This window comes from Neomonachus schauinslandi, chromosome 1, assembly GCF_002201575.2.
Source record: "Neomonachus schauinslandi chromosome 1, ASM220157v2, whole genome shotgun sequence".
NCBI classification, from domain to species: Eukaryota; Metazoa; Chordata; class Mammalia; order Carnivora; family Phocidae; genus Neomonachus; species Neomonachus schauinslandi.
In genome coordinates, this window is record NC_058403.1 from 128,186,928 (window position 1) to 128,329,202 (window position 142,275).

The window sequence follows — 142,275 nt, forward strand, 5'->3', positions numbered from 1 at the left end:
GAGGGGGGAGGGTCAGAGGGAGAAGCAGACTCCCTGCCGAGCAGGGACCCCGATGCGGGACTCGATCCCGGGACTCCAGGATCATGACCTGAGCCGAAGGCAGTCGCCCAACCAACTGAGCCACCCAGGCGCCCGAAACAAAAACCTATTTTGAAAACAAAGAGCTGGGAGAGACAATTGCTCTTTGATGGATTACTTACAGGATTTTTGCTTAACTAAATTGTATCCATTTTTTTTCATTCAGATCAAAGAACCTCTTCTCGAAGAAACCTTCTCTGGGTTCCCTGTCTGGGGTGAGGCGTCCTCCATATCACAGTGCTCTCTGCATACCCTCACCTTAGCATGACTACAGTACATTGAAATGACGTCGTTCTGGGTCAGTCTTCCCAGCTAGAAGACCATGAGCTCAAGGCATATGTCGCCTTGTATTTATCTTTATATTCTCCATCTCTGGCATAAAGCATGCCAAATGGCATATGTGATGCCAAGCTGAGCTGAAAGTCTGCAAAAATGCATTGACTCATTTGCAGAGCTTCAAGCATGTGAATTTTAAGCCAGTACTTCTCAAACTTAGATGTGCATATGAATCATCTGGAGATTTTACACGTAGGTTCTGACCCAAATGACTTGAGGTGGAGCCCAGGAATTCTGCATTTCTAACAAGTTCCCAGGTGATGGTGATGCTGCTGGTTCATGGTCCATAAGCTACATCTTGAGTAATTAGTATTGTGGCCCCCAATCCATGAAACACAGGGTACTTGTAGATCAATTTATGTAATACTAGAAAAAACTTCTTTACTTTATAGAAGTGATAGTAACCGATAAGATAAAAGATGATTTTTGCTGTTTACTAATCTATTTACTAATCTATTCTCAGAATACTCCATCATCCTGGAGTTGTATATACTCTTGTAAAAGACTGTAAACAGGCGTCTTGTGAGCCAGGCCTCCACACAGCTGTTGTTCTCATCAGAGGAACTGAGAACTTCCTTATCAGCAGCAATTGTGGAGAGGACAACTTCTAGCTGTTATAGGAATTTTTCTCAACACACAATCCAAATTCAGTTTGGCAAGTAGAAACTGGGAAGAAGTGAGGAGGCCAACAGGATATTAGCCAGGATCAGCAAGATAGGGCTTATTTACTCATCCCTTCCCTGCCCAAAGAAAAACAGTTACTGAGCGCATACTACCTTAAGTTCCAAATGTGCTACAGGGTGAGCCTCTCTAGGGCTGTCAAGGTGGGTGAGTCCAGTAAGAACAGCACAAATTTTCAACCATGATTATTCAAATTCTCAACCCTACGGCTCACACTCAGATAAAAGATTTAGGAATCAGATTCAAGATGTTAAATGAAGTTGCTCAGAGATATCACAGGATTCTTAGTCATCTGTAATTCTGACCAGCTGTTCTGCAGTGCATTGTCATGTTATCTAAGGCCGCAGGGCTCAGCTATGGGCAGTTCCTACAACTCTAGGAAAGTATGTACTTTTTGCATGTGCCATGGCTCCTTTCTGAGGACATGCCATTTTATTTACAGGTCACTCCATATTCAAATAGACTGGCTATTATGGAATGGTTCAAGATTTTCTTTTAAATGTGCTGATTTTTTCCTTAAAGCTTTTAAGAAAAGGCTTTTTGGCAACTCACCACACCTGCTGTGGCCTCAGCTTCCACTAATTCTGATATCCAATTCAGTCACACATTGCCCGTTGCACAAACATACACACAGGTCTTTCTTCTTCTTTTTTAAATTTAATTTGATTTATTTATTTGACAGAGAGACACAGCGAGAGAGGGAACATAAGCAGGGGGAGTGGGAGAGGGAGAAGGAGGCTTCCTGTGGAGCAGGGAGCCCCATGCGGGGCTCGATCCCAAGACCCTGGGATCATGACCCAGCCAAAGGCAGACGCTTAACGACTGAGCCACCCAGGTGCCCACCCCCCCCCACACAGGTCTTGCGGGCTCTTTTCCCCTTGTCATTTTTCATGCCAGTTCCCTTCCTATTCATCAAACCATATTTATCTTTCACGATGAATGTGTTTATTCATTCATCAAACCTTTACTGGATACCTTTTAAGTGCTAGGCGGCATCCTGGGTGTTGGAGATACAGTGATGGACAAGTAGGGGTGCTCACTTGGGGTGCTTCACAGACAAGTGAATTAGACAAGCTGTTATAACCCTCCCTGATGAGGAGCTAGAGGGAGAGATCCCGCACTAGGAGAATATGCAGTGTGGTGAGGGTTACCACTCAGCTTTGTAAAGTTCATTGAAGGTGTTCCCAAGCAGGTGAGAGCCAGCCCAGAAAGATGAATAGGAGGCACTAAGGGAAAGAGATTCCTTGCAGTGGGATGAGATTAGACTGGAAAGGTGAGCAAAGGTCAGATTTTGCAGGGTCTTTTAAGGCATGGAAGGCATTTGTACTGTTACCTTAAAGGAACTGGAAGGAGAGCATTAATGATTTGTAAGTACAGACTTGGTGTGAATCCCCTTTATTCCTTGAAGTGTTCTCCAACGATTGAAATCCCAAGTGATTTTTTCCTTTGATTTCCAAAGCAATTACTGGCTCTCCTTAGCAGCCTTACTCTGAATTCATGCACAGTATATTTTATCACATCCAAGTATTATATTTTGGGCTGGAATGTCCAAAATACATAACATATTTCTTTAAAAGCTCCTTATATTTAAGTATAATTGTTCCTCCAGTGAAACAATGTCACTTTCTATCACCCCTCTTATGTGCATCAAATTGCGTTGTACAACCTGAAGTGACCACTCAGACACAAAATTCACACGAAAAGTGAATGTACACTCAGTGGTAACATAAACTAATTTTATACATTAATCAAACTTATGTGGCATACTAGTGATGGGCAAGTTTCCCTGGTGCTTGGTGTTCAAGGAGAACCATTGTTCTAGGATGTTACCTAACTCTAGCAACCTTGACTTAATGCAAACTCATCAAGGGCAAGGACAGTTATACATATTTTTATTTATTTTATTTTTTTATAGAAACATGAGTTTAAGATTTTATTTATTTATTTATTTGAGAGACAGAGCGAGAGAGTACAAGCAGGGAGAGCAGCAGAGAGAGAGGGAGAAGGAGAAGCAGACTCCCTGCTGAGCAGTGAGCCCAACGTGGGACTCGATCCCAGGACCCTGGGATCATGACCTGAGCCAAAGGCAGATGGTTAACCAACTGAGCCACCCAGGCGCCCCAGTTACACATATTTTTAAATTCCTCACAATTCTTAACATGAAGTTGGATGTAGCATAAGGATTTACTTGAATTTTATGATTATTTTTATGATCGGGTTACTCTTTTTTAAATTATGAAATATGTCAGGCATCCAAAAATGTATAAAAAATAATATAAAGAACACCATTTTTTTTCTAATTTCCAGAGTAAGAAATAAGACATTATAACGATAATTGGACCCCTGCTTTACCCCTCCCCACTAAAAGATAACCACTTTTGTGAATTTGGTATTATATAGGTGGTGTTATACATGCTTTTACTATAGTTGTGGGCAGTCATAAATAGTAGGTAATATTGCTTCTCAGGTTTTAAAATGTTGTATAAATGATGTCATAATGTATCGTTCTGCAACTTCTTTTGTTTCAATATTATCTTCCTTATTTGTCCACTGTTTATAGATGCAGCTTTAGTGTACAATATACCACATTTAGGACATTTCGGTTGGTTTCAAAACTCTTCACTGAAACACACACGGCTGTGAACGTGTTTTCATTTGGTTCATCTTGTACCTGTGTGAGAGCTTCTACAGGCATATAGATCTAGTAGTGGGACAGCTGGGTTGTAGGATATGTGCATTATCAACCCAACGACGTATTGCTAACCTGCTGTTCAAAGGCAGAACAATCCACACTCCCATAAGCAGAGTGTGAGTTCCTCTGGCTTCACATTTTTGATAATGTTATTTTCATATTTAGGGATCTGATGTATTCCTCATACATACACTTATACACATGTGTACATATCAGGATTCTTAGGGAAAAACAAAATTTTATTAAAGAGTAGAGTTTGCTTTAGATCTTCCCAGAGAGTAATATGTGGGTACTGTAAAATTTTTGACAGCCTAGCTTTAATTGATTGGTATATTTTTAAATTATTCAAACAAAAAGAGTAATGTTAGGGAAAATTATGTGGGATAAGTACAAAATTGCCAGTAGTATTACCCTATTAACATAGTTACTTTTAAAATGCACAAAATCTACTCACTTGGCAATTACTAGTTGCCTTGACCAAATTGAAAGATTTAAAAAATGAATTCACTATTGGCTTATTTTACATTATATATATATATATTTTTTCCCAAATATGTTCAATCCTGTACAGGTGTTTCAATGGGCCTGAGTTAGAACAGGTAAATAAACATGAACAGAATACACTTCCAGGTCAGACTTGCTTTTATTCTAGAACTCGTTTCTTGTTCCATTATAATTCCCAAGAACAGCTCTGGTCATATAGAATATTCATGCTTTTCTATAATTTTTTTTTTCCCAGCAAAAATCAAGTACATACAAAGTAAAGCATGCTAAAATGTAATACAAATGATCACAGCACAAAACAGCCATTCATAAAATTAGCCTCATCTCACATTTTTCTTTCTCACAAATTCCATTCTTTTCTGTGTTCTGGTAAAGAGCAAGCATTGACTGTGGTGGTAGCCGCTTGCCAGGTGGGTTTTACAGGGCACTCAGGGCTGGATGCACCAGGAGAATTGTAACAGAATTGAAGAGATGGACATGAGTTTCTCATTCTATGAAGAGATAGGAGACATTCCTAGGAAATTCTAATTCTAACTGCTCTTTATTCAGCTGCCCAATTTGAGATGTAGATGTGATGAAAATTATGACAAAAATCTTCTTTAAGCAGATATATCATCATATTGCCACCTGAACCATGCAGAGCTGTCAAAGAAAAGATTCAGTTAACTTTTCCTGGTCAGTTATCACAGTTCGCAGAAGAAATGAAATCATTCCTTGTTTCTCAGTTCTGCTTGTTGATGTCTTTACTCAGAAAAGTCTCCCTTTCAGATTTGAAACAGAACAAAATTAGCACGTTATTAGCCAATTGGTTTCATGAAAAGTTCCTGCCCTTCACCACTCCACTTCTAACAGATGATTTATAGTTTCTGGTTAGAACCACATGGAATTACACATTGCCAATGGAGCAATCTTCCTTTTCTGCTATGATCACCTTGAGTCCTCACCACCTGCAAAACATAAAAATATGAATTGTTCTTAATGTCATGGGATTTGTTTATAATGTTCCCTCTAGACCCCTCTTTTGTCACATATGAATTGAACACACATAGTTTTGCCATTTTCAATAGTCAAAATAAAAGGGTGATGTGATGATGTATACAAATGAGCAACATATAAGTAGAACTATAGATATGCTTCTTCCTGGGAAAATGTTGGTACATTCATCATCTGAAATTCCACACTTAGCACATTCAGTGGCTGATACCACTGATTCAGAGCAGGAAGGAATGTGCAGAGCTAGGACTCTGCCCAGAATCCTTCTAATCTTCTTTTTTAGCATTTCCAGGACAACATTCCTTCTCCTCCTATCCCTCTTCCCCTCTCCTCCCTAACCACCCTTGTGTGAGTTTTTGCTTCAGCATCGGCACCTACTATTCTTAGGAGGGCTGCTATCCAGCCACTGGAGTGGCTTTAATCACATATAGCACGAGTGCCTAGGAATTCACAGCCACTGGCTGGTCGATGATCTACTAAGAGAGTGAGAAAGCCCAACTTCTTTGTCTCAGGTCAGGATGACTCTGCAGCATAACTCAACATGCCGTTATATCTGCATGTAGCAAGCTGAAGCTGTACTTGATGGTACTTTGCCTGAGATGACACCCTTGTCTGTCTTCCATTCCTTCCTTGTCTTGCTTCCTCCATTCCCTTTCAGTTTCTCCTGTGAGTGAGTGCCATCTCAATAAATCACATGCACACAAATCCTCACCCCAGGTTCAGCTTCAGGGAACCTGACCCAAAAGCAGGATATGAGAGATGATCCCACATACTTGTCTTCAGACTTATGTCAAAACAATCATGTACTCTTGCCTTGCGTATTTTAAAGTTAACATCTAATTATTTTTTCATTATGAGTTTAAGTATTTGAAAAGGATGTAATTTGTGACATATTATAAAAACTCACATTTAGAAATAAAACTGTCACATTTTTCTTTTAATTTACCCAATAGAATATATATAGCACAGTGATTTGATAGCACCATTTGCCATTTAAAATATTATGTAAACATGCTCATGGTTCAAAGTCAGATATTTTGTAGTGTTCATTTTTCTCTAAACATGTATTTCCATTCCACTTCCCACACAGAATTTCATTTAACTGTAATATATTTAAATGCTTTAAAATCTTTTATTGTTTGCCTAATCATAATCCTCTGCAAAAAATATATTTAAGCACATGCTTTTTATTTCCTATGACTATAAGCTTCTATGTGTTAACATTTTTTTCTGATGGATTACCATTACAATTTATCAAAACAGCATATATATTTAAATTTTGGTAATTCTACCAAAACAAAAGTCAAAAATTTTATTGGAAATGCATTTCTTATTGAGATGGATAGTTTTTGCCTATTGCTTTTACTTACTACTACAATTTACTGTTAGAGTGAGGCATAGTTTAATATTAATTCTATTAATATTTATTGTTATAGATTTAAGTACTGATAAATATTGTTTACATAGACAAATGGATTTTGAAGGAGTTTTATTATAGCAATACCAAACAAATCTTTGAATTCTGAGTTACATGCCAAAAACTACCCAGTAATCTTTCAAAAGGTTTTTTTTACAAAAGAATCTGTTACCCAGTCACTGGATAACATTTTCTCACTTCTGGGAAACGTACCCAAAAACACTTCACTAAACTTACCAAATGGCAATTAATAATACCAGTTATTCTTTCACTTACAGGTATGGTGTTTAACCTGAGAAACTAAAATATGGCTGGAAAATCTTAATATTGATAAATAAAGCACACTTCACATGTATGTTATTACTATATTTTTTGATAAAATAATAATTCAAATCAAAACCACATTGAGATACCACCTTACACCAGTTAGAATGGCAAAAATGGACAGGGAAAGAAACAACAAATGTTGGAGAGGTTGTGGAGAAAGGGGGAACCCTCTTACACTGTTGGTGGGAATGGAAGTTGGTACAGCCACTTTGGAAAACAGTGTGGAGGTTCCTCAAAAATTTAAAAATAGAGCTACCCTATGACCCAGCAATTGCACTACTGGTATTTACCCCAAAGACACAGATGTAGTGAAAAGAAGGGCCATATGCACCCCAATGTTCAGAGCAGCAATGTCTGCAATAGCCAAACTGTGGAAAGAGTCGAGATGCCCTTCAACAGATGAATGGATAAAGAAGATGTGGTCCATATATACAATGGAATACTACTCAGCCATCAGAAAGGATGAATACCCAACTTTTACATCAACATGGATGGGACTGGAGGAGATTATGCTAAGTGAAATCAGTCAAGCAGAGAAAGTCAATTACCATATGGTTTCACTTATTTGTGGAACATAAGGAATAGCATGGAGGACATTAGGAGAAGGAAGGGAAAAATGAGAGGGGGGGGGAATTGGAGGGAGAGATGAACCATGAGAGACTATGGACTCTGAGAAACAAACAGGGTTTTAGAGGGGAGGGGGGAGGGGGGATTGGTTAGCCTGGTGATGGGTATTAAGGAGGGCACGTACTGCATGGAGCGCTGGGTGTTATACGAAAACAATGGATCGTGGATCACCACATCAAAAACTAATGATGTATTGTATGGTGACCAACATAACATAATAAAATTTAAAAAAATAATAATATTTCTTATGATCTGTTTTATATATTTTTTCTTCAGAATTTTGCTGCTCCAACTTAGCTCATTGTCTGAATGGGACATATCCCCCAATATAGCCTAATTAGCAGAACTAGTCCTTACAGTAAAACCAATCAACACCTCTTTCAGTTGGGAGATTTGGTCTTCCAATCGAAATAAGTATGTTACTGAGGTCTCTGTGATGACATCTTACTTATGATTCCATTCCAAGATAGGTAAATGATTAAGGGTTTTGCTATGATTTTTTTGGCCTGATGAAACAACGCTTGCTGTCCATCGATACTTCACTTATAGGCTCTTTGCTTTGTTCTCACGGATTTCGCGCTTAGAAGAGATGTATCTTTTGCCAAGATCAGGGAATGGAACAGGCCAGATTACTAAATGAGACTTATCATCACTCCTACCATCCTCACTCTATAATATACCTGAATTCAAAACATCCAAACATGAGTTCAAATACATTTCTAGCAACACTTTTCTTCCTTAACAGAAACATGTACAGGATGGGAAAGACCTGAAGGCTTAAAGGAGGCCTGCAGATCCAGTATTTGTTTGACAACATGCTCCCCACCCCCTATCCTGTGCCTCCCTAGGAGGGTTTACATTTGGGAAAAGCACATAATCAGATTCAGAATGGCTGAGAAAGGGATGCCTAGCTGGCTCAGTTGGAAGAACATGCAACTCTTGATCTCAGGGTTGTGAGTTCGAGCCCCACGTTGGGTGTAGAGATTACTTAAAAATAAAATCTTAAAAAAAAAAGGATGGCTGAGAAATATGCCTTTTTTTTTTTTTTTTGCATGAGGTGGGGGAGCATTTGTAAAAGGGGATACAGGAAAGGAGACCCTCCATAATTCCTCAGATAGAGACATTCTCAGGTAGACAGAGTCCTTTAGACAGACTAATTTTTAGAAATCCTTGCCCTGGGAAGTCTGTGGGTCTCTCAGTATGAAAAACACTAGCCTTCCCAAGCTCCTCATTACACAAATAAGAAAGTTGAAGACTAAGGCAATCAGGTGACTATTTGAGATCACAAAGTTAGTTGGTGACAGAACCAAAATTAGCATTCAGATCTCCTCATTCCCAATCTGGCATTCTTTCCACCATGGCCATCAACTCTAATGTCATTTGTCATCATCACTGGCATCACCGTCATCATCATCATAATTTTAAATAATAGCTAACATGTATTAAGCTTTCACTCTATGTAAAGTGCTGTTTAAAGCACTTCACATCTGTTTAGTGACCACATCACCCTACAATGTAGGCTCTATTATTATGTCCATTTTACAGATAGGGAAACGGAAGCTTGGAAAGACAAAGTAATGTGCCTACGATCACATGACCAGTAACTGCAGAAATAGGAGTCAAATCCATGTCCCCATCCAGTGATCCCTGGATTCACTCTTTCAACTACTGCTTCCCAAAGTGGTTTCTGTAAAATACTAGTCCAATAAGATGTTCCCTGATACAAGATTCTGTGGTCATAGTGGTTTGACTATAGCCCTTCTCAGAATCACAATGAAGATTAGCCCAATAAAGGCATGAGAAGTCCTGCAAAAATGATACCTACTTATCAGTGTTTTACAGGAAAATTTTCCCCCCAATTACCTATTAATATTTAATGAAAGGACTCCCATTAAAGAAGACTCATTTAGGCTCAATATTTGTAACATTAGGTCAGTGGCTCTCAAACTCTTGCCTGCATCAGAATCATCGGGAGGGCCCCAACCCTAGAGTTTCTGATTCAGCAGGTCTTTGGTAGGATTCAAGGATCTGCATTTCCAATGACTTCCTAGATGTTACTGATGTGATGGTCCAGGGACCACACTTCGAGAAACATGGCACTTGATATTAGAAAAATAAAGACAAAGAAACAAGCCCTAAATTGGCATAATGGGAAAAGGAATACAGTTATACTTTTTAATAATTCACATTAAAATCTTGCAAATGTTCATTATAATGAGCAAAATAATCTGTAAATTAAGTTGATGGATAAAATCAAAACATCAGAAAAATGAACAGGCAAAAAGAAAAGCCCACTCTCTTTGGGAAAACAAAGATAAGCATATAAGGGCTGATCATTCTTCACAATGGATTTTTATTTTTAATTGTCAAATGTATTACCAGACTTAGATCATTCGTGTAGGATAATACTAGCTGATTATGTACCAAGCACAGTGTGTATTTTGACCTTCATATGTATCATCTCCAACCTTTCAACAACCCAGATAACGATTTTTTTTCAGATAAAGATTTTATTATCCTTTTTCCATGGATTAACTTTAAGGTGAATTTGTGTTCTATAAACATAATTGTAGGGTATAAATCTTTGTGACAAAATGGTGTTGGATCAGGTGCTGTGAATATTCTTTGGTAAGACATTTTTAGATGTCTGCAGCTTCCATTTCCTTATCTATAAAAAGATACAGGACAACTCACTGATTTCTAAAGTCATTCCAGTTTCAAATTCTAATCTTCCATGGTTCCAAGAAAGAAGCCAAACTAACATTTCCTAAAGAGACTCAGACTGACTTCAAGGAGCAGAGCTGGCCAAATGTCACCAAATCAAGTTGTTGGCTAGAACTTTCAGAGGGAAATGAGTAAAGAGACTTCTAGATGTAGGATATATAATTAAGTAGAAAAATGGAGAAAACTTCTGGCAGAAAGAAATTTGGAAGAAAAATGACAAAAAAGAAAGGTCTCGGTAATGCTCACTTGATAATCCTTTTGAATTACCAACCTTATCATTTTCAGCAGCCATCTCACCTCAAGATATCTAACAGGACTGATTGAATAGAAATTTATAGCAGTGTTTTTCAAATGTATATGCACTTTGGAATTTCTCTGGGGCTTCAAAAAAAAAAAAATGGATGTCTGTGTCTCACTCCCAGAGAATATGACCTAAGTGATGTGAAATGTGAGCTGGACTGTGAAATCGTCAACAAACACCCAGGTCATTATAATGCAGAGACAAGCTTGGGAAATGCTGATTTATAGGGTTCCTTCCTGTGATTATGTTGTTAATTATATGCCCTGCTGTGGACTGAATTGTGTGCCCCCAAATTCATATGTTGAAGTCCTATCCCGCACATGACTATATTGGATATAGGGCCTTTAAGAAGGTGACTAAGGTTAAATGAGGTCTTAAGGATAGAGACATGATCTGATAAAAGTGGTGACCTTAGAAGGAGAAGGGACACTAGGACCGTCTCCACCATGTGAAAACAGCAAGAAGGTGGTTGTCTGCAAGCCAGAAAGAGAGCCCTCATTAGAAACCACATTGGCTTGTGCCCTGATCTTGGTCTTCCCAGCCTCCAGAATCATGAGAAAATAAATTACTGTGTTTAAGCCCCCCAGTCTATGGCATTTGTTATGGTAGCCTGAGCTGAATAAGATAACCCCTCCTACATCCACCCTCTCTATCTCAGATCTGATTCCTTCTTCCAGTATTGGGAAAGCACACTAAATCAGGACCTGCCAGACCAGGGTCAAGTCCCAGAAAGGCACTAAACCTATTTGAGCTTCAGTTTCTCCATCCAAATATGAGGGGTATTATTTCCTGTCTCCTACACAGGGTTTTGGAGGGAACTCAATGGGATCATTTATATGAAATTACCTTATAGATAATATGGCTCTGTACATGGGTGAGCTGCAGCTGGTACATGCCACTTTGTCTCATTCAACCAGTCTCCCTTTCCAATCCCCTCCTTGATTTCCCTCTTGGATCCCCTCCTCAGTATGTTCTCTCAGCTGTCTGGTCCTTAGTCATTTGGCCTCACCCCAACTCCCTGGTTCTCCCATCACTGCTTTCCTTTAGCACATGTCTGTTGCAACAAATCCTCTTAGTTTTCCTTTATCTAGAATGTCTTTATTTTGCCCTCATTCCAGAGGGCTATGTTCACTGGATATAAAATTCTGTGTTCCGAGTTCTTTGATTTCAGTATGTGAAAGAAAAAGATGTTTCACTGTCTTTCATCCTCCATGCTCTGATGAGAAATCTACCATCATTTGAAGAATTGTTCCCTTCTTTTGTAATATGTAGATTTTCTCTAGCTGCTTCAAGATTTTTCTTTTCTGTTTTCAGCAGTTAATGATATGTCTTGAGTGGGGTTTTAAACTCTGTAAACTTATATCTTCTACTAATTTGGGAATTTTTTGTCCATAATTCCTCAAATATACATTTTCTTCTAACTGAATCTAACTTCCTTTTCTTTCTACTTTCCTTCTAGAACGCCAATGAAACAAATGTTGGCCTTCTGATATTATTTTATAAGTCTTCAAGGTTCTGTTCATCTTCAAAAATCCCTTTCAGATCATATAATTAACATATCTTCAAGTTCACTGACTCTTTCCTCTGTCATCTTCCTTCTGCTTTTGAGGCTGTCCAATGATTTTTTTTTTTTTTAATTTGAGACACTGTATATTTTTTCACTTCTAAAATTTCCTTTCAGTTCCTGTTTCATTATGTCTATGTTTCTTTTTTTTATTATGTTCAATTAGCCAACATATAGTACATCATTAGTTTTTGATGTAGTGTTTGTTTTAAAGATTTTTTAAATTTATTTGACACAGAGCGAGTGAGAGAGCGAGCAAGAGAGAGAGAGTGCAAGCACAAGCAGGGGGAATGGCAGGCAGAGGAGAAGCAGGCTCCCCGCTGAGCAGGGAGCCTGATGCAGGGCTCAATCCCAGGACCCTGGGATCATGACTTGGGCCGAAGGCAGACACTTAACTGACTGAGCCACCCAGGCACCCTGTTTTAGATGTAGTGTTAAATGATTCATTAGTTACATATAACACCCAGTGCCCATCACCACACATTTCTGCTGAGAATGTCTTTCTGTTCATTTCAAGTTGTTCGCCTTTATCTCATGGAGTAGAGTTATCATAGCTGCTTCAATGGCTTTGTCTGTTGGTTGTCTTTTCCTTTGAGAATAGTTCACATCTTCTGGTTCTCTGTATGCTGTCTAATTTTAGATTTTATCCTGAACATTTTGAATATTATATTGTATAGACTCTAAATTCTAGTATGATTCTGTGTAGAATTTTAATTTTTTTTGTCAGCAGACAATTAACCTGGTAGGTTCAGAATGCAAGTGCTGTGTTACCTCCTGTGGGCAGTGGTTCCATCCTCAGTTTAATGTCCAAAGCCTATCCTGGATCTTCCTGTCCTGGATCTTCCCCATCCATGCACAGATTAGTGGAGAGCCCAGGGCATATGCAGCTCCCATAATTAGAACTAAAGGATCCCCTTCTCCAGTTCTCTTCTCTCTGGGGCTACCCCCACATGCTGGGCAACAGGGCCTCTCTTCCTAGTTCGTCTGGCCAGAAAAACAGGGTTTCCCTTTAGTTTTAGCTAGTTAGTCTTCTACTCAGCTCCAAACTGTGCCCACCTTCAGAGCAAAACAGTGGGTGAAATAGTGAGAGGAGGGGTGCCTGGGTGGCTCAGCTGGTTAAGCATCTGCCTTTGGCTCAGGTCATGATCTTGGGGTCCTAGGATCGAGCCCCCATATCAGGCTCCCTGCTCAGTAGGGACCCTGCTTCTCCTTCTCCCTCTGCCTCTCCCCCTGCTTCTGTGCTTTCTTGTGCTCTGTCAAATAAATAAAATCTTTTTAAAAAAAAAAAACCGTGAGAGGAAAGAGAGGGAAAATGGGGATTTCTTCCACCACCTCACTGACAAACAAGGGCCCCTTTTCCTAGTTCTTCTGCCCAGAAATATGAGGTTTCTACTGAGTTTTAGCCTCCTATTCCACTGCCATCACACAGTTCAGGACTGGGGTCTGCCCTCAGCACAAAGCCACAAAAGAAAACAGAAAAGAAAATGAGAAACTTCACTAAAATCTGCTTTTTGTTACCTTTCAGAGATCTCAGGTGGTTGCTTTTTGTATTTTCTCCAGAGTTCTCAGTTGTAATCAGTGGGAGAGAGAGGCAATATCGGCTTAGTCCATCTTGAGGCTAAAGTAGGCTTAGTCCATCTTGATTGGAACCAGATATTTCATTGTATTTATATTTGATTTTCCTTTTCTTACACTTCTCTCCCCTTTCTATATTTTTCTATATTTCCTCTAACCTCATCTCTCCTATTTTCCATCATTTTGCTGATCTTGTTCAATATCTATATACTAGCTATACCTACAATTATACCCATATCTAATACATAGAGTATAGATGTATATATGAAGTGTTGATGTATATTACATACTTACATAGCATTGTACATATATACTGCATACATACATGGTATTTCATTATATAATCTTGCCAAAATTTATTTATCATACCTGCTGTTGGGCATTTTTTTTCCACTTTGGGGCCACTACAAAAGTGCTGTTATGAATATTTTAGTACATAACTTTTGATGAATATATATTTTTCTGTTGAGAATATACATTAAAGTTGCTAGTCATAGTATATGTATACTTTCAGCTTTAGTAGACACCCAAGAATATTTATTTTAAAATAATTTCCCATACAGTTTTGATACACAGCAAAAATTATGAATAGCTACTCTAGAGCCTTCTATAGCTTCCTGTTCTCCATCTTCCATTTTCCCTTTAGTTGTAGGTCCAGAACCATCTCCTCACATTGCCTAAGAAGCTGCCCTCAGCCTCCAAAGAAGTCTCAAAACCACAGCAGCCTTGTCCATTCCAGGCACCAGCTAGAAGCACACATCTCAGAGCAGGAAAGCCTAGGTTACTAAGGGAGAATGCAGACCCTCAAACACTGGAGACTTGTTGCATAGCTCCTCCCCCCCTGCATTCTGCACAGGGATGCAGGGCTCTGCTTGCTTACTCAGGACCTGTGTGGTCCTTGTTCTCATCCCTCTCCTGCCTCCATTCCCTGACCCCACACCAGATATCTATACCTACTTTCAGTTCTGGTTTTGTCAACACCATTGACTCCCTTTTTTGCCTTTCTACAGTTATATCTTGTTTGCCTCCTCATTTTGGGAACCCCTTGCAGCCCTAGATGATAGGCACTTCTATCCTGTCATTTCTACCTGTCCCAGTGAGTTATCCTTGCTCATCCTTGCTCATCTTCCACCAGGGGAAAATCCAAACAAAAGTACTTCAGGGTCTTCAATTCTATTGTATCCAAGGTTACCTTTTTTATCTTGTTTACCATCTGCTAGAGCTGGCATTTCTTCTGAATGTGCCTCTTCTTTATCGTTCATCAGTTCTCCAGTTGAAAAGAGCATGTATAACTTTTGGATCAAATCAGTAGTAGTCTCAGAACCATTACTAGGATTGTTCCCTAATACAAAGAAATGCTGCTCCTGGGAATCAAATTCATCAAACAGCTCACTGTTTCCTGTCTCTATTTTATACACCTCAGGAATAAAGCTAAGGTGACAGAGAAAAGAGATGAAAAATACATTAGCCAAGCCCCTTGCAGAATTAAATGTAAATACAGGCAGATATAGAACAGCAATAAATTTTATGCATGTGATTGGAATAGTCCAAATAGTTTGTGGATGAAATCTGACTCAGGGGCAATTTTTTAATATTCCAAAGGGAAATTAGAATGTTGTATCAGTGGTTTAGGACTCCAAAGCGATCTTATTTTCACCACTGAATTTTTATTGAGTACTTAGGGTTGTACTTTGCAAAATCAAACATAAAAGAATCCTTCTTACCAGTCTTCATACGGGTTCTGTTTTTTAAATGGCAAATGTTTTGGTTGCTTTTGCCATTTTTTATCTTTTGGCTTTTCTTCTGCTCTAAAATTGTGGTACCTAACATTTGATGTTATAAGTTTTCTGTTTTGGCAGTACCCAATATTAGAGTGGTGTTATATAAGGTATTACAAAGAGCCTTTTTTTTTTTTCATAAAAGCTACAGAAATGGGAACATGGTTCTTTCTAATATGGGTCATATTCTATCTGCTATTAACTCCAGATCTGTGAGTCATCACAAACCAGGAGTATTTTACACACACAAATACACACACACACACACACACACACACACCTCTACATCCCAACCAAACTTGCATCCTGAACACTAAAGCACCATTCATTTCAAATTATTTTTATAAGGACTGTTTCCAACTGTAGTATTACCCAAACTGTGAATTTGCCAACTCACAATACATTGTTTCCTGAGCCAACGTTCTCTGGATTGGGAGAGGTGATGTTAACACACTTGGGTCTCAGATCTGCAGGGGGATATTTGTTGATGGCACCTGGAGAAAGAGTGGGCTGGTTAATCTAAATGTTACCCTTCTATATTCTATTGCCCAAAGTCAGTTCATCTTTTCCTGTGGTTGGAGGTGTCTTCAAGAGGAAATTAATTTTATAAGGTACTCGGCAAAGTAGGCACCCTCTGATATTTGCAATACCTCATTGGCAAAGTCAATGAGATACAGCAGTGATTGAGTCAAAAATTCTCAAGCTCTGTATTTCACAGGCTTGTGATACAATTCAAGGACATCCTTCAATCCCTTCTAACATCTATTTCTATTCCTCTAAAAGGAAGATCTTTTCAGAAGACACATTGAGCTATTGTAATTGTCTGCCCTATTTATCTTAGGGTTGGAAGAAGGCATCATTTTTTTTTGCAAGTGACAAGCCTACTACGATACATATAAATCTTGATTTCCAAAATTCCTGAGGGTTACATGAGCCCTGGGGCTTTGTGAGTGGCAGCAAATCTGCATCTCTGTTATTTCTTGGTAAACTCTCAGGAGCTGCAAATAACTATTCAATGTGGCCTCTGCCTCACTCCTAATCCCAGCACAGGCCAGAATTTGCTTGATGTCACAAGCTCTCAGGTATACTACTATACCCATGTCTAAAATTGCAACTCATGGACAGAGGCTGGGGCAGTCACTCTCAAAGCCCCACTATAAAAAGACACCCTTAAGACCCTGCTTGGCTATCCCTGAGCCAGTTGTCTGGGACAAATGGTCTAGAAGAGATTCATGCCCATGGCTCAAAAGAATTAAAGTCATAACCAAAGGTAATTTACAATGAAAGATAAAACAGAAGTCCTGGAGTAGATGGAGGGTGATGGTAGTGGGGTATTACTGATTACAGCAGTGTACTTCGTTAAGGGTATAGGAATTGAAATATGGTTTAAAGAACAGGAGCACAGCTCTGGGTTCAGAATGCATGGGGCTGAGTCTAGAATTTGCCAACTCTCAAACTAAGCTTTTGAGCAATTTATTTAATGTCTCTGAACCTTAGTTTTCTCACTTGTAAAATGGAGATACTAGTACTTTCCTTTGAGGGCTGTACTGAGGATTAAATGATATAATCCATTTAAAGAAGTTGGTACATAGTACCAAGTACATAGTAAACAGATTAGGGTTAAAAAACACTTTCTACCTACATGGGGGTTTTCTGGCAAAGACCTTGACAGTGCAGCAGTAAAGTTCAAGGTCAATAAGACCTGATATTTTTCTCTGGTTTTCTCACTGCCTCCTACTCACACCTTAGACTATACCACTCACCACTGAAGTAAGGATTTATTACTAAGCCAATTGGTGGATTGTACACAGAGACATTAAATCTACTGCAAAAGCAATAGAAGAGAAAACGTTTAATGACTTACGTCTGATTAAATGAACAAATGGCTTGACAAACTTGGTGATATAGTTCAAATCTGGCTTGTGGGTTCTGCCAAGCTGGACTAAGTGATGATCCAGTGGGTGGCTGGCTAATTCTTCTAATTCCTTGTCATTGTGTATAGGACCAAAGGAAAACACAAATATGGAGTAGCCCTGACACTTGGCTCTCAGTGCTACATTTCTTAAGACTTCCTTGTCTAAGGGGTTGGTTTCGCCAGCAGATATAACAAAGATAACTTTGTTTTTCCTCAGGTTGGGGGTTCCTACAAACACATTGTCAACTGTCCACTGCAGAGCATGGCCAATAAAAACATCTCCACTGAGCTGCTGGAAAGAGTCTTGGAGATGATGTTTCATTTGGAATATACTGCTATAAGTAACCAAATCAAATTCCAGGTAGACAGGGCATTCTTCACTGTTGGGCATATAGCCTGGAGGAGAATAGCTCAGGACTGCCACTCTGTCTCCTAACATGGAGGTCAGTGGGTCTGGGGCAATGTGAAAGTAATCAAGCACTGAGATTAGAAAAGCTTTCACTTCCTTAAACTCATCATTTCCTATTCTTCGGGAAGCATCTATGAGGAAAGCCACATCCATGTAATATTCTTGAAGAGAGGTATCTCCAGGTTCATTAGTAAGACCTGGTTCTTCTTTTCTGTCATGGTTTTCATGTCCTGCAATAGAACAGCTCAAGTCACTCTTTTTAGTAGAAGGCTGAACTTGGCTAAAAGAAGGCTAAAATTACTTAAAACTCCTAGCCAAGGATGACCAATACACATCTTGGGATTTTGCCATGCTTTATTCCCGTAACCATGGCAGACAACATAAATCAATTACAGTACTTGTTCCCAGATGCATTCTCCAAATATGTCTCTACACACTGCATGGGAAACCACTGGCATTCAACAGGTGCTATCATGTGAAAAGAAACATATTTCCTAGCCTATTTCAGATCCTTGTCAAAGGACTGATTGATCCTCTAGCTATTTTCATATGTAAGATGAGAAACATATAACTATTTTTAGTGCACTCCACATGATTACAAAATTTGAAGTACACATTTGCATGAGATCTAATTATTATGCAGCGGCTCTAAGAGAAAAGTATATATGTCAAAGTCATATTTGTTGATGTCACAAACACATATACCTTTATACACATGTTCAAAATATGTACCATAGTGTGATGTCATGAGAGCAAGTATAAATGCTGACTTTAGAATCCAAACTCTGTGTAAGACCTTAAATACTCTAAGATGTTGGTACTTAAGGTGCCAGTCTGCAAACTGTTTATTGGCCCAGGACAAAATAAGGAGCTTGCACCATGTTGTAAGTCATCACCATTACTAAGCACACTGTTTAGTTTGGCTTTTTTTTTTTTTTTTTTGGTAGCAAGACTTTCTCAATGAAGGAAACAGTGCCCTGATTTACATTCTGACGCTAATGCCTTATCTTGCTGTAGATCAGACGTTAAGTAGCACTGCTCTAAGCCTAAGGGATCATAAAACCATGTCCACAATCATGTGGATGGTGACTGGTCAGTGAAGCCACAACAGGAAATGCCAGCTCAGAAAGACAGGAAGTAGGTGGCCAATGTTCTTTTTTCTATGAAAGAAGTGTGTCTATAAACCTAATCAAGCAAGAAGTAGATTTTTAACTGGCAAAAATTTATTGATCCCCATTTGTGCTCAACCCCATTATTAATGCTGTATATTTATTACTTTATTTACTCCTCACAATAATTCCCACAAATGAATTAATTAACCTGTATTAATGCCATAAAACCTTAATAATAAAATAGAATGCAAAAAAAAAAAAAACCCCACCATAGATAATGTTATTAACAGGGCAAATGCTCCATTACATGTTTGTAGCTCAAATAACTCTGAATTTCTAGGGTAAACTCCACATTATTTTTTTTTATCTATTGTTGACTTTTTTTGACAAATAAAAGTTATGTAGGGCGCCTGGGTGGCTCAGTTGGTTAAGCGACTGCCTTCGGCTCAGGTCATGATCCTGGAGTCCCGGGATCGAGTCCCGCATCGGGCTCCCTGCTCAGCAGGGAGTCTGCTTCTCCCTCTGACCCTCCCCCCTCTCCTGCTCTCTCTCTCTCTCATTCTCTCTCTCAAATAAATAAATAAAATCTTTAAAAAAAAATAAAAGTTATGTAAAAACTGTAAGGTGTACAATGTGGTGTTTTGATATCACTACACCTTGTGTAATGATTATGACAATCAAGGTAATATTATTGGATTTGATTTACTTAAAATTTTGTTTAGAATTTTTACAGCTATGTTTATAAGGAATATTGGAGTACAGTTTCATTTTCATGTAAAGTCTTTGTCTGGTTTTGCTATCATGGTAATCTGGCCTTAGAGAATGAGCTGGAAAGAATTCCTTCCTCTTTAGTTTTCTGTAAGACTTTGTGTAGAATTGATATTATTTCTTCCTTAGGTGTTTTGTTGAATTTACCAGTGAAGTCATTTTGGTTTGGAGTTTTCTGTATGGGAAATTTTGAACTACAAATTCAATTTCTTTAATAGGTTTTGGGCTATTTAGATTACTTCTTGAATGAGCTCTGGTAATTTGTGAATTGCAAGAAATTTGTCTATTTCACCCAAGCTAATTTATAGGCAAAAAATCATTTATCATATTCTCTGATCACCCTTTTAATATCTGTTTCCTCTCTCATTCCTGATATTAGTAGTGTCTTCTTTTTTTCTTGGTGACTTTGACTAGTTTATTGATTTTATTGATATTCTCAAAGAAACAGCTTTTGGTTTTACTGATTTTCTCTTTTCCATTTCATTGAGTTCCACTTTAATTTTATTACTTCCTTTCTTCTGCTGCTTACCTAGGGTTCTCCTTTTTCTGATTTCTTAAGGTGAAAGTTGAAGTCATTGATTTGAAAACTTTCTTCTTTACCAACATAGGTATTTAATGCTATAGATGACCTAGGTACTGCATTAGTGGAATCTCACAAATTCTGGCATATTGTGATTTTATTTTCATTCATTTCAAAATAGTTTCTAATTTCCCTTTTGATTTCTTCTTTGACCATGGATTTTTTAGAAGCATCTTATTTAGTTTCCAAATACTTAGGGATTTTTTGAAGATCTTTCTGCTATTGATTTTTAATTTAATTCTGTTTTGGTCAGAGAATACAGTTAGTGTGGCTTCAATCTCTTAAAATTTTGAGAATTGCTTTATGGCCCACAATATGGTCTACCTTGGTAAGTGTTTCGTGTGTACTGAAAAGAATATGTATTCTGTTGTTGTGTGGAGTATTCTATAAATATCCATTAGGTGAGGTTAGTTGCTAGTGTGGCTCAAGACTACTGTCTTCCTGCTGATTTTCTACCAAGTATTGAGACAGGGTATTAGAACTCTGATGCTCTTTTCATTTTTTAAAAAAATCTTTTTTCTCCCTGAGTTTTATTTTGGATAATTCCATTACTACATCTTCAAGTTCACTGATTTTTTCTTTTACCAAATCTAATTTGCTATTAATCCCATCCAGTATATTGTTCATCCTAGACATTGCAACCTTTATCTCTACAAATTCTATTTGAATCTTTTTTTTTGTATCTTCCATGTCTCTACTTAACTTTTTCACATATGAGATACTGTTATAATAACTGTTTTAATATCTTTGTTAATTCTAACATCTGTGTCAGTTCTGGTTTATTTTGGAGTGATTATGCTCTTGATTATGGTCATGTTTTCATGCTTCTTTTTGTTCCAAATATTGTGAAATTTTCCTTTTTGGATGTGGAATACTTGTGTATTCCTACAAATATTCATGTTACATGAAAACTATTTGTTCCTTTTAGGTAATGCTATTATGATTGGCTAGTCTAGAGTAGTGCTTAATTTAAGGCTAATTATTCCCCACTACTGAGACAAGACCTCCCTGAGTTTTCTTTCCAATACTCTATGAATTATGAGTTTTTCCAGGCTTTCTGGCAAGAAAAGGCGCTGTTCCTGGCCCTCTATGAGCAACTGGCACTATTCTGTAATCTTTTCTGATGGTTCTTCCCCCAGGCTCAGGGCATTTCATCACATGGATGTGCCCTCACCACTTTGCTGAATAATTGAGGGGACCCTTTGCATATCTCTGGTGTTCTCTCTCTATGCAGCTCTCTCTTCTCTGGCATTTTGTCCTGGGAACTCTTACCACCTTGGTCTCCCTGGATTCTCATCTCTGTCTCCTCATCTCAAGGAGTGCATTGGGCTTCACCCCAGTTCCTTCTTCCTGCCCCATGGCAGTAAGCTGGAGCAATCATAGGGTTTACTTCATTTGTTTTTGTCTCTCAGGGATCAGTCTTTCATTTCCTGATGTCCATTGTCTTGAAAATTATTGTTTCATGTATGTTGGTGTGTAGAGATATAAATATTTATCTAATAGGTGAGATCTGGTGATTTTGTTTGATATGTTCCTATGTTCTCTTCCTTCTCACAAAAGGACTAAGAACTCATCATTTATATACCAGATTCTTCCTTAATCAATACATTTGTAGTAATTGAACAAGATTTTGCATTTCACAGGCAGGTATAAAATTTGTGGGCTTCCCATTCCCCACTAGAAACCTAGTTTTAAATTCTTGGAATTGTTTATCAAGATAAAATCCCTTGATTAAACTATTAAATATGAAATTGGAAGTGCAGACAAAAGCATTTATGTCATATTCTTCCTTGCTGTGACAGCTATGTAACATACTTTAGCCCTAAAACATCACCATCAAAAACACTTCTAGAGTTCTTGGCTATAATGTATTAGGCTGTGAAGGTCAGTCAAATGGACATTTCTGTCATGTGGAAGTTTACAGTCCTGGAGATGACTAACCACTACCTGCTCTGTCATTAGGATCTTTGTTTTCCAACTACAGCATTTTGGCTTCTTTAAGAAGACCAATCAACACATTTGGTTAAAACATGAGGAAAAGTATTTCATAAATGTTCTGATAGAAGAGGAGGATTGACTTATGTTAGTGAAATATTTTTTCATGCATGCCCATATCAAAAAGATTACTGCTTTCCCCCTGATTTTCTCTTTATAACTGAGCAAAATCTCCATCCTTTTCCAAAGTACCCTGCAGAATTATTTTCTAAGGAGCATATTTTCGCCCACAAAATCTGTAAAAATAGGCTCTCTTCCTACTTACAGGATTAGCATGAGAACCAAGAAGCTAAATGTAGATTCTTATGGTTCAAAACTCTAAAATTAGTCAAACATGAAGCATGATTATTCTACTTTGAGTTGAAATTCATCTTACTTAGGGAGAGTCGGCCTTCAAAAATATTTTCTCTCAAGAAAACCTGGCAGGAGTGTGGATACCCAATATCCATAGCTCACAGCAATGCTGTATATTTTCTGGAAATGTCAGGGAGCCAAATTCCCATCTTCAAGTCTATGGAAGAATTTCCTCAGAATGGCGGAGGAGGAAAGGCTGGTTCATTTTATTGTGGAGGAGGCTTGGAAGGAATGAGGGATCCAGCTAGATTTCCAGGGAAGCGGCCTCAGAGATTAGCCCAACTTTGGCCAAAATTTAAGCCACAACACATGGGTGCTCCAGTAACTTTATGGAGAAGTGGGGGTGGAAAGGGAACTTAGACAGAAGGGAGAATCTATAAGACCTGAGCCATTTGGACTGGGATTACGTATGCTGTAGAGTAACTATGCTGCCTTACATCGCATTTGTGGGAAACCTCAAGATATGCATGAGTTATCCAGTGATCTGCTTTGGAATTTGTCCAGGGGCCAAAATTAGCCATGTGTTCTTCATAGGCAAGACACATGTACAACTGGGGCTACCTTACATATCTATTTCTATCCACATTAACTGTAGATTAAATTAACCTTGTTTTATTAAGACTTCCCATGAGGTTGGCAATGTTTTCTTTCCTGCTTTTCCACTGTCTGAGTATTTGATTGAGCATTCAGTTCACTTAGGTCTTATGCTCAGCTCTGTTCATGTCTTCTCTCATTTAACCTTCTGTAGCGCACTATGAGGGTGGAATTACCATCATTCCCCTTTTACAGATGAGCAAGCAGAAGCTTGGAGAGAGAAAATTACTTGGCCAAGAAATGACAGCTTCTAAGTGGTAGAGGAAGAATTTGAGCCCCACTCATGTAACTCCTTCAGAAGAACTGGTCCTCAGATATGAGGGTAGAGCACACATTAAGGGACATATTAACCACTTCACCAAAGGCCCTGGGACCTGGTGTGAAAAATGAGGTTCTTGGTCAATTGCTATTCCTTCTGAGTGAAGCCACTAGAGGAAGTTTTCTTCCAAAAGTAGGCAACTATATGAATTAAATAAAATTTGCAATTTTTTCTTCTCTAGGCCTTGTAGAGCAGCAGTTATGAGCAGAACATTTGGAGTTTGTTTGAGTCCTGTCTCTGCCATTTGTTACCTCTGCGACCCATCCCTCCATACTTAAGTTTCATTATGTAAAAAACAGTAATAATAAACTAATAAAACCTAATAAAGTTTTTTAGAGAATTAAATAAAGTTTGCACAGTGCCTAACATATCCTAAGTACTCCACAAATATAATTTTTAGAGGGAGATAAACAAATAGAAAAGTCCCAGACATCTGAAAATCCTGCCCATGTTACTATATTTCACAAATGAGAATTTCCATAAGAAAAAAATGCAGTCAACTGGTATTAGTGGAAGACGACTTGCACACGCACATATGCGCACGTGCTCTCAGAAATGAGAAAGCTCATTCTCCTGTGTTTGTGAATGTTTAACTACAGAGGAGTTGGCAATAATTTATGTACCTCTCCATTTAACGATGCCATCCCAGGCCTGTCCTCCCTCCTGTCTGCTGAGGTCATTGGCCAGGCTCTAAGCTGGGGCAGCAAGGGAGGGGGGGCACAAGAATTTTATGCAAAAGGAAATACAGACACATTTAAAATTCCCTTCTTTTGGGCGCCTGGGTGGCTCAGTTGGTTAAGCGACTGCCTTCGGCTCAGGTCATGATCCTGGAGTCCCGGGATTGAGTCCCGCATCGGGCTCCCTGCTCGGCAGGGAGTCTGCTTCTCCCTCTGACCCTCCCCCCCCTCATGTGCTCTCTCTCTCTCTCAAATAAATAAATAAGATCTTTAAAAAAAATAAAAAATAAAATAAATAAAATAAAATTCCCTTCTTTTATTGTATGAGGTCCTCTTTCCCCCATTTGCCTAAACAAGTAGAAGAGATGGTCTTAAAATAGATTTCATCCTCTTCCCCCAAAGATTTAGAATAAATATTTTTCTTGACCTAGACTTTTCTAGGTGGCACTTAGTCTGAAAGGCTCTCTCTTGCAGTCTACTTCACACTCTGAAACAAGTCTGAAGAAGGTACCAGCACACTGAGAAAAAGTGACACATGCCTTAGGAATTATTTAGACCCAAGCTACCCAGATCTAGCATTTTGGTCTTTATGGTGTTATTCTGTGCTCTGGCTTTTGGATGAATTTATAAGCAGTTTATAAAGCCAGTTTATTCTGGCATTATAGCCTCTGGATGAGTTTATAAGCAGGAATTTTTTTAAATGAAATTAAATTTTTGAAATAAAATTGCACTACTGAAATTATTTAAAAATAATTCTCCCAAATGATGATGTGATTGAACTTATTCTCAAATTTGGCAATTGGATTTATTTCATCTGTAAATGCAGACAATGCCATCATCAGGCAACATGGCATACATAGTTAAAAGTTAGTGGGCATGGGTTTAAGTCCTGGCTCTACCACTTAAAGCTAAGAGCTTGAAGCTCGTAACCTTTGCATCAGTGTCTTCATCTGTAAAATACAAAATGTAGGGGTGCCTGGGTGGCTCAGTCAGTTGAGCGTCTGACTCTAGATTTTAGCTCAGGTCATGATTGCAGGGTCGTGAGATCGAGCCCAGTGTCAGGCTCTCTACTTGGCAAGGAGTCTGCTTAAGATGCTTTCTCTCCCCCTCCATTTGCCCCTCCCCCTGCTCACCGGTGCACACTCTAAATAAATAAAATCTTTAAAAAAATACAAAATGTAATAAAATAATAATAATAATGATGATGATGATAGACTTTTTGGTAAAGATTAAATGAAATCATGTGTATAAAGCGCTTAGCATTGTGCCTGGCACAGAGTTGTGCTAAGTAAGCAGTAGATTCTGTGGTTATGATTATTCCTCACACATTGTTCAATCATCAAGTGAGACAGTGCATATGGTGCTTTGAGAATTGCACTGCAGGGAATAAATATTGGCCACCAAAGCATTCCATCTGCACATTTAATTAAACTGAATACTTTCTGACTTGTGTTATGCATTTTTTTGTACACAGAGAATATACTCTGTCAGACCAAAAGCTCCTTGAAGACAGGGCCTCTGTCTGAGTCTTTAAAAAACAAGGAAACAAAAAACAAAAAACCACTCCAAGCCCCCAAAGAGACCAACTCGGGGCTTAGAACAGGAGCCAATACATATTTGCTACATGAAAGAACATCTGAATAATCATGGAAAATCTACAAAAATGCCCAGTGTTTTCACATGGTAAGCCCTCAATAGGGGCTGCCACCGTCACCTTCATCTCGACCACCCCCACTACCACCGTCCCACCCTCACACCTCCACCACTGTTCCCATCACCATCACCTCCCCGCCACTACCAGTACCACCACCACGATCATCACCACCCCACTCTCATACCCCTACTTCCATCTCCACCATAAACAGTATTGGGGCCACCAACATCTCTACCACCCACCTTTACCACCACCATCAGCAACAGCTAATACCTTCACCACCACTGTCTTCACTATCACCGCAACCAGCACCAACACTGTCATCACAAACCCCTCTAACACCACCACCATCACCCAATTACTACAGGTATCCAAGTTGTATTCCATAAGAAAGGGGTCCACATGAAAAAAAATGTCACTAGTATTCTAGAACATTACTTTATTACTTGCAATAAACGATCGCATGAGACATACAGAAACCTCATTTGAATTCAAATAGTCCACATACCCCAAACAATCATGTTGCATCAGTTTTGTCCACTGCAAAACCTTCATGGAAGACAACCAAAACTGTAATAACAATATAATAAATTCCCAAGTAAAAGTAAATGCAACAACCTCAGTCTATAGTTAAAAAAAATCAGGAAACTCAGTTTATTCCCCACAGACCTTCAAGGTGGTTGCAATTTCCTAAAGAGTTCATGAAACGTGTCATTAAAATTCAGATATGACCACAATTTTATTACTGACCTCCTCTTTAGAATGTATACTGAAATGAAAGTAGGACATTCAGCTGGTGTTCCACAGGTGACTCAGAAGCCAATTCTGCTGCATTTAAGTCCAGTACAGGTTTAAATTTAGCAGAAGTCAAGATAATATATTCAAAATCAATACATGACAGCAAAAATTAGAAACAAGCTAAGTGTTCAATGAGATAAATAAATTCATTCATTGGAAGTAACATTATAAGATACAGAAAATCAGTATGAAGCTTGCAGCAATACATAAAATGTATGACATAATATGATCTGAAAAGCAGAATATCCAATTGAAGTGATGTAAACCTATAGACCTATGGAAAAACCAAAGAATATATTCCACACTACAAATAGCTTTTGCTCAATTATTTGATTTGAGATTCTTTGTATTCAAATTTTATATGATATGATAGTACTTTTATAATTTTTTAAAAATCAGCAGAATCTTGAGAGTATAACGGGGAAATAGTGGACAGGGTGTAGGAATTGTGAGTCCCTATTCTGAATCTTCCTGAATGAACTTGCGGGCATGAAGTTTCTTCTAAAACTGGGTTTCTCCCACTATTGACAGTTTGACAGGATAGTTCTTTGTTGTGAGGGGAAGGTCCCGGGCATTGTAGGATATTTAGCAGCATCTGTGGCCTCTGTCCATTAAATGCCAGTAGCACCCTCCAGGTGTGACAACAAAAACTGTCTACAGACATTGCAGTATGTCTCCCAGGGTGGGTAGAGTGCAATTACCCCCAGGTGAATTTGCAAGAGGTGATCACTAAATACCTTTCCAGCTCTAATACCCTGTGATTGAATCAAAGTCAAAAGACATATTGGTTTAAAAAAAAAAGCTGATTTGTAGATCAGAATCAGATTAAAGTTAGAAAAATAAAAAAATGTAAAACAGAGCCTCTGTAAATTCCCCAAAGCACAATTCCAGGCTAGTTGAAAGGGAGAGGTGTTACTTCCCATTTCTCAGTGAAATTCATTGAAAAGAACGTTAGTTGATGTTATCTTATGGCCTGAGACCACTTAAAACTATGAGTGAGCCCCAGGCTGAGTTTGGGTTGGTATTTAACATTTCATTACAAATTATCTTGTCCTTTAATATTGAAAGTCAACTAACTATATCTTAAATATTGGTTAACCTAGTATCTTTGATGAAAGTGCTAGGCTTGTCACTGGGTCAACATTGCAACTTAATTAGAATTAAATCACCAATTTTTCATTACATAATTCCATAGAACTATGTGTATTCCATTGGTAAGTAATTAAGAAGGACTGAATTTTCCAAAGAATTTTTATATTGCACATGTGGTCAAAATGCATGATTATTATCTCTATATATTTAGATCTTAAGAAGTGTTTTTTTTTTTTAGATGTTGGATGGAGGGAAGCATGACTGTTCAGTGGTTTTAGATGAGTAAAATAATGAATCCTTTGGAAATAGGAATTCCCACTTCTGTTCTGTGGTACTAGGTACTCAATTGCTTTCAGCTCCATTGAGAATGCAGAGCAAATCTGGCATGCCAAAGTGGTAGGATGAGCAGTGGTTCTTAAAACACAACCTCTATTAGAACCACCTTTGCTGCTTGTTAAAACTCAGATTGCTGAGCCCCAGCCCTAGAATTTCTGATTTGGTTGGTCTGCGATGTGTGCTGAGAAGCTGCATTTTAATAAGTTCCCAGTTTCTGCTGATGCTGCTGGTACTGCTGATGCTGCTGGTACTGCTGATGCAGGGACCACATTTTGAGAATCCCTGGGATAGTGGATCTCAAATTTGCAGACATACAAAAATCACCTATGGTGGTTTTGAAGTTTCTAGCCTTTTCCTTGCCACTCACACCCCTAAATATGAAGCAGTGACTCTGAGGAGGGCTTAGCAATCCGCGATTATGAAGGACTTGCAGGTGATTCTGATACAGACTGTCCTTCAGCTGCTATAAGGATTGGAGAAGGCCAAGAAAGGTGATGGATTGAAGATGAACTTGGAAATCAGAGCAGGTAGTAAGAAGCAGAGGGAGAAGCATAAGTAGAGAGATAGTGATTGTGCTTCTCGCGGAAGATACACAACTCATTACCAGCCCACAGAACTCTGGAAACTATACATTTCTTAAATGGTTCAGATTCCTGACTTTTCCCCAAGACTCTCAGTTCAAGGGCAGAAAGATCAGCCCTCAGCCGTAAGAATCACATAACAAATGAGGAACAAGCATGGCATATGGAGTTATCAACCTTTTATTTGTGCAATACATCTGGAACTAATCAAAGTTCATCTCTTAGCAACTGAATAAAATATCTGAACCACACAATGTACTCTCCATGAGGACGGCACATTATATAGAAAGTTCTCAGTAGGTTTTGGCAACTGGCTAAAGGTAAGAAAGGAAGGAAGGAAGGAAGGAAGAAAGAAAAAGGAAGGAAGGAAGGAAGAAAGGAAGGAAGGAAGGAATAGCACAAAATCCCTAGACAACACTTGTGATATGAAACTCAGATTTATTTTAGAGGATAAAAAATATCTATTATCCTTAAGTCTGAGACTCACACTGTTTGCAGGCTACCACAACATTACATAATCCTCCAGAGAACTCCCAGCACACTTCAACCCACCGCAGGAGAAATGGAGAGGGGCAACTAATAATCTACATTTTTTCCTAGTAGAGCCATGTACAATGATTTCTTCAGCCAAAATAAACCTTCCCCTGGCTACAAGTATCTTGATTCCCCAACATCTGGTAAACCAAATGAAAAAAGTCTATTGTTACTGAACAATGGTTGTTAAAAATGGCAACAAAGATGAATTATTTTTTTTTCTTTTTTTAGATTTTATTTATTTATTTGACAGAGAGAGGGGACACAAGCAGAGGGTGTGGGAGAGGGAGAAGCAGGCCTCCCAGTGAGCAGGGAGCCAGATGCGGGGCTTGATCCCAGGACCCTGGGATCATGACCCCAGCCAAAGGCAGATGCTTAACGACTGAGCCACCCAGGTGCCCCTCTCTTTTTTTCTTAAATATCCAATCATATCTGTCTTTTCCTGAAGAGATTCACATTTCTGAGTTATTAGACTTTAGAATGCTTACCTCTAACAAAATGATCACAATTGATCATTTGGTATTCTAACCCTGCCAAACAACGTTGTTTTTTTTTTTTTCTTTTTAAACCAAACCATAATAAATTCCTGTACCATATCATTGAAATGAACACCCAAAAGAATAAATATCTTATTCTCTTCTTTAAGCTATGTCTATATGATAATAAAAATTGTTTAAAATATATACACAATTGAATGCCTTGATGCCATGGTACTACAGACATTTCGTTTTACTGCATTAACGTCTTTTTTTAAGCCTATATTTCAACTAATGATTGACTTTTTTATTATTAATTCTAGCTTTGAAAAGTCAGTTAAAGTGCAAATATTTATATTTCATAAATAGGGGGACAGTGTGAGGATGAGAGTGTTGAACCCAAGGAAAAGAAAAGGTATTTATCCAAGGAAGTTACTGAGAATGTATGTCATTCATTCTTAGGAATAACTGGCATGAAATTGGCCCCTTTTTCTTTTAAACTTGCATCATCTAACAACATACATGATACTTCAGACATAATGCTTTCAATGCTGTTATTCTGGCCAAATGAGCATTTTGGAAGCCTCTACATGCATAGCTGGAAATGGTTGAAGTCTGTTTAGAATGTCCTCCCTTTTAATGAAAACACAGACAAAAATCCTATGTATCTGATTTGTTTGAAACCTATTAAATTCTGCCAGAAGGTATTCTTGCTTTGCCACTCAAATGTATAGAGCAGGCAGAGAGACAGTCTGTGCTCTCTCATTTCCAAGTACCTCAAAAATACCATACCTTCTCATGCAATCAGAGTCCGAGGCACTGGTCCAGCCAGCTTTTAAAGTGATTTTAATCCTTCCTTTGCTCCGATGCTCTCTGTATTGTTTCCTTCTACATCACACTAACCTTCTAGAGAAATCTTAAGCCTGGTGAGAACATCAGGGACATTTCTTAGAGCTCATATCACTGGTCATCTCAGTGGTGCCTATCACCATGTAAACCTTCATTTTCAACCAAAGCAGTGGCTGTAGCTAACCATCTTGAACTTGAAAAAATTTGCCTTAGAGAACAGCCTTCATTTACTTGATTCTCTGCTAGTATTAAAAGATGAGGACCTAGGGGCGCCTGGGTGGCTCAGTCATTAAGTGTCTGCCTTCGGCTCAGGTCATGGTCCCAGGGTCCTGGGATCGAGCCCCACATCGGGCTCCCTGCTCCGTGGGAAGCCTGCTTCTCCCTCTCCCTCTGTCCCTGCTTGTGTTCCCTCTCTCGCTGTTTCTCTCTCTGTCAAATAAATAAATAAAATCTTTAAAAAAAAAGAAGACGAGGACCCCGTTATTTAAAAATTCCATCATAACTTTTCGTTTCCTTACCAGAAGTTAAACTTGCAATTTCTTCAGAATCCTGACCTTTTTCATATGTGATCGTTAATTCTTGTGGCATAAGCATGTGGCTTGGTATGTAAACCAAATGGTTACTTCCATTGTCCTCCCACATGAAGGACGAGTCTTTCCCAGCACTTAATTCCTGGCCAATGAAGCTGTTCTCTCCTGAAGAAATCTCATATGGCTCAGGAGTAAATCTAGCAGATAAAAACAAAAGTTTTAGATGAATCTTGGTAGCTTTGGGGAATGCAAATAAAATATCTCAACAATTTGATATAGTTACTTAATCATTTCTTAGGAAAAAAAAACAAGTGGTAAACATCTAAATTCCTTTCAATAAAAGTATTCATTAAGATTTTTTATTATTAAAAAGAATAAACTGATAAACAATTCCCATTTATCCTTCCTTTTCCCTCATCTGCTTATAGCCTAATAACTATTATTTTGGAATAAATTGAGTCTGATACAGAGTTTTAAATAAATGACAAGAAACTCGATCATAGGTTATTTGGAACAACCATACAATCTCTCAGATTGATGTCACTCCCCATAGAAAACAGAGGAAACAGAAATCGAGAACTGCTCTGAGAAGAATAAGACTATACAGAACTTATCTCATTGACATCAGATCTCTTAAAATGGTGTCTACATTTACATTTTTAGGAGTTTAAGAATTCGCTGTGATAATTTGAGAATATGTTTTTATTTAGATGATGTTAGAAAACATAGTCCATATAAGTTGATTCTTATTTTTATTCTATTTATGCACCTTTATGTCATTTCAATGTCCATATTCACATTTGTATTTGATACTAGTATTTGGTACCTGGCAATATTACTTTAACTGTTGGGAGTTAATGAGGAAAGGGAAAAAAGTCAGACATAATACATGAATAATACATTCACACCAAGCTAAAACCAAATGATATGACGCACAATATGAATGACAATTCTGCAAGAGTGAAGGCAGCGGTGAGGAATTAAGGCATCATGCAACAGAGTAGGCAACCTGAAAGCAGGCGTACCTCTGCAACATGCATCATATTTTACATTTCTTTTACCAATATGTACCATATTTTTTCAGTTTTCAGGAATTCTATTTTGGCAAAGAAAAATCATCCATTATTGAATTAGTGTTTTAAATTTGTGTTTTACTGAGTTTGCTTGGATTTGATGCACATTTATTTTAGTCTGATAGTTGCACAAGAACTATAAACAGAGTATTTGCAGCTATATTTATGTTTGTACATGTCTGAATAACATTATAATATTTTGTCTGCAGTTCTGTAAGAATTGATTTGCCTTTAAATAAATTTATGACCTATTCAATGCTGGGAAATATTGCTTCACATGACATCAGTGCCATATTGTTCTTCAGGTGTTGGCTGCTGGACACTTCTTGCTAAACTACCAAGTGAATGAAATCTGACATTATAGGAATATGTACTTGAATGAATTCTGAGCACACTTCATCTTGCCATTGTGCTTCTGGATGTGTGTAAGAGACCTTACCTATTCTGAGAAGCTCTCTGCTTAATTGCAATCTGAGAGGAAGAAGTAATTACAGGCTTAAATCTGGGTTTTTGCAAGACTGCGGTTAGGGATCCAAGCTTGGGGAAATACAGAGAAGCAGAGAGAAACCAAATGGGCCACTCATTCTGTTTGAGGTTCAAGATTTATTCAGATTAATTATTTATATTGTTACTTAGGATACAATTTAAAAAAAATACTTATATGTGCAATTACATGGTGGGATCTTTTATGCTATCTTTTGTGGGGGATGAAACAATGAATTGTATGTAACCCCAGACTTCAGTGAGACAAGACATTGGGATAAACTGTAATAACTGCCTCCACAGAAGTATAAGAATGTACACGAAAGTAAGGATCTTCAAAGTAAAAATGGGCTTCAAAGAGGAGATAGCTTCCATCAGGGCCATGGACGTTGGGTAAGCTTTCACTGGAAGGGACAGGGTTCCAAGTGGTGTGACCCAAGACCAAGGAGGGTGAAGCAACTGTTCACACAAGGCAGACAAGAGTCCAGTGTGGCCAGAATTGAGTGTTGATGCTGGGGAGAGATGGGAAGTGAGGTCGCAGCGGCTGAGGCTATATTGTAGGTTCTATTCTGGGATAGATTTCAATGTGGGAATTGCTCAGGAAACCATGAACTGAAAGGCAAAATTGTAATACAGCTCATGAGGATGTTATAGAAACATCAATCCATAAAGCATCCTTGCTGTGTAGCTTCTGCTACAGAAAATGGAATACATGGGAAGACTTTACTTCAGAGGCCTTATTAGCTCCCTCAACCTAATAACCGGCCATCAGCAGTTATACACCCATCAGTCAATTAACAGTTGCTTGTAAATAGAAGAGATTTCTAACTCACAGAAGATCCTTATTTTGATAAGCCTCTCCTCTTGAGATGAGTCTACAGGCATTCTCAAGCACTGGTGGTGGGTACTCATTGAATCCTCCTATGGAGAGAGCAAAGTTAGAGTTAGGGTTTTAAATCAGAAATGATGTTTGCTAAGGAAAAAGAATCCCAAAAGGAATCTTCTTGAAGCAATCAATGTCACTAAAATATTTCAGCAAAACTTGGCTGGGGTGGAAGCAGAAAATAGTAGCAACTAGAAACAGCATTTAAAACTTGATTTTAGAGTGTTTTGCAGCCAAAGAATTACTAGGCTCATGGAAAACAAACCTCCTCAAATTGTTTAAGGTTAATTGTGATGCAGAAACACATGATTTCTACATGCTCAGGCTAACAGAATCTAAGGGAAATTTTATTCTGAATCTGTCAAGCTTTTCACTCAGGTTTATGTTCATAGAGCAAACACAGAAAGGGTAGCATTTTATTACATGCTGCTATTTCTGTTCTTCCATACCCATTAACACCAATTTCCTAGGAGGAAAATAATCAAAGAAAAAAGATTTTAGCTTACTGACCTAAATAATATGCCCCATTACTCCCTTCCCACTGTTGTTCTATATTAAAAAGCATATCATTATTTTTCTTCATTCAGGAAAATAGTTTTTAGTTAAAGGAGGCTTTTGGCCATGGAATGATCCACAATTCCATGAAAATATCTCAGAGAATGTTTGTGGTTTTATAACAATTGTACTTCTCTAGTTCTAAGATGAGCATTCCCCCCCCCCCCCCCATTTCTCTGAAATGAGACTAAGTCTTCCAATCAATCGCATCTGCCAGGTGCCGTTAGTAAGGCGGGAACAGTGATAGAGGAGGCGCTGCCTGTGCATGTGGGAACAGCAAACATGCCAGTACCAAAACTTGTAGAATAAGGGTAGTAGTTTAGGAACAATCCCCAGAAGTATTAGTAGAGGGGTTTTAACCACTACGAACCAAGTGGTTATGGGAAGGCACTGAACTGGATATATTTACCAACACTGTGCAGGTGGCAATCAAAAGTAAGCTAGCTCTAATCATTGCAAAGCCTAACTTAAGAGCCCAGCAAGACCCGCTTTGAATTGTTTTATAGAGTCTTTTAAAAGTGCTGTGTCGCCATCAATCTTGATGACATAAAGAACAATACTGCATTGAACAAGATAGATCTCAGTGAACTGGAGTCAAGAAATAGCTCACAGGAGTCCAGTTTTGAATGTGAAGAAGTCCTAGGAATGCCCCCACCAGTCTGTTTCACACATATTCCCTGTTCATGCATGCACAAGAGTGACATCTGCCAGTCTGTCTAAAAGAACTCTTCAGTTACTATAAAATACAAAACCAGAGTTTGCAGATAGTCAAGTTGGTAACAACATTTAATTGGAAGCACTTTTTATTTCTTTTTACATAATATAATGGTGTATCATACAATTGCAGGCATTTATTTATTTATTTATTTATTTATTTTTTAAAGATTTTATTTATTTATTTGAGACAGAGAGAATGAGATACAGAGAGCATGAGAGGGAGGAGGGTCAGAGGGAGAAGCAGACTCCCTGCCGAGCAGGGAGCCCGATGCGGGACTCGATCCCGGGACTCCAGGATCATGACCTGAGCCAAAGGCAGTCGCTTAACCAACTGAGCCACCCAGGCGCCCCTCGCAGGCATTTAGAGTTAAAGAAATAACATGATATTCCCAAGGGGGAAGTTACTGGATTTTGCAATCAAATATGAGTTACAGCAAAAAGGTGGAGCCCTCTCTGCAATGGAGAGTGAACTCTCAAGATATTGTCATGATGGTGCTATTGGAGATTCCTTGAATACCAGGGCAACTTTGGACTTTAAAGTGTGGTAGGTTTGGTTCCAACAGAACCTAGGTCTAAACCTGGTAGAGTCCCAGAAAGAACAGGTTCAGCCCTGATTCTGTGGGATGCCCTAGAGGCAGGGTTTCTCAACTTCAGTGCTATTGACAATTTGGCCTGTATCTTTTTTTTTTTTTTTTTTGCTTTGGGGGGGTATCCTGTGCATTGTAGGATGTTTAGCAGCAGGTATGGTGTTTAACCTGAGAAACTAAAATATGGCTGGAAAATCTTAATATTGATAAATAAAGCACACTTCACATGTATACTATTACTATATTTTTTGATAAAATAATAATTCAAATCAAAACCACATTGAGATACCACCTTACACCAGTTGAAAATAAACTAGGTGCAGTGGGCAAACTTTTGTGTAAATGCTCATCTAACGACTGCTAAAACTTCTTTAGGTTGAGCAGGTGTGGCTCTAGAGAACTCCAATCCCTCTGTGCGTTTAGTGCTGAGATTTTGTATAAAAGACATTCTATCATGAAAAAGGTCTCACCACATTAGGACCAAGAGAAAACGAAGTATAAGCAGGATGTGTCCCATCCCTGTCCCCATCTCACCATCTAATTTGTATATTTGGGTTAGCTATAGCTTCAAAGATGTGTTACTATTAACAAACACTAATTTATTAAAACAAAGAAGAAAAACAAAATAATGACTTACGTCTGATTGAATAAACAATTGGCTTTATAAACTTCGTAATATAATCCAGATCTGGTTTATGAATTCTCCCAAGCTGTATCAGATGGTGATCAAGTGGGTAGCTGGCTAACTCCTCCATGTCCTCCTTATATGCAGAGCCCAGGGAAATCACAAATATGACATAGCCTTGACATTTGGCCCTCAGAGCCACCTTCTTTAAGAATTCCTTTCTCTCATGATATTCTCCAGCTGAGATCACAAAAATGACCTTGTGTTTTCTCAAGTTTGGTGCTTGTGGGAAGAGGTTCTCCACAGCCCATAGTAGGGTATGGCCAATGGTGGCTTCTCCTTTTAGCTGTTGGAGGGAAGACTGGATGTGCCTCTTCATTAGGACTCCGTCACTGTAAGTTGTAAATTCAAACTCTGTTTTCACCACACCCTTCTTTCTCCTAGAACTATCCCAAGGAGAATAGCTCAACAAGGCAATCCTATCACCAAAGTCAGAGATTCTAGGGTCTGATGCAATATGGAAGTTGTCGATCATAGAGCTCACCAAGGTTTTCACAGCCTTAAACTCCTCATTTGCTATAGTCTGAGAATTGTCTAAGAGGAAGGCTACATCCATGTATGAATTTTCAGGTAAAAAAATCTCTTTGATGCAATCACTTGGAAAACATTTATCTGAAAACACAGAGAGAGACTCATGATTGGTTCAATGTCTGCACAACAAGACACTGTTGTTTGAGATCTTTTTCAAGTGATTCAGTGACTGATTACCAAGACTTAATAATCTGATCAATACCTCTTTAATCTCACATTATTTAAATTAATGAAGAATTTTCAATGTCCCAATATTTCTGTGGCCACTAGAAGGCAATTTGGGAAGGTCTTTGTAGAAAGCAGATGTAGGTAGCATGTATGCTTGAAGTCTGCAAGTCATGTCTAAACTCATTTAGAAAATATTTTCAGTATTTTAGAGGTTTTTGATACACACTACCAAACTGTCCCCAAAGAAAATCCACATCAATTGGGATGGTATTCTAAACCAATTTCACATTCTCTGGAAGCTCTAAATATTACAGAAATTGAAACCCTGATGTATAGTGTTGGAAGACTGGGAAACCCAAAATAGAATCTATATTCAAAACTAGAAATATCTGATAAAGCCAGATTTAATAATTCACCCAGAAGGCATTTGTTTCTGCACAATAAATTCTCATGAGTCTTACCATAGCAAAGTGTACAGCGTCGAAATTTTTCTAATGGCTCATACTCCCCATTTGGAGAAACTGGGATCACCTGAAATGTTCCAGTGTTGTCAAACTGTAATGAAAAACAAGTCTATGCTGATTTGTTCATTTTCTTTAACCATTATAAGGAAGCCATTGTGCGCTCACTTTAAGGATTAGTTTGAAAAACCCCTAACTAATCACCATTATCTTGCATTATAGCCCTTTGCTCTATTCAGTACATCTTCTCTCTTTCTTTCTCTCTCTCCCTCTCTCTTCCTCTCTCTCTCTCTCTCTCAGACACACCCCATCCCCCTTTTATTCCAGACAACACAAAAAGTATGTAAGGCAGGTATCAGCATCTTTATTTTATCATGAGAAAAATATCACATGATAACCATCAGATTCACCCACCGGGGACAAGCATTAAAATCTCACACTTATTTCCAATTCTGAAATTCTCCACTGAATTGTACATGCTTCTTTTTTTTTAAGATTTTATTTTTAAGTACCCCATGTGGGGCTCAAACTCACAATGCCAAGATCAAGAGTCTCATGCTCTACCAACTGAGCCATCCAGGCACCCCTATATTCTTCTGATTATGCGCCAGCTGATTATGTACCACACATCAGCTTCTGAAGTTGGATCCTGCAGAAATTTTATCTACATACAAGTTTCCCTTGGCCTCTTTAAGCAGTGATCCCAACTATTTCCACCCCAATAACACTATTTAGAAGAAAGTATATCTTTCAGATGTCAAGTGGACTTCTTTAATCACAAATTCTAATTTAAAATTTTATTTCCAAAGATAGTAGACAAAAGACACTAAGTCTATTCAAAATTCTTGGTAGTACATGGCCTGATTCTGTCTGTCTCTTGATTGTTTTTCTTGCATTAATACTTACTGAAATGGACAATATGTAGCATTCATTCATTCCCTAATTCACTCATTCATTCAGTGAGTCAATAGCTATTTATTGGGCATTTACTCTGTTTGAGGCACCATGGAAGGCAGATACTTTCATTACAATGAAAGAAACCAATCATTCCCAGCTGGTGATGAGGTATCTCTCAATCCACAAGGATACTCATGCTTTTTTCCCTTCTCCCTTGGGAAGGTAAAGGGTTAGAAAAGTCTCACCTTGTTTTTCTGTAAAGTGTTGAGTGAGCATTTGAAAATACTTATAATTATTCAAGTCTTATAATCATAAAGTATTTATCTCATTCCTTACTATTTTTTCATGAAAATTGGATGCTTTGGGTATTATTTTGTATTTGACCTTGTTTGTCTCACATGGAAAGACTAAATGCTGCCTTGGTAAATCAAGGAAGTTTATTCACAGGAATAAACCATATGCTCTTCATTCATTCATTTGCTCATTCATTCATTCAAAAAATACCTATTGAATGCCTGTAATGTTATAGGTAGTGTTCTAGGTGCTGGGGATACAGAAACGAACAAAGTAGATAAAATCTCTACCTTATAGTGCAGTAGGGGACATATACCATAAAATGACAAATAAGTAAATAATCTAGTATGTTGGGAGGTAATTATTTTTATAGAGAAAACTTTGACTTCCTTCAATCCTATTGTGACCCTCCGTGTGGCTCCTATTCCCAAAAACTACCTGGATGTGTCAGGAGCAGATTGATTCTCTTTGTGTTATAGAGGGCTTCTTTTTCTTTTTACAGTAGAAATACAGGTGTTTGTGTATATATCTAGACTTTTATAACCTCTTGGATGACACCATGGCTTCACCCAGCTCCAGGAGCATGTCGTTCATGGACAATCTGAATAAATTTAAAAACAGTAGAATAGTAGATGGAGAAATTCTTCAGTTCATGGGGGCGGAGAGGAAGAAACATAAGTTCCCATAAGAATCTGTCAATCCAAACCTCTCTTGGGTTCATATGTTCATTTACGTTAAATGTTTTACACAACATTAGGGGCTCAGAAATCCCCTAAACTTCATCCATCATAAGTTAAGTCCAGCTATTCAATGAGATATAGCAAGCAGATGACAGATGTGAGAAACACCTGATCTGCAGGCGGCTGGTAGAGCCCCATGTTCATGGTCCGTTCTATCAGACAAATCTTAGTTCGAATTTTGATTTAGCCATTTATTAGCTGTACAAAATTGGAGAAGTCACTCAAACTCTCTAGGCCTCAGTTTCCTCTGTTTTAAATGGAGATAACAACAGCATTCACTTCAGAGGGTTGTGAGTATGTATGTCAATTTCTAGGGACAGTGCCTGGCGCACAGCTAGAGCTGAGCAAATGTGGCTACTGTTATCACTGACTACTGTTGTTATTAGACATTGGATTTCATGGACCCTGGCAACAATACAGCTGGGGAAATTGCAGAAAATATCTGTATCATGTATCATGTAATATCATGTATCCCACACCCCACCCTACTCCCCACTAGCCCCATCTTACCATGTTACACATGAAGAAGTTGCCAAGGGAAGTTCTTACCTCAAAAGCCTCAAGGAAAATCCTTTCATTAAGAGCAAAGACTGCCGGACTGATATCTAGGGCACTGAACTCCATGGTGGCGGTGATGATGGATGACTGACTGGCCGCTTGTCCATTGCCGAAAAACACAGCAACTTTCCTCACGTTGGCTCCTGCATATGTCCGCTTGAAAACGTTCCGGGCCACAAACCTCATTGCATTACCAATGTCTCGGGCTTCTGTGGGGGGTTGATATTTCATTTGGGAAATAAGCTGGAGGAGGTGCTTCTTGTTACGGTAGTCTGACCCACGGATGAGGTAGCTGGTACTTGAGTCATAGGAAACTACAACAACTCTTGCTCCCACAGGGCAGTTACTTTCTCTGATGTTAAGGTCATTGACAATGGATTTGATGATTTCCCTCATTTCATTAAATCTCTGTTCGGAGATACCATAGGACTGGTCCAAGGCAAATACCAGCTCTGTTGGGTACACTGGACACTTTTCTGCAAACATGAAATGCAGAAGTATGACGTCATTTCACTGATGAAAAGCCCCTCCTTTTACTCCAGGGGTGAGGCTGGTTCACACCAAGGGCTAGGGAGATGCAGGTGTTGCCTCCAGCTCCAGAACTAGAGGTATACACAAGTAACTCTTTGTTCATGTGAAAGTGTTACATGAGTCTAGAGCATTCATATGCAGTGGTATAATACTCACACTTCACAGCCCTCAACCAGCCTGCTATTTAAAAAGAAATTGACGGGAGTATCTGGGCTGATAGAACAGTTCTGAATCCTGATCGTGGTGGTGGTTACATGAATCTATGCATGTGTTGAAATGGAACACACACAAAAAAAATTATTTTTACTGTAAGTAAAATTTTTTTTTAAATTAATAAAAGGAAATGATAGCTTTGAGGGTTTTGAAAGTTCACTGTCTTCAAAAATCTTCAGAAATGATCTACTAATAACTATAGTCAGTCAGAAGATTTTTATTCACTTATGCAATAAATATTCACTAAGTAGCACGCTGGGTGATATGCAGGGTGACATACATTGAAATACATGCAAAGATGACCCAAATTCAAGCCTGCCCTCAAGGAATCTATCCTGGAGATGATTGCTCCATGGAGAGGTACAGAGTGACTATTATTCTTCATGAGCATTTGGAGGACAAAGAGGCTGTTTCCCAAGAGAGGGGCCCTCAGAGCCCTCACAGAAGCTAGCTTTTAAATGAAAGCAAGGGTGGCTGGAGGAAGGGAGCAACATGACCACAGCAGGCTTGCAATGAGCTGTTATAAAAATGGGGCTGTTTGCAATTTCCAACTCAATGCTAATAATGTTCTGGTGATTGAACTTTAGGAACCTTATAGGGAATCTGCCCTATGTATCAAACCTAACTTTTCAAGGTGCTATTAAAGTCTGAACACAGGAAGAGAAAAGGGGATTATTTAAAAAACAAACACCCTCATCTACATAGGCTGCTCTACTATCCTCAAGCTGGCTAACTCCCCAAGCACATTAGATTCTAAATATCCCATACCCCAACCCACTGTTCTCAGCAATAGAATAGGAGAGGAAAGGTTGATTTAGAGATGTTTTGAATCAAGGAATTTTACAGTGAAGAAAAAATATCAAAGCTAATAATGAACAGTAAAATATGAAAAATTAAGTATTCTCCCCTTCTTTGCCCTAATACTAAAAATTATTAAAGAAGCGCTAGGCAAGCATCTTCAAGAATGACCTATTGTCACACATTCTCCCAGAAAGCAGAACCAGTTTCTATTTATTTTTATTTTCTCCTTTTCCTAGTGCCCAGCAGAGTACCTGATAAATTTAATTCAAATCCATGAAGTTTTATTGGGTACTTATATGTGTAAGTTTTGGGTGTTTTTTTTTTTTTTTGTCTGTTTATTTTTCAGAATTAAAGTTAATGATGCCAAATTTGGGATAAGGTCAAACTTTTGGGATAAGTCCCTATGGGTCGGGGCGCCTGGGTGGCTTAGTCATTAAGCGTCTGCCTTCGGCTCAGGTCATGATCCCAGGGTCCTGGGATCGAGTCCCACATCAGGCTCCCTGCCCGGTGGGAAGCCTGCTTCTCCCTCTCCCGCTCCCCCTGCTTGTGTTCCCTCTCTTGCTGTGTCTCTCTCTGTCAAAATAAATACATAAAATCTTAAAAAAAAAAAAGTCCCTATGGGTCTACTTCAGCAGGCTTCTGGAAGTCCAGGAGCTCTTGACGTTGACATAACCGCTTCAGCGGCAATGGGGTCCAAGGGATCTAAGGTGCCATGCAACACCCACTGCAGTCCAGGCCCCAGGAAGACCATCCACAGCAAGGTTAGGTGTACAAAAGGTGGGCACTTGGTGAGATGAAATATGTGTGTGGGGGTCAGAGACAGGAAAAGAAACATCACCGGTCCAAGAAGCCAGTGTCCACAGGGTCAGCAACAGAGCAAGAGAATGTGGTCATTCAGAGCCCTGTCCCTGAATTCCCCAGCAATGTGGGCCTACTCCATGAAGAAACTGAATTGTGAAACTGAGACAGGACCTAGAAAGCACAGTAGTGTGAAGGGGCTTGGGCTGGGTGTCACCATTTTACCATCGGGTAGAAACATGACATTGACAACTACAGCCATAATCACAAAACTGAAGTGTCAGCATAGAAGGAAGAAGCCCTTTTTCCCATGGGGCTGAGAGTTTCTTTCAAATGGGTCTTGTCAGAATGCAGCTAATTACTTCAGCCAGCAACACAGTACAGTAAGAATACTCACCTTTCCAACAAGCTATAAAAGACAGAGAGAGAGAGAGAGAAGAATCTGTTACATTTTTGGCACACAGACAAAATAATCCCCCAGAACAAAATTTCAGCAAACCTTAATATTTGTTTGACTCTACTTGCAAATGAGGCTAATTCCTAAATTACAGGAAGTCAAGGTTAGAGGCCTGAGGAACACATACACTGAATTTTATTAATGGGTGAACCTTCCTGACCTTTTCTCCTTGTGAACCATGGCCAGCAGACTTCAGCATAATTTCGGTTGAAATCTGAAACACTGATCACTTGTCTTAGAAGTAGAATAGATGAGCCTCAGATTAAAAGGCAAGATAGCTCAAATTCAATTTTTTTTTCTCTCTTCTTATAGTCTTGAGAGTCATTCAGCAAGGCAAGGCTAAAATATGGAGCTTATTTTCCTTGCACCTTGGGAACCTCTCTTTTCCCGCAGAAATGTGGGGATTTCCAAATAAACTTGGTCTCTGCTAAAAAATACAGCGCCTGGGTTTGAGTGATCTCTGTATCTAGAGAGAGGAGGGAAGCCCCCAAGGGTTTCTCCTGAGCAAAACAGCATCTGGTTTTTCTAAGTGATTTACTCTATAAACAGGGGACCAATCAGAGGGAGATGTTGGTAAATCTTTAGAAAGCACTGGCCTGACAATTTCCTTGCTCATGTTTCTCAATTTTTAAAAAGCAAATGAGTCACTCCGATATAATAAAAAATTTTATTAGCACTGGCAACAACCTAGCCTCCACCCTGCTGTCCCACAGCTCATGCCCTCTCACGTCACCCCTATTAACACCCTTTGACTGTCTTAATCCTGTGGCTGCTGAGATGCTAACCGCCAACAGACAGGACTCAGAACCCACAGCCTCCTCTGCATCTCAAGGCCTGCAGCAGATCCCTTTTTCTCTGAGAACCTCCATTTGTCCACCTCCAACCCAGTTGTGAGGCTCTGGAAACGGATGCACCTGTCTGGGTTTGAGTGTGGCAAAGCTGCTTGACTTCAGGGAAACTACTTGATCTCTTTAAGTGTGTTTATTTTTCCTAAAAATCTTCTTCACTTATGCCCCTCCCTCCAAAATTCTAATCATTTGAGCCCTCCTATTTTATTTGCAACTGGTGGATTAGCTGCTAAGGTGTGCCAATTAGGGCTTTGATCATGTACCCATCTATCTATCGGGTTATTGTTCCTGTGTTGATGGTCTTTTGGGCTGACATTTGGAGACTAACTGCCTTACCTGTGATAGTACCAATGTTTTATGGTTAATTGTTTTGTTACAGGATGTTTTGCAAAAGTCACTTCTGCAGAGGCTGCTAGGCGAGATGCTGCTGTGGGTTTTGTCTAAGCTGGTGCAGTTTCGTCTTAGCTGTCCCAGCTCCTTGTTTTCTTGTTGGGGACCCTGGCCCTGGCTATGTAACTGTCCAATTAACTCCTAACACAACCACCCCCACTCCACATTCCCCTCAGCCTCCTAGAGCTCTTATTTTATTCTGGGGGTGGAGTCCCAATCACCAGCTCAGGACTGGGGCCTCACTCCAGTGTTGCAGGACTAGGGTGCTACAGGACTGAAAAGCAAACTTGGTAGACCAGGAGTTCAACCCCACAGGGCCTTTGTGATGTCACCTATAAAGCGGGGCCCTCTGAATCAGCTCTAAAGAACTGTCATCCAAATCCCATCTTGGTTCTGAATTCTAGAGTTCCATGCTCCCCAACCAGCACCCTGTCTGGTTACAGAACCCACATGCCCCTGGCTCCCTAATTTCCTGGCTAACTCCTTTCATTTAGTGTTGGAAAATTGTCTTCAAATCCCTAACCCTCCACAGACCAGTATTCACCTCCCCCACAACTTCCTTCCCCTTCGTTCTTCCTTGGGAAGATATCTGTTGATTTCCTGAGAAGAACTCCCCTCCCCTCAATGGCTCTCCCTCTGTTCTCCCCCCCCAGGACCCCAGACCCTGGTTCTTACTTCCTCTGTGTGCTGGAGAGCCTTTCAATTCTCAAGCAATGTCTTTCACTTGGGTCCTCTCCCTTTGAATCTTCTGTCCCTTGGCATTTCTTGCTTTTTTTCAAGCTACCCACATTTGCTGGACTTCCCCATCTCTGCAATGCCATTTGCTGTCCTTTGGCCCCACTCTTTTTGCTAAGATGTCTTCCTGAATTCATCCCTTGGGTTTCTGTTTCTTTCTCTGTAGTTTCACATCCTTAGGACCTCACCCATCCCTGTGGCCTCAAGGACCACAAGTGTGCGAGTGACTTCAACATCACAGTCTCCTCACTTGATCCTCACCTTTATGACAGTCCATTTATTTAGCTGCCTGTAGATAATTTAGGGCCCATACGACATCCCCCTACCTCTAAAATGTTTAAAGTCATCCTATTTTCCCACCAAGTGATTTCCCTTCACATTTCCTCCTGCCTTCTCATCCTCAGTGGTCCTAAGCCTCTCCTCTGGCCTTATACTTATTTCAAACTTTTTTTTCTTTTTGTTCTTTCCTTGCCCCACACTTGCAATGATTACATCTTTATCCAGTCTCCTGTGGTAAAGTCTCTCCAATTTTCCCATCTTACATTCTTCTGACTGTGATTGTATAAGCATCATTATAAGTCACCATGGAAGCATGAAAAAAGACAGATCACTTAAAATTCTACCACTCTAACAAAGTAAGTTGTTACATTTTTCTACTTCTGCTTCTAGAACTTTTTCTGTGTAAATATTTACCTATATGTAAAAATAATGAGGATCCAATTTAATTTTCTGCTTTTTAATGACAATATTATTTATATTCTGATTGAGTCTTCAAAAAAACCAATTATCTGCTTAGTATTTGATCAGAAGATGATGCACTATAACCTAATTATTCTCTAAGTGCAAACAGTCTAAAGGTATATTCATTTTGCTCTAATGAATAATATTTCAACAAGCATATTTGCATATAATTTTTCTTTCTTTTGTTTTATTTCCTTGGGATAAATTTTCAGAAACGAGATCACTGGGCTTCTTCTACCTCACTTCCCTTTCTTCCTAACCAAAGACAATCTGTCTATTTGTTGACTTCTGCTTTATTCCTCTGCTGAAACTATTCTTTTGCTACTCCCCTATCACTTCACCATAACTGAATCCAAGTACCCCTGTCCAAGGAGACTTCATTTACTAAGTAACTAACTGACTAAACCCAAATCTACATGCTCATCCCTTTAACACCAGGCCCTTGCAGACCTTTGTACAAAATCATGTGAGCTAATTCACACACCTTTTGAGTTGGATTCCAATTGTTTCCCATAAGCACATTTTCTCTCCTACATGAATCACACTTCTTGAGTCTTTTACTTATACCCCTTTCCCTCCCACCTTTGATGTGAGCTGTTCCTACAGCAAGTACTCAGGACAAGCCTGTTGCAGAGGACACATGCCACCAGTGGATTTAGCTTACTGATTCTGCATACCCACACCACACTCATCCTAAGTGCCCTCACCAATCCACCAACCCCCTCATCCCATGACACACAGATACTCACGACTATGGTCCCTCATGAACTGGATCAGATCACATTGCTGTAAATAAAAAAAGAGAAAGAGAACAGAAACATGAGCACAGTGACCTCTGTTTATTTATTTGCCAGTGGACGGGTTAGGTTTTCATTTGTGAATAAGGAGATACATACGGAATATACAGGCTTCCCCACCATGCCTTTCATGCCCTAGGAAAACAAAACCAGAGCAGGTTATTGGAATGTGAACTGGAGTCTTTAGTGACAAAACAAGAGTAAAGAAAAAAAAAAAAACCTCATTCTTAAAAGCACAGCTGGCAGAGAGTGGTTAAAGTATTCCTGAACTAGGAGATTATGATGCTATTTCCCCACTTAAATCAATGGTGTAAATTTCTTTGTTTCAGTGTTAGATTAGTTAAGCTAATGTCTGCCCAGAGTGAACTGAATTACTTTTCTAGGTGAGAAGAAACAAAAGTATTTCTTAAAGATGTTTGTACTAAGGATATAATACTTAGAAGGTACTTCTCATGAGAAAACTTGAAATGTAAACAGCAGGCTTCCCAAAGCATGCCACAAGGAAAGGAATTTATTAAGACTTCAGAGGTACAGATGTATTACAAATCAAGGAGTTTAAAATGCAGGTGGTAGCATACACCTCTACATATGTGAAAGAACCAGACATAATTACATAGCAAGATGGGCATTATACAAAAGAAGAGCATTACACAAAAGAGTAAGCTCATAAATGCTGAGAGGTTATAAACAAAGGAGTACGCATAATTGGCTGAAATGAATCAAGGAAGCTTCCTAAAACAAAAAAACAAAAAAAACAAAACAAAACAAAAAAACAATGCTTTTTTCACAGCTTGAACTTTCTTTCTCTTTTCCCCTATCAGGATCAGGCTTCTCCTTGGCAGCAGTTCTTAACATGTTCAATGCACATAGGTCTCTTTTGGCAACTGGTGAATGTTAGTAGGCTGGCTCCAGAAAATTCTATTACAGGCTCACACTCATACAATTTCACTGGCCTCAGAAGCTCAACCAGGGATGTCAGTGTAAGAACCCCTGTTCTAAATGACAACTGGGTCATCTGTCCATCCGTCTATCCATCCATCCATCCATCCAATTAACAGTTAAATGTCTACTGAATCCTGAGGTGGCCCATTGTGTACTGTTGGTGTTATCCAGAAATGCTGTGGCATCTATAATTCTACCCATTGGGAGCACAGGTTCTTCCTGATCAGAATCAGGAAATTACATATCTCACTAAGAAATGAAGAGTCTCAACCTTCCTTTTGTAAGTTATGGCACAAGACAGAAAAGAATGCACAGCCATTTAAACAGACAGAGGAACAGTTTCTGGCTAATAAGTAAGAGTAGGCAGTCCACATCTTACAGAGGATCAGAGCTCCAGAGCATCTGTCCTAAAGGACCGAGTTAAAGAAGAGCTTCAATCAAGTTCTTAAGCAGAGGCTGAGAACTGAGAGCCCAAGACAAAGAAGCTGATCTGATTCTAGCAGACCAGCAGGCCCAAAAGAGAAAAGCCACATTCTGGTAGACCAGCAAGCCCAGGACAGTGAAACCATGCTCTAGTGGACCAGCAGGGCCAAGCACGGAGGCTCGGAAGACGTGGGACCCCCACATGAGAACTCCAGAATCTGGAAAGGAGATAAATCCAGAGCAGATCAGTATGACTCAGAAACTAGAGTCTCACCCAGGAGACTACATATTCACCAATTCCTTAACATGAAAGGAAAAAAAGATGTATTAGAGTATCCTTTACAGCCAGTTGACTCTCATTCTATTGTCATCCGCTAAACATCCATGCTTTTGTTTTCTCTATCAGGTCCCAAGTTAAAGAACTCCTCCAGGTAGTCACAAAACACTCAGAGTGCACAGAACAAGATAATCTGTTTTTCCACTCTGTACACAATGCTTACTGCGCCTCCTACATAAACCCAGGTGCTGGCAACTTTTAGTTTTTACCTGACTATGCTCATCAGGGGAGAGAGATGTGTAAATAAATCATTATGGTAACAGGAGAAGCACTAAAATAGAGATATGGCACGTTTCATCACTGGGAGATGTGCCTGACTCTGCCTGGGATTGCTTCCAGAGGTGACATTTCGCTTGCACCGGAAGCAGAGTGCGAAGCTGTGGTTATATTTCCAAATCTCTCTGGAGTCTATATTTTGAAGTTGGGAAGGCAACAACAGTGATTTGGAAAACTATCAACTTGTCTTGCATGCTGGAACTTCGCCAGGACACCTTTATGAAGCTTACACATTCCCATCCCTATTTTTAAACTTTAGTAAAAAAAATCACAGTAACAGCTAATATTTGCACTAAACTTTATCATTCACAAAGAGTGCTCACATTTGAGAATGCGGTCCTCATTGCTACCTTTTGAGGTGGTAGGACAGGATATGTTGTCCCCATTTTAGAAGTAAACTGAGAGAACAGGCAGAGAGTAGGCAGTGGGAAGGCACACAGCCAGCAAGAAGCAGAATATGGACTTGAACCCAGTGCTCTGAGTTTACAATCTGTACCCCTTTTGGGGAACAACCTAGAAACTAGTATAAGCTACTTATTTCTTTTTTTTTTAAAAAGATTTTATTTATTTTTATTTATTTGACAGAGAGATAGAGAGCACAAGTAGGCAGAGAGGCAGGCAGAGGGAGAGGGAGAAGCAGGCTCCCCGTGGAGCAGGGAGCCCGATGCGGGACTCGATCCCAGGACCCTGGGATCATGACCTGAGCCGAACGCAGATGCTTAACCAACTGAGCCACCCAGCGCCCCTAGGCTACTTATTTCTAATGGTGTACTTACTCTCTGTCCAGGAGGGCCTGGGGGTCCTGGAGGTCCCTCTTCACCTTTCAGGCCTACAGTGAGCTGCAGATAAGAACATGTTTTAGTTTCCATGCTGTCTATCCATGGAAATGACCTCAGTTTTAATGAGACTTTATAATTAAAAAAAATTTTTTTAAAGATTTTATTTATTTATTTAGAGAGTGCACGAGCAGGGGGAGGGGCAGAGGGAGAGGAAGAGAGAGAATATCAAGCAGGTTCCAGGCTGAGCACAAGCCTGATGTGGGGGCTTGAACCCACGACGCTGAGATCATGACCTGAGCTGAAATCAAGAGTCAGACATTTAACCAACTGCGCCACCCAAGTGCCCCTTAAAAAAAAATGTTTTTAAAGAAAGCAACTATTAATTCAACTCAAGTAAATTCCTTTTCTTGTAATATAAATAGCCATTCTTAACCACTGGAAAACCTCCATTTCCCTCGTAGACCCTCCATTTAGTGACATACTTTGCTCTGGCACTGGCTGTACATTTGAATCTAAATTAGTCATAAACTAGGATTGGTGCCAAAAAAAAAAAAAAAAAAAGCAAATATACTAGGGCACACAGAGATCTAATTAAAAACCTCCCATCTGCAAAGGATCAAATCAAAAAATAATTCTCCACATACATAAGAGGACATGGGTGGGCTGCGTCATTCCCATACTTCAAGGTGATAGATATGGATGTTAATGAAATTTATCCAGCCAGAAGGAAAATATATGTTGAACTGCATCTCTTTCACGCTGATAATGACCACTGATATTACATTCACACTTCAAAATGAAAAGATGCTGTCTCAGCGTTTTGTTTTTTAAAAAACTATAACATTTTACTCTCCACTTGGTTAATTAGAAGATCTCAACAGCCTTCCTTAAAATGAATGCCCTAGATGACCTTGGGTATGGGTAGTGGAACTATCAGAAAACTCTCAGGAACACAGCGGGAAGATGTCAGTTGCATTTCCGCTCAGGGTTAATATTCTGGGCTTTAATATGTGGCTTAGAAAACACTGGGAGGCACTGACATTTCTTGGAACAGCCAGTTATCAATCCATAAATCTTTAAAATAGTTCAGATTCATGGAACCATAGAATTTTAGAGCAGAAAGTGATCTTTGGTGTCAAGTTCAAGTCTCATGTTATAGAAACAGAGACCCTGAAATGCTGTGGTGAAGGTCACAAAGCCAGGGAGTGGCATTTCAGATGCCCTTGGGTTAGAGCAATAAAGCACATTTATTATTACAACATAAAAGCCAGAGTCTTCCAAAGAAACATTTATTATTTCTGGAATTATAGGCCACTTACTGTTAATCCCCTAAATCCTTTGGGTCCAGGACCCCCAGGAATTCCAGGATCACCAACAGCACCCTAAAGATTCAGATATAAAAAATCAATATATTAAAATATTTGCTATAAAAGAATAAAAATAATTCTCTCTAATCTAAAACCTAATTGATCTTATAACTAGACTATATATTAAACATTAAATGTCACCTTCCCCTGTTGCTTGGAACTAAAGTATTGATACACTTAAATATTCCCCAAACTATTTTTAATTTTCTAAGAATACAAATATTTATGCATGAATATCAAGGAAATGGCTGCCCAATCAGTTACTAAAAATATCTAAAGAAAAAATGCTTGAAGATCAGGAAAAACATATGGAGTATTAACTACAGAAAATACTAAATAATTACTTCCTAAATTCATGAGTCATTTCTGAAAAAGCTGAAGGTAAAAAAAAAAAAAATTTGCTCTGACCTTGGTGGGAAATGAATTTTAGCGCCTATTTATCAAAAAACAAATTTCACATTTATCCTTAAACTGAAATATGCTAATTTTCTCCCTTTATCAGTAAATTAGAAAATTGGTCTTCTCCAATGAGAACTCTTGTCCTAACAGTTATTTATATAGTTCCCTCTCGCACTCTTCTCTAGCTAAGGAAAGAATCTCTTCTGGTAATTCATCCATTAAAAGCACTTTTAAGAGGATTCAAAAATTGGCTGTTTTCCTGTAGTTGATTTGATTTGCTTGGACAATTTTTTGTAATCCATATTTTGTATTTTAATTTGAGCACCAACTATTGGAAGACACTCTTCTGGACAGAACACTTTAAAAAAAAAAAAAAAAAAGGAAATCTTATCCCAGAATTCCAGTGTATAAGAACAGGAGCTGCTCGGACTGAAATGGAAGGTATGTCTAGTGGTAGAGCACAGAGGTAGATTTCAATCTGGGAGGCTATGAGGAATTCTGGAAACTGTTTGCTCAGGAGAGGAACATGAGTAGGTCATTCTGTCGAAGACACCAAGTGACAGCAGTGTTTGGGACTAACTGAAGCAGGGAGAAGGTGGAAATGGAGACCATGAGAAGAATGTTGTCACCTTCCAGGCAAGGGGAAGTGAAGACCACAATGATAGAACAAACAGCAATAGCTGAAGCCAAGAGTTTGGAATAAGATTCCCAAGGCAGAGAAATCAAGAGGACAGAAGGACTAGACTTGAGAGGATGTCTAGAGGTAGGAGTTTCAAGACCAGGGACATCAGGCAACGAAGGACAGGTCAGTCTTTTCCAATTTAAAGATCCATAGTAGTTAAATCTGGTCCTTTACTCATGAAGCCCTGGCAAAACAATTGCCCTGCTTTTTTGCTTTTTTTTCTTTAACCTTCATTCTCAAGTAGAAAGTTAAGGTCATGGTAATTTCAAAACAAGGTCATGTGCACAGTACCTTTTGCCCCATATCTCCAGGGAAACCTCTTGGGCCCTACAATTTGCAGCAGAGAACATAAATAAATCAACAGACCACTTCTGCAGTATGATAGTTTCTTCTTATATTATTTAGGTTTATTTCATCAATTAAAGAAATAATTGCTTTCCATATTTACCTTTATTCCTTTTCGTCCCATATGACCATAGCCTGGGATGCCATAATCTCCCTGTGAACATACCAGTTCATTTTAATTTCTCAAAAGTGAAATTTAATTGCAATCTATACCGGTAGCAGGAGAGAAGCACTGGGGACTTCCAGTGGAGGGGGCCTTATCAGTGACCTCGAGCTCTGAGGACATGCACATTGCTGGGTTTTCCTCATTTCCTGCTATATGCCCTGGTACTTTGGCCAGCTCCGCCCTGCAAATACTGCAGAGGGCAGAGGGATGGTCAGGACCAAGGGACTCAGTGGCAGTTACTTGCCTGGAATACTGGAGCTGATTCAAAGGACATGTTGAGGAATTTCCCCAAAGAAGAATTGCTAACGGCTGATAGACATATGGAAAAATGTCCTCCTCACTAGTAACCAAAGAAATGCAATCTGAAACAGTAATGAGATGCTATTTTTTGTTAATTGGTAAAGATCAAAAAAAGAAAGTGACAAAGCCCACTGTGGGTGTGGATGCCCTGAAGCGCACGTTCTCTTATGTAACACATGGGTGCATAGTCATTTGAATATTCCTGAGGCCACTTTGCAAAAGAGTTCAAAGCTTAACTTAAATAGGCACATACTCTTTGAACCAGTCACGCTACTTCTGGAAATTTCTAGATAGAAATTATGATTTTGTCCAAAAATTTAGTTAGATACAAGAATGTTCATTGCTGCGCTGTTTATGACAATAGAAAATTGAAAACAAATCAGGTATTCAATAGCAAGAGATTGGTCAAATGAACTAAGGTATACACATTCAGTAGAATATCTTGAAGCTTTTAAAAGTGATGTTTAGGGGAAAATGTAATGACATGGAAATATGCTCATGATACACTGGTAAAAGGGAAAAATTGAGTAGTTTTTTTGGTATCTCCAGGATGTTAATGATATATATTTCAAAATAGTGAGATTATGGGTAATTTTTCTTCCCCATTTCCCATCTTTTATGCTTGGTAAATTTTCTACAATATCTATATATAACACTTATAATAAATATTATTTTTGAAAAGAAATGAAAAAATGTCTCCTATATTGGCTGTTCCATGGTCAGAGATGCTGGTACGGCCAGAGCCACTGGAACAGTTGGCTCATTTCTTGGCTCTACTCCCCTCTTCTTGCTGTTGCCTTAGAGTTTTGCAAGACAGGGAGAGAAATGGGTAATGCTGTTTTTCAACTGCCATGCATCTATGTGGCCATACTGGTTGTGAAAATATTGAAATGTCCTGCTATAATTTAACCATTATCCTCTCTGCAAGCCCCCCTTTCCCTCGAGCTGTTTTCCCTTTGCTTTAACAGACAGACTAGCTATAGAAGGAGAGCTGCAAGGGGTGGGAGTATGTCTCTGCATCTTCCTAGGAGGTCCTAAAATACCTTTCAATACCTTTCATCAGTCCCCTTCTCTTTACCACAGAACTGAGCACTTGGAGCAGTGAGAAGTTAAGGGTCCTAAAACGTCATACCTGTCTTCCTCTCTGTCCGGCTTGCCCCACTGGCCCTGGATCTCCAAGAATTCCAGGTTCTCCCTAGTAAGTGAGACAAGAAGAGCTTCAGACCAGTAAAATCAAACGTGGCTCCCACCATAGGAAGTTGAGATGGGGAGACTCGAACCTCTCAGTGAGGGTTCAATGCTCAGCAAGGAGATGGGGTGTAGGAAACCAGTAACGATCTCCCCAAAGGTAAGCAGAAAACTGCAGCACAGCCCAAGGCTGGGCACAAACACCACTTTCCCTGGGGGATGGGAATGACTGAAGGAGGAGGCGAAGAGTGGAAAATCTACTCCAGGGAGAGTTGATTCATTGGCTGATGCGTTTGCCCATCCAAGGATTTACTGTCCTGGAAAATAAAATGTTGAACAAGATAGCTGTGGGTCCTGACTCACCAAAAAAAAAGTGTGGTTGGAAAGAGAGACGATTAGACAGGCAATTATAAACTCAGGGGGCTACGGCAGTGGAGGAGAGGGGAATCTAAATTGGATTTGGTGGGGCTAAGGAGGCGAGCTGCCTGAAGGAAAGGAGCAGGGGCTCTGAGGCTTGACAGCTAAGTTATGTGAGCCAGAAGAAGGATCGTGGGAGGAGTGAGGATGGTCTGGGTAGAGGGAAGGCATTGGTGGGAAGCCTGGGGCAGGCGTGCAGGAGGGAGAAGTGCTCTGAAGCCTCAGAACTAAACAGGGTCAGAGGGCCTTCTAAGCTACTTTAAAGTTTGGAAATTTTCCTAAGAGCCACAGGGAAGTTAAGACTGGCTGCATAATTTGTGGGGCTCAGTGTACAACGAAAGCCTAGGCCCCACCCCCAAATACGAAGACTTTCAAGATGGTGACAGCAGGACATTAAACCAAGCATGGGGCCCTTCTGAGCTCCGCCCCCAGTGTGACCGCACAGCTGCCCGGCCCACAAAGCTGGCTCCGGAGCAGGGAGCCCCCGAAAGATTTGAAGCAGGGGGGTGGGATTCTGAATGGGCCAATAGTCTGCGATCTGACAGACTCCTAAAGAGCCGCTTCAGAGACAGTAGGGTGAATTAGAGAACTGTATGCACAAACAGATTTGAGTCTGGACACCCCTTACCTCCCTCCTGCACTCTGCATTCAGGACATTGGGGAGGTGAAGAGATTTTTCAGAGTTGTTTCATGTTTGAGATCACTGTGTCTCTCTTAGTGAAATGGGGCCATTTCAGGGAAGAGATAAGCAGTTAGAAATTCTTTGCTCAATGGGAGGAAAAGAACATATCAGCAGAAAGCCAGGTGGGTGGTTGATGGTGCCTGGATCATGTGAGGAATTCACATGGAAATCAAGAAAAGAAGGGAGGTACTTTTTTCTCAGTATTTGACATCTTAAAGAGATAACACTTACTTTTTTCCCTGAAGGCCCAGGACTTCCAATGTTCCCTTTAGCTCCCACTGGCCCAGAAGAGCCCTGAATGAAATTGCGAGACACATATGTTGGCCCTGTAGCAATTCTTAGAAAACCCATTAGATTAGTTTTGCTTTTCTTCATGTCATTTCCAACAGCTCCTTGATGCCTCCTTAACAAGAGACCCAGCCACCCAGGGGAGAGAGACATCTGCACGCAAAACAGGTGACTCAGGGTATAGTCCTGGTTAGAGGACCACAAGTCTTCCTCTGCAGGGATACCGCTGGTCCATGTGGGGCCTTAGTGAGAAATAGAAAAGGTGCCCTTGACGTGACTAATGTTCGTTCTAAATGCCGCAGATTTGTTATAATGTACTGATTTTGTGAGAACGAGACATGGCCACTTGTGTGTACTACACCATGAGCACGTCCAAAGCCGAATGTGTTTCAGTCCCAATCTGCAAATGGGCAACAGTATCTTCCACAAACATGCTGGGACCATAACTGGGCAAACATAGGTATTCCTTGCCTTCTGAGCTCCTGCTATCAGAGCTGAAGAACTGAACAGATTCAGAACGTTTTTCACAGGAATCCCTCACCATCCAAACTCGTATTACTCATTGTCAGAAACTCAGGGACTGAATAGATTCAGAGGGTGAATTCAAAGCTGAGCTGAGGAATCAAATCAATTTGGGTAACAAGGGATCTTTGTAGAGTCAATTTCAAATATCTACAGTCAACGGAGAGACGCATGGCACAGATAGATTTTTAAAAGTCAGAAAAACCAGAATAGTGTGTTGGGATTTGAAATGTCCAGAAGTCAGCAGGACTTGTAATCTTCCAAATGCTTTCTTCAGGCTGATGCAATGGGTTTGTACCTTCCCAGTAAAACCCAGTGAAGGAGAGAGAGGAGGGCTTAAGAAACGTGCAAGGAATCAGAGCTATGCTAAAAACCTGTCCCCAATTTTTTCCCCCAAGTCTGTCCCAAGTTTTTTTTTTTAATAAATCAAGTTTTCTTTTCTTTTCTTTTTTTTAAAGATTTTATTTATTTATTTGACAGCGAGAGAGAGCACAAGCAGGGGGAGCAGCAGGCAGAGGGAGAAGCAGGCTTTCCGCTGAGCAGGGAGCCCGATGCGGGGCTCGATCCCAGGACCCTGGGATCATGACCTGAGCCGAAGGCAGATGCTTAACGACTGAGCCACCCAGGTGCCCCTGTCCCAAGTTGACTGAAAAATAAAATACCCCATATGTAGATAATATAAAATAAACTGTATAGGAAGATGTTTTTGAAGTAAGAGGAAATGGTGTTGCTGGAGACCATTCCTGGGTCACTCACCTGAGGTCCTTTATGCCCCTCGCTTCCCTTCTCTCCTTCCTTGCCGGGAATTCCATTTAACCCCTTTTGTGGTAACAAAAGAAACATAGTGCGATGAAGCAATGAAAACATACTTAGGAAACACGTCCACAGAAAAGCACTGGTCCAACCCTTCAAGTAGCCTTTTAACTCTGAGGGTAAGCCTATCTTACAATAAGAATGAAGAGGAGGCCCAGACTCAGTGGTACAGATCTCATCAAGGAATTCTTGCCTGGGTCTAAGACCTTCATCCCGCTCTGACAGGGAGAAATGAAAAGGAGACCAAAGGGAGAAATAAAACCCTTAGAAGAAGGAAGGAATTCGTAAACAGCAGTCAGATGGATTCCTTTGTTGGGGCAGGTTACCTGGGCCAGAGTCCTCATCATCAATGTGTAAAATGGAGAGCAAAGTTGTTTCAGGTTCACACAAAAGGACATTTTAGCAGAGGAATTTAAGCATATTTTCTACTATATTTACCATCAAATACATGTATATATACTATATTTACCATACAATACACATACAGATCTTTCACATAGAAGAAAAAACTAGAGGTGCTGATAAATTGTTCCACTACCAAAGCAGCAGCTATAAAATGGCCCCAGCTGCCCAGTGCAAATGGTGGTTGCACCCACTGGACTAGCCTTGGTTCACTCCCTAAGTATCAAAGGGACCCTAGAGTGGCTGAGGTAATGTCACCCCTTCCCTACAAAGCCTGGGGATAGATCTAGACTGATCCCATGGTAACTTAGTCTAAAGGATTTGCTAGCTGGTGGCTTGGTTCAGGGACCCCAGAATCCTCAAGAGAACGCCAAATTCTACCTCAGTGTGAATCATCTGAAACTTCCTAGAAGAAAAATGAACTCTTGAGAAGGTCTTAGGTCTACGCACACCTTCCAGACAAGTTCTGGCTTATAGTGGGCTCCATAAGGTAACTAAATACTCATGTATTACAAAGCCATTACGTAGGGATGACCCCAGCATCTTTCCAACATGAAAGAGAGACAGAGATGTCCTGACTCCGATACTCATATCAGTAATGATATGACCAAGAAAAAAACGGCTCATGTAAAGCCCCATCAATAATATTCTAAAAGCACACTCACCCCCTGTGAATCAGTTTTAGATGAGTTGAGTCATAGTTTCCAATTCCTAACTTTCCTTCATGGGATCTGTGTGCAGGGCTTCAGTTAATAAGGAAAACCAATTTGTTGATCCCGATACTCATTACTAATACAATATTAAGGTCTTAATAACTCATTATTACTAACAATCTGATACAATAGTGGTGAGCACAAGAGCACCCATCTCCTCTATTCAAAATAGGAGCAGGTTTGATGGAGAAAAATCACTCTTCCATGTAGAATTCCAGGAACATGGTCCAAGGAGGAAGGCGAGAGCAGATTAAACATTTCTCAGTTATTTATGTTTATACAGAACTACCCACCGACTTCCCATCAGGATAACTCAGCATTATATATCAATATTTACAAAATTCTTCAACACACCTGTGGGCCTTGTAATCCGTCAGCTCCCTGGGTCCCTTGAGGTCCAGGATCTCCCGGCTCCCCCTGATGAACGAGTTTTCAGCGTTAACACTTTCTCCAGTTTCCATATAGATTCTCTCTTTATACTATCTAGTACTCTAATATACAATACAGGGGTACTATTTTGACTGAATCTTGGCTCACCACTTACTTGGTCTAGGATTTTATTCAGTTCCATACTAAGAAATGAACACAAGATCATTTCTGACTCTAGTAAAGAATTTCACTCGCGTGCAGTCGATTCCCAGCGTGGGCGAAAAGCAGTCAAATGGACAGCAAGTCCTCTTGTCTAGGACATGTCTGTGAAGGGGGTTCTGCCTTAGGTCAGGCCTGTCCAGTTCCTAGCAGCTGAACTGACGGACCCTTGTGTTTCCCCGCATCGGTGGGGCCATGTCTAGTGCTCTGCGCTTCCTACAACATCCTTGTCAAATGCTCATTCCTTCCCGGGGCCATCTGCATATGAGAAATCTCCTTGGAACCATCTACTACGGAAGGCAGGAAGTAAAGGGTACTTACTGAGACACCTGGGGGCCCCCTTCGGCCTTCCCTTCCCTGCAACAGAAAAGGCAAAGTGTTAGTGTTGGGTATGTATCCAGATGGAGGGTTCTTTAGAGGCAAACCAGCCTGTTTCATCCCCTGACAGACATAAGTAATGAGTAGCTCACAGAAATGGCTTCCCTGAGGCACTTTCCAAAGACAAGTTTTCACACTGGGCACTTCATTATAGACTAACATTTGGGGGATTGATTGAAAGCCAATCTGAAAGTCATTACAGATCCAGCTCCAGTCTAACAGCCTCTGACAATTATTCGGGAGGCTGTTTGGAGAATCAAATCATTCTGAAGAACCTGTCTTCTACCTTTCCCTCTTCAGCAAATCCCACAAAGTACTGTCTGCTAATCAGAGCTTCCTATGTGAGAACAAGCTGTGTCCTCTCCATCTCTCTGTCCGAGGCCCTGAAAGTATCTTAGAGGAGAGTAAAAATTGTGAGATTCAGTGCTTCACTGGCCCACTGAGGTTTGTTTCCAGGGAATTCTACAAGAAGGAAATGGCTGATGGGGTCTGCTCAACTATGTGGCAGTCCGTGGCACTGCCATGCTCATCTGAGAAAGGGGCTGATCTCTGAAGCCAGAAATCTGCCTGCACTTAAGCAGAGGTGATTTCCACGTTGCCAGCTCAGGCTCTCCCCCTAGTGGCTGCTTTGCCACACCCCGTCCTTTCCAGACCGTGATCGAGGCAGATGATTCAGATCTCAGATCCTAACTTCTTTCCCCCTAAACAGCAACAATAAAATCTGTACCCTCAAGCCCCCCCCCCGCCTCGCCCCTGCCCCTTTGAGCGAGCTGTGGAATATCTCAACCATCATTTACTTTGTATTGTGATAAACAACTATGATTACTTTAGGTACAAGACAAAGACTTTATTTTTTAAATTTTTTATTTAAGTTCAATTAACTAACATATAATGTATTATTAATTTCAGAGGTAGAGGTCAGTGCTTCATCAGTCTGATATAATACCCAGTGCTCATTACATCACATGCCCTCCTAAGGACTTTAAAAAAAATTCTATGAATTATTGAACACTACATCTGACACTAAGGATGTACTAAATGTTGGCTAATTGAATTCTAATTAAAAAATAAAACATTGAAAAATAATAATAAAATAAAATAAAATAATTCTATCCATGCATTCAGAAAGGTAGCCATGGAAATTATTTGAGAATCCGTTTTCTTCCAACTGCGTACCTTCTAGAGTTCCTTCGAGCGAACTACCTGACCAAGTATCATCTCCACCACGTTGGCTGATGATAGGAATTCCTCCACTGGGGTTCTGCCCCCCACTCAGGGACTCTCCTTTCAAAATGCAAATGCCCTCTGGGAGAAGTTACCCATTGTACCTTGTCAGTTCTTTGTACCTTGATGTGACTATAGAGTTCTTGACATATGAAAGCAGGGAAGAAATGGCAAACAACAGAAGTTGAGGCCACTGTTACCCTGCGATGTCATAATTCCATTAAAAAGGGTAAAAGAACATTTATTCCACATCAGACAATACTGCACAATGTTTAGGGATGTGTCTTTAGAAGTCAGGCACTCTTGAGCTGGACACTGCCCCTTAAAGCCTGTGTGGCCCAGAGCAACTGTGCAATAAGCCTTAGCCAGGAGGTTAGGACCCCAGACTCTGGAGTGAGATGGTCTGGGTCCAAACCCCAGTTCTGCCACTTGCTACCTATCCTGATCCTGGGCAAGTTGCCCAAGGGTTCTTGAGTATTCTCATCTGTAAAATGGATAAAATAACAGTATCTACCTAGTAGGTTTGTTATGAGGATTTAATATTTGAAAGTGATCTGATCAGGACGTGACACAAAATAAATGCTACGGAAGTATAAGTGCTATTATTTATAAGCATTTGTGTGTGGTAGGCCAAAAACAAGGGGCCTGGAATGTCATTTCAGGTCCTCTGGTTCTCAGTACATCATGCCACGGTTTCGGCAACAGCTGGTACAATTGACTTGCATAAGTTGGAATTCTGTCACAGAGGAGGCGATGTCTTACACGTTTGCTTGTGTTCTTAGAACCTGTCACCTACTTAAGATCCTCTGACCCTCAGAGAGAATTCTGGCCTTCACTGGAAAGGTGGGGGAAGAGGTAGAAAAGCTTGATGCTGTTTTATATTCACATTGCCTTGTTCAATTCAGGAGAAAAGTGGTTACAAAGGTAGGAGCTGGGCAGGGATGTGGATGAAGATGGGAGTGGGAGGCTGAGAGCCTCCTGTCTCTGAACTGACTTAATGTCATTGGCTGGTTTGTCCAAGTAGTAATCCCCAACCCCACACCTAGCATCTCTTTTCAAAAAGTGCTTGATTGATGGTGACAGTTACAAAGCTCTCTCAAACTCAGAGTATTTTCTCTTAAACCAACAAAAGTACCTATTTATCTTTAAAATTCATTGCATGTAGGGCATCTGCTGCTCTGCTGCTTCCTCCAGTTAATTTCAATTCTCTTGTGTGGAGAGAGGGCAAAGTCCCAAAGAATTTTTACCGAAGCACCAGGAAGCCTAAGCCATCTGACCATAGATCTTATCCCTTAAGAACTATGATTTAAGATAAACAAAGGCAGGAGGAATTAAAACACCTTTCTCCACTATCTATTCCAGAGAGAAAGGCAATCAGCCACAGCCTTCAAAGTGATGAGAAGACTCCAAATCTGTAATAGAAAAGCAAGCCAAGTATTTTCAGTTCCCTCTTGAATAAAGCTTGGGGCCAAATAAATCTAGGGCACTGTGCATTATTGTCTTTTTATAATCTCCGTTCTGAGGGCATGATAAAGGGTTTATTTTTTTAAGATTTTATTTATTTATTCATGGGAGACAGGGGAGGGGGGAAGAGGCAGAGGGAGAAGCAGGCTCCCCAAGGAGCAGGGAGCCTGATCCCAGAACCCCAGGATCACCACCTGAGCCAAAGGCAGACACTTAACCAACTGAGCCACCTAGGCACCCAATAAAAGGGTTTCTAACATTGGAAATGTCACCTCTCACTTCAGTAGTCCACAAAAAGAAAAATGATTTCTTGGTTGTTCCTTAAAAAGAAGGGGAAATCCAATATCCCTGTTTTAGGCTTAATATCACATGAGATGCTATAAAGTTATCCTAGGGTCTTGAGGTTGCCACAGACTTGGCCCTAGTCACCAGTGTTTTGGTTAATTCAGGAAGAACTTAACTGTAACTCTTCTTTCCCATTGACAACATTTGAAGAGAAAGAGAGTATGTTTACCCAATTTTCTTACAGAAGCTCAAAGATGCTAAGCTGCTGGAGGAGGGTTTTCATGTTAAAGGCACTGACTCTCTCCAAAGACATTCAAAAGCTTCTGGAAGATGGAAAGAGGAAGGCAGACTGTCACAGAGGTTCTCAACAAGGAGTGATTTTGCCCCCCCCCCCATTCCCCACTACCCTCATCCCAGACATTTGGCAAAATCTGCAGACATTTTTGTCTATCACAACTTGGGGGGAGTGAGCTACTGACATGTAGTGGGTAGAGAACAGGGATGCTCTGAAACATCCTATAAAAGCACACGATAGCCCCTCACAACGTCATCTGGCCCCGAATGACGGTAGTACCAATGTATCAGCCCTGGACCAGCCAACTCTGCAGTGGCAAATATCGTGAATGCCTCCGTGGCACCTTCAGGTGATAAGGACACAAAATAAATGTTCACGGAAATACTTACCCTACTTCCTCTGGAATTAGGATTGCCTGGTGTCCCTTTCTGTCCAGTTCTACCCTAGAAATACAATTGTTTCCCCAAGATTGTAAGGCACAGGATTCTGAATAACTACATCAGCATAAAAACCTCATGCACTATTAAAACAGCAGAACAAATGTGTCATGCTAGAATCTTTGTGCATATTAACACTATTGGGTCCGTATCTATTAAAGAGGAAAATGGTATAGCAACATGCACTGCTAACTAGCAGTTTCCCCATATAATATCACCTGCCAGAAACTTAATAATTTTACCCATGGAAGTGTAACCTACTACAGATGTGTCTTGTTTTCAGGAAATAAGGCTCTTCTAAATGGGACCTTAGGGGTGTTATTTACATATTATACTAAGTAATTAATTTAGACCTTATGAAAGTCTCAGCTCAGTAACAGAATTAGTCATTCATACATATATAAAATAGATCTATAGATTCTATGTCTATAAAATAGATCCAATTACTTGTCTTCCTTGTTCTCCTTTGGAGCCCTTTTGTCCTTTGATGTTACTGTTTTGTCCTGGATTGCCCTAGAGGAAGATTTAAAAAGTATTTTAGAACGAAGAAATATCAGCTTTTTTTTTTTTTTTTAAATACCATGGTACAATATTCAAGTAGTAAGCTAATTTGGGTTAACTAAGGAAGGGTAAGAGAAAATTCAACGTATTTGAAATTGATAGATTTTTGAAAAAATGAAAATAATATTTCCCCAAGTTTGAAGAGGGTTTGGTGACAAATGAAGCGATAAGAGTGTTTGCTAAAGACCGCCTGCTGACACCATGATGATTTTCTCTTCTCTGTATTGGCAGCTTCACTGATGCACTAGTCCAAACATGCTTATGCTACTCCCTTAGAGATGCAATAAGATTCCTTTTTAATCAAGTCTGCAAATACAGAATCTGTAAGATTAGAAGCCCAATAAGCAAACTTACGGAAATTTCTCCCCAAAAGTAGCTTGAAAGTCTCAACATAACACTAAGGATGATTAGGATGGAACATTTCCCAGCTCCAAATTTCCAGTATAATCAGCCAAGATCAGATGCACACAGATTTTTTTTCCCAAGCATTTAAGTCTCAGTCAACACCTACTACCCTGACTCCCAAGACAAGCCTTCACCTACAGGTTAGTGGGAGACACACGGGAAAGGAGAGAGGAACTTGGAGCAACTACACAATTCAGAGGCAACTAGACCCAAGTAACTTACAGGATCTCCTGGAAAGCCCTTCTCCCCATATCCCCCAGGGGGGCCTCTGGAACCTGGGCTGCCCTGGAAAAAAAGAAAATAAGTTTCTGAGTTAGCTTGTATGAGGGTTTTATAATGGGGTTAAAACGTCAAGGGTGTGTTTTGGAGGCAAGAAAACCAATCAGACAAAATGATCCATGTTCCTCTCCCCCAGCCAGTTTCCTCAGACTTCTCAAGCAGTACTCAGTGCAGTTTTAAGCCTATAGTCAGGATTATCTATAGTGAGGCTGAGCAATGGGAAAACTCTCATGATTTAGCATAGCACATCTGACAGAACTTTCTGCAGTAACAGAAATGCTCTATATTTGCATTGTCCAACATGGTAGCCATTAGCCATAGGTAGCTACTGAGCACATGAAATGTGGTTAGGACAACTGAAGAGCAGAATTTTTCACGTTCACTAATTTGAATTTAAATTGTCATATATTAGTAGTATTATATTGGACATCGCAGCCAGTCTAGGAACTTCTGACATTTATAATTAAATTGCCCACTGGAAACCTTCACAGGCATGTTCCACTTGTCACCTCAAACTCAAGTGTCCCCAACTCAGCTTGTCCAAACCAGGGTCCTTGAAGGCATTTTGACTGACTCCTCATTTCCTGCTTCTCTGATCACCTAGATCTAGAGATCTTACGTCCCAGAGCCAGAACTAGGGTAAGAAAAGCAAGTTACCTAGGGTGCAAAATTTAGGGAGACACTCACACTTTGCATAGTTCTGAGAATGAGTACTTTCTTTTTTTTTTTTTAAAGATTTTATTTATTTATTTGAGAGAGAATGAGAGAGAGCACATGAGAGGGGGGAGGGTCAGAGGGAGAAGCAGACTCCCTGCTGAGCAGGAAGCCTGATGCGGGACTCGATCCAGGGACTCCAGGATTATGACCTGAGCCGAAGGCAGTCGCTTAACCAACTGAGCCACCCAGGCACCCAGAATGAGTACTTTCTTAAATCCTGCACTCTAGCTGCTCATTCCAATCCGGGCCCTGCTATGTTCTTCTTATGTCTTGCGTCTGTTCTCACTGACGTTGCTTTACTTGAAGGCTTCATCACTTCTCACCGCAATTATTCTAGATCCTCTCATCTTTGCCTTGTATCTATGTCACCTCTGATACATCCTCCATACCACTGCCAAGTAATATTTCTGACATTCAAATTCAATTGTGGTCCCTGTACTTAAAATCTTTCAAAGACTCACGATTGCTTAATGGTTAAAAGCCTAACTCCTCCCCATGGCCCACCAGTGCCTTCCCAACCTCTTCCCACCACCTCTAGAACCTCACCTCCCTCTACCTGTGCTCTAATGCTCAACTTGCAGTGCCCCTAAGCTTGCATGTCTTTGCTTGTGCTGTTCCCTCTGTCTGGAATCCCTTCCTCCATGTGCTAATGCCTATCATCTTCAGCTCAGGAATCATTTCTTCTAGGAAGACTTCCTGGACTTGCTCCCTACCCTGCTGAGTTAGGTGCCCTTCTCTGGACTCTCATGTAGTTGCCTACAACATGGCCTCAATCACATTCTGCACTGTCATTAGCTATTAATATATCTGTCTTTCTATGGCCAGGGATCCTTGAGGACAAGGACAGTGTGGTTCATCTCTGAATCTTCAGCACTTAACTCAGTGCTTGGCACATGCCAGGTATTCAAAATATTGGATAAATAAACGGATCAGAACATAAAAACTGAGCTGTTTGGTACTAAGTAGGTACATATTAATAAGTTTTGAAATGAATTTAAGGTAAAAAATGTTTCACTGTGATTTGCTATAGCAAGGTCACCAAAATAATTCTGTATTTTTCCCTTGCTTTTTATGTTGGGTTGTTTTTTTTCCTGATGCAATAAAGAGAACATGGAAGCTGGTGACAGGCAAAAACATTCATTTTCAGACTTCTGAGGAATATGCCCTTAGAAGAACCTTGCGTGCCTCGATTCCTTCTCACTGGAATTCTTGAAAATTCCCAAACGGGACTGTAGCATCTACTCAGTAGTAACAGAACTTCATTTCATGGTCAAGTCAGTGTTTCCCTACTAAGCACTGGCACACAGCAGTTAAGACTGTCTCTCTTACCAAATTCTCCTTCTTTGATGTACTGAAAGTGTTACCTGAGATCCTGGATCACCTTTTTCTCCCTTTTCTCCAGGAAATCCATGAAAGCCCTAAAAGAAGTCAAGGAAAACAAAATTCCCATTTAAAGAGAAATACAACCTCGTGACCATATTATGGTACCTGAAAGATGGCTTACCTCTTCCCCATCCAGTCCGTCAATCCCATCCTCTCCTTGTTCTCCCTAAGGGACAATGGAGCGCAATCAGTTCAGAGGAGGGCTCTGCCACATGCTTATTGGGAAACTAATCCCGTCGGGAAATCAAATTGGACTGAGAAGACACTACGGTACCTTATGTCCAGAAAATCCTTTGGCTCCCTGTAAAAGATGAAATCTGTCTCACTGACATGTCAAAGACAGACAGCAGGTGGATTCACAGGCCTTTGGAGCAAGAAGGTGCTGCCTCCCTAAAGAAGATGATTGTGTGTTCCTTTAATTGCTTCTGGCTCTCTAACCACAAAGGGATGATAGATGGATTGAATGAATGCTCTGAACTCATTGAAATTTCTAAGAAGCAGAATTAGTCCACAGTGAGGACACTGACATGTAACTGGAGAACGGCAAATGGTGGGTGGAAGAGAGAAAAGGAGGGAGGGAAGGAAGAGAGACGCAGAGCACGTTGTAGGGAATTCAAAATCACATTTCCAGCAGAGCCTTACCTTTTGACCTTGCTCCCCTGGACATCCTGTAATCCCTTTATCTCCTGGGGGTCCAATTTCTCCTCGTCTTCCCTAAGAAAAGGCAATCAAACAGGTATCCAAAGTGACTCTTGCCAGAAGTTGCCAACAGTTTGCTTTTTACGAGTGAAGCTAGAGCACAGGAGCACTCTGAGCCCCACACAAAGCACATCCTTCCACAAATGCATTTGTTTAACTCTGGTTTTCCCCTCTATTCAAATGCCTTCCCCATCAACCTTGGGGGCTTCCTTACGGACCCAAGATCTCACAGAGATGCAGGATGAGCCCAATTGCTTCACTGTCCTCATTAGACAGCACAGCCAAAGTTTTGGAAGATGCTTCACCTTCCAGCCACCTTTCAAATACTCCAGTAATACATGTTGACCCTGGCATGGTACCCAAGGTCCCAGTGCTGCCCTGGAAAAGTCAGCATTGCTGATGGTACTGAAGGAAGCCGGTCCCAGGGGACCAGAGCTGAGTAGAAGCCATTGATGGGACAGGCCACTACTAAAAGAACTCAAGGATGGGAAGTGCTAGTGCTCACGGAAAGAACCACCAGGTGAAAGAGCCCCAAAGTCAGACCATCCACTGGGGAAAGAGTGCTCAAGGTCAATGATGTGTGTGTCTCCCATCAATCCTGTTTCTCCCAGGAAATATTTAAACACAGGTAAATGCTAGAGTAAAATGAATCTCCAGAGAAAAGGAATGTGGGGCTCCTTGAGGGCAGGAACCCCTCATTGTCTCTTTACCCAGTTATGTCCCTTGTGCCTGCCTCAGTCAGATCTGGGTGCAGAATGGGTGCTTAGGGTTTGCTGTTTGGATAAATAATTGTTTAGCAATGAGCTTGATTCTTTCCTTCCTGGTAGCAGAGGGGAGAAGGGATTTTCCTTCCTCCTGCTTTGCTTTCTTTTTTTTTTTTTTAATTTTATTTATTTATTTGAGAGAGAGAATGAGAGAGAGAGAGCACATGAGAGGGGGGAGGGTTAGAGGGAGAAGCAGGTTCCTTGCTGAGCAGGGAGCCCGATGCGGGAATCGATCCAGGGACTCCAGGATCATGACCTGAGCCGAAGGCAGTCGCTTAACCGACTGAGCCACCCAGGCGCCCCTGCTTTGCTTTCTTTATTCTGAAGATTATTCCCAGGAAAACAGGAGGCCTTGCTCGTGGCCACATGTTGCTGAGAGATGCCGAAACATTTTGACTTCCTGTTGACTGGACTGTTAGCCAGATGTGGGCTCATGGCCAGACAGCCACACTCAAAGCCCTCCATGCTGCCTGGGTGGTCTCCAAGACCCCTCTGCAGGTACGTGGTGGGCGGGTTAGAGCACTCCCCTCGGTGGTCATTTTGTAAACTAGGTCAGCACTAGAGCCTTAGAGGAATATATCAGTTTATAGATCAGGAGACTGAGAGTCAAGAAGTTAAGTGTGTTGCTAGGTTTCTTGTCTAGGTCAGCCCTTGGCTGCCTGGCCAAACCTATGCTTTTAATTATACCTGCCCAGGCATGATTTAATTTTGTTTTAAATATTGCTGCCCAGAGAGAGAGCTAGCTTGATTCTAAGGGGATGGAGATGCAGGCTGGATGCTTCCTTAACTTTCCCCACCCCAAACAGAGCCACTCAAGTGTTTCAGTTCCTTCAAATCTATTCTCATAATTCGATTAATGAACCAAGGGAGAGTTCTGGTTTTAAGGGTCAAAGACTGAGATTAGAAAACCTCTGTGTTGCATGGAATCATGAAGCCATGCCTTTCCATGTACTAAGCACTGAGCTGAGGTCCAAAGATAGCTCCTCACCAGTATCTAGTCCTACTTTGCCCTGCGTAGGGGAGACAGGACCATGCCCCACTCCCTGCCACTGATAAAAACATGCCAGGCAACATGTGCGTGAGCCTGCTCCCTCCTTCCCCTCAAAAGTGGATTTGGTGAGTGCTTATGATCCAGACCAAAAAAAGGCAGGGGGAGCATCCATTTTCTTTCAAAACCACCAAAATCCCCCATATAAATAAAACCCTTTTTGTAGGAACATAAAGCTGTCCATGCAAAAGAAAATCATTGCTTGTGTTGGGGGGAGGAGGGTCGGAAAAACTTACGGGGTCTCCGTCCTCTCCCCAGTGTCCTCTGCTGCCTTTCAGACCTGGAGAACCCTGGGAGGATAGAGAGAATACATTTCAGCCAGCTTTCTTCAATCTGAACTTGTGAAATCGTTAGGCATTGTAGACAAGTCCCTCCCTTCAACTTGGTGGCAGCGTCTACAGGGGTAGCTGTGAATCTGGGGAGAGTCTGACAATCCCTGACTCCTACCGGAGGCTGACCTGCGGAGCCCATTTTGCAGCTCAGGGCGTCAGGGCAGGTCCTGTGCCTGAGGGGCTGCATGGTGGGCAGCTGTGGCCCCTACAACTCTTCTAGAAGGCAAATCGATCACATTTCCAAAGAGATCATTTTATTTCCTTTTGCTTTTCTGAGAGCTCAAGGAAGAAGAAACACTTCTCCGAACAAGGAGGTTACATATATTTCAATTGCGATCACTTCTCCCTCTGCCACGTGTGGTTTAACTGCCTCGTGGCTTATTGGTGGCAAAGGCTTAATCAGAGGTTTGCTTTCCTCACCGTGTAACACAGGTCCTGCCTGTCTGCTTAGTACACCTGGGGGCTGTGCTTTTGGAATGTAACTCTAATACTGACCAGAGCAAAGTGAGGAGAGAGGAAACTGTGCTGAACAAAACATCGCAACTCGGTAAGAAGGCCAAGATCATGTACCCACAAGGATGGACAATGCAGAACTCATGAGCAAGTATTACATTTGCTCTCTTAAAAAAAAAAAAAAGACTCCTTTTAATTATGATATCTAAAATGCATTTGAAAAAGTACATAAAATAAATGAAATATAAAGTCACAGCTTAATTATTATAAAGTGAACATCCATGTAGCCACCACCCCGGCCAAGAAACAGGACATCACTGGCACCCAGATGCAGCCCGCCACCCTCCCAATGCCAAGCACTCCCACCCCCACCCCCACCCCAGGGAGCACACTCCTGGATTTTATGACAATACTTTCTTGCCTTTTTTATACTTTATTACTGAATTATTCATCCCTAGACATAAGTTAGTTTTGCCTGCTTTCAAACCTTTTATAAATGGAATCATACTCTATGTGTGCTTCTGTGTTTTGTTTTGTTTTGTTGCCATTACTGTGTTTGTAAAACTTATTCATGCTGTTATATGTACCTGTAGTTCATTCAGCCTCAGCACCTTAGAGCATTCCATTAATGAAGACACCATGACATATTCATTTAAGCTATTGTTGCGTAATTGATCTTCTAGAATTCATTTTTAAAGGGCTATTAATCTGCAATGCATTGCTCTTTTTGAGGTTCAATTTCATTCATTACTGATGAAATACAACCTTTGCCACTGTTTCTAACACCTTTTGCACTCTTCAAACTGTTTAAAGCGGGTGCGAAAGTATAAATTGCAAAACCAAGGAGCAACGTCACGAATGATATGTAAGAAAAATGGGAGTTATTCTCAACAGCAGTATCAAAAGTGAGCCCTTCTGAACTGGCTCCTATACCACAGAAATCGCATGAAATAAATGCCCAAAGCAATTACATCAGCATCAAGTGAAAGCTGCAAAGTGCACCGCTTGGCCTCAGTCCCACCCACCAAATCAAGGCACACTGGGTAAAATAGTTTCACAACTGAATGGCACCTTCGTGGCTAGTAGTCCTCGGGATCCATGAGGACCTGGAGCCCCCGAACACTTGCAAAATGTGCAGCAGCAAGTCTTCTCTGCAATGCTTCCCTGGAAAAAGCAAACTTGAGTGAGCAACAATGGTCAGGAACTTCACGGCATAAGAACAGTATTCATATAGATCGTAATGCACCACCTACACGGCCATCCTCTCTCTTTGGGGGAGGGGCTGCAGAGGATCAGAGGTGCTCTTTGACTTAATACTGAAGACAGGGCACTGAGCTAGCAACTGCGACGCAGCATTCCCTCTCCCAGGAAATGACCTGTCTATAGAAAGGGCACCTGCCACACGGATGGCCACAGGCCCAGTTTGCACAAGACTAGTTGGCTCCTCCTTGACAGACTCTTGTTATCTGGGGATTTCTGCAGCATAAACTGCTGGGAGCTTTTCTATGTGACTAGGGGCTGGTTGTTTTTTTTATTCCCCGTGCATTCATTTGGTGAGATGATAAAGGAGGGAAGGACACACAAAAATAAAAATACACTGCTCTGGTCTTTCATACTTTTTCTTCTACTAAAGACATGCACTTCATTTAGTGGGGCAAGCAAGGCAGTCTCTAGAAATACTCATCAAAACTCCAATTTCATTCCGATGGCCTTTTGAATAACTGCATTTCTGCTCCACAGCTCACCAGGTACTGTGACAGCATCTTGCCCAGTTCTCTCATGCCAATGGTCAGGTGAGTCCTGTAATCAAATCCCTTTCCAAATTCAAAGCTGGAAAACTCATCGTGGGCAGTCGTGTTTAGGGACACCACCAGCAGAGCATCAAGTCCTAGTCAGTAAACATAAGAGATTCAAAACCAAAGGGGTTGCACGTGAAAGAGAAGAAAAGCCCATTGTATTTCTACTCGATGAGTGATGTTCAGAGAACCAGAAAAGGGAAAAGGAAACATAAGAAGTAGGACTCTTGATCTATTAGGAACCCAACAGGCTTGCTTGCTTGTTCAGGCTTCAAACCCGACAGAAAAACACTAGCAGAAAACTGTTTAATGCTTCACCACCAAGTTTTGATTCAATTCTTGGGTATTTGAAAGCAATTTTTAAGAAAGGGCATTGTTCATCTTCAGAGGTTTTCTGAATTTTTCTGAATGTAAATTAATAATAGTTCTCAGAGTCATCTCCATGGCCAAACACCCCTGGGGGCCCAAGCCCTACGAGCCTGAGGAAAGCCCAGGGTGAACTCCTGGCCATAGCCAGGACTCCATTTATTCATTCATTCATTCACTCACTCATTAATTCACTCATTAGCTCATTTACTCTACCCAACTTTCATTAAACAAATCTTTGCTTATTAGAAGCCTATTATGTATTAATCATTATACCAGGGACATAAGATGAATAGGACAGGCACACTCTGTCCCTTCACAGAAGTCCAGTCCAATGGAAAAGGTGGACAGGAATCCACCTGTGTAGTGGTAAGTGTCCTGAGAGGGAATGGCAGGGTGCTTTGAAAGCCTAAAGGAGAAGCTCCCAACTTAGCCTTAGAAAGTTGTAGGTTTCTGGGAAGAACAGATGTCTATGCTGATCCTGAAGGATGAATGGAAGCTGGTCAAGGCAGAGAACCAGAGACAGGAGAAGGACTGGGGAGGAGCTGAGATGGGGAGAGTTCTAGGTAGAAGAAAAGTGTATGCCAGGAATGGAGGCCTGGGGGACTGAGGCGTGAGGTGTGCTGGAGGAAGAAGGGGATGGCTCTATGTGCCTAAGACGCTGAGTGTGGGGAGTGAGGGAAGGCCAGAGTGGGGAGCGGAGCCAGACCCTGTAAAGAACCAGAGGCTGTACTGAGGAATGTGATGTGCCCAGAACAGTGGGAAAGGAGAATGATACAACCCAGCAATCAAGCAGGAAATTTTGTGGCCTCTAGGGAGGTTGCTCATGGACATTAAACCCCAGAGGCCAGTGTGAGTCCATACCCAGGAGGTCTCAAATAATGCACCCCATCTGACAATCAGTGGAGCCTCGTGTCACTGTATAAGACTCTCAACTTTTGCATTTAGTTCCCAGTTCAGTCTGAAACTATGACATAGATTGGGGATATATGTACTAAGAAGTGCTTTTCAAGATCTATGTGGCTATCTTTCACATGGATAACCAGAAACAGTAGAGAGTGTCCTAGGTCAGGAGCCCTGGAAGCAGAATCTAAGAGAGGAATTTGTATGTACGTGGTTTATTGAGGGAGAAAGAGGTGGAGGAAAGGGAGGGGAAAGTTGTAAGCAAGAATGTGTCTCAGTAAAATCTTCAACTTGGTATGATTCATGAAGGACTCTGGGGTGTAAACTGTATCAGAGTTGACCCACTGGAGGCCAGGGTGCTAAGGTTTTTATCCCTATATCGATTTTCTATTTTCTATTTTTTTAATTTATTTTTATTTTATCCCCTTCCATTTCCAGGTGGGACGTGGTATAAACCCACCCCCACTTCTAGGTAATGGTTCAGGTCAGTCAAGGACACATGACTGTAGAAGGGCACAGGTATAAGTACTTGGCCATGGCATTTGCAGCATTTGGGGGATGAGCGTACAGGTTGTCAACAGGGTTTGGGGAGGCATCAACAGCATCTGCTACCAGTGGCCAGACAGATCCCAAGATCTACAACACCTGAGTAAGAAGGGACTTGTTAGCACATTCTATGCTTCACCACTTAAATTTGCAACTCAGTACCTGCTTCTCTGAGCCTGGCCGATTGATCTTCAAGCATTATCTCACTTTCACCCCCAAGACCATCTGAAAAGATGAGTAGCACCTAGAAGAAGAGAAAAGCAGAGGATGGAATGATGTGAAAATGAAATATATAATTGGGGAGGAAGAAACAAATGAAAGAATGTGGAGATGAGAGATTGAATGTGACATGAGTACCTGTCCTTGGGATTTAGATCTATCCTTAAATGTATCCCACAGCGACTGCAGGAACTGTGCATTCAGATGAGTTGGTCCATCGACAGTGACTTGCAGCAGGCTGTCAAATATTGCTTTCCGGTAGATTTGGAACTTGGCAGGGAATTCTTGGTCATTGTTCACCTTGAAGGCCACATTCACCTGCACCTCTGTGCCTGCTCCACAGCTGACCCTCCTGATGGAGGTGATGTCCTCTAAGATGCCTGGGAGGTAGGATCTCAGCCGGGGGTGGCCATGGAACAGCGGCTGCCCCAGCAGGTGAGTGGAAATGTCAAACCCGACCACTATGTCCATAAAGCAATCTGGAGACCAAGGGAAATGAGGCCGGATTAATGAGTAGACAGGAGCAAGGAAGAGCTGACCAGGCAGAAAAAAGAAGAGCAGTCATGGCATGGCCCAGGGCTGGAGGATCCCTAGTATCCAGTGTTCAAGAAGGAAGATATTGACTGCTTGATCAGCACAGGTATTTCCTCTCTCCTCTTTCAAATATTTCAAGTTCCAATAGCTAGTTCAAGTTCCAATCATGGTTTAGCCTCATTTTCAGTGGCTGGCTGTGTGTGTGAATGTGTGTGCGTGTGCGCACATGCATATTTTCTTCTTTTAATGATGACATATTATGATTCATATAATCATAACATATTAAATATTTGAAATATCCTTAAAGATTATTTAATTCAGAGGTCACAAACACAAATGGCTATGAAGGCCAAGTGGATAATGTAAAGGAGTTAGATGGGCCGGGAGCAAAGAGAATGAATGGAGAACAACGACCCATCTGTTCACTGCTCAACTCCCACTGAGAGTAGCCATGCGGGAGAAGGGGCCCAGTGTGGTGAGATTGTCTGATTTTTCCAAGGAGAGCCTGAAATCTTCATTTTTCCTGTGAAACCTTCAGTTTGTAAAAGCTGTCAACTAATTTTAACAAGTTGTCAACACCAGACAGGACTAACACAACTCAGCTGCAAGTCGCCATTTGGTCACTTCTGACCCAGCCCAGTTGCTCATTTTACACGTGAGGAAATCATGATTCCTGGAGGTTGCTGCTACTACACCAGAGCATCGGATTCCGGTGCCAGGGCCTTTTCTACCACTGTAATCTGCTTTCAGCCGAGCATCCCAAATGGGGTGTAGAAGATCTGGAGAGCTTGGAAAGACCAACCCATTTTGTGAAAGAAGTGGTTTCAGCCATAACTCTAGGAACAGAAGCACGCCAAGGAATTTCTGCATGTTGTACAAATTCCACAAAATGTTATATCCTGAGGTGCTGTCCTCCCAACTCCTAGCCCAAATGTACAGAACCTAAATCCTACACAGTGACTCTCAGCTGGCGTGAATTTTGGCCTCCCATCAGATGGCTCATTGCTGTCCCTTCATTTCCTTCCCTCCCTGCCCGCTTGACTCACTTACATTACCCTCCTGGCCTTTGCAGCCACTGGTGTTCATGACCTCTGGGAATCAAATAATCACTAAGGACAAATTCAAATCTTTACTATATTGTGATTATACAAATGCCATCATTAAAAGAAGAAGAAAATATGCCCACACATAGGCTCAAACAGATACACACAGAGACACACAGGAACACCAAGTCCCTTACAAAATGGTTTAAAAAAGTTAAAATAGTAAAGCTGCCAACCAGCCAATGTCTGTTTTACTTACTTCCCACTGGACACAAGGCATTATTCTAGGCCTGCCACAAGTGGAGGGGGCAGAAATAGGAGACTGACTTTCAGTGGTAAGAGGGGCACAAAGCCTGGCTTGCAGTGAGGGGACAGGGCTGACCAGAGGACACAACCCAGGACCTCCTCCAGCCTCTGCACCCTTTTTCTCGTCTCTGAGCAAGAATGGCTGATCCCAACCTTCCTGGAAACAGAGGAGAGGTCTATTCTCACTGCACCCTATTCGAAAAATATGTTCAACTAGAGCCAGCCCCCGGGACACCTTGGGGGAAATGAAGCCCCAGGAAGGTGGCAATTAAATCAAAAACAAAAAAGACCAAGGGGAGCACTTACTGGTTTTCCCGCAGCTCTGGCAGATTTCACGAGCCATTCTTTTTTTCACATCCTCAGTCATTAATTTATTAAAGTCTTGGAGGGTGATTATTTTTTCAGAATTTCCTGTTATTGGCAGAAGTTGTTCCTTATGAACATCCCCTATGCCCAAAACCAGGACACAAATTCCGAGGTTTCTCAGGATTTTCACTTCATCTGCCACATCATAGTAGGGATCTCTGGATGTGATAACAACCAAAGTTTGAGGGACACCAGCGTTTCTTCTCCCACCAGAAGATGGATCAAACATGACCTTCACTTTTTTAAGGGCCTGGCCAATTCGCGGAAACCCCTTGCTCTTGGTGACGGTTTGAATTTGAGTCTTCAACTCCGGTATAGTCAGAGAGTTTTTCAACTGGACAATTTTTTGGAAGCCACTCCCAAATTGAGCCAACCCAATTTTTATTCTCTGGTTCTGAATGTCAAAATTATCAATTAAGTCTGACACGAAAGTTGTCATGGTAACAAACTCTGAGTGGGAGACCATGTCAGAGCCATCACAAAAGAAAACCACATCAGCTTCTTGAATGTCACACGCTGCAATTTGGAAAAACAAAACAATTATTTTCCTCATGAATTAGTCTAAATTTTCCCCTTCCTCAAATTCTTTAATTGCTTTACTAAATCCCCACATTAGTAGCAAATTGAGATAAGTTAATAGAAGAGAGAATCACCAATTGGCCCTCAAGAAGGAAAAATAGTGTGGGAGAAAGATAATAGACTTTGTTTCAAATTTTAATATTTAAGTGATTCATTTGAAAAGACACTGAAAGTTGCTTAGAGAAAGAACTTTGAATAGTTTGAATATGTTCATTAAAAAGTAATTGCAAAGGCTAGAAATCCCTCCGACACACCCAAATTGGAAGGTTCACCCAAGTCAAGGTAATGGTACTATGGTCAGTATTCCTGTTACTATTAATACTACCATTTGTGTTGAGAATTACCATTTTAAAAATGTTTTTGGCATACAATAACTGTTAATATTCATGACCATATTATGAGGAATTAATATAATTTTATAGATACAGAAATGGAATTCAGAGGTTAAGTAATTTGCTTAAGAATACACAATTGCTATACAGTGGAGCGGGTACCTGGACTGCCTCATTCTTTTTATCTTTAAATCCAGTATTTTTTTCTACTGCAATTTTTTATAATATCATAACCCAAATATTAAAATGTAATGGGACAAATGCTAATGGCTAGTAAACAGGGCAAAGGATCATCTCTCTGAAATCCAATGTGAAATGTCCCATAACCCAGGGATAATATTCTACCCTCACTTACAATCAAATGCAATGGCTGGGACAGGGGCAGCACTAAAGTGATTACTAAAAACAATTGAGACAAAAGAATGCCAGCTGCCACACAGTTCTTTCTAAGGGTAGTCTGGTAGACACAAAGATGGACTGCCCAGATAGATCTTCGAGGAAGGATTTGCTGCCCAGCTGTGGGAGTGTGGTCAACAGGGGGCCTCTGGCAGTCAGCTCCTTCAGGGTCAGCCTCACTGCAGAGAGATGTCTTGCAAAAGACCGTGTCCTTCCCAGGGCAGCCCACATCTGGGGACTAAGTGGGAAGGGGACATAACCACCCAGTCATCTTAGTCTGATGCTGGACAACACCAATGGGCAATACACGCTCCAGAGCTCTTTGCCAGGTTTGGAGCTTTGTCAAACATGCCTCACTGTGCAACTTCTTCTGCCCATCCTACTTTCCCACTTTCCTTCACAAGGTGTGGATCCCTAATAAACACCAGGCATCCTAGACTCTGCCTCAGTATCTGCTTCCAAAAGGTAGACATGGGAGATGAGACTAAAGCAGACTCCATCTTTGTAGGAAAAGACTATAGTCCTGGTGGTGTACTAGATTTGGTGGGGACCCAATGATAAACAGGAGGCCAAGCCTGCCCAAGGAAGTCAGTTTTGTGACAGATAAAGATAAAGGAATAGCAAATATGTGTCCAGTGCTACCACCAGGAGAAATAGAAGGTGCAGAATCTGGGAGACACATTGGGATCACTGTCAGGTATTGGGTCAGGAAACTGGCAAAAAAATGTTGAAACAGGACAGACAAACTAGATGTAGTGAGGGAATATGGGCTGGTGTGTTCATGGTGGATAGAATGCTGTATACAAAGCTACAGAGGTATTTCAGATTGACAGGAGAGATTGTGAAGTGGGGAGCGGCAACAGATGAGGTTGGTGATGTGGGCAAGGCTAGATGGAACTCAGGAATTCAGAAATTGTAAACTGTAAGCAGAGAATGAATAGTCCAGTGTGTGTTAGGAAGATCACTCAGTGTTCAGAATGGAATGGAAGGTGGCAAGACTAAGGGCAAGGAGACCAAATTTCAGGGTGGGAGTCCAGGGGCAGGCTAGAACAGGCAGAATTGAGAAGGTCCTGCTGCCTTGGGAAAAGTCACAATTTTTTTTAAAGATAATACCATCATCTAGTATCTGAAACCAAGGAGATGAATTCGTTGCTCACTTTGAGCTCAGGTGGCAAATCTTACACTTTCCTCAAGTGTGATACCTGCAGCCTACCCTACCCCAGTGGTATCTTACAGAATCAGCTTAGGTCCCTCCACTACTCCATATTGAACTACCATATCCTTCCATCTGTATTAGTGGCCCTTATCTAGAAAAGCACATTAGACTACTTCAACTTCCTATGGCCCTAGATAATGCCTATAATCCCACTTAGACAGCCCTAGATCTTTGAAGATAAAAGTCTATCTGTCAGGGCGCCTGGGTGGCTCAGTTGGTTAAGCGACTGCCTTCGGCTCAGGTCATGATCCTGGAGTCCCTGGATCGAGTCCCGCATCGGGCTCCCTGCTCAGCGGGGAGTCTGCTTCTCCCTCTGACCCTCCCCCCTCTCATGTGCTCTCTCTCATTCTCTCTCTCTCAAATAAATAAATAAAATCTTTAAAAAAAAAAAAAAAAAAGTCTATCTGTCAAATTAGGCAACCCTGAGTCTGGCCTGCAACTGGTGCTCAGTGGTTGCATTGAGACCATTAATGGAATGGCACAAGAGGTCCTGAAATGGGGTAAGGTGAATATGATCTGAAAATCACCACTTACGCTCACGTGCATTGCTACACATTCCTTCTTGTAGAGGCAGGTAAATATCTTTCAGTTTGTTGAAATTATCTACATGGAATGTATTGCTTTTACTCCCTGCCATAGCCTCAAGTTCAAGTTGGTCGGCCTGTCCTACACCCACTGCGTAGATATCAATGCCTTTGTTTCTTAATTTCAGTGCTGTCTCATTGAGCAGATTTCGGTCATGGGACACCCCATCGGTGATGATGATCAGCATCTGCTTCACGTTTTGCTGGATGCGGCTGCCATATTCCTCCGTAAACATTATGTTTGTGTAATCTAGAGCCCTGGCAGTAAAGGTACTCCCTCCGGTGTTCCTGTGCCTCCTCAGGTGCTCAGTGACTGTGGATCTGTTTGAGTATTTCCTAAGGTGGAAAAGAACCTCAGGATAGTCCGAGTATTTGAGAGCTCCAATCCGAACTCGGTCGCTGCCAACATCTGCTTTCTTCACCAAATGGATAGTTAGATCCATCATGCTTTCTTGCTCTTGTGTGTTTATGCTGCCTGAATGATCCAGCACAAACACAATGTCCAACACTTTAATATTTTTACAATCTGAAAGAAGAAGAAAACAGGCATCACAATCTTTCTGCAGTGTATTCTACACAGACAACTGAGAAGGGAGAAAAAACTAACCTCTGCCATGAACCTTCTATGTGCCAGACACTGCATCTCACTTGTTAGAGGTGGCTGTTGCCATTTTATGGAGTAAGAAACTGAGGCTCAGTGATGTACAACTTGCCCAGATCATGATTCTGCAGACATTGTACTTGACAATGACTCTGCAATGGGTGGTTCTTAAGCCACACCACTCTGTTCTGCTATATTTCATTAGGACATGTGATGTGTTTTGCTAGGCAGACTTTCAACTGAATGGAAACATCAGAAGGTAGTTCAATATCAATATAATGGTGAGATATGACTGATGTTTGCCAAACTGGCCCACCATTTTAAAGAGCACAGAGGCTCTCTGTATCAGCTGGGATTTTTGTCCCTCCGGTGCCAGCTGTCCTTTCAGCTTCTGCTAGACAAACTGTCCCATGTGCACCATGCCTCTCTGCATTCATTTGTACTCCTTCCCCTCACCTCCTGAATTAGAACCCAGAAAGGCCCCAAGTAGTTGGGAGAGCTAAGGCCCTATCACTTCCCCGCAGCCCCAAGATCTCCTCTACATTGGAAGTCAAGTGAGTACTCTGGAAAGGTCTCCAAAGGGTGGGGCTTCTCTCCCCTCTTTCCCTTCCCTCTTCCCCATATAACTTAACCACATGCCTTCCACAATTTCGCTTTCTCCATTTTCTACCTGCATATGGTAACTCCAATCCTTATTTCTGGCAATGAGGTCTCAAATTCTCAAGTCTAAGATGCTATGGATGAGCCCATACTAAATCCGTAGGAACCTGGGGCAATGACATGACTTGATGTTTATGAGTCGATTTGATGTGTGAGTCAGCTGAAATTTCATCTTATGCTCCATAAACATTATGTTTATCAAAATGAAGAAATACCAGGAAGAGCTCCGTGGATTTCAAAGGTGAGGATGTGGCCTTAAGGCCAACCTGTCTTAGAATGTCTCAACATTACCCAGAGCTTGAGGATCATTGCCATTTACACTAAGCTGTTATGAGAGAAATTGCAGTGCCACTGCCTAAAACTCAGAGTTTACACTAAGACATTTTGTTTGTTAACTTCGCAAAAATTTCTCACACAGAATTCTGAATAATATAGTCCAAGGGAAGTCTTATGTTGCCAGGGGAACAACATACAACAAATTTACCAACACTTCAATGTTTTCTCTTAGTTGTATCCAAAACACAGATAACGGTCCGTGGTAGGTTTAAAAGCACAAGTGTTTTTAGTCTTATGTGTGGATTTATAGCAAGTTCTTACCCAAGAGCTATTAAAGTTGATGGACTCAAACTAAAGATTTGCTTGACACAATCTGAAAAGAACTACAGTTTGTGTGAGATAAAAATGATCCTGAGCAATCATTTTTAAAAAGTAACAAATTAAAATTTTCCAAAGGGATAGATACATGAACAGGCAAATGTAAAATACCTCACTGATAGAGGTGAAGAAAAATAAGGTGAAGGAATGAAAATACACACTATATCTTTAAAATAAAGAGGATTTTTGGGGGGCACCTGGGTGGCTCAGTTGGTTAAGCGACTGCCTTCGGCTCAGGTCATGATCCCAGAGTCCTGGGATCAAGTGCCGCATCCGGCTCCCGGCTCGGCGGGGAGCCTGCTTCTCCCTCTGACCCTATCCCCTCTCATGCTGTTTCTCTCTCTCTCTCTCTCTCCAATAAACAAATAAATAAAATCTTTATAAAAAAATTTAAAAAAAGAGGATTTTTGGGGGGAGGGTATGCTTAGGATATTGGATTTGATTTAACTAAAAGGAAGATGAATTTGTATTTCTAGTTATTTACTACTTGACAATGATTGCAGGTAGGCAAGAAACAATTCTGGGGAATCATTTGGGATTAAACATTTCTTCTGGAAAATCTAGGTATGCAGGTAGTGAAGAGTTGGAAGTTCAATGGAAAATTCTGAGAACTTTTTGGAATAGATTTGAAGTCTTCACAGCCAGACTACTCTGTTGCCAAACTGGCTGACAAGATTGTTAAACTGGAATATCCCTGGAGGTCACAGGTGTTTTAATACAACATAAATAAGACCAAAACTTAACACCAAAGTCCAGATAGAGTTCAAGCCCATGGTGCAACCCACTGTTCACCCTATGAAGTCAACAGCTAACATCCCGGAGTCCTGAAGGATAACAGTGTCACTTACCATGGAGAGCACATACACGAAAAATGAGTTTGCTTTCTATTGCCTTTAGATCATCAAAGTTCTCAACATGGAAGACGAGGTTGCCATCCCCACTGATCTCCTCCAGCTGCATCCTATTGGCGCCAAACACCCCCACAGAGAAGATGACCACACCTTTGTCCCGAAGAAATTTAGCAGGCTCTCTCACAGGATCTTGTGCTTCTCCATCCGTGATGAGGATAAGAAACTTTTTGACCATAACACGGCCCCCCTTGGCGGGGGTGAAGTATTGATCTACAGAAGTTAGTGCATTTCCGGTCAAAGTGTTCTTGTTGATGAGAGACATTCTGTCTATTGAATCAGAAATTTCGGTCTGTGTAAAGTATTTATTAAGCTGGAACTCTTCCTGAGTTTTATCACTGAACTGAATGACACCAATATGAGTTCTGTCTGGACCAATCTGAATCTTAGCTACTAGGTTTTTCATGAAGGTTTTCATTTTTCCAAAATTTTCATGTCCTATACTGCCAGAACTGTCCACCAGAAACATGATGTCAGCCTTCATGTCTTCACATCCTGCATGTTGTCAGAAAGACCAGAAATGAGGCAGGTTGACATGATTTTCAGAATATAGAGAAACACTAAGACAGAAATAAATGCATTAGTCAGAAAACATCAGAAATTAACTCAAGCACCTGCTACCGCATTTGAAAATTTTATCTGCTGCTGTGGGTAGAGGCCTGTTGACTATAACCCTGAATCAGAAATCCACTGAATCCAAGAAGTTTTAAAGAGAAAATGCAACTTCCAAAGCATATATTCATTTATGCATCATTCATTTATCTGTAACTCATTTATTCATAATTCTTGAGGTGTATGAAATGCCAAGTATCAGGTTACGTGTTAAAGGATGCAATGATGATCAAAAAAAAGGAATCCAAGAAAAAGCAATCAATTCCCTACACTCATGGGACTTTTATTTCAGGGTTTTATGTATAATGTAGAAACACAAAATTCTAAGCAATCTTTATATGCCATTATTTTCTTGGATATTTTAAAGTGATTTGATAAACATTATAAATCAATATTAAAAATTGGGATGAGAAACTTTTACTAGAGATAATAAGTGCATTAGTAAGCACATATCCATTCAGCATGGACTATTCCTTTATTTATATATAAAATTTGTAGATACGCTACTGACTGGAAATGGACATATTTTTGTATACATATGTATGCGTATGTACATGGATGTACACATTGAAGACCAAATTCTATAAGCCATAGAAAAAATCCAGTTTACTAATTAATTGTACAGGTATGTGTGAGTACATCTATCTATCTCTCTATATATAATATGTAAATATATTGTCGTTAGCATGTATCTCCTTAGTTTTATCCCTTTGGTCTACCTGCTGTCACTGCCATTCTCTTAGTAGTCCTTCCCTCAACACTCACAGAGTCTATCCTATACTATTTGAAAATAAACAATTAGCATTAGTCAAAGAAGAATAAAACAATGCTTATTATTTTTTAATAATTTATGTAAGGCCCACCAGGGAACATTAAAACCACCATTTAAGACCCAAGCTGCCTGGGGCCATCTTGAAAGTCATTAATAGAGAGGTCACTAAATACCTTTGTGGCCTTGGCAAGGCCCCACTGCTGTGAAGTGTGGAAGCCTCCCTTCCGTGAAACATATGGAAAGGAGTAGACTTTTACATGTGGTTTAGTACTCACAAGGTCTACCTCCTTATATCTGTTTGTGACAAGACTGCTTCCCGTCCTCTAATATCTGGTCTCCCATCCTTCCATGTCAATATAGTTTCAACTAGACAGATGATTGCCCAGGAAAAGACCGTATTTCCTAGCCTTCCTTGAAGCTACACATGGGCCTGTGACTAAGTTTTGGTCAATAGATATGAGGAGAAGTGACTCGCCCACTTCTGGATCTTAACATTAAAACAATTGAGTGTGGTGGGCTCATATGGCCCTTTTTCCCTTTCCACAAATGCAAGGTGAAGAGAACCAGAGCTTCACTTTTGACCTAAAGATGGAAGCTATGTGTTGAGCACGGAATAGCCTCTCTGCTAGACCTCCACTACTCACCCTGGACCATTATACAAAAGAGAAATAATACCCTACATTGTGTAGTTTGGGGTCTTTTTGTTACAGCCCCTTTTCTTGCCCCCTAAACAATAAATACACTGTGTCTCACTCCATGTGCATCTGCTCTGAGACTAGTCAGTGTTTTTCTAGGTCCTCGGGCTTTGGTTCCTTCGTTTCCCTGCCTCTGTTTGCCATCTTATGGCTCATTTCCTTATCCATAGCTTGTCTCCTCTCAGGTGTGCCAGTGCTCAGGCACCTGCCCTGCAACTACCCACAGGGGATGTACTGCACCTTCTCACATTGGCCCAGGCCTGTCTCCCTTGAAAGACTGAGATATAATCTATTTTCTGTTTCCTGGAACCCTTTTACTTTTCTTTGCATCAACCCCAGGAAACGTTGGGGAACTTTTACTCTTGTACTTTTTCTAGACCCAACTACTGTCCATAACGGGGAGAATAATGAACAATATTGCGATTTGGAATTTTGCTGTGAGCTCCACTTATTTGCTTATCCATTTTTCTTTCTTGTTTTTTTTTTGTTTGTTTTTTGCCTTTTTTTTATTATGTTCAGTTAGCCAACATATAGTACATCATTAGTTTTTGATGTAATGTTCAACGATTCATTAGTTGCATTGCTTATCTATTTTTTTATTTTAGTGACTCAGAAAATCCCAAAACTTTTCCACTTTTGTAAGTTCAAATAAGTGAAAATTCTTTTACTTTTCTCATCAGTGAATACATTAGCTGACTTCTACAATAGCTCCTTTTTATGTGACAGTTACTATGTGCCCACGTGCATTATTTTAAGTGTTCCACATGCATTATCACCTTCAAGCTTCACTAGAGGCCTGCACACAGGGATGAAGGCAGGTAGACAGTATATAACCCGTTCAAGGTCCCACAGCTAATAAGGTTGGGGTTTGAACTTTGACTCATTGACTCCAGCATCCTTTATCTTAACCAATAAGTTAACATGATGTGCTAATACTAGCAATCAGCACATATCATCTTTAATTAGTAAGTGGCTATTACTAATAAAAGAAATCACAATCAGGTAGAGGAATTTGCAAATTGTTCTTCCTAACTTTTGTTACATGATTTTTAGTCAGAATGAAAATGCAAATATGTGTTTCTGTTACAAATAAAAATAAGCAATTGTTATATGTGTACTAGATATGCATTCATAATAGAGAAATGATGGTTGATGTGTATTATGCTAAACCTATAAGGATTCTATGATGTAGGTGTTACCCTTGCTTAATAGATGAGGAAGTTTGAAGGTCAGGTAGGAAAGTGAGTTGGATCCTAAAGCAAGAGCCCATTTTCTTTCCACTGTGCTCATCTGCTTTAATTAGCGCATGCACATACACACTCACATACACGCACACACGTGCACACACAGAATAGAGTCTCTTACACACCACACCAGTGGGCTTTGTCAAGGCCACAGTATTCTCAGCAACCTTCCTACTTATGACTTTCAAGATGGCCTCAGGGCATCTGCCTACAGAGGGATTTTCCAATATTGGCAATTAGTTTAAAGGGGCTGAATCCTTCCCTGGTGATAAAGGAAGTTAGCAAAATGTTAACCATACAACTGGTCACATCACTTCTTGTCTCAGCCCAGCTATTAGTCTGCCCAAAGTACCTAATGAAGTACAGAGAATAAAGCCTTTTTTGTTTTGCTTACCTTTTTCAGTGCAAATTCTGTGAACAACTTCATTTTTTATGCTTCTTAAAGAATCAAAGTTCTGCCCAAAGCTAACCCTTTCTTCTTCCCCAGCAATTTGTTGGAGTTGTGCTTTGTTAGCCTCCCCAATGCCAACTGCATAAATGGTGACTTGCTCAGCCCTTAATCTCTCAGCAGGCTCCAGGACTTCATCTGTGGACCTCCCATCAGTCAGCACAATGAGGTAACAGGGAACCTTGCGTGTCCTATGCTTCCTATCCTCTTTTATTCTTGACAGCATGAAATCCAGGGCCTCCCCAGTATGGGTGTTGCCTTGGAGTTGCTCAATGTTCAAAATAGCATTTCTTAAGTTCACATCATTAGAACTGTCACTGATATAAATCTCCACTCTCATCTTATGTGAATACTGCACAGCTCCAACTTGGACTTGGTCTGGGCCAATGCTGAACATTCCTGTCACAGCCAACATAAATTCCTTGATTTGCTCAAAGTGTATTCTCTGTATGCTGGTTGAGCCATCAATGAGGAAATAGATATCAGCCTCTTTTGTATCTAGACAGCCTGCAAAAAAAAAAAAAAGTGGAAAATAAGTGGAAAATGCATTCTTTGTTAATTACAGAGACTCTGGGGAGAACTTTGCAAGAGGGTTTATAGAGGAACATGAGACCATGAAGGTTCTAGAGAATGAGAACTCTTCATCATTTGCACAGAGTCTGTCTACTTCATCAAACCTGTTCATGCCCATTTTCTCCTTTGAAATTCACAACAATGATCCTATCATTGAAACAGAGTGATGCCCAGTGCTTCTTTGTCTCAGGTCACACAGCCAGTTAATTAAAAGGAAGGACCAGATTCCCAAGTCTCCAGGCTGCAAGTTAAATTGTTTTCTAGTATTGACACATGACTTTTTGGACAGTTTATGCCTTATCATTTCTTGAGAAATGGAATGGAGGAGAAGACCTACTGCTCTTAGTTCCCCGATAACTTCTTCTTCCCGGAGCAACTAGAACCCTATATTTAAAACTAGAACCAGATCATATTACTCTTCTACTTAAGTGTTTTATCATTGCATTTAGAATTTAAAAATAAAAAACTGGCCTCCACTTTCTCCCTGCTTTTCTCTCGGACCCTATTTCCAGCAATTCTTCATCTTACTCACTGTGCTCCAACCATGCTGGGCTGCTCTCTGTACTTTGAAAGTGCCCCAAGGCTTTTGCACTTGCCCTTCTCTCTTCCGGAATATTCTTCCCCCCTAAATATTCACATAGCTGGTTCCTTCTTATCTCATCATGGATATGCCAACTCAAATGCCAGTTCTTCAAAAAGGCCCTCTCTTCCCCTCTAGCTAAAACACATCAGTCGTTGCCTATCCTATTACCTTATTTTCTCTGTTTTCTCTATGATACCCATACTTTTTGAAGTTATCTTATCCATTTGTTCATGAGCACAGACTGCTTCCTGCCACAGAGTGTCAGCCCCACGAGGGCAGAAACTGCCTCCTTCTCTGTTTCCACCTAGTACACCTGGTACATCACAAGATTTCAACATAAAAATTTTAAATAAAAGAGATCTCAATGTTCCTTCCTTTGTTAAGTAGATTCTATGAAAACATGCTTTAATAATTGTCTATTTACAACTCTATCAATTACTGAAATTGGGTAGGAGAAAGAGCATACTTTTAAAATTTAGGTTATTTGTGTAATTATCTGGTTGAGTCCGTGAAAAGATCTTAAAATACAAGATAATTTAGTCATTTCACAATATTTGCTTTCTTGACAGCTTTTTGGCAACTTGTAGCTATTGACACTACTTCAGGCTATGGGGAGTTGGTCTTTATGAAATCAGAAATACTGGAAATAAGTTGGGACCTGAGAATTAAACTATGAAATCAATACATAAAATATTAGGGCAAAGCTAAGCAGTTATCTGCAAAAGATAGGATTAATCTCAGGCCAGCAAAACTTAATAGCAACCAGAATGGAGTGATGTATTTACCTAATGAGGAAGAATCAGGGGTTTTTCAGAATAAATACAGTGGTGGTCAGCAATGAAGGAGAAAAAAAAATGTGAGTCACAGTGGGTAACCAAGGCCATGCCCACCTAGCCCACCTAGAGCTGTGCTGTCCAATATACTAGCCACTAGTCATCTATTGCTATTAAAAGGTAAATTTAAACTTCTTAAAATTCAATAAAATTCAAAAATCAGCTCCTTAGTTGCACTAGCTACATTTCAAGTGATTAACATCCCCATGCAGCTAGTGACTATCATATCCAACAGTGTAAATACAGAACATTGCCATCATCACAAAATGTTTGGACAATGTTGAAGAAAAATGTGTCGCCTGGCCCAAAGGTCTCACCTATACGGTTATGCAGAGATAGAGAGAGAGATGTATATTTTGACTTTAAAATACCCAATTAAATGTTACTAGACATTTCAATCATAAAACGAATTCCATTGCTCTGATTCTGCAACCTCCAGCAATATCTTGATTTCAATTTAGTTTCTCAGTATGCATGCCTAGAGGGAGAAAATGTACTTCTCAGAGGACATGTATGTCCAGGCCCCTGGGCAGTGATAGTCCTCGTCATAAATATAACTGCCACTCTTTTTCTGCACATCAGTCTCTTGGTTTGATTAATGTGAATCTCTCCTTGATTTAATGAAATCTGATTTAAAAAACTGGCTACCTACTCTGTGACAGATGTGGTGGCTACAGTGACTAAGTCAATATAGATTGGTTCTCTGTGTTTGACCATTCTGAAACTACAGAGCTGGCCATCATACTCTAGACCATGGCAAATTCACTAAGTTCAAGGTTCTCAAACATCGCTAACAGGAGTTTATAAGGGATCTTACTAAAATGCAAGTGCCCAGGCCCTACTTTGAGACTGATTCATTAGGTTTTGGGGAGGGCTTGGGCCAATGAATTAGTGATAAACTCCCCAGGAAACTCTGATAAGTTTGCAGCAGATACTGTTGGCACTTAGCCTGTATCCCCTCAAACTCTACCATTTCTGTGCCCATTGGCTCCTAACACTCCCATTCCAAGGGCTCACACCTGTGTCTGCTTGTGGGTAGGCTGCACTCAGTATGCTAGAACCTTCTTTGCCTGGGGCTTGAAGAAGTGCCTGGAAATGTACATTCTCTCATGTGCTGGAATATAAATTCTCTAGATACACTGCCCCCTGACTGGGACAATTCTAAGGTTTAACCTACACTGTCTCTAGAATGGCCCTGTAGAATTGAACCTCCATGGGACTTGGCTTATCATCCTTCCCTTCCTGGTCCCAACCCTCACTTTAGTACCAATCTCCAGTTTTCCCTGGGCATATTTTCTAATATATCAATTTCACACAAAGCCTTCTCTGGCATCTACTTCTGAGTAACCCAACCTGAGTCAGGTACCAATTTTTGAGAGCCACTGAATTAATAAAAAGCTACCTACCGAAGCCTTATGAAGAATAGCTATCCCCCTTGGATGGCCCTTGCCCCTAGCCTTGGCCCCCTAACTTCCCATTTAGAATTTCTATAATGAAAATAATAATTTGTTTGTCACATGATTGTAAACTCTCCAAAGAGACCACACTACACATCCCTCCTGTGCCCTAATAGCTAGTACTAGACCAAAGTGGCTGCCCCTCAGGGAATTCCCCCACAGGTCACTCAGGAGGGAACAGAGGACTTGTTTCTTGCTCCTGTGTGTAATGTATACATGCCACAGAAAATCCAGGGCTGGCCCAGGATGAATTCTTAAACCTTCAACCGACTGGTCTGAGTTTAAACTTGGCCTTTAGGGCGCCTGGGTGGCTCAGTTGGTTAAGCGACTGCCTTCGGCTCAGGTCATGATCCCAGGATCCTGGGATCGAGTCCCACATCGGGCTCCCAGCTCAGTGGGGAGCCTGCTTCTCCCTCTGACCCTCCCCTCTCTCATGCTGTTTCTCTCTCGCTCGCTCTCCAATAAATAAATAAATAAATAAATAAATAAATAAATAAATAAATAATATTAAACTTGGCCTTTAATACCATTGGAAGATTACAATTCTTTTCCATGTGAGTTCTGCCAAATTCCAGTTCCAATTGTTCAGAAGCATTTTATCCACAAAGGAAATGTATGAAGACAACAGGTATCTCAGAATTAGGTAAACACAAAGTCACATCAAGTAACTCTTGATATGTACCTTTGAAAAGAGCTTGGTAAAACTATAGCAGATTCACAGTGCATCTTAACTAGGATATCTTCACTAGAATGATGGAAGACAAACATAATAGAAAAGATCAAGAAGTGCAAAAATACTCATGTGCATAAAGATATAGGTGCAAGGATGATATTATCCAAGATGTTTAGAAGGGGAAAATATGTGTAACGACCTATGTATCCAACAGTTTAGGATATGTTAAACAAATTATATTCCATTCATACCATGGAATTTTATTGCCAACTTAAAAAGAATGTTGCAAAATAATATTTAAGGAAATGGATGGAAGTTCATGATACAAGGTTGACAGAAAAGTGGGTAAGGATGATAATACTGGTTATCCCCAATATTATTGTCTCCTATAATACACTAATTAAACCCCCAGTTATTACCAAGATACTGGCAGCCCTAAATAAAGACTACATTTTCCAGCTTCCATTTTTACAAAGGTGTGACATGTGACTAAGTTCTGGCCACTGGGATGTAAACAGAAATGATATGTGTAATTTCTGGGAATGTCTTTGAAGAAAAAGGTGGAAGCCTGCCTACTTCCTTCTTTTTTTATCATTCTTGCTTGTTGCATATGAATGTGATGCTGGGAGCAATTATCTTGGACTATGATCCTGGGAATAAAAACCACAAATGGCAAAAAAAATAATGTAGAAAGAGACTTGACACTGGTACACCACACCAGCTCTGTCTACCTTAGGACTTATTTGTGAAACAGAAAAAATAGTTTCATCCTCATGGTTAACTGCTGTTTTTATTTCTATTGGTCACACCCAAATGTAATTGTAACTGATACAAATTACCCAACTATATATTCCTGCACTGTATGATACAATAGCCATCAGCTACATGTGGCTATCAAAACTAAATTGAATTAAAATTAAATTTAAAATTCAGAAAAATTAAATAAAATTCAGATCCTCAGTTACACTAGTCACATTTCAAGTGCTCAATAGTCACATGTGGCTAGTGACTGCCTTACTGGACAGCGCCGATGGAGAACATTTAATCACAGAAAGTTCTGTTGGACAGAACTAAGATGTCCAATGCTATACCATCTTTTAAAAATGTGTATGTGGGCACCTGGGTGGCTCAGCAGGTTAAGCTTTCAATTCTTGATTTCAGCTCAGGCCATGAGCTCAGGGTCATGAGACCGAACCCTGAATCAGGCTCCACATTGGACGTGGAGACTGCTTACGATTCTCTTTTGCCCTGTCCCTCTGTCCCTCCCCCTCCTAAGTAAATAAATAAATAAAAATAAAATGTGTGTGTGTGTGTGTACATAAGTAGTAGGGAGAGAGAAGAAACCAAAAGACATGAGAAATAAATGTTAAAAATGGTTTTATCTGAAAGACAGGATTATAAATGATTTTCTTTTCTTCACGTTCATCAATATTATTAAACTATTTTATAATTAACACATATTACTTTTTTACATTTTATTGAGGTACAATTTACACACTAAAAAATTCACCCTTTGTAATCATTTGATCATTTTTAGTAAATTTATAAAGTTCTGCAACCAAAACCAAAATCTAATCTTAGACTATTTCCCTAACTACCAAAGTTCCCTCATGCATTACAGTCAGTCCTCACTCCTGCCCCTACTCTAGGCCACTACTCATATTACTTTTATAATAAGAAAAGGTTTTTTTTTTTTTTTTTTTTAAACATACCTGTTCTGTCAAGGTCCATTTGCTCAGCATGAGTAGAAATTTGGGACCAAATTTCATTGTGGAGCTTTTTCTGGAAGTTTTTACTATAAGCTTCCAAGTCTGCATAGGACTGGAGCATGGAAGCCATTTGTCTCGGAGGGTAAGACACTATTTCTTCTAACTGGGTGTTGTTAGCCCCTTGGGTGTTCACACCAAATACAGTCACATCCTGCAGCCGAAGTTGTATTGCGGCATCACGCACTTCATCAGCTGATGGTCTGTGAGTGACCAAGACTGCGATCTGAGGCACTCCCTGGGCCCTTCTGCTGCCACTTGACTCTGAGAAGGCTTCTAGCCTCATCTTCTCAATGGCAGCCCCAGCATTGGATTTCCCAGCCTGGACAAAAAGCTTCTGGATTTGCTCCTCAAATTCATACTGGGTTGTGCTTGAATTTAGAAAGGAAATAGTCTTGGCTCTATCACTGTAACTCATAAGTCCAAGGCGTGTGCAGCTGTACCTCACATCCATGGAGGTGGCAATGTTCCTCAGGAAATTCTGCAGGTTCCTTAAGTTTTGTCTGGTGCCAACTGACTCATCCACTAGGAACATGACGTCAGCTAATGAATCTTTCCGACAGGCCACTGGGAAGGGAAATATGGAGAGAAAAAAAAAGCATGAGGATTAGTACAAACCACTGGCCCAGAGTGAGGAAGGCACTTTACAGATTGTCAAAAGGCATTAGTGAAAATAGAGGTAGTCATGACAGATGTAGTTAGCACTGTTTTCTTTTAATAAACAACAGATAGAAATTCTGAACAGGACTTACAAGGTCACTGACTTCAGAGTCTTTGCAATAATGTTCCTTTTCTCTGAAAAATGCTTCTTACCAACTTTTCTATCACTCCCCACCACCACCACCATCATGATCTTCAAACCACCATCACCACCAGTATGACAACCCCAGCACCAACCACCACTAACCACTACTACTCTCACCTGCACCACCATCACCACCCACCAATGCCCCCACATCCACTTCCACTATCACCCCAAACATCAACAACCAACCACCACCTATACCTCCACCACTACCAACAACAATTCCCAACCACCATCACTACCACCAACCCCCACCATCACCACGACCACCATATCTACCACCATCACCACCTCCATGTCCACCACCACTCTCAAGTGCTAGGCAGGGATGGGTTAACAGAAATATCTTTGACCTCAGGAAGCTCACATTCTATGGGGAGGACAGATAACTAGATTATATTATTTCAGTGCTCACAAGGAACTAAAACAAGTAAGTCAACTGAGTTATTATTCTGGGGAGGTGGGATGAGGACTAACTGACGTGAGATAAAAAGAAGTCAGGGAAGGCCTCTCTAAGAGGATTGCATTTGGGCTGAGGTACGAAGAGAAGGATTCAGCCACGTGTTCTGAAGGAAGAGGAATTCTGGCAGAAGGAACAGGAGGAGGTGGGAACAAGCAAGAAGACCAGAGTGGCTGGTGACAGTGTGTGAGGGGAACAACGATGGATGAGGCCAGAGAGAAGCAGCTCCTAAGTCGCACGATCTTTAAAATATCATCCCAGTTGCTGAGGAGAGATAACAAATTCAGGGATATCCATTAGGAAACAATTGCCCTAGTCCAGGAAAGAGATCATGTTTCTTGGACAAGGATAATAGCAGGTAAGATGAAACAACAGGGTAGTTTTGATACATGAATTAAAGGTAGAACAGAGAGGGGCCTGATGATAAATTGGATGCTAGTGTTAAGAGACAAAGAGGAAGTGGTGAAAAATAGGTTTTTGGCATGAACAACTGAGTGGATATTGGTGGTATCTTTTTCCAAGACAGGGAAGACAGCAGAAAGAACAAGTTGCAAGGGGGATTCAAGAGTTCCATTTCAGTCATGATAAGTTTGGGATATTATTGAAGATGCCAGGTATGCAATTGGTTGTATAACTCTGGAATTCAGGGAACAGTACACCGTATGTACAGAAAATGCCTACTCCAGGCACAGGTGGAGGAATGATATCTGTGGAAAGCTTAGCCAAGAGATAAGCTCAGTCTTGCCAACAGCTACCCATTAGGATTATGAGCTCTAGAAACCAGAAGATATGTCTTATTTATCTCTATCCCTCCAGTACCTGGTGCCTAGTGAGAACTCAAATTAAAAATAATTCTTATAAATCTATCAATGTGCTCTTCACCCCCACGCAGTTAGCTAAAACAAACTCCCAGCATGACCTACTCGGGTTAGTATTTATTTGCAAATAGCTATTACTATGAATAACAGTAAATGGTGTGCCCAATGCCATACAAGCCATCTCACCCATATCAAGGTAGGCACTACTATCCTCACGTTATAGGTAAGGAAACTGAAGCTCAGAGGTTAAATAACTTATTCAAGGCCATTAGCAGCCAAGCCAGAGTCTGAATCCAGACCTCACTGACTCTGAAGTTCTTACTCTTAACCTCTAAAGGCAAGGATAGTATCCCATCAAGCAAAACCTTGTACTATATTGTTGTGAAGTAAATTAGGTGAGAAGCACAACCAGCACACAGAACCCTCTAAGAAGGTGGTAAAATCCTACTGTCCTTCAGAGCACAGACTAAGCAGCCACCTATACAGTTGAAGGATCTCCCAGGTCCCCAGAGTGGAGGGTTACAGGAGGGTTTCTTCTCTGAAAGAAAAAGAACATAAATCATACGAACTTGCTATTTCTCCAAGGCAGCAGGAGTGAGAGATCAGGAGAGTGGAAGGAAAGGGATTTCCTGGTGCCTCAGGAGCAACACTAACTGTGGTAGAACCTTGTAAACACTCAGTAAAACCCATTTCCTCTTCTTGGGCATAGAGCTAGACATGACTTCCCAGCCTCACTTGCAGCTAGGTGTGGCCATGGGACTAAAATCTGGATAATGAAATGTGAGCAAAACTAATGTGTGTCTCTTCCAAGCTTATCCCACAAAACCCTCCCATGAGTGATCTTTCATCTTTTTTCCCCACCCACCAGCTATACAGCAATCCCCAGGGCACCTCAGAAGTCACAGTTCCCAGGGCACCTTGGAAGTCATACGTGAAAATAGAAGAGCCACCACCAACCCAAGTATCTGAATAGAGGAGAGACAGCTGGTCACCTTGATCAGCAGCCCTATAATGCTAAAGGGAAATAAACTTCCTATTATTCAGGGAATCTATATGTTATTTATTTATTTTTAAATTATTTTTAAATTTTATTTTATTATGATATGTTAGTATCTATATGTTATTAAGGCCTGAACTGGTCCTACTAAAAAACCAGGTCATAGCTATAGCCATGGAATCAGTAACGGTGGGGCAGAAAGGAAGTTTCAAGGTCATCCCAGCTCCCACCACTTACAAATGAGGATGCTGATGCAAGCCTCAGAGAGATGACATCAATTCCCCAAGTTCACACAGCCAGCTAGTGGCAGTGTCTGGGTCTTCTGACCTTGTGTTCAGAGCACTTTGTACCACACCAGGTGGCTTCCTTGAGTCTTAGAACTAGATAGTACCTGCTCAGAATGGCCCATCATTACCAACTGAGTGCAGAGGCAGCCAAGAAAATCCATTTTGCCAGGAACTCTTTCTACCTTACTCTGGAGAGAATGGTGGGAGCCTCTCATGAGTATGGCACACTTACTGAGTGCCTCTCTGGAGCTGTGCACTGGCTGATCATCAACACTGCATGGGCAGCTTCCGGTCTCAGTTTACCCATTTCTTCCTAATGCTGTCTGGGATCACCTGCCAAGTAAACTATTTGTACTCAAGAGTCTTCTGTTTTGAGGTCTCCATGGAGCACTCACTTAAGACATAATAAAGCATTTTTCATGTGAGACATTGTAAGTCATGGGGTCATAAGTATTCCTCCTTTTGGCCTAGGGGATCAAGAAGGCAAGCGGATGAGAAGGAGGTCTTTTACATTTCTGTGTGAAAAACAGGGATGTCCAGAGGCTGATGGGAAGGCGGATGTGGCACCTGGTAGCTCTGATGGGTGGCTGCTTAGAGATAAAGCCGAGAAACAGCATCCCCCAAGGGAAACCAGCTGCAGTAACTGAAGTAAGGTGTTGCTCTCAAGCAGCTGTGCACACAACAGGCATCAACGTGGATGATGGAGCCTGAGAGGAAGGGCCTGTGCTGCCACATGAGAAACTCTTGGTGGCTCTCAGAAAATAAGTTGGGGAAAATTTTATGTTGGGGGATGTGATAGCTAAGGTGCTACATTATACAAGAAAGGGTGCTCAGTCAGTTCAATTTGAGCTATTCATGGGTCTCGTTCATACCCATGAGCTTGTCAGAAATATTTCCAATATTCAATTTGAAGATCCAGTCTACTGTCAAGTATGCTATTATTTAATGGCAGCTCTTAGAAATTGAAAAAAAAATAGCATTATTGCAAGACACATCCTAATATAAAAAATGTTAAAATGTGGGGAGAAAAATGTGTCTTAGATGTAGAAAATACAAGCACAAAATGATTGCATAACTGAGAGGGGGAATGAGTCAAACTCCTGGCTTTAGCAGGTCCTGACACTCATTAGAGAGATTTCATGTGTAAGGAGAAAGAAACAGTGCAGGAGGGGATAAGCCAACACAGCAGATGGAGGGCTCAAGACCGTAGCCCACTGTGGCTCTACTGTACAACCGAGGGTGTACTCCTCTCTGCCTGGTCTCATCTGAAAGTTATCCTTCCCATTTAGTGTCACTCTGTATTAGCTGACAAGCATTTATGGAGCATTCACCACGGGCCTCACACCAAGCCAGGACTGTGAGGGCCAGAGAACAGACTCAGAACTTCTTTCTTCATCTGTAAGACTTCCATTTATTCGCTCATTAAGAAATAGAATGCTAGGGGCGCCTGGGTGGCTCAGTCGTTAAGCGTCTGCCTTTGGCTCAGGTCATGATCTCAGGGTCCTCGGATCGAGTCCCGCATCGGGCTCCTTGCTCAGCGGGAGGCCTGCGTCTCCCTCTCCCACTCCCCCTGCTTGTGTTCCGTCTCTCGCTGTGTCTCTCTCTGTCAAATAAATAAATAAAATCTTTAAAACAAAAAAAAAAAAGAAAGAAATAGAATGCTAGCTCATTGTCAGGCACTGTGTAGGCCTGGAGAATACATAGGTACATGTAAGTGCCCACTTCTGCCCTCAACATGCCACCAGTTCATTGGTGGAGGGGACCAATACAGAAAGGAGTAATCATTCACTCTGGAAGGTGCCTCTGTCACCAAGCATGCACAGGGAACTATGAGGCACACAGAAGAAATTTGAAAGGAAAGCCTTCCAACAGGATAAGACTATAGGGCTGAGATTTAAATGATGTCAGGAGTTATCCAAGCTGTAAGAAGACAAAGGAGTGCAAGAGGATGCCCGTCAGAGAAAAGACACAAGCAGACACGGCAGTTGGAATTGACAGGAAAGTGTAGAAATGTCCAGGACTTCAGTGTGGCGAATCACCAAAACTAGGATTCAAGCCGCAGGAGATGAGGGTAGAAGGCGCAGAGCTGCCTACATGGGACCCAGGCCTTCCTTACCTTCTATATCAGGAGGGGCGGCTCCATCCCTGTACTGGGTGGCGTCCTTGATGATCTGTGTCATGTTTTGGGAAAACGCCCCGAGGTCCCTGACCGACCGGAGCTTGACATGGAACTGAGCGGTGGCCATGGCCTTCAGCTCCTCCTCAGAAGCATCCTGCAGCCCCACAGAGACGATCCTCACCCCGTCTTCCCGCAGGGCCTTGGAGGCCTCTTCCACGTCATCCTCAGACTCCGCGGAAGCCAGGACCACCAGAATCGGGGGAAACTGCTTCCTGTCCCTCCTGCTGGCCGGTGCAGAGAAGTAGGTCCCGTGGGCCTCCCGGAGAGCGTTGCCAATCCTCAGGGAGCCGCCAATGAAGTTGAAGTTCTTCTTGAGGTGGTTCAGCATGGGGTTCCCGCTCTTGAAGGTGCTCAGCTGGAACTCACTGTGGAGCTGGTCGCTGTACTGGCCCAGGGCCACGCGGTACTTGTGGGCCGCTATGGGCAGACTGCTGATCATTTTGTTGATGAATGCTTTCACAAGCGGGAAGGACTTAGTTCCCAGGTGATCAGAGCTGTCCACCAGAAACACGACATCTGCATACTCAGGGCCCGGCCCTATCAAAATAAAATGACAACAAACCTAAACAAGGTGATTGATTGGTTCAGCCTTTACATTTGAGACCACAATACTCATTTGAGATTATGTCCTCGGTTAAGAGTAACTCAGAATCCCAAGGAAAATGTCTTCTGGAGGTCAAACAGAAGAAACTGTACTGGTTTTTGTGAAAATATCAAACAAGAGGACTTTTGTAAAATGAAGCAATAATTTTTTTCTTTCTCAACTCTATACTAGAGACTTTTTCTTTCTTTCTTTTTTTTTTTTGGTTGTGGAACCCCAAACTCCGATAATATACTAAAGAATAAATAAGAAAGCCCCCCAAGTGGTCTGTGGATTAAGAGTAACTTTTAGGGAAAAAAAAAAAAGCGTAACTTTTAGAAACCATATCAGGTAAGCAGGTATCGGGTTGGAGAGTTTAGAAGCAGATCTAAGACAGGGACTAGGGGGGCAGGGGCTTCACTGAGGGGAAGAAAGATAAGGGAAGTAGGAGAGGAGCAAAGCACCATATTTGCCTGATCTGAGAGGACTCTGGAGCATGTCACTCTCTGAGGCAAGAGAGCCAGTTTGTTATACTCTTCTCTCAGTCAGTCACTGGCTGCAGACCATCCCTAGGAATTGCAGGAAGGAGCGGAGGGCTATGGGCACAATCTCCTGCATTAGCTGACTCTAGAAGAGCCAAGAGCAAGTCTCCTGAGAAAGTGGGCCATGTCTGTTAGCTGTTACAGGCAATAGTCACAGCAGCTGGGTCCAGAGGTAGGGTGGGGGGCGAGCAGTATACCAGCCTGATGAAGAGAGTCTGGGCCCAAGGGAGGCACCACCAGCATCCACTTTAGCAGCTGGCCACCTCCATGATGAAAATTAGTGATGTGCTAGTAAATGCCTAACAATTGCTCTCTCTCTCTCCAAGTAACTCAGAGGTTTATCAGGAAATCCTAGGATGCAGACTGACCTACAAAACAAATGAGTCGACTCTATTCACAGAGACATGGAACATTGGGACCTAAGCAAATCAATGAATAATTAAAGTTCTTCTAGCCAGGTGTAGCATAATTCATGCTTTTGTCCCTGGCTTTCTGTCACCTTTGAGAGATTAAGTTTACTTGACATAGCATGCCTCCAACTACAATTCAATCAATGCTGTCTGCTTTGATTTTTTAAGTAAACAAATAAATCCTTTGTTTCTATGTATTAAAATGAATGTTAGTTAAGGCATAAAAATGTCTCTTTTCCTAAATCATAATAAACATAAAGTATACCGGTACCTGGACTCTGATCTGCCAATGTTTCAGTCCAAAGGATTAAGACGAATATAATTAGCAGGATCTTCATTTTGTTAATGACGGTTTCTTGCTTTTATTCTGTAAAAAATGTTATGTACAATATGAAAAATCTCATTGTATAACAAGAAGTAACTACTGGAGAATCGGGGTTAGAATGCAATTCACTGAACAAGTACCTGTCAAGTAATGCCAGGTGTGTTTAAAATGCTCATGAAGCATTTGGAGTATATACTGTAAACAGAGAATGCTGTTTGCTGAGTCCTCACCATGGCTTAGATACTTTTCTCAGTGCTTTATGAGTATCATCTTATTTAATCTTCACAACTGTCTTACGGGGAGGGACAAATACACTGGCCATTTGACATATGAGGAACCAGCACAGAGTGGCTTGGTAAGTGGTAGATCCAGGAAGCCAACCCAGACAAGGTGACTGCAGAGTCCAAGCTCTTAACCACCATACATATGTGTCATATGAAATCTGTGTCCTCACAAATCACATATTCTTTACTCTTTTTTTTTTTAGATTTATCTATTTATTTTAGGGGCGATGGGGAGAGAGGCAGGGGGAAAGAATCTTCAAGCAGACTCCCCGCTGAGCATGGAGCCCAATGCAGGGCTCGATCCCATGACCCATGAGATCATGCCCTGAGCTGAAACCAAAAGTCAGGCTTCACTGACTGAGACACGTAGGTGGCCCCTTAACCTTCTATTTTCATGTCGACAATGACTATTGTGTGTGTTCACACCTTGGCTCAAAAAAGCCAATGACTATCCATGTCTCTCGCTCTCTTTTTTTTAAGATTTAATTTATTTATTTGAGAGAGAGAGAGAGAGCACAAACAGGGGGAGAGGCAGAGGGAGAGGGAGAAGCAGACTCCCTGCTGAGCTGGGAACCCAACATGGGGCTTGATCCCAGGACCCTGGGATCATGACCTGAGCTGAAGGCAGACACTTAACCATCTGAGCCACCCAGGCAGCCCCTCATGTCTCTTCCCTCATGAAACCCTTGTGAAAACTGTTCTCGCATTTACAGAGATACTCAGTTTTACAAATTACTTAAGCTCTGCGTTTCTCTCCATGCAGCTCACAATCAATCAGAAATCTTCAGGGGACATTACAATCTTTTAGAAATTCCATCAATTCAGAGTTGTTCTTTATAAAGAGGAAAAGAGATCAAATGACCAATATGCAAAAATAGAGCTGCCTTAAGTGAGATACCAAAGGTATAAGGGCTGGGTTTTCTTCTAGAGTTGACTTTTCCAGCATTTCTTTTGAAATTGATGATTATTAAGGAAGATTGAAAGAATCATTGGAATCTAGATTTAGAAGAGACCCAACAGATCATTTAGACTAAACCCTTATTTTGCTAAGGATGGCTACTAACAAGGTTCCCCAGTAGTTAGTGGCTGAATCATGTCAACAATGACTTTTAAATCTATATTCATCATATTCTAAAATACCATATATTTTACTTATTCATTAATTTTAGTATTGAGATATAATTTGCATACTGTAAGATTTACCCCTTTTAAAGTGTTCAATGTTTTAGTATATCACAGAATTTGTATCCATTATCACTAATTCCAGAACATTTTGACCCCTTCCCACAAGAAACCCCATACCACTTAGTGGTTAATCCCCATCCTCCCCTTCCAACTGACCCTGGCGAACACTGATCTACTTTCTTCTCTATAGATTTGCCTGTTCTGAACATTACTATAAATGGAATCATATAACATATGGCCTTTTGTGTTTGGAATTATTCATTAACATATGTTTTCAAGATTTATCTATGTTGTGACATGTACTAGTGCTTCGTTCTTTTTTATGGCTAATATTCTATTGTATGGATATACAACATTTAAAAAAATCTATTCTTCTGTTGATGGACACTTGAGTTGTTTCTATTATTATGAATATTGCTGCTATGAATATTTGTGTACAAATTTTTGTGTAGATACATGTTTTCATTTCTTGAGGAAATACTTTGAGTAGATTCCCAGGAGTGGAATTTTTGGTCTTATGGTAACTTTATGTTTAACATTTTGAGAAACTGCCAAATTGTTTTCCTTAGTGGTTGCACCATTTTGCATTCCCACCAGCAATGAATAAAAGTTCCAACTTCTCTACATTGTCACCAACACTTGTTATTTTCTGTCTTTTTTTATTCTAGTGGGTGTAAAAGGGTATCTTACCGTGGTTTTGATTTGCATTTCCCTAATGATGAATGACATTGAGCATCTTTTCAATTACTTATTGGTCATTTGTATACCTTCTTTAGAGAAACACCTATTCAAACACTTGGCCCATTTTTAACTGGGTTATTTCTCTTTTTTTCGTGTGTAATAAGAGCTCATTATATATACTGGATACTAGACAGTTATCAGATAATATAATTTGCAAATATGCTCCTCCTACTCTGTGGGTTGTATTTTCACTTTCTTAAGGCTGTCTTTAAGGCACAAGTAATTTTAAATTTGATTAAGTCCAATTTATCTATTTTTTCTTTTGTTGCTAGGGCTTTTGGTGTCCTAGCTAAATCACCATTACCTACTCCACAGTCATGAAGATCTACTCTGATGTTTTCTTCTAAGAGTTTTATAGTTTTAGCTTTTACATTTAGGTCTTCAATTCATTTTGAGTTAATTTTGTGGGTGGTATGAGGTAGGGATACAATTCTATTCTTCTTTATATAGATATTCAATTGTCCTAGCACCGTTTGTTGAAAGGACTTTTCTTTTACCATTGAGTTGTCTTGGTATGCACAAAAACAAATTTACCATAAGTATATGAATTTATTTTTGGACTCCCAATTCTATTTCATTTATATCTATATGTCTATTCTTATGCCAGTACCACACAGTCTTGACTATTCTACCTTTGTAGGAAGTTTTGAAGTCAGGAAATGTGAGTCCTGTAACTTTGTTCTTTTTCAAGGTTATTTTGGCTGTTCTGGGCCCCACATATTTCTAAATGACTTTTAGGATTACCTTGTCAATTTATGCAAAAAAGGCAGCTGGAATTTTTATAGAGATTGCCTCCAATGTATAGATAAATTTGTGCAGTATTATTATTCATTTTTTATTTGTTTTTATTTTTTTTATTTTAAAGATTTTATTTATTTATTTGACAGAGAGAGAGACAGCGAGAGAGGGAACACAAGCAGGGGGAGTGGGAGAGGGAGAAGCAGGCTTCCCGCGGAGCAGGGAGCCCGATGCGGGGCTCGATCCCAGGACCCTGAGATCATGACCTGAGCCGAAGACAGTTGCTTAACTGACTGAGCCACCCAGGTGCCCTTATTATTCATATTTTAAAGACTTATTTATTCATTTTAGAGAGAGAGAAAGAGCATGAGAGAGCATGAGCAGGGGGTTGCAAGGCAGAGGGAGAGGGAGAGAATCTCCAGCAGATGCCCTGCTGAGTGCAGAGCCCGACAAGGGGCTCGATCTCACAACCCTGAGATCATAACCTGAGCCAAAATCAAGTCAGATGCTTAACTGAGCCACCCAGGTGCCCCCAATATTGCCATTTTAATGATGTTAAATATTCCAATCAATTAATATAGATTGTCTATGGAGGAGAGAATTTGTTTTAACTCCTTGCTCCATATTTCAGTAATGTTTTTCAAGAAGAGGAAATTATTAGAAGTCAGGGATAAAAGGAAGGCCTCTCTAAAAAGCCATGCTGATTTAGGAATCAATAAACATTCAGAGTTGTATATATATCCTTCCTCTGGTTGGATGTATATTTGGAAAGTGAGACTGGGCTGCACCCAGCCCAGGGTTAACTGAGTTGCCCTATTCACCTGTGGGTTCTAGAACCTCAAAGAAGATATCCTGGGTGGCCACCCGTGGGCAGCTCCACTCCAGCCTGCAACCCTTGGCTTGGCTCCACTCTAGTTCCCTCTTCAGCTGAGGTCCCCACTCTGCAGGTCTTGGCACCAAAACGGTGGAGCAGCAGCAAGTGAGGTAGGCAGGCATGTCTTACTCATTTATTTTTATTTCCTTTCTCTCCCTAGAGCTTGCAGTCAAGCTCTAAGAGAATGGGGATTTCTGTCTGTCTTGTTCATCGTTATATCTCCAGGTTTTGACACATAGTAGGCACTTAATAAACACTATACATAAATATTGTAACTTTGCATATACACCATTTCACAAATTTGTGCATATATCTATAACTTAATTTTGTAGAGGTGGAATTACTAGGTCTAAGGTATGTTTAAGATTTTATGAGTATTGCCAAACTGCCATCCATTGGGTTACACCAAATAATATTCCAATACCTGTCCCCCCAAACAGCATGTTCCATAATTTTCAATTCACTTTTTTTCCAACTTGTTGAGATACAATTGACAGATTACATTGAGTAAGTTTAAGATGTACCACTGATTATTTGATAAATGTATACATTACAAAATGATTACCACAGTAAAGTTAGCTAACAAACTTACCTTTGTGTGTGTGTGTGTGTGTGAGTGTGTGTGAGTATGTGTGTGTGTATGTGCTGAGAACTTTTAAGATCTATATTCTTGGCAACTTTAAAGTATATAATAAGGTACTATTAACTATAGTAACCATACTGTACTATAGTTAATGTAACTACAGATGTAATCATCCCCTAAACTTATTCACCTTATAACTGAAAGTATGTGTCCTTCGACTACCTTCACACATTCCTCCCCCCACCCCCCTGAAAACTGCTACTCTACTCTGCTTCTATGAATTTGGTTATTTTAGATTCCACACATAAGTGAGATTGTTCAACATTTGCATTCTCCATCTGACTTATTTCATTGATCATGATGCCCTCAAGATTCATCCATGTTGTTGTAAATAGCAGGATTTCCTTCTTTTATGGCTAAATAATATTTGTGTGTGTGTGTGTGTGTGTGTGTGTAACATTTCTTTATCCATTTATCTGTCAATGACAGTTTGTTTCCATGTCTTGAATACAGTAAAAAATGCTGCAATGAACATGAAGATGCAGATACTTCTTCAAAACAGTGATTTTATTTCCTTTGGATATGTACCTAGAGTGGAATTGCTGGATCATATGGTAGTTCTAGTTTTAATTTTTTGAGGCACCTCCATTCTGTCTTCCATAGTGGCTGCACCAATTTACATTCCCACCAACAGTGTATATCTGTTCTTTTTTTCTCCACATTCTCACCAATATTTGCTATCTTTAGTCTTTTGGGTAATAGCCATTCTAACAAATGTGAGGTGTGGTTTTGATTTGCATTTCCCTGATGATTAGTGATGTTGAGCACCTATTCATGCACCTGTTGGCCATTTGTACATCTTCTTTGGAAGAATGTCTATTCAGGTCCTTTGTCCATTTTCTAACTGGATTATTTGCAAGTTTGTTTTTTAGGGGGAAGCTATCAGGTTGTATGAGCACCTTGTATATTCTAGATATTAATTTCTTATCAGATAGGTTTGCAAATAATTTCTCCCATTCCATAGGTTGCCTTTTCATTTTGTTGATCATTTCTTTTGCTGTGCAGAAAAGCTTTTTAGTTTGATGTAGCCCTGCTTGTTTATTTTTGCTTTCATTGCCTGAGCTTTTGGTGTAATATACAAAAAATTGTTGCCAAGACCAGTGTCAAGGAGGTTTTTCCCCTTTGCTCTCTTCTAGAAGTTTTATGATTTGGGGTCTTATATTTTTAAGTCTTTAATCCATTTGGAGTTAATTTTTGTCAGTGGTGTTAAGATAGGGGTCCAGTTTCATTCCTTTGTACACGGCTGTCCTGTTTTCCCAATACCATTTGTTGGGAAGACTATCCTTTTAACCATTGAATATTCTTGCTTCCTTTGTTGTATATTAATTGACCATATGTGAATGAGTTTATTTCCAGGGTCTCTATTCTGTTCCATTGGTCTATGTATCTGTTTTTATGTCAGTACCAGCCTGTTTTGATTACTATAGCTTTCTCATATAGTTTGAAATCAGGAAACATAATACCTTCAGCTTTGTTCTTCTTTCCCAGGATTGTTTTGATTATTTGGGGGTTTTCGTTGTTCCATATGAAGTTTAGGATGGTTTTTTAATATTTCTGTGAAAAATGCCATTGGACTCTTGATAGAGATTGCATTAAATCTGTAGGTGGCTTTGGATAGTATGGATATTTTAATAATAATATGAACACAGATATCTTTCCATTTATTTGTGTCTTCTTCAATTTCTCTCATCAATGTCTTATAGTTTTCAGTGTAAAGATCTTTCACTTCTTTGGTTAAATTTATTCCAAGCATTTTATAGTTTTTGATGCTATTCAAATGGGATTGGTTTTTTTTCTTTTCCTGAGAGTTTATTGTTAGTGTATACAAATGCAACTGATTTTTGTACGTTTATTTTATATCCTGCTGAATTTTTTCATTAGTTCTAAGAGTTTTTTGGTAGTCTTTAGGATTTTCTATATATAAGATTATGTCATATGCAAACAAAGACAATTTTACTTCTTTTCTAATTTGGGTGACTATATTTCTTTTCTTGTCTGATTGCTCTGGCAGTAGGACTTCTAGTACTATGTCTGTTGGTTCACAAACTGGCCCCTGTACACAGAGGGCAAGGAGAAAGTAAAGAAAGAGGCAGACCACTCCAGATTGGTAGGTGGCAATAATAAGCGATGGAATTTACTCATGAGGCTTTTCTTGGGTGGAAGCAAGATAAGTAGATATCCACACCCACCCACCAGAATCTTAAAAGTTTATGTAGAGGCCTTAACTGGGTTCAGTTACATATATTGTCTAGATGGTCTCAACCACACCTTATTCTCTTGAGGTAATATCCTTGGACAATTCCTAATATGGGAATGGTGGGTATAGCATATATACTAAGGACAGGGTAGAGATGAGGAACTTCTGATTGCCTGGGTCCAGCTTGAGAGTCAACTAGCAGTCATGTCCTCTTGATTACCTACTCCAACAATGTTGACTAGGATGGTAATAGTGGGCCCTCTTGTCTTGTTCCTGATCTTAGAGAAAAAACCTTCAACCTTTCACCACTGAGTATGATATGTCATACTTGTCATATATGGCCTTGATTATGTTGATGTATGTTCATTCTACTCAATTTGTTGAGGTGTGTTTTAATCAGAAAAGGATGTAGAATTTTGTCAAGTGCCTTTTCTGTACCTATTGAAATAATCATAACTTTTACCTCTCATTCTATTAATGTGAGATATCACATTTATTGATTTGCATATGTTGAATCATTCTTGCATCCCAGGGATGAATCCCACTTGATCATGGCATATGATCCTTTTAATGTACTGTTGAATTCAGTTTGCTAGTATTTTGTTAAGAATTTTGCACCTGTTGTGAAGAACATAGGTATTATATATGTAAGTTTTGAATCACTAAGTTGTCCATCAGAAACTAATATTACACTGTATGTTAAGTAACTGAAATTTAAATAAACTTTTAAAAAAGAAAGAATTTTTCATATATATATTCATCAGATATAGTGGCCTGTAGTTTTCTCATAGTGTCTTTTTTTTTATGTTTCTTTCTTTTTTTTATTATGTTATGTTAATCACCATACATTACATCATTAGTTTTTGATGTAGTGTTCCATGATTCATTGTGTGCATATAACACCCAGTGCTCCATTCAGTACGTGCCCTCTTTCATACCGATCACCAGGCTAACCCATCCCCCCACCCCCTCCCCTCTAGAACCCTCAGTTTGTTTCTCAGAGTTCATAGTGTCTTTATTTCAGGTTAATGTCTCAGTTTAATGCCAGCCTTGTACAATGAGTTAGGGAGTGTTCCTTACTCTTCAATTTCTCAGAAAAGTCTGAGAATTCTTCTCTAAGTGTCTGGTACAATTCACCAGTGAAGCCATGCATGTGGTCCTACACTTTTCTGTGTTGGAAGGTTTTTGATTATTGATTCGGTATCCTTACCCATTGGTCCATTCTCTATATTTTCTATTTCTCCCTGATTAAGTCTTTTATTTTATTTTATTTTATTTTATTATGTTATGTTAATCACCATACATTACATCATTAGTTTTTGATGTAGTGTTCCATGATTCATTGTTCGCATATAACTCCCTGATTAAGTCTTGGTAGGTTTTTTGTTTCTAGGAATTTATCCATCTCTTCTAGGTTATCGAATTGTTGGCATAGTTATTCATAGTCTCTTGTGATCCTCTATATTTCTGTGGTATTAGTTGTAATATCTATTTATAATTTTACTTATAATTGCATTATTTGAGTCCTCTCTCTTTTCTTCTTGGTGATTCTAGCTAAAGTTTTGTCAATTTATTTCTCTCTTCAAAGAATCAACTCCTATTTTTGTTATTTTTTCCTACTGTTTTCCTATTCTCTATTCCATTTATTCTGTTCTAATCTTTATTATTTTCTTCCTTCTGCTAACTTTGGGCTAGGTTTTTCTTCTTTCTCTAGTTCCTGAGATGTAAAGTTAGGTTATTTAATTGAGATCTTTCTTTTTCTCTTAATGGATGCATTGATAATGGTAAACTCTCCCCCTTAGAAATGCTTTTGCTACATCCCAGAAATTTGGGTATGTTGTGTTTCCACTTTTGTAGAGCCACCAGCTGGGCTCTGTAATCATCTCTGGTCTAGCAAGCTCACAGGCTGTGTTCCCCAGCAGGAAGGTGTCCACATTTAGACTCTGCGACTGAGCAGTGCTGTGGGACAGGCTCTGCAATTGCTCTTGGTCAGGTGGAATATCAGGCTGTGTTCTGTGACTAGATGGTGCCCCTGGCTGGACTCTGTGTTTAGGTGGAGCCACCATCTGGGCTTTGTTAAAATCAAGGACAGATAGAGCCTAGCCTCGAAGGTTCCCTGAGCAAACAGAATCAGTTAGTAATGCAGGCAAAGCTTAATTTAGCTTATTTTAGGAAGCTAACTTGACCAGGATCATTTTTTGCTTATGCCTCTAGAAATCATAAGCGAACTTGAACTGTTTCTTAAAATCGATATGAGGCAACCACTGAAAATTGTAATATTGTAATCAATCACCGTGAAGCATAAACAGTCACTGTTTTCTCACTATATAAGCTGCCTTGTAACAATACACCCCTGAGACTCATTTTGTGTTCTGGTTTGAGTGCTCCTGTTTTGCAAACTGTCTTTTTCCAAATTGTCTCTTTGTGGTGTATGACTTTGCTAATTACCACTTCAGTGATTCATTGGTTTTATGTTGGCTATTTTGAACTTTTGACATTTCATGGAGTTAGAAATGGGATCCATGGAAGACCTCCAACAACTCCAATGCCAGTGGAGTTGACAGACGTGCTGGTACCCACAGCCCACTGAGCTCACAGCTTTCTCCCCGACCCTGGAGCTTGAGGTAAGTCTCTCTCGGATCTGAGCTCCGCTCTCTGCATTCTGAGCTCTCCAACTGTATCGTGTACATTTGTCTTCTGTTTCTGTTTTGCTTTCTGGTTTCTGTTTTTGTTTGCTGATGGGCAAATCACCCATCCTGTTCAAAAATCAGGGAAAACACGCAATTCCAGATGTTTTAGAACAGCTATTGGAAAACAGAGCCCCTCATAGTTCTAATCCAAGTATAATTGTTAAAAACAAGTAATTTAAGTAAATATAAATAAGATCAAAGTTTGCACTAAGTTAAACTGGATAATGGATAGTCATTGACTATCTAAATCATTTCCAAATAAGACAAACACTGAATGTTAAACATAAGTGTATCTACTTTCAGCTTTTTCATTTTTGTACAGAGACCAAAAAAAAAAAAAAAACCACCCACATTTGAGTCTATTAATAAACATGTTTTATGCCATACTGAAAAAAATTTATTATGAGACAGAATATGGTTCTAACAATTTTAGAAATGTTTTTACAAACTGACTAATCTACTATAGAATGCTAATCTATGATAGTTCACATTGTATGCTCTCTAATTTTCACTGGAAAACAACTTGAGCTGTCAAATCGTTGAAAAAGTTGGAAGAAGAGCTGAGAATACAAAATGAACCAAAGAGAAATTGTCAGAACATTTAGAGTAATAAGCATAAATGAACATTGCAAACTGTGCGTGTTGGTGCTAAGAGAATGCAGGCAACGCGGAAAGCATCCCTTTGGAAGGTGAGAAGCAGGGGAACACCCATGAGCGCTTTCTCCTATGGCAGAATGATTTACTGTAATGTCTCGTTTTTCCAACTGTGGTCTCAGACCATTGGGGAATGGTGATTAATATTTATTTAAATAGAAAATATACATATTATCTATATTGATCCATACAGATAAATGGATAATATATATCTTCATTTTATCTATAATTTATAGATTTATTATAAATTTATATTCTATATATAAATAAAAGAGAATAACTTCATAGAATGCAAAACAGAGTACATACATGGCATATACTGAATGGAGAAAATACGTGCCTGCCTATTAAACTTTACTTCAGTTACTTATATGGTTTTATATACATAAGTATGTGCTGGGCCACAATATACACTATATTCCTTGCCATGGAATGATCCAACATGTTTTAAAGCCACTGCTCTTATAAAACAATAAACTGAGTAACAAAAGGGTCTGTGCAACCAGCCAAAAAGGCCAATACAAGAACAATCATCATTTCTGTCCTGTACACACACAGTGGTGACCCCCTACCCCCACCCCCCAGGCCAGGTTGTGATCACTCTGTGAGAGGTTCATACTTCGTTACCTTCTCTTTTCAGGTTTGTAGCCAGATAGCAATCTTGGTTTAAAAGAACTTTCCCCATTTCTTAGAACTGCTTACAAGGCTGAGAATTCTGCTCGTGGCTTCCCAGATATTTATAGTGCTGCCATTTCAAATCTTTATTCTGCCTACTCAACATAGAGCAAACTTCTTTAGCAATGACGTGGGGATCCTGTTGCCCTTATCCATTCTATCATTCCCAATCTAAAAAAGCAGTGTCAGGATGAGCCTATAGACATGAGCAAATCCCATATTGTAATTCCCAAAAGGGATATGGTTTATTTTAACTATATGACATAGGAGTTTATACTCATTTAAAATAGTATATAGACAATTATGTTATCCTGTAAGAGTAAAGCTGTAATTACTCTGTAACAATTCCTTGTATTCTTGTCTAGATAAGCTTTGTAAGTTTTGAAATTGAGAAAATAATATTTGAACTAATAAAGTTGAAATTATCAGCAAAATAAAAGAGGTTTGGGGAAGTTTTTTGTTTTGTTTTTGTGTTTATTTTTGTTTTTATATAACTACTAGAAATAATAAGGATAAAAAAATGACTATACGTGAAAAATAGAAAATGTGTTTTCAATAAAAGAAGGTATGATGAATGGAGATGCATTTTTGGTAAAGGAACTAAAAGAAGGTAATTTTATCCTAAAGTAAAATGATTGTTGCAGAACAAGAAGGAAAAAGAACAAAACCTATATAAATATAGAAAGCTGTGGTAGGTTTGTGGAAAATCAATCTTGAGAAAGGAATTTTTTAAAAAAAATTTTATGTATTTGAGAGAGAGAGCACAAGTGGGGGAAGGGGCAGAGGGAGAAGCAGACTCTCCATTGAGCAGGGTGCCCGATATGTGACTCGATCCCAGGACCCTGAGATCATGACCTGAGCCGAAGGCAGATGCTTAACCAACTGAGCCACCCAGGCACCCTGAGAAAGGAATTTTATGTGTGGTCAAGCTAGGATTAAAATAGATTTAGTTAAGTTAAAAAGAAAAAAAAAAAAAGGAAAAATTGTAATATCAAAAGTATACTAGTACAAAATTAGATTATGGTTTTCTTTCCATTAAAAGGACACAGTTTTCTTAGATTCTGGTCTGTAAACAAAGGTTTTTCTTTACCATAAGTGTATTCTGCATAAAAAACAAAGATTCTATGTTTTGTCTCTATCAGGTCTTCGAACTTCCTAAGAAAACTGAATCTTCTCTACTGAAAGAGCTAAGTTGTTCTTTTTTTTTAACAACTATGTAACTTTTGCATCTGTTAAATTTCATGGAAAGCACTGTCAAATAAGAAGTGATACTAAACTTTCTTTAAGAAATATTATTCGGAAGTTGTTCATATAAATGTTCCAGAAATCATATGGAATTCCTGGTTATCAGATTTGTCCTGATATAGTGTTATCAGCCAAAATTCCAGCTACTGTCTTACAACATTTTATATCACAGATAACCAAATTTCCCTGTCAATTATATGATAATGAACTCTCATCTGATCTTTAACTGTGGCCATTTTTAAGTCTTTTGTCATTTCTGTTTTACTCTGAGACTTTCATAAATATGTTTCATCTTCAGAGAAATTCATGGACAAGTATTCCAGAAAGCAGGTTTCTGGTAACTTTAAGATTGTAACACTGAACTGGGTAAGAATTTCTAAAACTTTGATGGAAAACAGATGAATTTTTAAAACTGCCAACATAAGATCAAGATCAACATGAATTAATTACTGAAGACTAAAGGAACTAATGAGGATGATTGTAATTTTTATGACTTAATTTAAAACATAGCTGTTTTTTTAATGTTTTGTTTTCCGGATTTAAGAGAGCCTATATGGTCAATCACTATTCTTACTGCACTTATCATAAATAATCAAGCCAAGTTTTTAAAAACTAGACTTAATTTATAAACAAATCTGTCTCGCTATTGTTGTCTTTGATGGAAAGGAAATGATTATGCAGGAAAAAATTACATTTCAGTAATATACCTTCATAGAGATCAGATTCTAATACTGTTAATTGTATTTGAAGATTGTTTTCTACCTGTAAATTGGGCTGGGTCCTGTATTCTAATTTCCTCCAATAGGTGGCTAAAAGTCTCCAAACTAACATTTTCAATTTTCTCCCACTAATTTGACTTGGAACCACTGTGAAACAAAAAGCTGCCCTTTTTCCAAAGCCATGAAAGCTAAAGCTGGACAACTTGATATAAACTTCAGAGACTCAGCACAACAGCTCAATGTGTGAACAACCCTCTTGCCTTTTGCTCTGGGGCCACTCAGAAAGGTCACCAGACATATTCACACTGCAAACCAGGAAAATCTGATTATCACTGCTTGCCTTCCTCCATCTAAGGATACTTAGAACCTGACATCTAGAAATCTTCTCAACTTGCTTCTCTCCAAACTCAGAAAACTGAATTTATAATTTTTTTTTTTTAAAGATTTTATTTATTTATTTGACAGAGACAAAGTGAGAGAAGGAACACAAGCAGGGGGAGTGGGAGAGGGAGAAGCAGGCTTCCCGCGGAGCAGGGAGCCCGATGTGGGGCTCGATCCCAGGACCCTGGGATTATGACCTGAGCCGAAGGCAGACGCTTAACGACTTGAGCCACCCAGGTGCCCCTGAATTTATAATTTGCTCAAACTATTAACCTTTGTTTTTCTTTTGTTTCCACAGAAATGCCTCTCATTAAAATGCCTGCTTGCTCACATATCATAGAGAGGCCTAATTTAGAAGAAAGCCCACCTGCAACACGGCCTCCTGAAATCTGATATCCTCAAGTTCACCCGTCCTTACCTGGTCACGAGGATGTGTGTTTGCTAATACATCGTGTTGTGCTTATGTAAATAACTTGTGAAAAAATCATACAGGGGCTTAGAAAGGTAAAGCCTGAATCTGATTATAACTGATTTGATTTATTTAATTGGTTAAATCCTTGGCTGTTCTCATATCAACCTCTCAAGTGCTCCATATATTCTTAAAGATTTTAAATGTTTGTCAGCAGCCACTCTATATGCCAAATGGTGTCCATCAGGATCAGACAACTGGATGAAATCAACAATAACTGCATGAATGATGAAGAAGTGATTACATGGCCCTCTGGCCTGATGAATCAACTAATGGAAACAGCGAATGTGTGATTCTTCAGCCTGACTACATCAACAGTGGTAATGGAGAATAATGCTATCATGGTTTGGGCACACTCTCAGCCTGCCGAGAGAAAGCCTGAACAGACGGAATTGTTGAAATCAAGGATGGATGGAGGTGAGTCTTGAAAGTTCCCTAAACAGACAGAACCTGCTTAATCATACAAAGTTTCATTTAGCTTTTTTTGCAAGGCTACCTTGACCTGCATCATTTCTTTCTTGTGCCTCTAGAAATGATCAGCAAATTAGAACTATTATTTATAATTGGTATGATATAACCATTGAAAATTATAATATTGTAACCAATTCCTGTGAAGAATAAAGGGTCACTCTCTAAGCTGCCTTATAACAATATACCCGAGACTCATTCCATGTTCTGGTCTGAGTGCTCCTGGTTTGCAAACTGTGTGCACAATAATTTTTACCGATTACTACTTCAGCGATTCATCAGTTTTACTTTGGCTATGTTAAACCTTTGACAGCTTCACAGTTGGACAAAGCTCTGTTCTGCAATCAGGCAGGGGCATAGGCTGCCTGTCAAATATGTGGGGCTGCAGGCTGAGCTTCCCAATAGGGTAGCCTGCTGGCTGTGCTCTGCTATTGGGTGACACTGCCGTCCAGGCTCTCTACCTGGGGAGGGCCTCCCCCTGGATCCTGAAGTTGGGTGGGGCTGGAGACTGTGTTTTGAGGTTGGGTGGGCTCACTGTCTGGAAACCTTGGTAGATTGAAGCCACAGTCTCTGCACCCTAATTGGGCAGAGTCACTGGCTGGGCTCCCTGCCTAGGCAATACCAGAGGCTGTCTTCCAAGGCTGCCCAGGGTCACTGTTCCATCTCCCAGGTCAGGTGAGGCTAGAGGCTATGCTCAACGATTGGGCAGGGCTGCTGGCTTGGTTCCCCGCCTGACCAGGGCTGCAGGAAGGTTCCACAGCTGCCAAGGTTCTCTGACCAGGCCTCTTCTCAGGCAGGGCTGGAGGCTATGCTCGGCAGTTGCAGGGGCTGCGAATTTGCTTCCTCGCCTGGGTGAGGCTATAGAATGGGCTCCATGGCCTATTCTGCCCATTGGGTAGGGACTCAAATCCCTCCCTGGCCGGACAGGGCCATGGGCTAGACTTAGTGGACGGGCAGAGCTGCTGGCTGGGATCTCGCCCAGGGGCTAGTGCATGCAGACATGTGATCCAAAAAGATCTGAGTGCTGGTTGTGCTAAACCAGGTCCCCCTTCATCTCTGTCTGATCCTTGGTGGTCAAGTCCTGCAGATTCCCCCAGTGATCCCCTTGTCAGCCTGAGGGAGTGGTAACATGATCAAAGTGAAACTGCTTCTCCTACCTTCTAAAGCTGTCTTTCTCAATCTCTGTGGCCTAGGGGGTGATTCTGAGATTTTCACAATGGTATCTTGCCTATGCATAGTTGCTAGTCAGTCTTCTTGAGAAGGGGACTGAAGTTGGGAAAACCCATGTCGCCATCTTGATGGCATCACATCCAGGGGCTCCTGGACCATGGCCAAGAGGGGTTTGAGCTGATTCCCAGGCCACTGCAGGGTCCACAAGTGAGGGTGACTCTGCCCAGGTCCCTTGCATATGGGGCTGGTGACAGGACCAAAGCCAAGGAGGCTGTAACTGAGCTCTTGGGGATACAGAGCTGTTTCTGGGTCTGTGGCAGAGACCACAGTTAGCAAGTCAGGTACCTGGGCTGGAGCCTGCCTTCTCAAAATGGCTCTCCATGGTCTTGCACTACCTTGGGTTTCACATCTCCTAGAGGGATCCCAGTGCTCTCACAAAAAGACACTCCTGTTCAGAGATGAATGCCAAATTATGGTTGTTGGGGATCTGGGGATATGAGTGAGGGGTGTCTTATTTTGGCATCTAGCTGATGGTTTTCACTTCACCTTATTTGCTTTTTCTATTACCTCTGCTTCCTTTAGTATAAGCTGTTCTGATTTGTCTTTCACACTGCCTGTGCTCTTGAGGGAAAACTAATTGGCATGTGTAAGCTCATTTCTCATTCCCTTGGCTAGTAATGTGTTCCTGAGGAAGGGTGAAACCTGGTGTCCCTCCGCATGGAGGGGAGGGGGAGAAGAGAGCAGCCTCTCAGAGCAGAAAAACCGCAGTGCTGTAACCTAGGCCCTCCACTCCCAAGCCCCTCCCAGCCCCAGCTCTTCCCCACGTACTTCTACCCCAGGCCCTGTGCTTATTCCTGAGCAGCTACCCTTTATTAATTATTATCAACGGTTCTTGGTTCTTCCATGGCTCAACTCCCCAGTCTCTCCTGATTGGATTCGGTAGAGGAAGCCAGCAGCCACTAGTAAATGGCTAACCTGTCCAAACTAGCAAAGAAGGAAAGATGAGGATAAAGAGGTCCCAAGACATCGGAGTGGGGATCCCAGCACCTAGGAGAGGGTTGACTCACACCTCCACGGATCGTCTTAACTCTTAAGTATCTCCGATCCCGTGATGTTATGATGGAAGATCCTGAAGCTGAGAGCGGCAGGAGCAAGCAATACCTTGGCGAAGTCAATCGGCCATGCTGGAGGATTTCTACCCCAAACCGGACTTAGGGCACAAAGAAACTCCAAGTTCAAACAGCTGCCACGTGAACCAACTTGTACCTTCTCCCACTTTCAAATGCTCATACTCTCAGAGGCTGATCGGGAATTCAAGCCAGCAGTCTCTGAGGGGGGAATACCCAAGCCCACCTCAGGGCGCATTGGTAGCCAAACCACACATCTGAAGAGAAGGTCCCACACGCAGTACCTGATGGCAATGAGGCGGCCTCGCTATTTCCCATAGGGATGTTCAGCGCATGTCGGCCAGCCATGAAGAGATAGGGAACGGAACTCTTTCACCATTGCCACAAGACAAAATAGGAGAGTGATAATGGAATAATGAATAATCATCTCCATTCTGACTACATTCCACAAATCTCCCCCATTCTGAATGGCAAACTGTACTTTCTATGAGGCAGTCTGTTTTAAAACAGAAGGCGTGGGGTCTAAGCGTGATTTGGTGAAGCAAGAAAACAAAGAAGCTTAATTTAGTGAAATACAAAGGTGCAATGCAAGCTTCCAACCTCCTGACAGGTTCAGACATTGAAAGAAAACAGCAATTATGCAGTAAGTTACATCAAAGGCACTGGTGTCAGTCTTGAGCCCACTGGATTGGAAATAAGTATGTAAATAGTTTATTGGAGGTTTATACTGCTAAATCCTAAATCAAACACAATACAAACAGCATTCTGCAACCACCAAGCTTCATTTCTCTTTCTCTCCCTTTGCAGCTAAAGGAGCAAGACGGACTGAATGATGGTAAGAAAGCAAACTCAGGCCATCTCACCTTCTGTGCCCTACCCTGTTTCCCCTCTCTCCAGCGTCCCTGGTTATTTATCCCTAACTCAGGGTACCTGTACCCCAAGCAGGCCAAGAACAATATGGAGCTCCAGCAGGGGGAGAAGGATGCAATTTAGGAACCACAGCCTCCAGCAGGCTACAACTGCCTGTGGGCCCCCACTCACTACCAGCTGAGGATCAGAGGCCCAGTGAGGTCGTAGAGCATGGCCAATGTCACACAGCTGGTCCATGGAAGTACTGAGGCTTACAGCCTAGGTCTCAGCCTCCCTGGTGCTCTGGTCCATTTCTGGGAACATCAGGGAGGCACACGGGTTTCCCTCTCAGAAGGGACAGAGAAGCCAGATAATTACCCTGTCTTATTTTCCTGTGCTGGATGCCCACCTCATGGGTGACACATGGCTCTGCTGCCCTTGGTTTTCATGCTTCTCTTGTTTCTCCCATGGCACCACTCCACGGAGAGGATGTCCCCTCTCAACTACACCTCCAAATCCATCAACACACTCAGACCCCCCACACTAGCTGCTCAGACTTTGAGACCATCCTCTTGCTTTGCACTTGTCACATTTTGTCTTGTTCTGTAGTTACTGGCCTACTTTTCCTAATTCCCTACTTCTACACACACACACACACACACACACACACACACACTACACACCACAAACACCTGTTGAAGGCAGGATTTGGCCTTTCTTCCCTCACTATTGAATGTCCCATTTGCCTAGGTCAGTGTCTGCTCTATAGTGAGTGCTCAAGAAATAGTTGTTGAATTGAGTTAATTACTTAGAAGGTGCTAGAAGCTCCATCAGTCCAGCCATTTCTACTCAACATACCTCACACAGCAGCAATCCCAGGCTTTTCTAGAAGCAAAAGGCCATGCTTGGAGTATTCTGAGATTGATGAAGTAATGTCCTGTGAGTGGGAAGCAAATTCCACCAGTCTGAGCAACTGTGTGGCAAAGCTATGTTGGACCATTCTAGACAAGTCCTTTGGAGCCTGCCATCGCAGCAGAGGCCATACTGTGTGGACAGTCCTAGTTCCACTTTAATAAAAAGCAAAGGCCTTCCAAATCCCCAGGGTCAGCTCATCAAGGAAGCAGATTTTATGGGAGGGAAGAGATTTGGCATCATACTAGGACCAGTATGTCCTTTTATATAGGTCAGGCAAAACAGGTGAGAAGTGAGGGTCCAGAGTTCCAGATTAGCTAGAAACAGCTTAGTTCAGTACCATCAACATTTATTGAGTTACCATGATGCATGAAGCTCAGGCTAGGAAACATAGGAAAACGAAGGTTAAGACCCAGTCCTTGCTAAAGCAAGAGTAGAATTTTTGCCAGGCAAAGTCCAACTCATGACTTAGAAACTCAGCAAAGTCTTCCTTCCTCTGCAGTCTCATTGGACTTTATTTTATCCTGTCTGTATATTTATATATACACACATACATGCATATGTACATATATGTACACACGTGTGCATCTACATCCACACACACTTCTGATTATTCACTCAACAAACACTTCTTGAGAATAACTATGTTCTCTGCACTGTTGTAGGCAGTTTGGATTCAGTTGGGGATAAAAGAGACAAAAATCTTCACTCTCCTGAAATTTTCATGCTGGTTGCTCACATGTCTGCCTCCCCCTCCAGACTGTAAACTTCTTTGGACCAGGGACCACAGCATGTTTGCTGCATCTTTGCTGCATCTTTACATCCCCCATGCTCAGCACAGAGCAAGTGCTCAGAAAGAAAGGAGAGAAGGAAGAGAAGGAAGGTCTGAAGGCCAACACTGAGGCAAACACTTCTAAAATAAGGCAAAATGATGTATCCTCTCAAACAAGGGCCTGAACAGAGTGCAGGGAAACAGCAGAATTAAGGAAATCTTCAAGGAAGAGGTGGCATTTGGATTAGACTTGATGGATGCCTAGAATATCAAAAGGCAGAGATAATGGGCAGAGATGGCTCTGGTGTCCATGGTGCTGGGACAGCAAAGATCACGGATGGCAGCAAGCAGCCGGTGTGTCCTGGAGGCTGCCGGCTTCTGCTTTGGCTGTGGGGCAGGGTGTGGAATGAGGAGGAGTGGCAGACACGGCTGAAGAAAAAGGCAAGGGTTGGGATGAAGAGATGGCAGAGGGCTCTAAAGGCTCTAAGGAGCATTTTAGGAGTGACTCTATTCTGTTGGCAATTATGAGCTGATGATGGTTCTTGGTTGAAGGAAGAGGAGGCAAGGAGAATACCGTGGGGATACCGTGGAAGTGCTGATATTTGCATCAGCGGCACTTTGACTAGAGAGCCCTTCGCTGCACTTTCCAAACCAAGGGGTTACCTAATGCCCAAAGGGTAAGAGGAGAGATCAAAGACCTAAGATACAGAGGAGCCCACAGCTCGGTGGCGCAGAGCATCAGTACAAGGAAACAGTTTCTTGGCTTTTTCTTATTTGGGGAAGGACTGGTATCCCATTCTGAGGACATCTTCATCAGAGCAAGTTAGATTAGGACTGAAGGCAGAAATGTTGATGCCACTATCTTCTAAAACCAAGACAAATAAGGCACCTAAGAAACATGGGCTGCAGCTTAATTAACAAATCTACCAGCTGTCACTTGCCCAGTCATCCAATACTGCCATTTATTGATAATTAATGGAACTGTTAATAGGCTCTTGGACACAAAGAGTAAAAGCCATTAAATAGTCCCTCCAAGAATATATAGCCTACTTAGGGAGCTGGAATAGTTGTATGAAAAGATAAAATATAAAAAGCACCAAATGCTAAGCTCCAAAGTATAGTAAGGGTCAGAACTTGTTGGTTTCTAAAATGTCACTGTAGACACCATCATACAATAATGATTTATGGCACCTACTCCAGTGCCTGGCACACACTAGGTGCATAGGGTAAATATTTACTGGAAAGAATAAATGAACATGATATTTTGGAATAAGTTATAAAGAACGGAGTAAGAATGAACTTTAAAAAAATAAAACTTTATTTTATGAAAAATATCAACAAAAGCATATAAAAACACTTGATATATTCTAATGACTTCCACAAGTTTGATCAAGGGTTGGGAAAAAAATTCATCATCGGAATTCATAATTCAAATTGTGATCTCCTTTCTGAGACATGGTTCCCTAATATGCACAACAAGAGGGTTGAACCTCAGCAATAAAATGCCTTCCTTTTGTGAATCAGAACCTGTTTCTTCTGCTGAAGACAGGCTCTGATGAAGACAGAAATCAAGCAGGTCCATCCTTCCAAGGTCTGGACCTCTCAGACGAGGCAGTCATTCTTCTTACCAGAACATGAGCAGAAAACACATGAGTACATCCAGAAGGTTCCTATAACAGAGGCCCCAGGCATCAGAAATTTTCATTTTTCAAGTATTATTAATTACTCTTCAACCATCTCATCCAAAACCTTCTTACAGACCAGATTTTTTTTTTAATAAACATCCCCAGAGAGAAGAATGTCTTGCTTATGTTTCTAAGGCTTCCATCTGTTAAAACTTCAGAAGGCTTGTTATATCCACATAGGAATAAATGACATTGAACCATAGATGCCCTTGATATCATAAAACTCCCAAATTAGTTATATCTGTCTATATTCTCACTGCCTGATTTCCACTGGAGTGGTAGTTTGCTTTCCTGCAGTAGTTTATCTCCTTGAGTCTGTGCCTCATTATTGGTGCTGCTGCTGACAAAACAGAACATGGCTCTGCTCTTCATTCTCATTACAACTTTCTGAAAAGAAAACAACCTCTGGGCTGGTGGTTTTCAGCCATGGCTACACACTAGATAACCACTAAAAAAACTTGATGCCTGGTCCCATTCCCAGAATTTCTGACTCAATTGGTCAGGGGTGTGGCCAGAACACTGGGATTTTTAAAGCACCCCAGGTGATTCTGATGTTCAGCCAAGGCTGAGAACCACTGGGTTAGGCCATCCTAAAGGGCCTAAGCAAGCTCTCTATAGAGAGTACAGGGGTACATTTGCAAAGAGAAAAAAGTCTGTACTTCAATGACCTTATCTGTAAGTTGTGATCAATAATGGTTGTAGCATTGTGTTGTTGAGATGTTTATATGAGATCACATATATATGGCATCTTGCAGTAGACATCTATCTATTTGGTGTCTCAACATTCACAACTGCTTCTGAGAAACTACTTTCCCTACTTTCAATCCATGTAGTTGCTGTAATCATTATCTTGCCCTTATTCCAGGAAAGAACACCTGACTTAAGCCAGCACTGTTCTAATCACTGTGATTGATCCAAGGATGAGCACCTGACCTAGACCATCAACACCAATAAGCATCAGCCAATACATGGGCTTTTGCTAGATCTACTCGGAGGAAGAAACTCTCTTGCTGCAAAGATGCCAAACTGGTGGAATATAAGCCTAGAGTTGCTGGGGTCATCTTGCCACCATGAAGGAGAACCCCAAGATCAAGAGAGACATGTTTGTGATGACATCAACTGAACACTTTGATCAGCCTGACATGTCCTTGGCTCATCCTTAGGTATTTTAGCCAATAAATCCCATTTTGTGCTTGAGCTAGTTTGATAGTTCACAAGCAAAAGAATCTGGACCAACATGCACTTGACAACCTTTGAATATGCTTAGATACCAGACCCACTGGGAAATTCAGGATTGGGGCCTCTAGGATGCTTTCTTCTTGCTGCAACTTTGCAGAACCAGAGTCTCTAGAGAGCTCTCAAATTCCCAATCCCTCTGGAGCTGACCAAACTCCATGGTACCCACACTGTTTCTTCCTCTGTCCCAAGCCTGAATAGCCCTTGTCTTATAGACAACTTCAAATCACAGCTAGACTTCAAAACTGCCTGGCCTATCCCCTGACTACTGTGGCTGCATCTACCTTCCATGTTCCCATTTGCCCCAAACATTCAGCCTACACCACTAGTTTTTAATAGCTCGTGTGTGTATTTTATTATCTGTATTGTTTCTTTGTACATGTTTGGTTGATCCATCTTTAGTGTAAGTTTTGAGGGAAGGGATCATGTTTTAGTCTACTTTTGGATTCTCCAAATACAATGCAAAGCAAGTAAATGCTTGCTAAATTTAATTAAAAGCATACAGTGGGTTAGGGGATAAATGCAAAGTTGAGTGTGTGAAGTGTGATCCCAATTTTTTTTAATTGTCAAATATATTTATTTTTAGGATGTGGGGTTCAGGACACTTTTAGTTGATGCTTAAATTAAAAATTATTTTTTTCCTAAGTAAAGCAAACATAAAAATTAGGTGAAATAATCCACAAATATGTGATGCCGTTTTCTAGAATAATACCAATTAAAGACTGTGTTGTTTCAGTATAGTGATTAACAGCATCCTGTTTCTCTCTTAAAAGCATCCCAGGACTTTCAGTTTCCAGTTTGGCATGTAAGGAGCTTGAGAGTCATTACTGTGTCCTAACACGAGTAAAAATATGAACCATCTGAAAATCAACAACTCTTCTTAGATCCATCAGATAAGTGAAGTCAGAGGGTAAATCACGGCTCCATTAGAGGTAGAGACAGGTGGATACAGAGAATCACAACTCATCAGAGCAGAATCCCATGTACAGAAATCTCTCTGGATACCTCTATGGGAACCACAGTGCCAGGGTACAGGAACCTAAACTATAATTGACAAATTGTTGGAGGCTCGATGTGGACAAATAGGAGCGTTAAAAACTCCAGGGGAAGTCCCACACTTTTGTAAGTTTTACCTCTAGGAGCTCTACCACACTCTCCCAGTGAGGATTCGAGAAAAACCACTGTGCTTCCAGCAGGAGGGCCAGTGGGAGAGCGGGGAGGGAGAAACCATTCTGAAATATTCCAGAGTTCTGTTCTTCTTAACAAGACCTGCCCTCAGGAGACACTATTTTACCAGAGTCTAACCTACTGGGGTTTTACCAGAACCTAATCAACCTGGGAGAAGGGAAATACCTAGCTCCAGTCCCCTGTAGCCATCCTGTACCAGCAGAGGGGGGTAAAAAACCTGAGAAGCACCTGTGAAGTTCGCAGGCCAGGAGCACAGGCTCACTAAAAGACAGAGACCCAATCATAGAACTATGGAACACTTCCCTTCCATCCACACTTCACTACCACATCACTGAACACTTATTTATTGCAGTCCCTCTTGCACACTATGTCATATCCAATTTTCAACAAAAAATTGTAAGGCAAGCTAAAAGGCAAAAACACAGTTTAAAGAGACAGATCGAGCAGCATAACTAGACTTAGAAACAGCAGGGATATTGGCATTATCAGACTAGGAATTTAAAATAACTGATTAATATGCAAAGGGCTCTAATGGAAAGAGTAGACAGCATGCAAGAACAGATGGAAAATGTAAGCAGGACATGGAAATGTCAAGAATCAAGAAGAAACACAAGAGGTCAAAAACACTGTTGCTGATGAGCGAGCAGAAGGCAAGCTGAAGACAAAGCATAAGCTGACCCTGTAACCTCCCCCTACCCCCCACTCTTGGGTGGGACATGTGTGACATTCTTCCAGGGATCTCCCAACTAAATGTTAATGCCTTGCTAGAGGGGAAAACAACTTTAACTTGACAATGGCAAGTAAGGAGGGCATGTACTGCATGGAGCACTGGGTGTTACACGAAAACAATGAATCCTGGATCACTACACCAAAAACTAATGATGTATTGTATGGTGACTAACCAAAAAAAAAAGACCTCTGGTATCTTGTAGGTATCTTGTAGGTCAGTCCTCTTTAGCATATGAAAGTTCTTTTGAAACCTCCCTTTTCCTTACTTCCCCCAACTCCCAAGTGTATAATCACCACTCCTCAAGACCCCAGTGCAGCAGCTCTTTCTGCCCACAGGTCCTGTCCCCATGATTTAATAAACCACCATTTTGCACCAAAGACGTCTTAAGAATTCTTTCTTTGTCGTCAGCTCCGGACCTCGCCCCACCGAACCTCACCTATATTCCAAAACCCCATCATTACAAAATGAAAAATGCCTTTACTGGGCTTATTGGTAGACTGGACAAGGCTGAGGAAAGAATCTCTGAGCTTGAGGATATGTCAATAGAAACTTCAAAAACTGAAAAGCAAAGAAAAAAGTCTGAAAAAAAAATGGAACAGAATATGCAAGAACATCCCTAGATGTTCTTGGGACATCTACAAAAAGTAGAACATACTTATAGTGGGACAACCACAAAAAGTAGAACATACTTATAGTGGGAATACAAGAAGGGGAAGAGAGAGAGAAAGGAATAGAAGAAATATTTGAAACAATAATGACTGGGATTTCCCTGAAATTAATGTAGACACCAGATCACAGATCCAGGAAGCACAGAGGCTAACAAGCAGGATAAATGCCAAAACAAAACAAAAACAAACAACAACACCAACAAAAACTATACCCAAGCATAGCATACTCCAACTATAGAAAATCAAAGATAAAGCAAAAGTCTTGAAAGAAGTCAGAAGAAAAAAAAAACAAAAACACCTTATCTATAGAGAAGCAAAGATAAATATTATCTCTGACATCTCCTCGGCAACCAGCCATGCAAGAAGAGAATGGAGTGGAATATTCAATGTATTAAGAGGAAAAACCAACTTGGGATTCTGCATCTTGGGATATTATCCCACAAGAGTGAAGGGAAAATACACATTTTCTCAAACAAAAATGGATAGAATTTATCACCAGCAGACCTGTCTTGCAAGAAATGTTAGAAGAAGTTCTTCAGGGAAAGAAAATAATAGAGGCCAGACACTTGAATCTACATAAAGATTCAAGTTTTAATGGTATCCAGGATTTATTTTAATCAGGTATAGTAGGACATGCAGACACAAAAATGATTGTCATGAAGGAAGAAGCATTTATTTTACTCACAGCCCCCTAGAAACAGGAGGCAAAGCACAGGACAAAGGGCCATCTAGGGAAGAACTAAGGCAAGAAGAGCGGGCAGAGAAAGAGAAAGGAACTGTGAGTGGGAGCTTTCATTGTGGTTTTCCTGGGAAGGAATGAGTGAGGCCAAGTCAACAAGCCAGGTGGATTTAGAATTGGATAGTTTGAATAATCTCAGTGGGCTCTGGGCTGTCAGGGTGGTCCCTGGTTGTCTAGCACAATCCTGGGATGATTAAGAAAAGGGGATAATGCCCCAGAGTTCAAGAGCCAAATAAGAGTAGTCAGGTGCGGGTATGGACTCGGGTTTGGTTGGTTTACGTGTCAAAGAAGGGCTTGCAGGCAAATTCTTTCCTATCTCTGGGAATTAGTCAACCATGGGGATAGGCAGTCCCTCCCTAGTCAGCAAGACTCCAGATGCCAGAGCCTCAAGAATACAGAAATTAAGAAAATGTAGTTAATACAAGAGCATTAGAGAAGGAATAAGTAAAGCTAAATACAAACATTTATTCTTATTCTTAAACAGCCTAATAAATGTTTGTTCAAAATAATAATAATGTACTTGATGATTATAGTTTATATATAAGTGAAATGAAAGATAACAATGATAAAAGAGACAGGAGGGATGAAGTAGGGATACTTGGTTATTACAAGGTATTGGCAGAACCCATGGAGAGATACAGTGTTATCTGAAAGTGGATTTGGAAGTAACCAAGATGTCCTTCACCAAATGGAATGGATAAATACACTGTGGGACATCTGGACACTAATAGTATTCAGAGCTCAAAAGAAATGAGCTATCAAGCCATGAAAAGACACAGAGGAAGCTTTGATGCATGTTGCTAAGTGAATGAAGCCTGTCTGAAAGGCTACATACTCTATGACCCTAACTGTAGAAACATCAGGAAAAGGGAAAACTATGGAGACAGTAAAAAGATCAGCAGTTGCCAGGAGGTGGGGGAAGGAGGCATGAATAGGCAGAGCACGGAGGATTTTTAGAGCAGTGAAACTACTCTGTGTGATACTATAATGGTGGATACAAGTCATTATAAATAGAGTGAACCATAATGTAAACTATAGACTCTGGGTGAATAAGACAGTAATAAAACCAACTTGACCTGCATTATATTAACCCAATGAGCTGGAAATTCTAATCAATGTCAGTAACACTCTATTCCTTCCGAGTTGCACGGACTACTTCTAAGTACCTCCACCTTGCTGTACCAACTGATACATATTCCCATTCCCTACAGATCAAACTCACACCAGTTTGCATGTTATTCTTTGAGAAGCTTTCCTATGCATAAATGAATCACAATGCATGCTAATTAAAAGCAAACTTGACTCTTAACATTAATATATAGTCAAAACTGAGGCCGCATCATAGTATAAACCTGAGGGATCCAAAAATAAATCTGAAATTTTATGCCTAACTTGTAAACTATTATTATTTTCTTAAAACTTTAGAAGCAGAATTATAAGCCATTGGCACTACAGTTCAGGAACAATATTCTCAGCACGGTCATCTGCTGGATTATTCCTGAGGCCACTGTGTTGCGTTCATGCCATGCGAAGCACATACTCGCTTGCAGATGACATTCAGAAAGAGCATGTTATGTGGAGATACATTTTTTTCCTTAACACTGCTCTTTTTCCCATTCTTTTTATATTCTTTATGATGTATGGGATGAAGATAATTTAATACAAATATTGACTATTTGGCGATTTTCCTTCTCTTAAAATTCTGAGTTGACATAAAGGGCATCCCCCCCCCTTTAGCAAAGCGTGAAGGAATGTGAGGAATTCAAAAACAGAATTTTTTGTGTTGAAAGATTGATGGTGTAGGTGGCAGTAATAAGTAAGAATAAAATCCAGGTCATAAAGATAATCTGCTTTTATATCGTGAGTGCTAACACACTAAGCCAAGACTCAGCAAACTTTCCCTGTAAAGAGCCAGCTAGTAAATATTTTGGGCTTTGACTCCAGTACAAATACTCAATTCTACCCTCGCAAAAGCAAACACAGACAATCCATGTAAACAAATGAGCATGGCGGCAGAGCTCCATTAGGACAGCTGCAGGTCGCATGAAATTTTGTTTTCTGAGCTTCCCATCAGAATAAAGTTAATTAAAAATTATTTTTGATATAACTTTTGATATTTAAAAATGTTCTTTTTTTCTGTCGTGGGCAAAACTTAACAGACTTTTGTGGGCCCTTATGTTAAGAAAAAATTTAAATATTTTTGACCCTAAAAGTTTAATTTTTTCCTTCTGATTGTTAAAGAAATTAAAGCATTTCACGAGGCCCTAAAAGTACTGGGGGCCCTAGACAACGGTGTCTTCTGTGCCTAGTGGATAAGTTGGCCTTGTGTGGCTGTGTTTCAATAAAACTTTATTTGGTGGCAGGTTGCCAACTCTACACTAAACAATTACACAAGTTTAGTATTATGATACAATTTCTATTATTCTTCCTGGTATATATATATATATATTTTTTTAATTTTAAAAACAATTGTTGGCTCAAATATTCCTCCTAATTGTACCTCCTAATTTAAATTTTATTAATACTCATATTATCTGTTAATCTATTTCCTTATTTATTTAACTATTTGAAAATCCTCAATAATTGTCACAGACCAGTATGGTCATACTGGTTGAAACCAACACCTATCCTGATTGGTCAATGCCTAGTCCTTAAATATTGTTAATATCAGTTTTGTATTTACCTTATTCTTCCTAATAGTTGCATAGTACTCCATTATATTGATGCAGCCTAATTTATTTAACCAATTCTCTATAGATTGTTTTCAATTTTTTCACAATTCCAAACAATGTCACAATAAACGGCATTGCACAGTGAAGGAAGTATTTCTATAGGATCACTTACTAGGAGTGGAAATTCTGGGTCAAAGGAAATGCATATCTAAAATTATAATCAATATTAGACAATTGTAACAAAAAATGCTATGCCAAATCGTGTTTTCCTACAGGAACATATGGAGTCTTTATTTCTCCACATTCTCACCACACAATTTTTAAGTTTTGGAATCCTGATTAGAGGCAGGAAACTCCATATTACCATATGGCTCTTTGAATTTGCAAGATTATTAGTGAGACTGGTAATTATATTTCTCTTATGAACTGTATACTAAGATCTTTACCCATTTCCCCTCATGAGTGTTTGTCTTGCATTGATCTGGATACACTCTTAAAATTTATGAATAGGGCGCCTGGGTGGCTCAGTTGGTTAAGCAACTGCCTTCGGCTCAGGTCATGATCCTGGAGTCCCGGGATCGAGTCCCGCATCGGGCTCCCTGCTCAGCGGGGAGTCTGCTTCTCCCTCTGACCCTCCCCCCTCTCATGTGCTCTCTCTCTCTCAAATAAATAAATAAAATCTTTAAAAAAAATTTATGAATATACACAGTGCTGGATTTTTATTTTTTTTTTTTACTTTTATTGCTTTATAGATGGAATCTTTTCTTTTACTCACCTCACTAAATTATTATTTGTACCAGCTACTTTACTGAACCTTCCTGCTAACTCAGATTATCCTAGTATACTCTTCTTTTAAATACAAATAATGATATATTGGCCCCTTCTTTTTAAATGTATATATCTTATATTATTCTCTTAAACTATTACATTTACTGGAACTTTGACAACAATGTTAAATAATGGTGTTAATGTTCCTAACTTAATAGTAATATTTCAAGTTTTTCACCATTAAGTGTGATATGCTGACAGTTATTTATAATATATATTTCTAATCATACAAATAAGAAAATATCCCTTTTCTTCTTATTTTAACCTAAGATTTAAGGAGATCAAGAATGGCTGCTAAATTTTACCAAAGACTTTTTCAGCATGTACTACAAATTATCTATTGAACTTATTAACAAAATATTAGTGAATAATTTATCACTGCTCTTAATATTTAACTATTTTTGCTTTTCTAGAACAAACTCCACTTAGTCAATTTATTTACAGAACTTTTTCTTTCTTTTTTTTTTTTTAAAGATTTTATTTATTTATTTGACAGAGAGAGACACAGCAAGAGAGGGAACACAAGCAGGGGGAGTGGGAGAGGGAGAAGCAGGCTCCCCACTGAGCAGGGAGCCCAATGTGGGGCTCGATCCCAGGACCCTGGGATCATGACCCAAGCCAAAGGCAGATGTTTAATGACTGAGCCACCCAGGCGCCCCTCTTCTTTCATTTTTTGATTGAATTTTATAGGGGCAAGAGAAGTCTCCCGATCTGTTATCATGAAATTATCTTTTAAACTTTAGGATTTTTATACTGTAGCTTTTTATATTTAAGAACATAATTCTTGCTCTGTGATCACAATACCACAACTATTTCAATTTTATTTCTAAGTTTAAATAGGATTAATGTGCCCTGTAAGTCCATATCCATTTTTTTAAATCCAATTAGCCAACTTTATAGTACATGATTAGTTTCAAATGCAGTGTTCAGTTATTCATCAGTAGCATGTAACACCCAATGCTCATCACATCACATGCCCTCCTTAATGCCCATCACCCAATTAACCCCATCCTCCCACCCACCACCCCTCTAGCAACCCTCAGTTTGTTTCCTATGATTAAGAGTCTCTTATGGTTTGTCTCCTTCTCTGGTTTCATCTTGTTTTGTTTTTTCCTCTCTTCCCCTATGATACTCTGTCTTGTTTCTCAAATTCCTCATATCAGTGAGATCATATGATATTTGTCTTTCTCTGACTGACTCATTTCAATCAGCATAATGCCCTCCAATTCAACCCATGTTGATGTAAATGGTAAGATTTCATCCTTTCCGATGGCTGAGTAATATTCCATTGTATATATACATATACCACATCTTCTTTATCCATTCATCTGTCCATGGACATCTGGGCTCTTTCCACAGTTTGGCTAATGTGGACATTGCTGCTATAAACATTGGGGTGCATGTGCCCCTTCAAATCACTGCATTTGTATCTTTGGTGTCAGTACATAGTACAGCAATTGCTGGGTCGTAGGTTAGCTCTATTTTCAACTTTTTGAGGAACCTCCATACTGTTTTCCAGAGTGGCTGCACCAGCTTGCATTCCCACCAACAGTGTAGGAGGGTACCCCTTTACCCGCATCCTCACCAACATCTGTCATTTCCTGACGTCTTAATTTTAGCCATTCTGACTGGTGTGAGGTGGTATCTCATTGTGTTTGTGATTTGTATTTCCCTGATGCCAAGTGATGTGGAGCATCTTTTCATATATCTATAAGCCATCTGGATGTCTTCTTTGGATAAATGTTTGTTCATGTCTTCTGACCATTTCTTGACTGGATTATTTGTTTTTTGGGTGTTGAGTCTAATAAGGTCTTTATAGATTTTGGATACTAGCCCTTTATCTGATATGTCATTTGCAAATACCTTCTCCCATTCTGTAGGTTGCCTTTTAATTTTGTTGACTGTTTCCTTTGCTGTGGAAAAGCTTTTTATCTTGATGAAGTCCCAATAGTTCATTTTTGCTTTTGTTTCCCTTGCCTCTGGAGACGTGTCTAGCAAGAAGTTGCTGCAGCTGAGGTCACAGAGGTTGATGCCTTTGCTCTCCTCTAGGATTTTGATGGATTCCTGTCCCACATTTAGGTTTTTCATCCATTTTAAGTCTATTTTTGTGTGTGGTGTAAGGAAATGGTCCAGCTTCATTCTTCTGCATGTGGCTGTCCAATTTTCCCAACACCATTTGTTGAAGAGACTGTCTTTTTTCCACTGGACATTCTTTCCTGCTTTGTCGAAGATTAGTTGACCATAGAGTTGAGGGTCCATTTCTGGGCTCCCTATTCTGTTCCATTGATCTATGTGTCTGTTTTTGTGCCAGTACCATACTGTCTTGATGACTACAGCTTTATAATAGAGCTTGAAGTCCAGAATTGTGATGCCTCTAGTTTTGCTTTTCTTTTTCAACATTCCTCTGGCTATTCAGGATCTTTTCTGGTTCCATACAAATTTTAGGATTTATTTGTTCCAGCTCTGTGAAAAATGTCGATGCATTTTGATAGGAATTGCATTGAATGTATAGATTGCTCTGGGTAGCCTAGACATTTTGACAATATTTGTTCTTCCAATCCATGAGCATGGAACATTTTTCCATTTCTTTGTGTCTTCCTCAATTTCTTTCATAAGTGTTCTGTAGTTTTTAGAGTACAGATCCTTTACCTCTTTGGTTAGGGAATAAACCTTAGGTAAAGTCCATATCCATTCTTGGGTTCTTTATTTTGATTTTTCTTTTTGCCACCTAAAGCAACCAGGTCAGCACTGCCCAACAGAAACAGAATGCAAGCCACATATGCAATTTTTTTTAAAGATTTTATTTATTTATTTGACAGATAGAGACATAGCGAGAGAGGGAACACAAGCAGGGGCAGTGGGAGAAGGAGAAGCAGGCTTCCTGCCGAGCAGGGAGCCCGATGTGGGGCTCGATCCCAGGACCCTGGGATCATGAGCTGAGCTGAAGGCAGACGCTTAACGACTGAGCCACCCAGATGCCCCAAGCCACATATGCAATTTTAAATATCTTAGCAACCACATTAGCAAAGAAATACATGAAATTAATTAATGTATTTTACTTAACGCAATATACCCAAAATACTGTAATTTCAATGTGTAATCGATATAGTAATTAACACAACATTTTACATTCTTTTTTCATTTTAAATCCTCAAAATCTGGTTTGTATTTTACTCCTATAGCATAACTCAACTCAGATTACTCACATTTCAACCCAGTAGTCACATATGATGACTGGTTACCATACTGGACAGCAAAGCCATAGATCATGATACACAAAGGAAATGACATTATTCTTTAGGTCCTCAGCCCAAGGTCTACCCCACAGGCTAACGAGATCAATGTCTCAGCAGATCCACAGTCCTTACAACACACACCAGTTACAAAGTGCTGGGCTAGACAGCTTTTAGGAAGTGGCTAAGGAAGACAGTGTTTCTCAAGCTTTAATGTGCACAAGAATTACCTGGGCATCTTGTTAAAATGCAGGCTCTGATTCAGTAGCTCTGGAGTGGGGCTTGAGATTCTGCATTTTTAACAAGCTCCTAGAGGATGCAGGTCCTCAGAAAACACCTGAGTAACAAGGATTAGGTCATAAGTCCTGACATCTGGCATAACTTGAAGAACGTCTTTCTGATACCTTCCCACTTGCCATCCACAGCAATCTAAATCAGTGCTGTCTAATGAAAATATAGCACAAGCCATCTACTGAATGTGACTATAGAATTCCCTGGTCTCATTCTTGCCATTTTCCCTCTAAGCTCTCATCACTGAGTCATTGTCTTTTTTTTTAAGATTTTATTTATTTATTTGACAGATAGAGGCATAGCGAGGGAGGGAACACAAGCAGGGGGAGCAGGAATGGGAGAAGCAGGCTTCCCGTCAAGCAGGGAGCCCGATGCCGGGCTCGATCCCAGGACCCTGGGACCATGACCTGAGCCAAAGGTAGATGCCCAATGACTGAGCCACCCAGGTGCCCCTGAGTCATTGTCTTCTGAAATCTGATGCTGCTAAGATCATTTATATGGCCAGTCTAATTTATTTTTTTATTTTTCTGCTTGAATATTTTATTCTTTTTCCTTAAATAACACCATGCTAATCTTATTTGGGTTTGGGTGTTTTTTGTTTTCTCAGTATATGATGAAACTTTTGACCTGCTAATGCAGATGTTCTTTTACTTTGGAAAAGTTTTCATCTAATTAATCTTTCTCAAATGAGAAATAGTTTGTGACACATTCATTTAATATACAGGGTGGAAGGTAAAGTTCAGGCAGCAGGGATCCATAGGAGTTGGTCCTACACATTTCACATTGATAGTTCTCAGCTATTCTGTAGTTTATTGTTATTGAGAATAGACATTTCCCTCTCATTATACTCTTAGCTGCTTGTTACTACTTTATAGAAAAACTATTGGTTTCTTTCCTAAATTTATCTTGTAGTCAGCTATCTCAATTAACTCAATTGATTTCCAATTTTTCTCTTAGCTATGGCCTATCTGAAACAGCAAGCACTTACAGCATGCATTTATTTCTTATTACGTACCAGTCACTATTTCTTGTTCCTTATCTTTACAACATCTCTATGAGGCAAGTACTACTATTACCTCATAAGACAGAAAAAAATAGTGGTGTTAAATGTCTTACCCAAGTTTACACAGCTAGTAAGTGATTAAATGCTGATTTGAACCCAGGTATATAGGCTCTTAGATCATTAAATCATCTTTAATTATTAAATTACAAAATTTCATTATGTTATCTCCCTCTTTCCCAACTTTTTCTTACCTTATTGCAATGGTAAAAATGAAGTATGCAAAGTTATCTTCCTTTTCTCATTTCTTCTACAACCTGACCCTTCCTGATTAAGGAGATCAACTGGGTGCCAGAAAAGCTAAGGTCTAGAGTAGCTCTGTGCTGAGCATGTGTTCATACACAAGGGTTTAATAATTCTAAGTCTCAACTTTTCTATCAGTGAAGTGATAATAAACATATCTATTTTTTGACCTTTCAGGATTACTGTGAGATTTAAATAGAGCCATTTATGTAAACTGCTTCAAGACCTAGAGATACCATTATTAGCACAATTTCACACCCAGAGCACTTCTAGTTCAGGGGCCTCTCTGCTTAACTTGAACATCCTCAAGCCATCTAGTTGCCTAGAAACTTATTATCACATTTTCTCTACCACCTTCTATTCTCCAACGCACACACATGTACACACCACTATCCACCACAACCACTGTCACTTTACAATCCCCAAAGAACCATTCTTGTCCTGCATTCATTTTTCAGAAACTCCTAGTTGCCTATTCATTACCCAGTATTCCCTCTTTGTCAATGGAACCCCTATACTGATGGATAGGGCAATGTGCTCAGCTATAAAAACACATTTCCAAACCTCCTTTGTAGCTAATGCTAGCCAATGACATAAACACTGAAGGTGGATGAACCAGAAGAAGAGTAGGTCTTTTTGCATGATGATTATACCCTTACTACTACTGATAAAGAAACAGGCTCAGAGAGGTAGTACAGCTTGCCCCAAAACTTTCAGTCTCTCTGACTGCAAAGATAATGTTCCTTCCACCGCACTACACTGTCCTTATAAAGTTCTCATCCCACTATTCTGACCTCTTCATATCCTTTATTATCCTCCAACCTGGCTACAGGAGAAGTCTCAAAGTGTCACTCCTGTCCATCAAAGAAAGTAGAATTTTACAGCGACTCTTCAGAGACCAAGTCTTGAATTACAGTATGACCCCAAAACATGGCTTGAAGGATTAGAATTCAAACAGGTCAGAAGAATCCAGGGCTAGTCCTTCCTCATAAGGTAAGCATGAATCTCCTTTGTATCCTAGGTCCCAACTTTGCCCAGTGCCCGTCACCTCCTCCTCTGTACCTGCTCAGAGAGGACCTGGATCTGAGATCCTAGGAGGTTGACAGAGGCATCCTCAAAGCAAGCTCCGATGCCATGAAAAGTACACATCTCAAGTAAATTCCTGTCCCCCACTGTCAGAGCTAGAGGTTCTGGATAAATGTCCCAGGGTTAAAAAGTCTTTTCTTTTGGAAGGTGATTTGAACTTGAAGGAGGGAAATAACAACATAAAATATGACAAAAAAAGGCCTATGTTGCAAACCTTATATTCCATTATAAAAGGATGCTGAGTATATATGCCCTTTGAATTCTTATGAGCAAGCTCTGCGTGCAGCTATGATTCAGGATGAGGAATATTTACAGTGGCAAGCTTTATTTTCACAGGCACATGACATTCTTAGCAATAACTTGTAATTTTAACCGACATTTTTAAAGTTGTTTTCAAAACAGAAGTTAGCCTTTGAAATCTGTGAGCAAGCGTCTCAAATGTTTTAACTTAAAATATGCATACATAATTAACTATGATCATTGTATTATTTTGTCTACTTAACATATCAATAAAGATTCAATATTGTAATCATATAGCAGGTAGGAAACTCTGGGGGGATACTTTGGAATAATGCTGGCAAGTACCACATCAAAAGCATATACCCTGCATCCACCCATTGACAAGAGGGGAAAACTGAGAAACATCCACAGACATTTCCTCCAGAGTCTCAGAATGACTCAGTAGTAGATTTAGACTTAATATTTAAGTTAAGCCACCAAAGGAGAACAAAAACCACAACTAACAGCAAACCATTCATACAACTTTCATCATCAAATATGTCATGGGCGAGGTTCTCAGCAGTGATGAAGGAATCTGCAGGAATGGTTCAGAACCTCGGAGATCATGGAGCTCCAGTGGCGCAATCGGTTAGCGCGCGGTACTTATACGACAGAACCTCGGAGATCAGGGAACAGCATAATTTGGGTCCCTATGGCATCCATAATCGTTTCCAAGGGGCTTTCCCATAGCAACTGATTTCTTCTCAGAGTCTGTATGAGGTAGCTAGCTCTGGTACTGGATTCATCAATGAAGATGACAAATTGTCTTTCTCACTTTGATTCATAAGAAATCTCAGGATCCCTATAAATTCTACTTGTAAAATGTATTAAGTAGACTTCAATACAAACATCAAAAAATATGTCTTAAGGATTTTTAGAGTTTTTCTTAAGGATTTTTGTTCAGAACTCACAAAGTAAATCTCTTTCAAAATATCCAGTCTGGGGCGCCTGGGTGGCTCAGTCGTTAAGCGTCTGCCTTCGGCTAAGGTCATGATCCTGGGGTCCTGGGATCGAGGCCCACATCGGGCTCCCTGCTGGGTGGGGGGCCTGCTCCTCCCTCTCCTTCTGTCTGCCGCTCCCCCTGCTTGTACTCTCGCACGCGCAGTAATAAAAAATCTTTGAAAAAAAAATATCTAATCTGGCATTCTGGGTTAAAAACAATAACAAAAATTAACCTCAGGAGGAGCACTTAAATACCAAAACCCGAAATAAATGTGAGGGTATGAAGCACTACACCAAATTACAAAGATCCTGGTTAAAGGAAAACTACTCCACCTGTTCGGAGATTTTAAAAGTACACAACTCCCTCCTTCACTTTGAAAGAACCTTGCTTGAAGCCTTGCACATAGTAGAGACACGGTAAAATTCCTTAAAGCCCTGAGTGCTCTTTTGAGGAAATCAAACATCACAGTTCACAGTTTGACACTGAACAGCAATTCCCACATGCCATGAGTGTTTCAAAGTTCTTATTATATCTGAATATATCCTAGCATCTAATGCCTCATGGCTTATTATCTATGCAGCCTTTCCTGTTCACTTGGAAGTTCCTGCATGGAGTGAGGGGGTGCAAGTCTTAAACTAAATGACCTCAAAGTCAGGGGTAAGCAAATGTTAGCTTCAGCAGACTCTCCTGGAGGGCTTGTGAAAACACACATTCCTGGTCCCGTCATACCTAGAGATTCTGGTTCGGCAGGTCTGGCTTGGAGCCCAAGAATTTGCATTTCTAACAAGGCCCCAGGGGATGGGGATGCTGGGGGTCCTTGCACCACACTTCAAATAGCACTGCTCTAAGGTCCTTTCCAATTCTAAGTCTAGCCTTTAAGAACCTAGTCTCAACAATTTGCAAGATTCCTTAGAGTCTGGGATTTTTAGGGCATCCCACAGGTGCAAAATCACCGGAGGGGAATAACCTCACTCACACCGGCATTATCTGCCCTCTGCGCCCTCCTCTGCCCACCTTGGGCCTCAGGCTCCCGCACCTCACACTCACCGAGCTTCCCGAACTTCCCCGGGTCTGGGGCCGCTCAGAATCCCAGAGACCAACCCCCAGTTCTGCAGAGGTCCGCAGGGCGCCCTCGGCGGACCTGAGGGAGCGCGCGGGAAGCCAGGGTCCACGCTGCGCCGCCGCAGGTGGTAACCAGCTGCAGCCTTTTATAGCCGCCGCCGACCCTTGACCTTGGCCAGGCTGCCCTACTAGCTGGGGTTTTAACTGCTAGCGGGTTTACATGTGAGTGTCCAGAGACGGTCCAGCTGCCTGTTGGCTTAGCAGCGATTCCGGAGAAGCCGGAAGCGGCCAAAAGAACTTGGGAAGTTTCTCAGAAACCGAGGGCAGCCTTTATCTGCTGGCTGCTGAGCTGAGGTCACTGCTGCTGCTTGGGCTGAGGACTCGCTATTTAGCTCCAAGGATTTACTCACTGGTATCTACAGAACCCTCCTGCAGAGAAGCAGAGAAAATTCCAAAAGAGGGGAAGCTGGGGTCAGAGAGAGAGAGAGAAAGAACACCCATGATAAGGATAACAGTTCTCTCCAGGAGCTTCCAGCAAGAGCAGAGTTGGAAAGTGGAGCAGGCAACAGAAATGAAGATGTGATTTAGCACACAGATCACAATGAAGAACTCCAGAAGCACTGTCTGTTCTTAGATGAAGGGCTTGTTTGTTTGCTTGGTTTTCTCCTGGGCATGTGCTCACAGCTGAGATTTTATATGTACACGTGTTCCCAGCTGGTGTCCTTGAATACTATCTGTCTGTGCCTGGTGAAGAGACACGCTGAAGTCACTCACACTGATGAGAATTTGTTAAAAAGCCAAGAGCAAACACAAGAGATGGGAGCTTCCCCTCACTCAGCATGGACCTCTGAGGCACTAGGCTGCTTGATTCTGGGACTGCTTCCGAAGTAAATTAGAACGTTTCCAAGTATTTCTCAGAAGGGATGGGGTTGGAAGGATGGAGAGAAGGAAATTGAATGAAGGCTCTCAGGACTTTTCCCCTTTATTATCATTTTTTTTTAAACAAAGAGAACACAAACAGGAGTAAACTAATAACTTGTTTTTTTTATTATTATTATTAGCAAGGGGGTAATGGTTTTCCTCAGAAGATGGTGTATTTGCTCTAAGCCAAAGGGGTCCTGGACTTCTGGAATCCACTTAGTACAGTCAGGATTATGGGATATTCTACACAGAACATCCTGAAATCCTGGATTTGAACACAGTTCTGTTCAATTTTGGGAGGAGGTCTCAGCCAGGACCACAGGGGGCAAGAGCCCCACAACCTGCTTATTTGGTTTCTCTCTCTACTAAGGGACACGCATGTGCACGTGTGCGAGCATGTGTGTGTGTGTGTGTGTGTGTGTGTGTGTTGGGGTGTGGGGACATATGCTGTGAGTATTCACCAGCCCTGGTACCACCCACCAGACCTGTTCTGACTATCAAACACGACCCACCTCAACAATCTTCCAAGTGATATAATGAGAACCAGTGTAACCCAATAAAAGCAGAATGGCTGGGGAAGATGGGAGGCTGTGCTCTTTGTACAACACACAGCATTGTTTCTAGAACATTATCAGAAAAAAAACTTCAAGTTTCCATAGAACGGTTTCCCTGGTTGAGATGCACTTCCCACCTACCCCAAGACCCATCCTCTAATATCAGTGAATCTCAGATTCTGTTCAGACTCTAACAGAGAATGTGTCCTTGGCCATCAGAGTGAAACACAGCAACCGACACTGAAGGCTGGAAGCTCCAAAAGCTGGAGTCTTGGGGACAAATTACACTTCCAGTTCACATTCACGCCTGGCCCCACTGGAAGCCTTGCTCAGGCTGTGTCCATACACCCCCAGTGTGCAAATATTTATAAATTGAACCTTCTTCCTCAACCCAGAGTAAAATCCTGAGGGAGGAAAGGAAGCTGGCTACACTTCAGGAGAAGGGTGGGACCCTTTCTCCACAACTAGTGAAGTAGTATTCAAATAGCATTGGAGTCAAAGAAAGTTGGCTTCTTTGAGTAACTTTTCTGAAAAGTATTATTGTAGGAATGTTTTTACTTACAGTACAATTCCAGTGTAGTTTTCACGACCACAATATGACACAAAAGTGGCTTTGGGGATCTACATACAACCTTTTCCACAGAATTCAACACTTCCTTTTCCTTTCTTTTGCTTGTAAAATTTAAACAAGCTTTTTCCCTAGAGAAATTTTAATGCGAAGTTTGCTTCTATTGAGAATTACATTCATCCTCCTAAGGATGCATTAATCTCAATTAATTTGTTTCAGAAAGTAGGAGTTTTAAACTGGACATTTGAAGGAATTCAGACACTAAAATCACCAAGTTTTTGATTTCCTAATACACAAAATAGCCTAATTGGACTTATATTAGATGTATCTGACCTTGGCTTCATTTTCTCTAGAAAATGGCCTTTTTCTCTAGAAAACAAAAAGTTATTGACTCAAAGAAAAGGAATCCAGAATTTCCAAATTGTGGAAACAATATTAAATGTTTTTCAGAGAGTTCACCGCTGGTTATATTTGCTGTTCATTAACCCAAACTCAACAGTCTGGGATTTTTGCAACTGTTTTAAATAATGAGATAACATATCAAATTGTGGTCTAGCCTTCACTCTTTAGTTCCCATGGAGAAATACTGGTGGCATTTCCAAAAATGTGAAACCCGTGCTACCAGAAATACACAAGATGATTTTGGATGGGAGATGATTTAAATGAACATGATTGACTTTCTCCTTGATACAATCAGAATTATTAAAAGATGGGGGAAAAAGAAAACACTTCTCTCACTAAGTGACTCAATGTCACTCTGTCATGCCTGTATACCAGTAGGTAGAACAATTAATAAATAAAATGCAATATTGATAAGTAAGCCAACATACTTTCTTGAGTGTCCTTGCACTGGCTGTTTCCCAAGTGGCTTCAATTCAAAATAGTATGTTCTTGTAGCATACTTGGGTACAGCCTGCCCTCAGCTCCCATAGTGAGAAGAAGCCTAAAATCTCAAAGTACAAGTTCCCTTGACTTAGCCAGCAAGGTTGATAGCTATGAGCCTTTTTAAACAGCCCAAAGCCAACTTCAGTTTTGTATCTTCACCTTGATTTTAAAGGTAATGAAAATATGGTAAAATATCTTAAAAAATGCTGTTGAACAAGAATATCAATTTTATTATGTATTTCCAAGCTATTTTGGGGAACATGTGCTATCCTTGTTAATGCAAAACCATCTGAATTATAATATGAATTTTGATAGTGACATGATGTAAAAATGGCAGAGATAATTGTGTTTGTCACACCACAATGTCATAAGAATTCAATGAAATACTGTATTCATGTGTCTTAACATGGTGGCTAAGAGCTTAATCCTTGGAACAAAATCAACCTTGGTTTGAAACCCAGCTGTTTTGAGGAGCAAGATGGTGGAGGTGTAGGAGACCTAAATTTCATCTGGTCCCAGGAATTCAGCTAGATAGGGATCAAACCATTCTGAACACCTACAAACTCATGAGATTGAAGGAAAGAATAGCAGCAACTCTCTGAACAGAAAAGTGACCACTTTCTGGAAGGTAGGACGTGCGGAGAAGTGAATCCGAGGCGATATTCGGGAAGATAGACGGCGGGGGAGGGGGCCTCTGGGCCGCTTCTGGCAAGTGATAGAGCCCCGGAGCACAAAATCGGAACTTTTGGAAGTCGGCTCCGCTGAGGGACGTCACTCCAGTGGCTAAGTGGGGGGTGGAACACTCACTGGGACAGTGTGGTCTCAGGACCCTCGGGGTCACAGAAAGACCGTGGGTGCCTGAGTGCAGCAGAGCTCCCAGGGATCAGAGCGGGGAAGCCGGCTGCAGAGACGGAGCCGAGGCATGGGCTCTCAGCTCGGGGTTGCCATAAACCGTGATCCGCGGCACAGTCGGGCCACTGCTTCCCCAGCAGGGACCCAACAAGCAGCAGATCCGGGGAGACTCACCTTCCTCCCCCAGAAGGAGCGGTATGGAAGCTCACTGCAGGGATCTGCTGGGTTTGGACACTCCACACAGGGTCAGGTGCCAGAGATAGAAATGCTTGGTCACAGGCTGGGTGAGCATGGAGTGCAGCCAGAGACCGGGGAGACAGGAGTGAGTGACTGCTTTTCTCTGGGGCTCACTGAGGAGCGGGGCTCCAAGTTCTCGGCTCCTCTGGGGTGGAGATTGGGAGGCCACCATTTTCACTCTCATCCTCCAAAGCTGTACGGAAAGCTTGCAGGGAACAAAAGCTCCCGAGAGCAAACCCGAGCAGATTACTTAGCCCAGACAGGCAAGGGCGGGGCAATTCCGCCTCCGGCAAAGACATTTGGGAACCACGGCAACAGGCCCCTCCCCCAGAAGATCACCAAAAACTGCGAGCCAAGACCAGACCAAGTTTACGGATCAATAAGAATGGCAGAACTCCAGCACTAGGGGAATACAGCACATAGAATTCATGGCTTTTTTTCCCCCTGATTCTTTAGTCTTTCAAAGTTAATTTTTTATTTTTCTTTATTTTTTTATTTTTCTATTTTTTTTGAATTTTTCTTTTTCCCTTTTTCAACCAACATCTTATCAATCCCTGTTTTTTAATCTTTTTTATTTTTCATTTTTAGAGTCATATTCTATCCCTTCATTGCAGTTAACCTTATTTTTTGTATATATATATAAGTTGTTCTCTCTTTAAAATTTTGGGACACAGTTTCTTCTAACAGACCAAAATATACTCTAAATCTCTAGTGTATGGCTTTTTTCTAGTCTCCTGCCTGATCACATTCTCTCCTTTTTTTTTCTTTTAAATTTCTCTTTGTTCTTTTTTCAACCAACTTATCTTATCAATTCCTTTTATAAAATCTTTTATAATTTTCATCTTTACAGCCATAGTCCATCCCTTCATTGTATTTACCCTTATTTTTGTACATATATAAGTTTTTCTTTCTTTAAATTTTTGGGAGGCAGTTTCTTCTAACACACCAAAATATGCCCAAAATCTAGTGTGTGGCACTAATCTATTCACTAGCCTGATCATACTTGATCATATTCTTTTTTTTTTTTTCTTTCCCTTTTTTTCCCCCCCCCCCCCAGTTTCAGGTCTCCTCTGATTTGTTTAGTGTATATTTTTCTGGGGTTATTGTTACCCTGTTAGCATTTTATTCTCTCATTCATCTATTCTCCTCTGGACAAAATTACAAGACAGAAAAACTCACCTCAAAAAAAAGAACAAGAGGAAGTACCGACTGCCAGGGACCTAATCAATATGGACATTAATAAGATGTTGGAACTAGAGTTCAGAATGACAATTATAAAGATACTAGCTGGGCTTGAAAAAAGCATGGAAGATACTAGAGAATCCCTTTCTGGAGAAATAAAAGAACTAAAATCTAACCAAGTCGAAATCAAAAAGGCTGTTAATGAAGTGCAATCAAAAATGGCGGCTCTAACTGCTAGGATAGATGAGGCAGAAGAGAGAATCAGTGATATAGAGGACCAAATGATGGAAAATAAAGAAGCTGAGAAAAATAGAGATAACTACTGGATCACAAGGGCAGAATTCAAGAGATAAGTGATACCATAAGATGAAACAATATTAGAATAATTGGGATCCCAGAAGAAGAAGAAAGAGAGAGGGGCAGAAGATATATTGGAGCAAATTATAGCAGAGAACTTCCCTAATTTGGGGAAGGAAACAGGCATCAAAATCCAGGAGGCACAGAGAACCTCCCTCAAAATCAATAAAAATAGGTCAACACCCCAACATCTAATAGTAAAACTTAGGAGTCTCAGAGACAAAGAGAAAATCCTGAAAGCAGCTCAGGAGAAGAGATCTGTAACCTACAATGGTAGAAACTTTAGATTGGCAACAGACCTATCCACAGAGACCTGGCAGGCCAGAAAGGACTGGCATGATATATTCAGAGCACTAAATGAGAAAAATATGCAGCCAAGAATACTATATCCAGCTAGGCTGTTATTGAAAATAGAAGGAGAGATAAAAAGCTTCCAGGACAAACAAAAACTGAAGGATTTGCAAACACGAAACCAACCCTACAAGAAATATTGACAGGGGTCCTCTAAGCAAAGAGAGAGCCTAAAAGTAACATAGACCAGAAAGGAATAGAGACAATATACAGTAACAGTCACCTTACAGGCAATACAGTGTTACTAAATTCATATCTTTCAATAGTTACCCTGAATGTAAAAGGGCTAAATGCCACAGTCAAAAGACACAGCGTATCAGATTGGATAAAAAAAACAAGACCCATCAATATGCTGCCTGCAAGAGACTCATTTTAGACCCAAAGACACCTCCAGATTGAAAGTGAGGGGGTGGAAAACCATTTACCATGCTAATGGACACCAAAAGAAAGCTGGGGTGGCAATCCTTATATCAGACAAATTAGTTTTTTTTTTTTAAGATTTTATTTATTTATTTGACAGGGAGAGACACAGTGAGAGAAGGAACACAAGCATGGTGAGTGGGAGAGAGAGAAGCAGGCTTCCTGCCGAGCAGGGAGCCCGATGTGGGGCTTGATCCCAGGACCCTGGGATCATGACCTGAGCCGAAGGCAGATGCCTAAACAACTGAGCCACCCAGGCGCCCCCCAGACAAATTAGATTTTAAACCAAAGACTGTAATAAGAAATGAGGAAGGACACAATATCATACTTAAAGGGTCTATCCAACAAGAAGACCTAACAATTGTAAATATCTATGCCCCTAACATGGGAGCAGCCAATTATATAAGCCAATTAATAACAAAAATCAAAGAAACAGATTGACAGCAATACAATAATAGTAGGGGAATTTAACAACCCCCTCACTGAAAAGGGTAGATCATCTAAGCAAAAGATCAACAAGGAAATAAAGACTTTAAATGACACACTGGACCAAATGGACTTCACAGACATATTCAGAACATTCCATCCCAAAGCAACAGGATACACATTCTTCTCTAGTGCCCATGGAACATTCTCCAGAATAGATTCCATCCTAGGTCACAAATCAGGTCTCAATCAGTACCAAAAGATGGGATCATTCCCTGCCTATTTTCAGACCACAATGCTTTGAACCTAGAACTCAATCACAAGAGGAAATTTGGAAAGAACTAAAATACCTGGAGGCTAAAGAGCATCCTACTAAAGAACGAATGGGTCAACCAGGAAATTAAAGAAGAATTTAAAAAATTCATGGAAACCAATGAAAATGAAAACACAACTGTTCAAAATCTTTGGGATGCAGCAAAGGCGGTCCTAAGAGGAAAGTATATAGCAATACAAGCTTTTCTCAAGAAACAAGAAAGGTCTCAAATACACAACCTAACCTGACACCTAAAGGAGTGGGAGAAAGAACAGAAATAAAGCCTAAACCCAGCAGGAGAAGAGAAATAATAAAGATCAGAGCAGAAATCAATGAAATAGAAACCAAAAGAACAGTAAAATGGATCAACAAAAGTAGGAGCTGGCTCTGAAAGAATTAATAAGATTGATAAACCCCTGGCCAGACTTATCAAAAAGAAAAGAAAACCAATCCAAATAAATAAAATCATGAATGAAAGAGGAGAGATCACAACCAACACCAAAGAAATACAAACAGTTATGAAAACATATTATGAGCAACTCTATGCCAGCAGATTAGATAATCTGGAAGAAATGGATGCATTCCTAGAGATGTATCCACAACCAAAACTGAACCAGGAAGAAATAGAAAACCTGAACAGACCCATAACCACTAAGGAAATTGAAGCAGTAATCAAAAATCTCCCAAAAAAACAAGAGCCCAGGGTCAGATGGCTTCCCAGGGGAATTCTACCAAACATTTCACAAAGAATTAATACCTATTCTTCTGAAACTGTTCCAAAAAATAGAAATGGAAGGAAAATTTCCAAACTCATTTTATGAGGCCAGCATTACCTTGATCCCAAAACCACACAAAGATCCCATCAAAAAGGAGAATTATAGATCAATATCCCTGATGAACATGGATGCAAAAATTCTCACCAAAATACTAGCCAATAGG

General features: G+C 40.5%; 1 protein-coding gene across 1 annotated transcript; it reads right to left on the minus strand.

Annotated features, from left to right (window-relative positions):
• Positions 1 to 10,294: 10,294 nt before the first annotated feature.
• Positions 10,295 to 97,547, minus strand: COL6A5 (collagen type VI alpha 5 chain). The gene is made up of 40 exons (XM_021678788.2): positions 97,481 to 97,547; positions 95,615 to 96,214; positions 90,078 to 90,710; positions 84,193 to 84,753; positions 80,416 to 80,970; positions 77,603 to 78,178; positions 74,486 to 75,061; positions 72,435 to 72,775; positions 72,240 to 72,321; positions 70,212 to 70,354; positions 69,538 to 69,630; positions 67,918 to 67,971; positions 65,813 to 65,884; positions 65,445 to 65,471; positions 65,292 to 65,336; positions 65,152 to 65,205; positions 63,014 to 63,076; positions 62,273 to 62,338; positions 61,778 to 61,831; positions 58,064 to 58,099; positions 57,509 to 57,571; positions 55,983 to 56,045; positions 54,648 to 54,710; positions 53,262 to 53,324; positions 51,767 to 51,817; positions 51,610 to 51,645; positions 50,190 to 50,252; positions 48,868 to 48,930; positions 46,213 to 46,248; positions 46,066 to 46,102; positions 42,543 to 42,554; positions 39,794 to 40,278; positions 37,314 to 37,407; positions 36,106 to 36,765; positions 33,560 to 33,647; positions 31,159 to 31,367; positions 17,462 to 18,151; positions 15,995 to 16,091; positions 15,012 to 15,250; positions 10,295 to 10,323 (listed from the first exon to the last, which is right to left on the minus strand). Exons 1-40 carry the CDS (start codon positions 97,545 to 97,547, stop codon positions 10,295 to 10,297), a joined length of 7,839 nt encoding a protein of 2,612 aa, XP_021534463.2.
• Between the last annotated feature and the right edge of the window lie 44,728 nt (positions 97,548 to 142,275).

What these genes read in the sequence shown, in the direction of transcription:
- COL6A5 (XM_021678788.2), bottom strand. Translation starts at nt 97,547, where the DNA reads ATGAAGATCCTGCTAATTATATTCGTCTTAATCCTTTGGACTGAAACA. An exon ending in GGGGAGAGGACGGAGACCCC is followed by an intron (nt 65,885 to 67,917) that starts GTAAGTTTTTCC and finishes GCCTTTTCTTAG; the next exon opens with GGAAGACGAGGAGAAATTGG. An exon ending in GGGGGCCCCCAGGTGTCTCA is followed by an intron (nt 57,572 to 58,063) that starts GTAAGTACCCTT and finishes CTCGTTCATCAG; the next exon opens with GGGGAGCCGGGAGATCCTGG.